This window comes from Oncorhynchus mykiss, chromosome 20 (assembly GCF_013265735.2).
Source record: "Oncorhynchus mykiss isolate Arlee chromosome 20, USDA_OmykA_1.1, whole genome shotgun sequence".
NCBI lineage: Eukaryota > Metazoa > Chordata > Actinopteri > Salmoniformes > Salmonidae > Oncorhynchus > Oncorhynchus mykiss.
Window position 1 is genome coordinate 22,786,575 of NC_048584.1, and position 116,603 is coordinate 22,903,177.

The window sequence follows — 116,603 nt, forward strand, 5'->3', positions numbered from 1 at the left end:
TGATGTCTGCCACCTATTACAATTCATACGAATTTTCAACAGAGGAGGACAGCATTCTTCTGTCTGTTCCTCATAATGTCTTGTGTTGAGGCAGAGTGTCCATGGCAGGCAGACAGGCAGGCTGGCCTGAATTGGCAGCTACTTGACCTCCACTGCAGCTACTTGACCTCCACTGCAAGGGTCACTAATCACTTTCATCTGAGGTGATCTGAGGGCTGGGGTGACTTCCAGGCTCCAGCCTTATTCGCGTTGGCTTAATCCCTGGAACATGGGCCTTATTCACCGACTATGTCTGAACAGTAGTTAGGCCTTCACAGGGAACACTAGTGAGATGTATGGGGAGAGGTGTATGAGGCTAAATCTCAGGACCTGCCTATAAAAGCGCGCTCTACGTACCTTGCGTTGAGCCTGTCTGGCTGTTTGCATATTAATATGTCCGAGCCTCAATGCAATGTATCCAGTCAACTGGTGAATGGATGGCTATCTGCTTTCAGGGCTCTAGTACTGAAACATACAGGGAGCTTTTAGCTGGGGGAACTCTCAAATACATTCCCCTTTTTCTCTTCTCTCCTCTTTCATGAATGGAATCCTCTGACCTTCAACATTCTATACCCAAAGAGCAACAAGCCACTATTGTTGCTGGTTTTTGTTGTTGTATTGTTATCATTTGTTTTTTTACCTCTTGTTCATTCCCCCTCTTCATTCCCCACTTTTACATTGTTGAACCTTGGCCTGCCCATTCTAATCAACAGGCTCTCCTTTATTAGTACAACCAATGATCGAAAAGGTGATGGTCAAGGCAATTTTATCATGTATCAGATACCTTACATCCAGTAAATTCACAGTGTTATGAGATGAGAACTAGATTATAGAAATAGAGGGACTGATGGCAATGGAATTAACATAGTGTTCATAGTGTAGTATGTCGTTTTTAGATTGGTGTTCATTGTGTACATCAGTGGAGGCTGCTGAGGGGAGGAAGGTTCATAATAACGGCTGGAATGGAGTGAATGGAATGTTATCAAACACATGAAAACCTGTCACACCCTGATCAGTTTCACCTGTCCTCGTTATTGTCTCCACCCCCTCCAGGTGTCGCTTGTTATCCCTGGTGTATTTATCCTTGTGTTTTCTGTCTCTCTGTGCCAGTTCATCTCGTATGTTCCAAGTCAACCAGCTTGTTTTTCCCCGTGCGCCTGCCTGTTCTATTCTCCTTTTTCTAGTCCTCCCGGTTTTGACCCTTGCCTGTTTTCTGGACTCTGTACCCGCCTGCCTGACCATTCTGCCTGCCCTGACCTCGAACCTGCCTGCCACGCTGTACCTCCTGGACTCTGAACTGGATTTGACTTTATGCCTGTCCACGACCATTCTCTTGCCTACCCCTTTTGGATATAATAAATATCAAAGACTCAAACCATCTTCCTCCCGTGTCTGCATCTGGGTCTCGCCTTGTGCCCTTATAAAAACCATGTGTTTGATACCCTTCCATTCACTTCATTCCGGCCATTATTATGAGCAGGACTCCCCTCAGCAGCCTCCACTGGTGTACATGCTGTACAGTAGGTGGGTTGTGTTAATTCTGTGTCTATATCTTGTCAGTATATTCTGTTTATTGTGGTAGCACTATTTCACTGAGTCAAATTCCTGTACATGCGAATGTATTTGTTGAATAAAGGTGATTCTGATTGAAATAAGTCCTTCATGACTCCATCAATTAGACACCAAATGAATGAAGTATAAACCACAAACAGTCAGTAAGTATATTCGTATGCAGGCCAGTAGAGATAAGGCTCCAAATCACGGGACAAAATCATACCCATACATTTCTACTTAGGCCCTACATCGATTAGATGTGTATGAGCGATAGATCACTCGTTAAATAATACTTTACAAATGTGTGATGGCGTCCTGTGTCCGACCCTGGCCTAAATCACCGTGACAAGGGGACATGGTACGTATAAGCACATATTCCATAGTCCATAAACTAAACAGGCAGTTATTGATTCAGCTCCCTTCAGCCCGGGTCCCGGAGGTTGAGCTTGCAATATTAATGGATCCTCTAAAATAAGGAGTATATCCCAAATGGCATCCTATCCCCTATACAGTGCACTACTTTTGGCCAGAGCCCATATAGTGCACTATATTGGGGAGCACCCAGGGAGTATGGCTGGGCCTGGGCGGCTCCACTGGCCAACGCCGTAGCACTGGGGTGGTCAGCAGTTTATGGAGGCGAGGCATACAGGTCAACAGAGTGTCAGGGGTCAAAGATTGCCATCCCAAAGGTCTCCAATGACCCCAGCCAATTGATTGCTTACACATCAGAAAGCTTCCTTGCTGTGTTAACTTCAAATTTTGCCCTGGAGGCTACAGGGCCGTATGACCACCACCTACAGGGCCGTATGACCACCACCTACAGGGCCGTATGACCACCCCCTACAGGGCCGTATGACCACCACCTACAGGGCCGTATGACCACCACCTACAGGGTCGTATGACCACCACCTACAGGGTCGTATGACCACCACCTACAGGGTCGTATGACCTCCACCTACAGGGCCGTATGACCACCACCTACAGGGCCGTATGACCACCACCTACAGGGTCGTATGACCACCACCTACAGGGCCGTATGACCACCACCTACAGGGCCGTATGACCACCACCTACAGGGTCTTATGACCTCCACCTACAGGGCCGTATGACCACCACCTACAGGGTCGTATGACCACCACCTACAGGGCCGTATGACCACCACCTACAGGGTCGTATGACCACCTACAGGGTCGTATGACCTCCACCTACAGGGCCGTATGACCACCACCTACAGGGTCGTATGACCACCACCTACAGGGTCTTATGACCTCCACCTACAGGGCCGTATGACCACCACCTACAGGGTCGTATGACCACCACCTACAGGGTCGTATGACCACCACCTACAGGGTCGTATGACCACCTACAGGGTCGTATGACCACCACCTACAGGGTCGTATGACCACCCCCTACACACACCACCCTATCTGCCTTCTCTCTCTGTGGTCTGGTGTGACTGAACAGTGTATCATGTGGTGTGGATATTTCATACTGAAACGTTGATGTATATGATGATGGAAGGATGTCCATTTCAGAATAAAGGCTTTAGTAATATCAGCATCTACAAATACAAAAGTAGTAGATAAAACATCTCAAACATTGTCATTTTAATAAATTATGCTTCCAGAAATGTACAGTCAAGGAGGGGTACAGTTTATGAGTTTGGTATGAAACAAACAATGAAGAAAGGGATACAGATATAGCATATACCACAATTCTCAATAGCATAACACTTGCAACATAAATAATAGCAATTTTACAGCACACAGAGTAAATCAGTAATATATTTTGTTAACAAAAAAATAGTACATAGTCCAGCATTTATACCAGCAATAGTCTTCTGCATTGTTAAAAATAATGTCCCCTAAACATCTTTACGATTGCATTTTCAAACATGAGAATGGGATAACAGTAAAAATTATCATTAATACAATTATTTTAGAAATGCACTTGGCTTATTGTAGTCTAGTTTATTGAAATAGTATTAGCATATTTGGGATGAATATTTGGCAGGCTCGTGGAGCAGTTTTGTCAGAATATTTATTTTTTATTACATTGCAGCGACACAACAATCATACTAGGGAAATCACATCTGTTTATACAAGGAGATTTAAACCCTCTCTTTAAAAACCAAAATATACTAGTCTGTCTGTTTCCACCAGTCCCAGCCGAAGTCACGAGGACCTGTCATTTGGCAAAACCTCAGGTTAAGTGGCCATTACAAGGCCTGTAGATCCTCTGGAGACACATGTCTATGCTTTATCCCATCCCATTTCCATCAGTCCCAGCCAAAGTCATGGCCTGTCATTTGGTAAAACTTCATGTTGAATGGCCTATAGAACTCCCTGAGCCTGAGCAGCACCTCTGGAGAGATCTGTGGATGAGGCCTTCCCTTAGACTTCCCCAGACAGCGTGGCCTGCTGCTCCCCTCTGGCTTCTTCAGGCAGGGGAAACCCTTGGTCTGGTTGAAGTAGAAGTGTTTGTCCGTGACCAACCTCTTCAGCCCCAGGAAGTCCTGCACCCTGCCCATCTCCCCGGCCGGGTCCGTCACAAGCCGCTCGCCGCTGACGAAGAGGAACTTCGAGAGGGGGAAGTAGCGCAGCCAGTTCTCCAGGTGCTTGGCGTAGATCCCGATGCGCACGGCGCTCCAGGAGGTGTCGATGAGGCCCGTGGTGGAGTTCCGGAAGGTCAGGCTCTGGAAAGACGGAAGGCCGGGTTGTTTGGACAGCGTCTGGGTGTAGTCGGACACGGCCCGGGTCACGGGGTCTCGGACCACCACGATCAGCTTGGTATGACGACTCAGGGCGAAGAGACGCCGAGGAGCCTCCTTGGTGACGAAGTAGCTTGGTGTCTTCTCCATGGTGATCTGGCTTTCCAACGTCCGGGGCATCAAGTTTCTGAGAGGAGAGGAGAGAAGAGGAAAGATTTGATTAGTGGTTCCCAAACATTTGGTAAACTAACATACTAACATCTTCTGGGAATGCAACAAACTTTAAGACCTTTGGAACCTGGTTTGTGTGTCATTAACACGACCAGATCTGTTTCCACATGTTTAATATTACAACATTTTATGGAATATGGATATTCCATGCGTCATTGGAGTGTTCCAACAGTCCCCTTTGATGCTCCCCAGCCTTGAGGGCTTCTGATTTAGCTTTGTAATTAGTTGGTTAGGTCTGTGATTACATCAATATAAACATCTACATTAGACGCTGGCCTCGCTGAAATGCATGTCAGATGGAGAGGAAGTCAATGAGTGGGTGCTTAAGGGAAACCACAAAACCATAATAACCAGTGAAAAGTCATTTCCACAGGACTTCCTCCTCCTTCACAAGCCTGTCAGAGCATCTCTGAGAGCTAGGCTGAGAGGTAGGCTGAGAGGTAGGCTGAGAGCTAGGCTGAGAGCTAGGCGGAGAGCTAGGCTGAGAGCTAGGCTGAGAGGTAGGCTGAGAGCTAGGCTGAGAGGTAGGCTGAGAGGTAGGCTGAGAGCTGGGCTGAGAGCTAGGCTGAGAGGTAGGCTGAGAGCTAGGCTGAGAGGTAGGCTGAGAGGTAGGCTGAGAGCTGGGCTGAGAGCTAGGCTGAGAGGTAGGCTGAGAGCTAGGCTGAGAGCTAGGCTGAGAGGTAGGCTGAGAGCTGGGCTGAGAGCTAGGCTGAGAGCTAGGCTGAGAGCTAGGCTGAGAGCTAGGCTGAGAGCTAGGCTGAGAGCTAGGCTGAGAGGTAGGCTGAGAGCTGGGCTGAGAGGTAGGCTGAGAGCTAGGCTGAGAGCTAGGCTGAGAGCTAGGCTGAGAGCTAGGCTGAGAGGTAGGCTGAGAGCTGGGCTGAGAGCTAGGCTGAGAGCTAGGCTGAGAGCTAGGCTGAGAGGTAGGCTGAGAGCTGGGCTGAGAGCTAGGCTGAGAGGTAGGCTGAGAGCTGGGCTGAGAGCTAGGCTGAGAGGTAGGCTGAGAGGTAGGCTGAGAGCTGGGCTGAGAGCTAGGCTGAGAGGTAGGCTGAGAGCTGGGCTGAGCCCAGGCTGCCTGGACAAATAACGGTGCATTCGGAAAGTATTCACACCCCTTGACTTTTCCCACATTTTGTTACGGTATGTTTTTTTTTAATCTCATCAATCTACACACAATACCCCATAATGACAAAGCGAAAACAGGTTTTTAGAATGATTTACATAAGTATTCAGACCCTTTGTTATGAGACTCAAAATTGAGCTCCGGTGAATCCTGTTTCCATTTATCATCCTTGAGATGTGTCTACAACTTGACTGGAGTCCACCTGTGGTAAATTAAATTGATTGGACATGATTTGGAAAGTCATCATTGAGGGAAAGATGAACGGAGCAAAGTACAGAGAGATCCTTGATGAAAACCTGCTCTAGAGCAGACTGGGGCGAAGGTTCACCTTCCAACATGACAATGACCCTAAGCACACAGCCAAGACAATGCAGAAGTGGCTTCAGGACAAGACTCTGAATGTCCTTGAGTGGCCCAGTCAGAGCCCGGACTTGAACCCGATCGAACATCTCTGGGGAGTCTTGAAAATAACTGTGCAGCGAGGCTCCCCATCCAACCTGACAGAGTTTGAGAAGAATGGGAGAAACTCACCAAATACAAGTGTGTTAAGCTTGTAGCCAAGAAGACTCTAGGCTGTAATCAACAAAGTACTGAGTAAAGGGTCTGAATATTTTGTATTTATAATACATTTGCAAAAATGTATAAAAACTTGATTTTGTTTTGCCATTGTGGGGTATTGTGTGTAGATTGATGAGGGGGAAACAACTATATAATCCATTTAAGAATAAAGCTGTAATGTAACAAAATGTGGAAAAAGTCAAGGGGTCTGAATACTTTCCGAATGCACTGTATATCATACCATGCACTGCCTATCGTATACCACGGACACTGCAATAAACTCCCCAACAGACCAGCACCAGTCTGACTCTACTTTAGCCAACAAATGAGAAATAGACCTGCACCCAGATTAGCAGTAAATAATCTGATGATGAGCTAAAGAGATGAAAGACAGCTAATAGTCTCCAAATTGTTTTATTTTCATTTAATTTAACCATTATTTAACCTTTAAAAACGTGTCCTTTAGCAGCTGGAACCTAATGTTGGAACACTATTTAAAGTGGAATCCCAGAAGTTCCATTTTAGAATCCTAAGGACACAAAACAGGAATCCTTCCAACTCTCCTCAGAAAAGGACCACCTTCATTTAATTTAAAATGAGGGGATTCAAATCTCACGGCGGGTTTACGTTTTAGAAATCCAAGCATGAAGGAACGTTCCAACTCCTCAGAAAATCCCCCATTTAATTTCCACGGATGGTTCCCCCCGTAGCATAGCCATGTGGTAGAGACTGAGGTTGGGTCTCAAACGGCACCCTATTCACTATAGTACGGTGCACCAGGGCTCTGAACGGAATTTGTGAACTCTATAAGGAATAGGGTGCCGTTTGAGACGCATTCCAAAAGCTGTCATCAACGTGGTTGGTCTCTGGTCTCTAAATGCAGGGCTCTGGCCTGAGCTGTGTGGGGAACATACTCCTCTCTGATCCAAATCTGACATCCCCACCACGAATGTGCCATGAAGCTAATCCTGAAAACATGGCTTATGTTTTTACAACAGACCGCCTCTTTTTTTTTTACTACAGCCTGGGTATGAGTGGATATGAGGATCGGGTATACAGACAACACTCATACCACAGTAACGGAATCTGTTAGGTTTTTAGAGAGGATCTACCTCAATTGGATCTCCTGGTTCAAAAAAGGTTAAGTAAGAGAAAAAGGAAATCCTGTAGATAACGTTTCATTGGCTCACCCCAACTAGGCCTATAGCATGTTGATATTAATATTACAATGTAAGAGATCAAATAGTAACACAGAAAACCTCCTTTCAAGAGCAACAACTCCACTGGGATTCAGCTTTAGAGGGACATATCTCTACACATTCTCTCCTGTCTTCCTCTGTTCTGAACAACCCCCACGGTGGCTGATCAGTTACATAGGACAGCATTGTGCTATAATTCCATCACTTCATAACTCAAGTTCATTTCAAGATATAAAGGAGACCCTTTTCTTTACAACTACCACTACAACCCATTACAACTAAATAATTACACTTATTTCATTTGATACTTCTTTTGCTCTCTCTATTTGTAAAAAAATGTAATGTTTTACAATACTTATTTTGGCCTGCCATACGCAGGTGACAGTCTGTTTGTGTAGTGTGTACTCAACAGCAACTGAATGTTTAATTCTGACCAAACAGGCTAATGGCATCCATGCTGGACTGTCCCGGCTTCCATTGCCATCATGTTTAAATTCTTTATTTAAATGTTTTATTTATTTAACCTTTATTTAACTAGGTAAGTCAGTTAAGAACTAATTCTTATTTACAATGATGGCCTACCCTGGGCCAAACCCGGATGACGCTGGGCCAATTGTGTGCTGCCCTATGGGAATCCCAAACACAGCTGGTGGTGATACAGCTTGGAACCGAACCAGTGTCTGTAGTGAAGCCTCTAGCACTGAGATGCAGTGTCTTAGACCACCGCGCCACCCGGTATCCCCAAAACATTGTCCTGTAATCACGGAACTCTCTGGCTACAACACAAACCCAAGTGGGAGGGAGGGAGAGACACACATTAACCTAGCCAGACTTATCTCACAGTATTAAAGTGAGACCCATATACAGTGCCTTGCGAAAGTATTCGGCCCCCTTGAACTTTGCGACCTTTTGCCACATTTCAGGCTTCAAACATAAAGATATAAAACTGTATTTTTTTGTGAAGAATCAACAACAAGTGGGACACAATCATGAAGTGGAACGACATTTATTGGATATTTCAAACTTTTTTAACAAATCAAAAACTGAAAAATTGGGCGTGCAAAATTATTCAGCCCCCTTAAGTTAATACTTTGTAGCGCCACCTTTTGCTGCGATTACAGCTGTAAGTCGCTTGGGGTATGTCTCTATCAGTTTTGCACATTGAGAGACTGAATTTTTTTCCCATTCCTCCTTGCAAAACAGCTCGAGCTCAGTGAGGTTGGATGGAGAGCATTTGTGAACAGCAGTTTTCAGTTCTTTCCACAGATTCTCGATTGGATTCAGGTCTGGACTTTGACTTGGCCATTCTAACACCTGGATATGTTTATTTTTGAACCATTCCATTGTAGATTTGCTTATTTTTTGAATCATTGTCTTGTTGGAAGACAAATCTCCGTCCGAGTCTCAGGTCTTTTGCAGACAGAATGGTCCTGTATTTGGCTCCATCCATCTTCCCATCAATTTTAACCATCTTCCCTGTCCCTGCTGAAGAAAAGCAGGCCCAAAGCATGATGCAGCCACCACCATGTTTGACAGTGGGGATGGTGTGTTCAGGGTGATGAGCTGTGTTGCTTTTACGCCAAACATAACGTTTTGCATTGTTGCCAAAAAGTTCAATTTTGGTTTCATCTGACCAGAGCACCTTCTTCCACATGTTTGGTGTGTCTCCCAGGTGGCTTGTGGCAAACGTTAAACGACACTTTTTATGGATATCTTTAAGAAATGGCTTTCTTCTTGCCACTCTTCCATAAAGGCCAGATTTGTGCAATATACGACTGATTGTTGTCCTATGGACAGAGTCTCCCACCTCAGCTGTAGATCTCTGCAGTTCATCCAGAGTGATCATGGGCCTCTTGGCTGAATCTCTGATCAGACTCCTTGTATGAGCTGAAAGTTTAGAGGGACGGCCAGGTCTTGGTAGATTTGCAGTGGTCTGATACTCCTTCCATTTCAATATTATCGCTTGCACAGTGCTCCTTGGGATGTTTAAAGCTTGGGAAATCTTTTTGTATCCAAATCCGGCTTTAAACTTCTTCACAACAGTATCTCGGACCTGCCTGGTGTGTTCCTTGTTCTTCATGATGCTCTCTGCGCTTTTGACGGACCTCTGAGACTATCACAGTGCAGGTGCATTTATACGGAGACTTGATTACACACAGGTGGATTGTATTTATCATCATTAGTCATTTAGGTCAACATTGGATCATTCAGAGATCCTCACTGAACTTCTGGAGAGAGTTTGCTGCACTGAAAGTAAAGGGGCTGAATAATTTTGCATGCCCAATTTTTCAGTTTTTGATTTGTTAAAAAAGTTTGAAATATCCAATAAATGTCGTTCCACTTCATGATTGTGTCCCACTTATTGTTGATTCTTCACAAAAAAATACAGTTTTATATCTTTATGTTTGAAGCCTGAAATGTGGCAAAAGGTCGCAAAGTTCAAGGGGGCCGAATACTTTCGCAAGGCACTGTACTAGAGTGTATATCAATTCAACTGCTATTGTGGTTCTTTGTCAAATGTTGTTGCTCTCTGTATGGTTTCCAACGGCAGCCAGGTTAGCGGAGACTAGCTAAGTGATCTGCTGTTTGTTTTAATCACACCTTAGCCTAGCGGTAGCACTGTTAGCATCTGGAGCAAGAATGCAGGTCAGAGGGTCCACAGATGTGTGTTTATCTCTATAGACCTGCTGTACTCACCGTCTGGGTGGCCCTCAGCTCTATTAGGCCCTGTTGTAAAATACCTCAGGTTGATAGGCTACTGTTTATGACCGTATTGTAGAGACTGAACTAAGTACACCAACCTGAGTGTGTGTCAATGTCATCTCAAAAACAAGGGGAAAAGACAAGCTACACACTAATTGTGGAAACTTTAATGTTGACAAATATTGACTTGATCGTTTTTGTACTAAGTAGGTGAGCTCGCTCGTAAAACGCAGCATCTGGGCATTAGCATGCGTGTGTGTGTAGGGGCGTCATGCATCTCCAACATCTGAGGGAGCACAAAGTACGTGTGGATGGCTGCACGCACGCACACACACACACACACACACACACACACACACACACACACACACACACACACACACACACACACACACACACACACACACAAAGTGCTCCAACCTGGGCTTTTAACTCTTATTTGCCTTCCCAGTGTTAGCTCATACAGTAAAAACCCATGTTTGTAAACATAGGACAGGAGCTTTGATTTAAAAGTTGGCCACACTCTCAGAAGAACACACCTAGACACACCCACCCACCCAACGGACACACACAAACACAAACATATGGGCATGCACGCATACACCCTTATGCCCTTTTGCAGGAGCAGCTAACACTCTGCACTGTTACCAGCAGGACAGGCTGAGGTTCTCTGTGTGTGTGTCTGTGTCTGTCTCTGTGTGTGTCTGTGTGAATGCTCACGCATGCAAATGTTTGTACCAGTATGAGCGCGTGTGTGAAATGCAGTAGAGGATATAAAGATTTGTTGTTGGGTAGGAAGGGTTTTCCCTGTTGGTCCCAGGACTCAGACCCTGTATGCTGTGATCTATCTTGACTCTGTGTAACTTTACTCTGTGACCCCCGCCAGACCCCTCTGGGAGAGGACTTTGTCCTTTCCACCCTGAAGGTCAGAGGCAGACACTTATGATTCAGTGGGTGAGACCATCGGGCCCACGGGGGATGCTTATAACGCAAGATGTCTTCAGCTCAGCATCTCCCTCTCCCTCTCTCTACTTATTTTATCAGGGATACTTCCATAGGACATTGCAAGTTACATTATGAGTACACACAGTGTGCAGGAAGGTTGAGAAGACATTTTGTCAACCAATTCCCATCACTGGGGGACTGCATTTCTGTCAAAACAAGTTAAATGTCATCTGGAGGCTTAAACACAGGGAAAGTTGCCTCTGAGAGCTGAGACATGCCTTTGACTCTTTGTCCCCTGCGTTAAACTCAGTACTCTGCTACTCTGCAGAGAGAGAGGCTTGTCATTCCTGGGAGAAGAAAATGGAGGCCTCAGGAGTTAGTGAAGAGTAATTAGAAGTCAAAGTCAGCAGGAAATAACAAAGAGACCAATAAAATGTGTGTGTGTCTGTGTGTCTGTGTCTGTGTCTGTGTGTGTCTGTGTGTCTGTGTGTCTGTGTGTGTGTGTGTGTGTGTGTGTGTGTGTGTGTGTGTGTGTGTGTGTGTGTGTGTGTGTGTGTGTGTGTGTGTGTGTGTGTGTGTGTGTGTGTGTGTGTGTGTGTACGCGCAGTACAGTAGCATAGTAAAGTCTAATGGTGTAACGTACACACCAAGGCTGTCGGACTACACTCCCACGCTGGTTTCATACAGCAGCCAGAGAGTGGTGAGAGTTCTATTTGTTGAGGAGGTTCAGGCCTACATCAGTGAGGTAGGTCGGTAAGAAAGACCTAAAGAATGTGTCTACGAGGGGGAAAAGTGAACATGACAGTTAATACAGAGATTATTACAGCAGGCAACTTTGAGAAGAGTCAGTGGGAAGCGGTCTCACAGTTTCCTCGGGAGAGATAATGACAGTGTAGAGAGAGACAGAAAGAGAGAGAGAGATGACAGTGTAGAGAGACAGAAAGAGAGATAGACAGAGAGAGAGAGAGACAGAGACAGAAAGAGAGAGAGACAGAGAGAGAGAGAGACAGAGAGAGAGAGAGACAGAGACAGAAAGAGAAAAAGACAGAGAGAGAGAGACAGAGAGAGAGAGAGACAGACAGACAGACAGACAGACAGACAGAGAGAGAGAGACAGAGAGAGACAGAGAAAGGGGGAAACAGCTCAAGCCTCCAGACTGTCTACTGCAGTATAAAGCCTGACATTCCAACTCCAGAATTAAAAAGAGAGAGAGAATTGGAGAGATAATAGGGTGAGAGAGCAAGAGACGGGAGACTATGTGTGAGAGAGAAAGACAGAAAAAAAGTGTGTTCCTTGCTGTAATTGCACCCCTCCGTCTTATCGAATGGGAAAATCAGCCTGTGTTCCTGCCTGGCCCACAGTGGGTTAGCTGTTAGCTGTGCAACTTTATCAGTGGGCAACCATGGGCCAGGGGCCCACACCCTGAGATAAACAGATGAACAGACAAGAGGAAGAGGAAGAGAGAGATGGACAGATAACTGGAGGGTCACTTCCTTCCTCCTTCCTCCCTCAGCCTGTGTAGTTGTGTAGTTACTGTAATAATTAGATTGGTTAAATTACTTAGAGGGTTTCAGTGTGAAAGCATGCACTGCACTGTAGTCATTCTTTACAAAGAACTACAGAAACCCCGTTTTTAAGAGAACCTCCACCTTTAAAACAGTACTATACTTCTTGTTCTAAATGAATATTTCACAAGGGCTTCTAATGATTCTCTGAGCCAGGTTGAAGTGTGTTTTTCTGTGCACTTCATAAAAGAAAAGCCCTTTTGAACCAAAGTTAAACATTATCATCTAATACTATACATCAAATCAAATCACATTTTCTTTGTCACATACACATGGTTAGCAGATGTTAATGCGAGTGTAGCGAAATGCTTGTGCTTCTAGTTCCGAACATGCAGTAATATCTAACAAGTAATCTAACAATTTCACAACAACTACCTTATACACAGAAGTGTAAAGGAATGAATGATGGCCGAACGGCATAGGCAAGATGCAGTAGGTGGTATAAAGTACAGTTTATACATATGAGATGAGTAATGGGTATGTAAACATTATATAAAGTGGCATTGTTTAAAGTGACTAGTGATATATTTACTACATCCAATTTTTAATTATTAAGTGGCTAGAGATTTGAGTCAGTGTGTTGGCAGCAGCCCCTCAATGTTAGTGATGGCTGTTTAACAGTCTGATGACCTTGAGATAGAAGCTGTTTTTCAGTCTCTCAGTACCCTCTGGAGAGCCTTACGGTTCTGGGCGGGGCAGTTGCCGTACCAGGTGGTGAAACAGCCCGAAAGGATGCTCTCGATTGTGCATCTGTAAAAGTTTGAGTGTTTTTGGTGACAAGCCAAATTTCTTCAGCCTCCTGAGGTTGAAGAGACACTGTTGCTGTTGTGCCTTCTTCACCACGCTGTCTGTGTGGGTGGACCAATTCAGTTTGTCAGTGATGTGTACGCCAAGGAACTTAACTTTCCACCTTCTTCACTACTGTCCCGTCGATGTGGATAGGGGGTGCTCCCTCTGCTGTTTCCTGAAGTCCACGATCATCTCCTTTGTTTTGTTTACGTTGAGTCTGAGGTTTTCCTGACACCACACTCCGAGGGCCCTCACCTCCTCCCTGTAGGCCGTCTCGTCAATGTTGGTAAGCAAGCCAACAACTGTGGTGTCATCTGTAAACTTGATGATTGAGTTGGAGGCGTGCATGGCCGCGCAGTCATGGGTGAACAGGGAGTACAGGAAAGGGCTGAGAACACACCCTTGTGGGGCCCCAGTGTTGAGGATCAGCGGAGTGGTTGTTACCTACCCTCACCACCTGGGGGCATTCCGTCAGAAAGTCCAGGACCCAGTTGCACAGGGTAGGGTCGAGAACCAGGGTCTCAAGCTTAATGACGAGTTTTGAGGGTACTATGGTGTTAAATGCTGAGCAGTAGTCGATGAACAACGTTCTTACACAGGTATTCCTCTTGTCCAGATGGGTTAGGGCAATGTGCAGTGTGATTGCGATTGCGTCATCTGTGTAGCTATTGGGGCGGTAAGCAAATTGGAGTGGGTCTAGGGTGTCAGGTAGGGTGGAGGTGATATGTTCTTTGACTCTCAAAGCACTTCATGATGGCGGAATTGATAGTAGTTTAGCTCAGTTACCTTAGCTTTCTTGGGAACAGGAACAATAGTGGCCCTCTTGAAGCATGTGGGAACAGCAGACTGGGATAGGGACTGATTGAATATGTCCATAAACACACCAGCCAGCTGGTCTGCGCATGCTCTGAGGACGCGGCTAGGGATGCCATCTGGGCCAGCAGCCTTGCGAGAGTTAGCAAGTTCAAATGTTTTTCTCACGTTGGCTGCGGTGAAGGAGAGCCCGCAGGTTTTGGTAGCGGGCCGTGTCGGTGGCACTGTATATTCCTCAAAGCGAGCAAAGAAGCTGTTTAGTTTGTCTGGGAGCAAGACATTGGGGACCGCGACGGGGCTGGTTTTCTTTTTGTAGTCCGTGATTGACTGTAGACCCTGCCACATACCCCTCGTGTCTGAGACGTCGAATTGCGACTCTACTTTGTCTCTATACTGACGCTTAGCTTGTTTGATTGCCTTGCGGAGGGAATAGCTACACTGTTTGTATTCGGTCATGTTTCCGGTCGCCTTGCCCTGATTAAAAGCAGTGGTTCGCGCTTTCAGTTTTGTGTGAATGCTGCCATCAACCCACGGTTTCTGGTTGGGGAAGGTTTTAATAGTTGCCGTGGGTCCAACATCACTGATGCACTTGCTAATAACCTCGCCCACCGAATCAGCGTATACATCAATGTTATTGTCCGATGCTATCCGGAACATATCCCAGTCCACGTGATCGAAGCATTCTTGACGCGTTGAATCAGATTGGTCGGACCAGAGTTGAACAGACCTGAGCACGGGCGTTTCCTGTTTTAGTTTCTGTCTATAGGCTGGGAGCAACAAAATGGAGTCGTGGTCAGATTTGCAGAAAGGAGGGCGAGAGAGGGCTTTGTATGCGTCGATGAAGTTAGAGTAACAATGATCCAGGGTTTTACCAGCCCGGGTCACACATTCGATGTGCTGATAAAAATTAGGGAGCCTTGTTTTCGGATTAGCCTTGTTAAAATCCCCAGCTACAATAAATGCAGCCTTGGGATATGTGGTTTCCAGTTTACACAGAGTCCAATGAAGTTATTTCAGGGCCGTCGAGGTGTCTGCTTGGTGGGGATATACACGACTGTGATAATAATTGAAGAGAATTATCTTGGTAGATAATGCGGTCGGCATTTGATTGTACGGAATTCTAGGTCAGGTGAACAAAAGGACTTGAGTTCCTGTATGTTGTTATGATCACACCACGACTCGTTAATCATAAGGCATACACCCCCGCAATTCTTACCAGAGAGATGTTTGTTTCTGTCGGCGCGATGCGTGAAGAAACCAGGTGGCTGTACCGACTCTGATAACGTATCCCGAGTGAGCCATGTTTCCGTGAAGCAGAGAATGTTGCAATCTCTGATGTCTCTCTGGAAGGCAACCCTTGCTCGGATTTCATTGTCAAGAGACTGGACATTGGCAAGTAGTATACTCGGGAGCGGTGTATACGGAACCTGACCAGAAGACCGCTCCATCTGCCCCTTCTGCGGCGTTGTTGTTTTGGGTCGCCTGCTGGGATCCAATCCATTGTCCTGGGTGGTGGTCCAAACAGAGGATCCGCTTCAGGAAAGTCGTATTCCTGGTCATAATGTTGGTAAGTTGTCGTTGCTCTTATATCCAATAGTTCCTCCCGGCTGTATGTAATAAGACTTCAGATTTCCAGGGGTAACAGTGTTAGAAATAATACATAAAAAAACGAAATGCTGCATAGTTTCCGAAGAACGCGAAGCGAGGCGGTCATCTCTGTCGGCAATGGAGGTGGATAGCAGGAGGTTGGTGGCACCTTAATTGGGGAGGACGGGCTCGTGGTAATGGCTGGAGCGGAATAGGTGGAATGGTATCAAATACATCAAACACATTCCATGTGTTTGATGCCATTCCATTTGATCCGTTCCAGCCATTTCAATGAGCCGTCCTCCCCTCAGCAGCCTCCACTGCTATACATCATGCTGCATTACTCTTTCCCCAGCGTCTGCTACCGTAAAACTATTGGTGAGGGAAAAATAAAACGCCCACATTTTTCCATGAATTACCTACCTTTTCCAAATGAATTGAAATTACAAGTACACCTCAGAACTCTCTAATGGACTCCAACCATTGGCCATCTGGTGTCTACTCAACTCTAGATCAATGAGAAGACTCAATACTGGACTGCAGTGAATGCCACTTCCTAAATTGTTAAATGTCCCACTCCTTGTGGTTGTAGCCCATCCTTGACTTGTTTTAACTGAGGAATGGGATTACAGTTGGCAGAACACAGGGCCTGCAGCTGCTGGGAAAGATAGTGTTTGTCATTAAGGGGCCAATCCTGGCCCAGTAAATTGTGTGTGTGTTTTTGTGTGTAAGAGAAAGATAGTCTCTAAAATACACAGCACAACAGAGAGAGAGTCTCTAAAATACACAGCACAACAGAGAGAGAGAGAGAGTCTCTAAAATACACAGCACAACAGAGAGAGTCTCTAAAACACACAGCACAACAGAGAGAGAGAGAGAGTCTCTAAAACACACAGCACAACAGAGAGAAAGAGAGTCTCTAAAACACACAGCACAACAGAGAGAGAGAGAGAGAGAGAGAGAGAGAGAGAGAGAGAGAGAGAGAGAGAGAGAGAGAGTCGGCATATGAGAAAGCATTTATTTGGTTTTCAGATTTCTTTTTTTGAACTTCCTATATAATGTTCACATTCCGAACTGAAAAGGACAGAGTTCTCCTTCAGACAGAGTTCTCATTTGAATCAGTCACATTTCCTCACAATTAAACATAACTATTGTCCAGGAAACCAATTTGTGTTACATTATTAAAGACAACCCATAAAATGTTTCCTTATCTGCTTTTCATAACAAAGAAAGGTGGGTTCCTATGATTCCTATAGCGAGTCTACTCACTACTCTCACGCTCTCTCCACTTCACCCTCACCCTTCTGCCCTCCTTACCCTCTCACCCACCCAGCCAGACGGTCAGTCGGTCAGTCAGTTATTAAACAGAGATGGTCAGGCAGGGCAGAAGGCAGAGGCCACGGCTGAGACAACAATACACACTGAGCTGTCAATGATTTACCAGCCTCTCCAGACAGGCTAAAACAGAAGATGGTATGCTGGGTGATGTGGGTAGAGGCTCAACCTAAAGGGTCATGGGTAAAATGATGTGCCAGACAGCTCCTGGATGAATTATAATCCAATAACTGCCCTTGTTGATAGACTAGAGCAAATAAGCAGACTCTGATTGGGACTGGGCCCTGGTTAAGATAAGTTTAGACAGTTTGAAGTGTAGGGATTCATCCCTTGTGTAACTAAACAGAGCAACTCTGGTGTTGGTGCAAAAACAAAGCTGCCCTTTTCGACTGTCACACTTGTATCACTATCCTACAGTCGCTACAATGACTAGGCCTACTACAGTCTCTGATAACTAAAATGTCATTAGTCCACAAATTTATAATCACAGCTTTACAGAAAACAGAAGACATTTCCCTCTGGTTTTCGGCGCTGACTGGGTGTGTATTATGATTCCAAAGAGGTGTAGTGCTATGTGAGGTTGTTATAGCTGTGACATCCATCTTGCTGTGACAGGGACATGGGAGGATGAGGTCGGGAAGGACGGAGTGGGGGATCATTTTTTACACTCCACCAAACATAAACCCTAATCAGTCACTGTAACCTGGGAGTCGTGTTAGAGACCTGACAGGAACCCAGGCTACTGGATCAATACTGTCATAGTTCTGTTGCTCTATCTGGTTAAAATTGATTAGTTTATAATGAGGGGAAAGAAGGTAGGCTAGTGAAAACATCCCTGGGTTAGTCTTACATTATTATAGTAAATGAGCATCCAAGTAGCCTACATCTGCTAGTTAAAAAAGAAACATACCTTTTTGTCACACTGAGCTTAGAAATCTCCACAACAATATTAATATACAGTATGTGTGAATGCTGCCGTAATTGGTCAACTGTATAGGGAGCACCGTTTTAACTAAGTCCCTTTGAACTAATACATTGCCATGTAGTTCTATTCACTGAGCAAATGATCAGTTAGCTAATCATGTATTTAGACCTAATTAGGTTAGGCATCTGGCTATTGAGGACATTGATTTGGAATAGGCAGTCCCTTGTTCTATCACACTAAGAGGGTTGGAAAGGAAGTCCAATGAACTTTTTCATTCGTCCAATACTAAATACTCATATTGTTATCATTTTCACATCTCCTATGCATGTCCCTTTATTTCATTAACTATCATCTGATTGGATAGGGCATAACATACGGAAGGTGAAAGATCGTCCAATGACGAGCTGTCAAAATATGGAGTTGGGCGATTAGGTTTTTCTCCAGATTGAAAATCCATACCCATCCCAACCCAATTTATCAAATCATGTTTGATTATTCAGTTATATTTCCCCCATTTCTTTTTGCATATTGACATCAGTCTTGAAGACATTCCTTTGGTGCCTTGAAAGCATGCCATGCATGTACACCGCCATAGCCTGAAATAATGACACAGACTAGCCGACCAGTGGACCTTGTCAGGGAAACAAAGTCTCCTTTGTTCAGTCCAATTCTATATATTTGATTTATTTCAGAGACACTTTGACCATGAAAGGCCCTCCCAAAATCTTTTCGTTGGGCCAAAGAACTCTCTCTCTCTGTCTCTAACACTATTTCAAAACCTTAAAAATGTGCCTGGGAATTCGGCAGTGGAAGAATCCCTTGTGATTGATTTTTAAAAAAGGCAGTTAAGAAATAAGAGCTGGACATTCCTGTCTGCATACTGTGACCAATGCTACACTGAATTATGCAAGAAAATATACTTCTGAAGAACCTTGTCCCCCCAATCCCCACACGTTTCAAAGTCTTCACAGTATGTATAGGGTATAAATGTCGGTGGTTGAAGGATCAACGGACACCTTGTCAACAAGATTGAATATTCAGCAGTTAAGGAACCTCCCCTGCAGTGCCCTGGTAAAGGTACCAACAGCTGAATCAATAGGAAACTCTAGTTTAACAGATCAATATTGGAAATGACATCTACAGTATGTCTAATGGATATTCATGGTGTCATGAAAAGGTGTGGTTTAATGGTGGATCGCAGAGGAGAATGGGGAGAGGGAGATGTGACACTTGACTGGGTTGGATCTCAAACGCTTAGGCTACTTGCACACATGCAATGGAAACACACACACACACACACACACACACACACACACACACACACACACACACACACACACACACACACACACACACACACACAAGCACACACACACACACACACAGAGAGAGAAAGAGTAGAAAGAGCTAAACCCTTTAAACATGTTCTCTCCCACAAAGCCACATAACCATTTCCAAATGCATCGAGAGGCCAAGTTTTTTCCACATATAAGCATTTCTTCTAAAACAATTTTCCAAATGCTTCTTTTTAACATGTCCATGTGTTTTATTTGGTAACTAACTGAAGACAGAGGACAGTGTTCCTTTCCAAACTCAAAGCAGTGTAACAATACACTTTGAAATTAAGAGCTCTGTCAAATTACATGATGTTTAAGTGATACTTTCAATGTCCAGTCTAAATGCTTTATGCTGCTGTCTTAAATGGTGCCTGGAGTGGTTCAAGTCCAGATAAGAATGTACATCCAATGGGTTTTTACTTAATTCTATGTCAATGTGAATAGCAACACTTTATAAAATTGCCCTTATGCCACAGAGTTACTCTGTAACTGATTTGGTAACCAGAATGTTATTGGTCAGCCGCACACATAAAACAGTGATTGAATTGCCTTGAAAGGTCCGATTCTGTTTCCTATCAGTTACTAGTATAGTTACTGTGTAGTTACACAAGTTATTATACAAGACATCACAATCCCTTGTGTAATACCTTGGTTAAAATCAAAGACCCCATCAATTATGATACAAGGCCTTTCACACAAAGGAGAGAAGAGTGGAGGGAGGTGAGAGGGCGGAGCTGGTAATGATAAGGGATTAGACTGACTGATCTGGGTGCTTTGACATTAGTCTCATTACTCCAACACAGCACTACATACTTCGACTTAGATAGGAACCAATAAACCATCACACCCTTAGGCACAGATCTAGGATCAGCTTTCCCTCCCCAAATCCCAACCTTTACCATTAGCGGAAAATACCCAATACGGACTTTAGATCAGAGCCTTGGCTTGGGGCAACTTCACCCTACACTGACAAGCTGGTACTCCATAACGTGATGTCATCTCTGTTTCCCTGAGCTGTCTGAGCTAATGCCTGACCTGTCATTACAGCAGGCCAATCCACACAGTGTTGACAATGCCTGTCGTCAGATTAGGAAAGACTAAAACCACACTTGTGAGACATGAGAGAGACTAGAGAGCTGCTGTGCAGCTGCAACAAAGCATTACATGGACTGTGACGGTGTTAAAAGATGTGTTAGAAGGTCACTGGTCTCTCAACACCATCAAAGGCTGTAGCCAGTAACTGTTGTAGTGCCACAATGTAGGCTACTACCTAATCATCTGCCTGGCCTCACAAACTACACTGAATAAAAATATAAACACAAAATGCAACAATTTCCAAGATTTTACTGAGTTACAGTTTATATAAGGAAATCAGTCAATTGAAATAAATTCATTAAACCCTAATCTATGGACTTCACATGACTGGGAATACAGATATGCATCTGTTGGTCACAGACACCTTAATTTAAAAAAGGTAGGGGCGTGGATCCAAAAACAATGCATCGCAACACATCTCCTTCGCGTAGAGTTAATCAGGCTGTTGATTGTGGCCTGTGGAATGTTGTCCCACTCCTCTTCAATGGCTGTGTGAAGTTGCTGGATATTGGCGGGAACTTGAACACGCTGTCGTACACGTCGATCTAGAGCAGTGGTTCCCAAACTTTTCATAGATCCGTACCCCGTCAAACAATCAACCTCCGGGTGTGTACCCCCTCTAGCAATTTCGATGAGGCTCTCTTGTTCAGATAGGAAAGGGATAACGAATCCAGTTTTTTGTGTCGCCATTTCAGGAAAGTACCTGCGTAATTGCGCACCTAGCTCACTAAGGTGCTTCGCTATATCACATGTGACATTATCTGTAAGCTTGAGTTCCTTTACACACAAAAAAATCAGACAATGATGGAAAGACCTGTGTGTTGTCCTTGTTAATGCAGACAGAATAGAGCTCCAACTTCTTAGTTGCTGAGAGTCCCTGTAATCCTAGATTCAGATCATTCAGGCGAGAAAAAACATCACCCAGATAGGCCAGTCGTGTGAGAAACTCGTCATCATGTAAGCAGTCAGACAAGTGAAAATCATGGTCAGTTAAGAAAACTTTAAGCTCGTCTCTCAGTTTTTAAAAAATGTGTCAATACTTTGCCCCTTGATAACCAGATAACTTCTATGTTGTAAAAGCGTTACATGGTCGCTGCCCATATCATTGCATAATGCAGAAAATACCCAAGAGTTCAGGGGTCTTGCTTTAACAAAGTTAACCATTTTCAATGTAGTGTCCAAAACGTCTTTCAAGCTGTCAGGCATTCCCTTGGCAGCAAGAGTATTACCACTCCACTATGTCTCCCTGTCATGGCTTTTGCGCCATCAGTACAGATACCAACACATCTTGACCACCAAAGTCCATTTGATGTCACAAAGATGTCCAGTACTTTAAAAATATCCTCTCATGTTGTCCTTGTTTCCAGAGGTTTGCAGAAGTGGATGTCTTCCTTAATTGACCCCCCATAAACTTAACAGACATATGCCATGAGCTGTGCCAGGCCCGCCAAATCTGTTGACTCATCCAGCTGTAATGCATATAATTCACTGGCTATAATTCACTTTCGAAACATCTGCTGCCATGTCACTTATGCATCATGAAACAGTGATGTTTGATGAAGGCATTGTCTGTATAGTTTTTTGGGCCTTTTCCCCCAGGATTGTCCCAGGCATATTCGCGACAGCAGGAAAAATGAGGTACTCTACAATAGTATGGGGAGTGCCTGTCCTAGCCACTCAGAAGCTCACGATATGAAACGCTTCCGACAGGCCGCCTGACAGGCCGCCCCCAGGTGGTGAGGGTAGGTAGCAACACATCTGCCACGCTGATCCTCAACACTGGAGCTCCCCAGGGGTGCGTGCTCAGTCCCCTCCTGTACTCACTATTCACCCACGACTGCATAGCCAGGCACGACTCCAACACCATCATCACCGACAACGATGAGACAGCCTATAGGGAGGAGGTCAGAGACCTGTCTGGGTGGTGCCAGAATAACAACCTATCCCTCAATGTAACCAAGACTAAGGAGATGATTGTGGACTACAGGAAAAGGAGCACCGAGCACGTCCCCATTCTCATCGACAGGGCTGTAGTGGAGCAGGTTGAGAGCTACAAATTCCTTGGTGTCCACATCAACAACAAACTAGATTGGTTCAAACACACCAATACAGTCGTACGGCCCAGTGTATCCGGTGCCTCTGCCAAGGACAGGGTCTCCTGTATGTCTCTCCAGCCTGGTGAGTCCTGTGCCTGCGCCCAGAACTAATCCTCTCGTATGTCTCCCCAGCCTGGTGAGCCCTGTGGCAGTACTGTCACACCCTGACCTTAGAGATCCCTTTATGCCTTTATTTTGTTTTGGTCAGGGTGTAAGTTGGGGTGGGCATTCTATGTTTTGCGTTTCTATGATTTTCTATTTCTATGTTTTGCCGGGTATGGTTCTCAATCAGGGACAGCTGTCTATCGTTGTCTCTGATTGGGAACCATACTTAGGCTGCCTTTTTTCCCACCTGTCTCTGTGGGAAGTTGACTTTCTTTATGGCACTTAGCCTTAAGCTTCACGGTTTTGTTTTGTAGTGTGTATTGTTTTGTTCGGCGTCTTTTCTTAATTAAAGAACATGTACGCTAACCACGCTGCACCTTGGTCTGCTCCTTTCAACAGCCGTGACAGTGTAAGTCCCCGGCTACTAGGAGTGCCGCCTCTGGGTGAACGTTTTCTTGTTTGCTTATGATACAGCTCATTCAATGTTGTCTTAGTGCCAGCCTCTGACTGTGGTGGTATGTAAACAGCTACGAAAAATACAGATGAAAACTCTCTAGGTAGATAGTGTAGTCAACAGCTTGTCATGAGATACTCTACATCAGTCAAGCAATAGCTTGAGTCTTCCTTAGATATCGTGCACCAGCTGTTATTTAAAAAAATGCATAGTCTGCAGCCCCTTGTCTTACCAGACGCCACTGTTCTATCCTGCCGGTGCAGTGTATAACCAGCCAGCTGTATGTTGATAGTGTCAAGCATTAGATATTACAGTTTTGAATGTCCCGTTGGTACTGTAGTTTAATCTTCCGCGTAGGTCATCTATTTTATTGTCTAAAGATTGCACGTTTGCTAGCAGAATGGAAGGAAGTGGGGGTTTATTCGATCGCCTACAAATTCTCAGAAGGCCTGCCGACCCATTTTTCTCTGCCTCCTCTTCAAGCAAATCATGGGGATCTGGGCCTGTTCCCGAGAAAGCAGTATATCAATTGCGTCAGGCTCATTAGACTCGTTAAAGGAAAAAAAGGATTCTGCCAGTCCGTGGTGAGTAATCGCAGTCCTGATGTCCAGAAGTTATTTTCAGTCATAAGAGATGGTAGCGGCAACATTATGTACAAATTAAGTAAAAAAATGAGTTACAAACAACGCAAATAAACGAACAAAAAAACACAATCGGTTGGGGGAACGTAAAACGTCTGCCTTCTTCTCCGGCTTCTTCTCACCAGGTCAAGACCCAGGTGAGGACGAAGAGCTCGCAGATGAGCTTCCCTGAGACGGCTTCTGATAGTTTGTGCAGAAACTCTTTGGTTGTGCAAACCTACAGTTGCATCAACTATCTGGGTGGCTGGTCTTAGACGATCACACTTGTGAAGAAGTAGGATGTGGATGTCCTGGTCTGGCGGGATTGCACGTGGTCTGCGGTTGTGAGGTACTGCCAAATTCTCTAAAACAACGTTGGAGGCGGCTTATGGCAGAGAACTTAACATTCAATTCTCTGGCAGCAGCTCTGGTGGACATCTCTCAAAACTTGAAATATCTGTGGCATTGTGTTGTGACAAAACTGCACATTTTATAGTGGCCTTTTATTGTCGCCAGCACAAGGTGCACCTGTGTAATGATTATGCTGTTTAATCAGCTTCTTGATATGCCACACCTGTCAGGTGGATGGATTCTCTTGGCAAAGGAGAAATGCTCACTAACAGGGATGTAAACAAAGTTGTGCACATAATTTGAGAGAAATAAGCTTTTTGTGCGTATGGAACATGAAACATGGGACCAACATTTTACATGTTGTGTTTTATATTTTTGTTCAATATATAGTAATTATAGTGAAAAACAGTACAGTCAGGTAACTTGCATTAGACGTATGTTACACTTGCTTAGGAAGAGTACTGTACATCATTATAGGCATTTTTCTGTGTAATCCTTAGTAAAAAAAAATTATAGGTGTATGCTTGGAGACTTTCATCCCTCCATTGATACTGTTTCCATTTGTACCCAACGTCTGCAATATTCATGAACAGACTGTATTGATTTCTCCCTCTTCTTCCCTCTTCTCCTGCCTTCTTCCTAACCAGGTGATATGGGTGACATGTGAGGGCTCCCCAGGGACACACACAGGGACAAACACTTAGAAATGCAGCACATCACGTCAACAAACAGCATTTTATTGGCAGGGGACTGAATACCCCGTCGAACCAAGGGGCTCTGAGAGAGGATCCTTATTTGGCGTTAGGGGATATTAATGAAGTGACACTGAAGTAAGCAGGGGAAGATAGGAGCCTGTTCAGGAGAGTTGATCAATTGCAAAAATAAGGCACCAAAATATACACCTGATATACAGTAAATCCACAGAATATTGTTCTCTTTTGGTGGCTGTGATGACAGGCAGTTTCACACAATATTTTGGGGTGAATTATGACTAAATTATGACTTGTGATTTACCAAGCACCTATGTCACAGTGCAATAACATGATTTTACCTGGGTGTCAGGTAATCTGCATAGACTGATTCAAGTGAAATATTAGGCTATTTATTATAGAAAATCGTATCTCTTTCCATTTTTTGGCCATGTTCAACATGTTTTCACTGCTACTGTAAATTAAAGCATACAAGAAGAAACAGATTTAATTCAAATTCAAAACAGCCCTTACTCTCCCTTACCTGTACCATTCCAATCCGTTATCATAGAACCTGTCGAAGAAGTGGGGTTCGGCGCCCACAGCTCTGACATCCGGGTGAATGCGCAGAAACTCCAGAAGCGCGCGCGTGCCTCCTTTCTTTACTCCGATGATGATTGCCTGAGGAAAAGTTTTACTACCGAAGTTATTGGCTATAGAGATGTTGTTATCCGGTCGCAGTTCGTTATCATTGCCCTGCATGAGTGAGTCAACACTGTCAAAGCCGGGGAGTTCGCGAACAACCGAGCCGGGAGAACTGTTCTTGTGCGGGTCGAGCTTTTGTTGCTTCAGTTCATCATTTAGGCCTAAGATTTTGTTGATAAAAGTTGTCTGTTGGTCGTATACAGGTCTAGGTAAGGATTCGCAGTACCCAGAGAGACAGTAAAATAAGTAAGTGAAAATGATGATCATGGTAAGGAAGACGGAAAGTTTGGACTGCGCCTTCAGGTGTCCAAAGTTGAACACAGCTCTCCATTTGCTACATCCCATGAGTCGCTATACTGAGCTGGAGGGTAACACGCAGAAAACATGCCTTTTTAAATTAGATAAGTTCAATGCGTTTTAAAATAAAGATTAGGCCTGGTCTTTCTTTATAAAGTTACCCATAAAAACATCGTTCTTGATGAAGTCGTGCCATTACGCACTTAAAAAAAATCCATGAATATGTTTGATCATCCACTTCATAACACATAACTCTAGTTTAAATAAATATTTGTAGGCCTAACTGTGTCAATGTCAACTTGTCCAAAATGCACAGTGCTCAGAGAAACGGAGTTTGTCCCCTCTTGCTCCCTGCTCCTCTCCCTTGGCTCGCGCGAAGCCCTCTGGCCCCCATCACCAGACTACAGACACACCCCTTTCCTTCTGGGTGTGAATCCACGCCCTGTTGGTCAAATTCCCTCCTTTACATTTTCAGTCATGATTCTGAAAATAACACGAATAACTGGCACACTGAGATAAATCACAAATAATAATGTGATTGAATAGCTTTTTAAATTACTATGTAGGCTAATTCAATAATATATAGGTATCTTCCAAGAAATAACCATTTGTTTAGAAATATGGTGTTATGCCATTTAAATGTAAAAAGGATCATTAAAAAATCTCTAGATTTGTCTATGTGAAGTGTTGTTTAAAGCCCTCTGTTTGGGACTTACTGTGGTCAATGTGTCTGTGTGGACTGTGGGGTAGGGGTTACCCCCTGTCCCCACCCAGGGCTGTAAAAGGGGCTATACCCTATGGAGCCACCTGTCTGTCTGCTAGCCCTCCTTGGCCACACACCCTATGGAGCCAGCCTGCCCAGCCATGATACACAAATGAACCTCTTCCTGCTATAACAGGGCCAGACAGGTGCAGTCTGTGGTCAGCTGGAGGTCTGTGTGTGACCAGCATGCTGTATAAACAAACCTTCTCCCTCTTCAGGAGACAATGGTGAAAATGCAGATCAGTTTCTCTCAGGTCAACTTTCTCACGTCAGCGGCCTACAGCCAGAGCAGTGTAGCTAGACTACAAGATGCTGATGATCGTAGTCGGCAGTAATTTCATCTGTGGTATTACATATTCTTTCATCAGGTAGAATGCAGTAAGTATTGGAGGAAATCAAAGTACTCGAAACCCAGCCCAGCTGCTGCTGATAAAAGCAACAAGGAAGTAAATGAGTAAAGAAAACAAGTGGAGTAAAGGACTCCTGGAACTGGATCTCTACTACAATGAAGATGTTTAGACAAAGGGCTAAGGTTTCCTCTGTTACCTGAGTAAGGCTGGAGGATGGGCCAGTAAAGTTGATATTACCACAGACATTACCAATCAGCATGGTTGAAACTGAACACACACATACACACACACACACACAGTTAATAAGATGCAGACTTGATAGTTAGTGAGGGGGGGGGGGGGGGAAGCCGGACTCTAATACATGTTTAAGAAAGGAACAGCAATTAATGACAAATTTATTTAAGGGCAGAAATAATGCTTGAACATTCATATTTTTTTGCCTGTCCTTGTTCAATCTGTGCTCCTTGTGTCTGACTGGAGCCAATCAGTCCATAGTCAACTCTACTTTGTTGTATTGGAGGCTGTAGTGATAATCCGACTTTCAGACTGATCTGGACAGCCCATTTCAGACTGATCTGGACAGCCCATTTCATTTGAATGCTTCCTTTCAGACTCAGTTTTCTCTTCATCAGCTACCAATGTCATACATCCAGTTCAGACGGAAGATGAGACAGGGATGTTTAGTGTATTTTGTAACTCATTGATGTAAAAAAGCAGAGCAGAGATCTCAGAGAGGAGACCGATAGTAAGCTGTATGAAACATTTCACTTATGATTTTGCCCCCCAAAACAATTACAGTTAACATAATGGGTGAGAACTAATCATCAGCACATCCGTTATCTGCAGCAGACTGTGGTGTTGTTGGGTCGACCATGTGAGCAGAGTGGAAAACAAGCCTCTGGTGAAACAGTCTGACATGACAAAAATGTATTATTGTATTAACTGATAGGTGTAGCACATGCCAATGCAAAAATGGTGTTGTTATAGAATGTTAAAGTTCAGCAACATCCTTTTGGGATTTCAAAAAGAGGAGATAGGGTGAGGGATTCACTGATGTCAGGTAGTGAAGATGTTGACCTGTTGGTTGGAAGACAAATGAGTCCCTACATGACAGCACATCTACACTGAGTGGACAAAACATTAGGAAAGCTACACACATGATACACACATATACCTGTGTGTATCAAGAATGGTCTACCACACCCAGAGGACATTCAGCCAATTTGGTACAACTATAGGAAGCATTGGAGTCAACATGGGCCAGCATCCCTGTGTAACGCTTTCAACACCTTGTAGAGTCCACGCCCTGATGAATTGAGGCTGTTCTGAGGGCAAAAGGAAACATTGCATGCACAGTTTGAGCTACTCTAGGAAGTGACGTTGCAGGCTAGCTCAGTGCTGCCCCCTCTCATGGAGTAGCTGAAGTTTAAGGCCGACTGAGGTACTGCAGACTGCCATTAGCCACAAATGATCCTTATAACTTTGTCTGTGTGTGATTTGAAAGGAATCGGTTCAAGGACATACATCGGGTGAAATAGAAGCAAGTATTGGTACCATTATTGTGTTTTTTAAATTTTTTATATCCACGAATATTGACTACGAAGATCGAGATTTCCCCATTCACTATAATGGGGGATCCTGTTTTTCTGGAAACAATGCCTGCAGTACCGTGGTCAGTCTTTAACTGGAAATCCTCAATGCGAGGGGGCAGTCATTCTCCCCTGATTGACCTGTTACTCTTACCTAAATGATTTAGCTCACTGACTCTTTGAGTACTCTTCCATATTGATCTGTTTTGAATGTTGAAAAACAGCCAGATTTGCTTCTCTGTTCTTTGGTCAAACTGATAAATAATACTCAAATTAAAATATGTTTTATGGTCAGTTGTATTGCACACACACACGCAAACACGCACACGCACAAGCACACACGCATGCATGCACACGCACAAGCACACACACACGCACGCACACAGTGATACCTCCCGTGTTGAATTCCTACCGACCTGTGTAAGGTGCTAGGTGTGGGAAAGAAAACGGCTGCTTGGCAGCAGATTATTATGGTCTGTCGTCCTGGGTAAGTACCTATGACGATCTGCCCTGGCTCTTCAAAGAGAGGATCCATTTCAACCGTCTCCTCGGCTCAGATCCCCTCAGGCTTAAAGAGGATAGACACAACTAGAGACTTGTTTTATGATCATACTGACGTGTTATTGTTTACAGAAATATAAACGTTATCGCTTGTCGTGTCGTGAGGAGCCAGAATCCTCTTTCATCCAAGCTGAAAGTGACATTGAGTTGGAATGTATGGATCAGGGCTTGGGAAGGAGGTGGCAGACTACCAAAAGGTTCCTTTTTGTGATGGAAAAATACTTTTCTGTTTCAGCATAATAGCTTTTGTAACGGTCGTCGTAGGTGGAAGAAGGTGAGGACCAAGGTGCAGCGTGGTACGTGTTCATAATATTTTAATAGAACACTGAAAAATACAAAAAAAACAACAACATGAACGGACGAAACCGAAACAGTTCTGTCTGGCACAGATACGAAACAGAAAACAACTACCCACAACTCAAGGGCGAAACCAGGCTACCTAAGTATGGTTCTCAATCAGAGACAACGATTGACAGCTGCCTCTGATTGGGAACTATACCAGGCCAAACACATAGAAATACAAACATAGAACAAAACATAGCATGCCCAACCCAACTGACGCCCTGACCAACCTAAAATAGAGACATAAAAAAGGAACTAAGGTCAGGACGTGACAGCTTTGTTCAATGCTTTAAAGCTTTACACAATGGTTTTAGCACTTCACTATCTCTGGTGAGACTGTATGAGCAACACTTCTCAAGTTTAACGTTTTGAAGAGGATGACAGATGGTGAGCTGGTACAGTTGTCCCGTAGGAGAAAGACAGTATTGTGTCTATATAATACAGGACTACAGGAGATACAATGCATGGGGCTATCTGCTGAAGAGGTGCTCTTGAAACCTATTGAGTCACCTGGAAACCTATTGAGTCACCTGGATGGAATGTCTGTGCTGGCCTTACTCTGAGGGACAGTAATCACACACACGCGCACACACACATACACCTAGTGAGCCCTTCTGTCATAATGGATCATACACAGGCACCACAGGACAAAAGGGGCCATGACACATCATGCTGAACCCGACAGCTCATCCCTTTCAAGGAACCGGAGCCTGCTGTAATGAAGGAAGAGATCTGGCTGCTCCCTGGCTGTTTATCCAGCAGAGAAAAGACAGTTGTTGAAAGGTGCAGCCGTGTCCTATCAGCTTCCCCTGTTCTCACAGTCCTCTTTAGAAAACATCAAATCAATATCATCACCCCCCTGAGGTGCCGATGGCAAGGGCTGCACCGGATACAGTGAAACCAGAGGGAAATATCCTTGCGGTAACACCTAAGTGAACTTTAGTGTGTCTCTATAAACTTTAGTGTCTTTCCAATCTCTGCAAGATGTTGTTTTCATTCAGCTTTAACAGTAGGCCTATGTAGATTTCATCTATAATGTCATGTAGAGCAGACTTGCCAACCATGTTTGCTCAAAACAGCTGAATAGCAAACGAGCAAACTGCCTCTAAACTAACGAGTCTCTTCTAATTATGGAGGGGAGGTACTGAAGATCCCAGCATCCTCTCTCTCTCTCTCGCTCTCTCTCAGCCCTAACTGCAGGGCAAAGTAGTGCGGTTAGCTGGCTAAGTATAGTTATCGCAGGGCTAGCAGGCAAGCAGCGCAAAAATGCTTCCAAATGAGAGCAGCTTTCAGGGTATAAGTAAGTGCCAGGCATGCCCATGCAGGAACATATTCCTGCAAGATGTGAGAATTTTTGGAATAATAACAAATGTTTATCAGCCTGTGAAATTATTAAAGATGACAAAGAGGCCGTGGAGGCAGCTGCTGTGGGGAGAGCCAAGCTGATGCCTGACCAACCACCATTAATGGCTTTACTGCACTGCATTGTGGTTATGTATCCTCATTGTCTCTAGTAAAAGGAGAAGGGGTGAAGTTGCCCCCTGAGATGTTCCCATTTGAGATCAGCCTTTAGGTTTGGAAAGAGAAATAGCTGAGGCCATCAGCTGGGTTATGCTGAGTGAAAACAGTCAGGGTCTCATGTTAAAACAAATACTTTGACCATGATTACTGGGTTAAGTCCTTATAAAACTGATATTCTATGTAGGGACTGGGGGGGGGGGATGCACAGTGGTCTTAAATTCAAAGTAGAGTTTTTCTGTACCAGCACCATACCGTGCTGTCAGCAGCTTGTCACAACTAGAATCTGAAATCTAACCTCATTCCTTTGATTGGGATAAGATATCCCCTCAGGTGTGATACAGTTTGGAGATCCAGACACAACATTGGGAGAGAACCACTGGAAATCTAGAGGCCTGAAGTACATTTCTGCTACTGCTGCTAGATGGAAAAAGCAGATGAATGAGACAGAGTGGCACATTTTCAGCAGTTACAGGAAGACTATGTTGGTATTTCTATCATTAGTCCATTGTTGACATAGTCCCAACATGTTTTGCTTGTCAGCACGCAACTTTCAAAATGCAGAAATCATCCCAGTATGATACATTTTTGCATCATTTGGTGCTGTGTTTTGCATCATACGGGGATGATTTCTGCATTTTGAAAGTTACTTATCTTGGGAACTTGGACAACTAAATATGGACAATAAGCACTCCCAGGAACGATGACATCATGACGACAAGTCAAATACAAAAACAACCTCTGAGGTAACAGAGCATCTGGCTTTTAGTCTACAGGAGTAAGCCATTAGCCCAGCTTTGATAGGTTGTTATCTGAAAGGTGTAATTCACTGTGATAAGACCACCCGTAACAACCTGCAGTGAACAGCATATGGACCCACATGAAGTGTGTGAAGTGTACCACGTATACTGTGTGTGTGTGTGTGTGTGTGTGTGGCTGTTTGTGTACCTGTCTGCCTGCATGCCTGTGTTTGTGTGCATGCATGTATGTACACATGGGGTCGTTCTTGACCTGATGTTTCCCTCCTGCAACAAATCTGACCACTTAGCCTAAGCTCAACAATACAGTGTGCATTTCATATACATTACTGCATAGTGGGACACATACAGAGAGAATCCCAAACCACTTGATGATATGATCTATGATGTAATCTGGAATATGGAGAGGCCTGTAATCATGCTAGTCTCTTCTTCGTCTGTGATGGCTTCCACAGAGAAAGAGAATGTATCACAAACCAGCTTATCCATAAATAAACAGAAGTGTCCATTGGTGGCTAACCCTTTCAGAGAAACTTCTAGAAACCAAAAAGCAAATAAAAATGAGTAACGAGACTGAGATTTATGTCAGCATGTTTTTCTTTGGAAAAGAGCAAATGTATCTCTATGTTTGATATTCAAATGTGATTACGTGATCCTGATTCTGCAGGACCTTGGGTCTATGAGTTCTATGATACAAACATATATTTTTTAAACTATTGTGAGCCTATTCAACAGCTTGACTCAACATCTTGTCAAAGATCAGAACAGAAATAGAGCTACATAATGTATTTCTCCTCAGTAAAACTCCCCCAAACGGCACCCTATTCTCTACATAGTGCACTACTTTGGACCAGAGCCCTATGGACACTATATAGGGAATAGGGTACCATATGGGATACAGACATAGTTCCAGGTCTCTGCAGAGGGAAGGAGGAGATAACCTGATTAAATAGTTTCAGGGCCCGTATCGCCATGGCCTGGGACATTGTTTCTTTTGAAGTCTTCCCCTGGTTCGGTTGATGTGTTTCAAGGTTATCGCTCTCATAGGAAAGATAACACTACAGGACAGGAATCAGAGGTGATGTTTACTAACATTCACTACCACAGCCTTCCTCTAAGTAGTGATAGGATGAGGCAGCGATACAAGTCTAGCAGAAGCAACTCTGGAAACACCAGCTATTTAGTCTTGAATGCATTGAAAACTATTTTGTATTTGTATTTATTGTGGATCCAAGGCATCAGCTACTCTTCCTACGGTCCAGCAAAATTAAGGCAGTTATACAAAAAAATGTATATATATTTTTACAACACATACACAGATGTCACTACACACTGTGTGCCCTCAGGCCCCTACTCCAGCACTACCACATATCTACAATACTAAATCCATGTTTATGTGTGTGTATGTGTGTGTGTATGTGTGTGTCTGTGCCTATATTTGTGTTGCTTCACAGTCCCCGCTGTTCCATAAGGTGTTTTTTTTATCTGTTTTTTTTAAATCTAATTGTACTGCTTGCATCATTTACTTGATGTGGAATAGAGTTCCATGTAGTCATGGCTCTTTGTAGTACAAGGCACCTCCCATAGTCTGTTCTGGACTTGGGGACTGTGAAGAGACCTCTGGTGGCATGTCTTGTGGGGTATGCATGGGTGTCTGAGCTGTGTGCCAGGAGTTTAGACAGACAGCTCGGTGCATTCAACATGTAGCTCTCATAAATACAAGTAGTGATGAAGTCAATCTCTCCTCCACTTTGAGCCAGGAGAGATTGACATGCATATGATTAATATTAGCTCTCTGTGTACATCCAAGGCCCAGCTGTGCTGCCCTGTTCTGAGCCAAATGCAATTTTCCCAAGTCCCACTTTGTGGCACCTGACCGCATGACTGGACAGTAATCCAGGTGCGACAAAACTAGGGCCTGTAGGACCTGCCTTGTTGATAGTGTTGTTAAGAAGGCAGAGCAGCGCTTTATTATGGACAGACTTCTCCCCATCTTAGCTACTGTTGTATCAATATGTTTTGACCATGACAGTTTACAATCCAGGGTTACTCCAAGCAGGTCCAAGGATGTGCATAGTTCACCAAGCAAATAATGTGGATATATACTGTATACTGTATATATAATTAATATTGTGATAATATATTACCTACAGCATATACTGCGCATGTTGTATATTACCTCCAACTGATCTGTGAACTGTGTCCCTAACTCACATCCTATAGAGACTAAACATCCTAAGACAAATAGACTGTCATTAATATGAAGGATCAACTACAGCCACAACCAATCTCTACCAGAGATAACAGAACTCTTTTGATCCTTCCTCCAACTTCAAGTTACTTGACTTGCACATCACTGAGGACCTGAAATGGTCCCACCACACCGCAACAGCGCCTCTACAACCTCAGGCGGCTGAAGAAATTTGGCATGGCCCATTAGACCCTCACAAACTTCTAGAGATGCACCATCGAGAGCATTCCATCGGGCTGCATCACCGCCTGGTACGGCATCTGCACTGCGCATCACTTGGGGCACGCTGCCTGCCCTCCAGGAAATTTACGCCACTCGGTGTGAAAGAATGGCCAAGAAGATCATCAAGGACCTCAGCCACCCGAGCCACGATCTGTTCACTCTGCTACCTTCTTAGCAGACAGAGACGGCACAGATGCATCAAAGCTGGGACCAAGAGACTAAAAAACAGCTTCTATCTCCAGTCCATCAGACTGTTGAACAGTCATCACTAGCTGGCTACCTGCCCGGTACACTGCCCTGTGCCTTGAGACTAATGCCCCATGTACTGTACAGAGCCATTTATTGCAGGTCAACTCATATTCTGTTTATATTCTCTTGTTTACATACGGTGTATGTAAATACTGTATTCTCAACATAGCTCATCCTAATATACATAATGCACTACTGTACATACCATTCTCTTTTCCAAATTATATACCTTCTATACACACCACGTATTTATATTCTGGGTATATTTATATTCTGGTCCATACACACCACATATTTATATTCTGGGTGTATTTATATTCTGGCCCATACACACCACATATTTATATTCTGGGTGTATTTATATTCTGGTCTATACACACCACATATTTATATTCTGGGTGTATTTATATTCTGGTCCATACACACCACATATTTATATTCTGGGTGTATTTATATTCTGGGTGTATTTATATTCTGGGTGTATTTATATTCTGGGTGTATTTATATTCTGGGTGTATTTATATTCTGGGTGTATTTATATTCTGGTCCATACACCACATATTTATATTCTGGGTGTATTTATATTCTGGTCCATACACACCACATATTTATATTCTGGGTGTATTTATATTCTGGGTGTATTTATATTCTGGGTGTATTTATATTCTGGGTGTATTTATATTCTGGTCCATACACCACATATTTATATTCTGGGTGTATTTATATTCTGGTCTATACACACCACATATTTATATTCTGGGTGTATTTATATTCTGGTCCATACACACCACATATTTATATTCTGGGTGTATTTATATTCTGGGTGTATTTATATTCTGGGTGTATTTATATTCTGGGTGTATTTATATTCTGGTCCATACACCACATATTTATATTCTGGGTGTATTTATATTCTGGTCTATACACCACATATTTATATTCTGGGTGTATTTATATTCTGGTCCATACACCACATATTTATATTCTGGGTGTATTTATATTCTGGTCTATACACCACATATTTATATTCTGGGTGTATTTATATTCTGGTCCATACACCACTTATTTACATTCTGGGTGTATTTATATTCTGGTCCATACACCACATATTTATATTCTGGGTGTATTTATATTCTGGGTGTATTTATATTCTGGGTGTATTTATATTCTGGGTGTATTTATATTCTGGTCCATACACCACATATTTATATTCTGGGTGTATTTATATTCTGGTCCATACACCACTTATTTACATTCTGGGTGTATTTATATTCTGGTCCATACACCACATATTTATATTCTGGGTGTATTTATATTCTGGTCTATACACACCACATATTTATATTCTGGGTGTATTTATATTCTGGTCCATACACACCACATATTTATATTCTGGGTGTATTTATATTCTGGGTGTATTTATATTCTGGGTGTATTTATATTCTGGCCCATACACACCACATATTTATATTCTGGGTGTATTTATATTCTGGTCCATACACCACTTATTTACATTCTGGGTGTATTTATATTCTGGTCCGTACACCACATATTTATATTCTGGGTGTATTTATATTCTGGGTGTATTTATATTCTGGTCCATACACCACTTATTTACATTCTGGGTGTATTTATATTCTGGTCCATACACCACATATTTATATTCTGGGTGTATTTATATTCTGGGTGTATTTATATTCTGGTCCATACACCACTTATTTACATTCTGGGTGTATTTATATTCTGGGTGTATTTATATTCTGGTCCATACACCACATATTTATATTCTGGGTGTATTTATATTCTGGTCCATACACCACATATTTATATTCTCGATTCTGACAAATGCTCACTCTATATCTACTCTGGATTGTTAATTGATCCCATTTGTCATTTCTTTATATAGTGTCTTGTTTAGGTTTTTTGATTACTTGTGACATTTACTGCACTGTTGGAGCTAGTAACATAAGCATTTCACTGCACCTGCTATAACACCTGTAAATCTGTGTAAGTGGCCAAGTGACTCCATGTTTACTGTGGCCTTCATGTACTCTGCAGATGTTCAGTTACACACATCAAAGCATGATGCATTCTGTGTGAAAGCACACTGGGTGCCTTTACACTAGTAAGACAAGCATATTGTCAATATAAGTTCATTTGAATGTGTGTCTTTATATGCACACACAGTAGTAGAGTGCAGTGTACGGGCCAACTTAGCCTTCTTGTAATAAAACTATGATTAAATCCACTTCAAGGACCCAAAGGCGATAAATCATCTTGTTCCGTTGTCGATTTCTAACTTCATATCAAATCCGATATGGATTTGAAACATGTCAATACTGTTTTCTTTGACTGTAAATTGACCATTAATCAGACACAGCCTGTCCCCTGTATCATGGTATTTGATGCATTGTTGAGTGTGTGTGGTCTTGAGGGACTATGTGGTGCTGTCTGGGGCAGCATGCAGCATGTCAGAGGATGAAGATGGATGTGGCTCTACGCCAGCCACCCATTGGGGGAAATGGAGGCTAACACAGCCCAGATGTGGTGTGATCCTGTCCCATTTGACAGGTGAGGGTCCCTGCAGGCTTAGAATGATGTGGATGGAGGGGTATTTATTTAATCCAATAAATACCCCTCTGTCCACTGTCTTGCTAATTAAAATGTTGGCGGAGTAAACATTTTCTAAAATGTTCTAGAATATTTTAGCATGTTAGTGGGATTAAAAATGACTGTAGGAATTATTAAAATTGCAGTTAGGATTTCTCTACTCAGACTGAAATCCACCAACTGCAAATTGAGAAATCATGTGACTAAACTGAATAAAAAGAAGAAGAAACTGTACTATGAAACAAAGATAAATGACATAAAGAATGATATTAAAAAGCTTTGGATCACCAAATTTTGGGCAGAAAGGCAAACCACTCCATCATTCATTGAATCAGATGGCTCATTCATTACAAAACCAATTGATATTGCCAACTAATTTAAATATTTTTTAATTGGCAAGATTAGCAAATTTAGACATGACATGCTAGCAACAAACACTGACACAACACATCCAAGTATATCTGACCTAATTATGAAAGACAAGCATGGAAGTGTTTGGAAAAGGTGAAAAAGTGATTGTTGTCTATCAACAATTACAAGCCAGAATTACAGACTTTCAGCATGTTTATAGGGAAGGACATTCAACAAGCACAGCACCTACACAAATGACTGATGATTAGCTGAGAGAAATTGATGATAAAAAGACTGTGGCGGCTGTTTTGTTAGACTTTAGTGCAGCTTTAGACATTATCGATTATAGTCTGCTGCTGAAAAAATGTATGTGTTATGGCTTTACACCCCCTACTATATTGTGGAGAAAGAGTTACCTGTCTAACAGAACACAGAGGACATTCTTTAATGGAAGCCTCTCCAACATAATCCAGGTAGAATCAGGAATTCTCCAGGGCAGCTGTCTAGGCCCCTTCTTTTTTCAATCTTTACTAACAACATGCCACTGGCTTTCAGTAAAGTCTATGTAAGCTGATGACTCAACACTATACACGTCAGCTACTACAGCGACTGAAATGGCTGCAACACTTAAAAAGAGCTGCAGTTAGTTTTAGAATGGGTGGCAAGGAATAAGTTAGTCCTAAACATTTCAAAAACTAAAAGCAACTAAACCTCAACTAAATATTGTAATGAATAATGTGGAAATTGAGAAAGTTGGGGAAATTGAGAAAGTTGAGGTGACTAAACTGCTTGGAGTAACCCTGGATTGTAAACTGTCATGGTCAAAACATATTGATACAACAGTAGCTAAGATGGGGAGAAGTCTGTCCATAATAAAGCGTTATTCTGCCTTCTTAACAGCACTATCAATAAGGAAGGTCCTACAGGCCCTAGTTTTGTAGCACCTGGACTACTGTTCAGTCGTGTGGTCAGGTGCCACTTAATAAAATGTAAATTGGCTCAGGACAGGACAGCACGGCTGGCACTTAGATGTACACAGAGAGCTAACATTAATCATATGCATGTCAATGGAGGAGAGATTGACTTCATCACTACTTGTGTTTGTGAGAGGTATTGACATGTTGAATGCACCGAGCTGTCTGTTTGAACTACTGGCACACAGCTCAAAGGAGATGATCGTGGACTACAAGAAAGTAGGGCTGAACACGTCCCCATTCACATCACCAACAAACTGTCCACTGTCCGCAGCAGCTAATGGGGATCCATAATAAATACAAATATAAACACGTCCCTGGATGGGTGGTGTGGATATACAGATGTAGATGTAGAATTTGATCACTCTGTTCCTTCAATGCAGAAAAATTTAAAACATGTAATGTATTTAAGGTTTAAAAAGGCATCTGAAGTAATAATTTCCACTTTGAAATTTCAGGCTTGATTTTCCCTTACAAAAATGTATCAATCCATACAAAAATATCCATTAATTATAATCCACATAATAATTCACATTTTCTGTTGCTGCCAGATTATTTTCCTGCTGTAGCATACTGGCTCAAATTAAGATCCTACATCTGTCTGTACACGCAGGTGTGTAAATACCCTTAGTGTAGCTACCCCTATGGGACAAGGCATTTCCATTTGAACATTTACAGGTGTTTTTAACGGCAGTAGTCAGACAACAGAGTGATTGAACTCTCCCATGACGACGGCATTGTATGTATGTGTGCGTTTATGCATGTGCATGTGTGTGTGTGTGTGTGTGTGTGTGTGTGTGTGTGTGTGTGTGTGTGTGTGTGTGTGTGTGTGTGTGTGTGTGTGTGTGTGTGTGTGTGTGTGTGAATGATGGAGTATGCAGGTCCGTAGGGCCCATGTGCACTAATAACCAAGACACACCTGCTGTCTCACTGCTAGGGTCAATGACTATTTGTGTGTCCCTGTCCTCAATGATACCCATTGGACAAAAGCAGCTGCGGTGTGTACTGTAATAAGTACAGTATAAGCGCATCAAGTGCATATTCCTGTTTTTTCTGGTGTGTTGCTAAGACTTTCACACTTCTCTGAATGTTACCTCTGTATCAAACATGAACCTCATCCCCCCACTTTACCGGACATGTATGTGGAGTGTGAGATGTTCAGGGACTGTGGTTTCAGATGAATGCATGACAAGTCTCGGCTCTGGTCAAGCTCATTAACTCAGGTTCAGCAGTGTCCTCAAATCACCTTCAACTCAAGTCCTGTAGATGACTCTGCTTTAAGAAGACTGAGAGAGTTGCATTGTAATGACTAGGCCAGAAAGTACTACGTAAACAATGGAACTTGACTCACATGCATACAGTATTTGTGGATTTTACTGCTACGCAAATGTAGATTTACATAATATCTTACACATAACAGTTACAGGTAATATGAGGTTAAATCCCTGTGGCTAAAATGTCACTGATCTCGGTGTGAAGAGCTACATGTCAGAGCACAACTGGTTGTCTACGTCTGCCTCAACAGAATACACTGTTCAAACCCGTTTGTGTCTTACCTAACAGCTTTGTGGTCGAGGCGCATACTTCTCTGAGGCAGCCAAAACATTGCTTTGTGTCGGTCTGGGCTGCACTACCCAGGATTGTGAAGTGATGTCTGGTTTCTTCAGCTGTACCCTGATTACACATTTCTGCTGCTCAGTTATCTAACGTTCAGATCATCCTGTGTGTGTGTGTGTGTGTGTGTGTGTGTGTGTGTGTGTGTGTGCGTGTGCATGTGTGTGTGTCTGCGTGTGCGTGCACGTGTGTGCGTGTGCGTCTGCATGTGTGTCTGCGTGTGCGTGCACGTGTGTGTGTGTGCGTGTGTCTGCGTGTGCGTACACGTGTGTGTGTGTGTGTGCGTGTGCGTGTGCATGTGTGTCTGCGTGTGCGTGCACGTGTGTGTGTGTGTGTGTGTGTGTGTGTGTGTGTGTGTGTGTGTGTGTGTGTGTGTGCGTGTGTGTGTGCATGTGTGTCTGCGTGTGCGTGCACATGTGAGTGTGAATGATGGTGTATGCGGGTCCATAGGGCCCATGTGCACTAATAACCAAGACACACCTGCTGTCTCACTGCTAGGGTCAATGACTATTTGTGTGTCCCTGTCCTCAATGATACCCATTGGACAAAAGCAGCTGCGGTGTGTACTGTAATAAGTACAGTATAAGCGCATCAAGTGCATATTCCTGTTTTTTCTGGTGTGTTGCTAAGACTTTCACACTTCTCTGAATGTTACCTCTGTATCAAACATGAACCTCATCCCCCCACTTTACCGGACATGTGGTTTCTGTTGAATGCATGACAAGTCTCTGCTCTGGTCAAGCTCATTAACTCAGGTTCAGCAGTGTCCGCAAATCACCTTCAACTCAAGTCCTGTAGATGACTCTGCTTTAAGAAGACTGAGAGAGTTGCATTGTAATGACTGGGCCAGACAGTACTGTGTAAACAATTGAACTTGACTCACGTGCACACAGTATTTGGTGCATTTGACTGCTAAGTAAACATTTATTTACGTAATGTCTTACACAGTTTCAGTTAATATGAGGGTCAATCTCTCTGGCGGAAAAAATGTCACGTAGCTCTTCACACCAAGATCAATGTCAGAGTACAGCATGGCACCACTGGTCGTGTATGTACTTATGCCACAACAGAATACACTGTTCAATCCCGTGTGTGTCTTACCTAACAGCTTTGTGTTCGAGAGGCAGTCAAAACATTGCTTTGTGTTTGGCTGGCCTGCACTACCCAGGATTGTGAAGGGATGTTCAGTCTCTTATAGGACGAGTCATGACTAGAATACATTATATACATATAAAGTGGGTAAAACAGTATGTAAACATTCTTAAAAACTTTTAAGGATCGGAACCTTAATCTAACTGCCTGTAGCTCAGTACCTGAAGCAAGGATATGCATATTCTTGATACCATTTGAAAGTAAACACTTGAAGTTTGCGGAAATGTGAAATTCATGTAGAAGAATATAACACATTAGATCTGGTAAAAGATAATACAAAGAAATAAATGTGTTATATTTTTTTCTTATTTTTGTTTATCATCTTTGACATGCAAGAGAAAGGCCATACATTCAGATATTATTTACCTTCAGAGGTGAATCTATCAAACCAATCGCCATGATAAAAGTGTTTTGTTGTTGTGCACTATCCTCAAACAATAACATGGTATTTTTTGCTCTAATAGCTACTGTAAATTGGACACTGCAGTTAGATTAACAAGAATTTAACATTTCTGCCAATATAAGACATGTCTATGTCCAGGAATTGGCTGTGTTTACAACGTCATTCTAGTCACATTATTGCATATTGAGAAACAACTGTCCTGGTTTAGAGACACCGATCCACGGAGAGGTATTAATGTGCCCAGTGTTCAATGACTATGTACCTGTACATAGGGCAGCAGTCTCTAAGGTGCGGGGTAGAGTACCGGATGGTAGCCGGATAGTAACAATGACTAAGTTCAGGGCAGGGTACTGGGCGGAGGCTGGCTGGTGGTGACTGTTTGGTCTGGAGATACAGTCTAAGCTGTTTCTCAGTCTCTCATCCCAGCATTGATGCACCTGTACTGTCTCCGCCTTCTAGATGGTAGCGGGGTGAACAGGCCATGGCTCGGGTGGCTGAAGTCCTTGATAATCTTCTTGGCCTTCCTGTGACACCGGGTGCTGTAGATGTCCTGGAGGGCAGGCAGTGGGCCCCTGGTGATGCATTGGGCTGACCACATCACCCTCTGGAAACCCCTGCGGTTGCAGACGGTGCAATTGCCGTACCAGGCGGTGATACGGCTCGACAGGATGCCCTCAATGGTGCATCTGTAGAAGTTTGTGAGGGTTACAAGGGCCAAGCCACATTTCTTCAGCCTCCCGAGGTTGAAGAGCTGCTGTTGCACCTTCTTCACCACGTTGTCAGCAGGGTAGTAGTGAAGGGTAAACGCACGTAAAACACCATTTACGTGACCTTTTTATTTGTGAAATAGAACTTACTCACTTTTTATTTTGTTAATGATTGTTTACCCATTTATTATTGCGTTCCCCGCATTGATCAATGCATAGAACTCAAACATTCTTGAACAAATCAAATCAAATTTGTATTTGTCACATGCTCCGAATACAGTGAAATGTTTACTTACAAGCTTGTAACCCCCCTCCCCCAAAAATTAAGAGGAAAATAAATAACAATAGTAGGGCTATATACTGGGGGTACCAGTACAGAGTCAATGTGCAGGGTCACCGGTGTCGAGGTAATTGAGGTAATATGTACATGTAGGTAGAGTTATTATAGTGACAATGCGTAGATAATAAGAGAGTAGCAGCAGTGTAGAAGACAGGGGGGGGGGGGGGCAATGCAAATAGTCTGGGTAACCATTTAATTAGCTGCTCAGGAGTCTTATGACTTGGGGGTAGAAGCTGTTTAGAAGCCTCTTGGACCTAGACTTGGCGCTCCGGTACCGCTTGCCTTGCGGTAGCAGAGGGAACAGTCTTTGACAATGTTTATGGCCTTCCTCTGACACCGCCTGATATAGAGATCCTGGATGGCAGGAAGCTTGGCCCCGGTGATGTACTGGGCCGTACGCATTACCCTCTGTAGTGCCTTGCGGTCGGAGGCCGAGCAGTTGCCATACCAGGCAGTGATGCAACCCGTCAGGATGCTCTCGATGGTGCAGCTGTAAAACCTTTTGAGGATCTGAGGACCCATGCCAAATCTCTTCAGTCTCCTGAGGGGGAATAGGTTTTGTTGTGCTCTCTTCACGACTGTCTTGGTGTGCTTGGACCATGTTAGTTTGTTGGTGATGTGGACGCCAAGGAACTTGAAACTCTCAACCTGCTCCACTGCAGCCCCGTCAATGAGAATGGCGGCGTTCTCAGTCCTCCTTTTCCTGTAGTCCACAATAATCTCCTTTGTCTTGATCACGTTGAGAGACAGTTTGTTGTTCTTGCACCACACGGTCAGGTCTCTAATCTCCTCCCTATAGGCTGTCTCATCGTTGTCGGTGATCAGGCCTACCAGTGTGGTGTCATCAGCAAACTTAATGATGGTGTTGGAGTCTGTCTGGCCGTGCAGTCATGAGTGAACAGGGAGTACAGGAGGGGACTGAGCACGCACCCCTGAGGGGCCCATGTTGAGGATCAGCGTGGCGGATGTGTTGTTACCTACCTTTACCAACTCGGGACAGCCCGTCAGGAAGTCCAGGGTCCAGTTGCAGAGGGAGGTGTTTAGTCCCAGGGTCCTTAGCTTAGTGATGAGCTTTGAGGGTACTATGGTGTTGAATGCTGAGCTGTAGTCAATGAATAGCATTCACAAATAGGTGTTTCTTTTGTCCAGGTGTGAAAGGGCAGTGTGGAGTGCAATAGAGATTGTATCATCTGTGGATCTGTTGGTGCGGTATGCAAACTGGAGTGGGTCTAGGGTTTTATAGTCCACTAAGGGCATTTTACACTGGTGCACTTTATCAGTTTAAAATATAGAACACTGAATTGCAGTGCATCTCACATGAGATACTAAGAGCATGAACGTAATTAAAAAGATAACACATTTGAACATAAACATCTGCACATCCTATTTTTCTGGACTTTTCTAGTGTCCAGTCCAAATTAGCTATTTTGGGAGGGATGTGCATTTTGTGTCATTGTTAACTACAGGAAATTACATTAGGCCTTCTTCCCTAAAGACGTGCATGAAAATGCAATCAAACAATACAGTCCTGAAAATGTAATATGTTTTGGTTTATATCGGTGGTTGTTTGTCTTCTCTCGATCGCCCACAGAAGTTTATAGTTTACCAACCTTTTTGTACCACTACATCACTGGTTGTCAGTGATGTACAAGCCGAGGAACATGAAGCTTTAGACCCTCTCCGCTGTGGCCACGTCGTGCTCTCTCTGCTGTCTCCTGAAGTCCACAATCAGCTTCTTTGTTTTGCTGACGTTGAGGGAGAGTTTATTTTCCTGGCACCACTCCACCAGGGCTCTCACCTCCTCCCTGGAGGCTGTCTCATCGTTGTTGGTAATCAGGCCTACCACTGTTCTGTCATCAGCAAACTTGATGATTGAGTTGGAGACGTGCATGTCCACGCAGTCATGGGTGAACAGGGATTACATGAGGGGGTTGAGCTTGTACCCCTGTGGGGCCCCCGTGTTGAAGATCAGTGTGGAAAAGGTGTTATAGCCTACCTTCAACATTTAAATAGAGTGAAAGTGCAGTCATGTGTTGGATCTGTCATCACTGCTAGGAACATTAGCCTCGTCGCGAAGCCTGGGGAATTTCCATGGAAGAAATAAGCTGAAGAGGGGTCGGAACCCTGTGTCACCTCGCAACAAATCAAATGGCTTGCATTTTACAATGTTTGCAGCACACTGGTTTTCACAGAATTTCTGTTATTACGAGATGAGCTATAGCTGCAGCAAGAGGGGAGAAATGATCTACAATGCTGGCAATATCAATATTTTACATTTTGACGTTTCTGAAGTGATACAGTAGGGCAAAAAAGTATTTAGTCAGCCACCAATTGTGCAAGTTCTCCCACTTAAAAGGATGAGAGAGGCCTGTAATTTTCATCATAGGTACACTTCAACTATGACAGACAAAATGAGGGAAAAAAATCCAGAAAATCACATTGTAGGAGTTTTTATGAATTTATTTGCAGATTCTGGTGGAAAATAAGTATTTGGTCACCTACAAACAAGCAAGATTTCTGGCTCTCACAGACCTGTAACTTCTTCTTTAAGAGGCTCCTCTGTCCTCCACTCGTTACCTGTATTAATGGCACCTGTTTGAACTTGTTATCAGTGTAAAAGACACCTGTCCACAACCTCAAACAGTCACACTCCAAACTCCACTATGGTCAAGACCAAAGAGCTGTCAAAGGACACCAGAAACAAAATTGTAGACCTGCACCAGGCTGGGAAGACTGAATCTGCAATAGGTAAGCAGCTTGGTTTGAAGAAATCAACTGTGGGAGCAATTATTAGGAAATGGAAGACATACAAGACCACTGATAATCTCCCTCGATCTGGGGCTCCACGCAAGATCTCACCCCGTGGGGTCAAAATGATCACAAGAACGATGAGCAAAAATCCCAGAACCACACGGGGGGACCTAGTGAATGACCTGCAGAGAGCTGGGACCAAAGTAACAAAGCCTATCATCAGCAAGGGCATTGAAGATGAAACGTGGCTGGGTCTTTCAGCATGACAATGATCCCAAACACACCGCCCGGGCAACGAAGGAGTGGTTTTGTAAGAAGCATTTCAAGGTCCTGGAGTGGCCTAGCCCGTCTCCAGATCTCAACCCCATAGAAAATCTTTGGAGGGAGTTGAAAGTCCGTGTTGCCCAGCAACAGCCCCAAAACATCACTGCTCTAGAGGAGATCTGCATGGAGGAATGGGACAAATTACCAGCAACAGTGTGTGAAAACCTTGTGAAGACTTACAGAAAACGTTTAACCTCTGTCTTTGCCCACAAAGGGTATATAACAAAGTATTGAGATAAACTTTTGTAATTGACCAAATACTTATTTTCCACCATAATTTGCAAATAAATTCATTAAAAATCCTACAATGTGATTTTCTGGATTTTTTTCCCCTCATTTTGTCTATCATAGTTGAAGTGTACCTATGATGAAAAATACAGGCCTCTCTCATCTTTTTAAGTGGGAGAACATGCACAATTGGTGGCTGACTAAATACTGTTTTGCCCCACTGTATTTGGCTGTAAAGACTAGCATGAGGGACAGGAAGTAGATGGCAACAATGAGGTTTGTTTTGAGAACAGTCAGCTAACATTGTAAGCTACCTAGGTATAACTAGCTAGCTACTAGCTAGTTATATTTCTTTCATGATTATAAAGCCAACAAAATGTTAATAAAAACAGCATATTATTGACCTAAAAGGCTGGCAGTGTTAGCCCAGTCATTAGCTTATCCTTCAGTAAGGCCATTCTACTGCCAATGTTTGTCTATGGAGATTGCACGACTGTGTGCTCGATTTTATACACGTCTGCAACGGGTGTGGCTGAAATAGCCATATCCACTCATTTGATGGGGTGACCACATACTTTTGTCTATATAGTGTATGTGATTAATCAACATTGACAGTAGTTCATTTTGAAAAATAGTTTAACAATTAAAACAACTTTAAACACTTCACTTGAAAGAATCAATACTTCATCACTTCAAAATGTACAAATCAGCTAACTGGTATGTAAAGATTAGATATCTTAGTCTAAACAACAATAGATAATTGAGTAGAAACAAGTAGGATATTATTACTAAAGCAGGATTTCTAGTGAACAAAAAAAATATGAGCCCTGGCCAACCTTGCTCCTCTGATCCCTGACCTACTGGGTGAGCAGACTTCTATTCCAGCCCAGCAATAGCACACGTGATTATCAACTCATTAGATTTTGTAGCAAAGCTCAGTCATGTGGATGAATGGAGACAAGGAATAAAGTATGTTTGTCACCAGAGCGGTTTAAAACATGTTGTGACGTTTAACTTTCCCAGCATAATCCACTGTTAATTTCATGAAAAATGAATCGCAGGCCGTCGGTCACACTTGATGACTATGACTATAACTTTAACTATCCTACCGATCCTTGACTTCGCCGATGTCATTTACAAAATAGCCTCCAACACTCTACTCAGCAAACTGGATGCAGTCTATCTCAGTGTCATCCGTTTTGTCACCAAAGCCCCATATACCCCCGACCACTGCGACCTGCATGCTCTCATCGGCTGGCCCTCGCTACATATTCATCGCCTAACCCACTGGCTCCAGGTCATCTATAAGTCTTTTCTAGGTAAAGCTCCGCCTTATCTCAGCTCACTGGTCACCATAGCAACACCCACCCATAGCACGCACTCCAGCAGGTATATCTCACTGGTCATCCCCAAAGCCAACACCTGCTTTGGCCGCCTTTCCTTCCAGTTCTGTGCTGCCAATGACTGGAACGAATTGCAAAAATAGTTGGAGACTTAATAAGTTGGAGACTTAATATCTCTCTCAATAACTTTAAGCATCAGCTATCTGAACAGCGTACGGCTGCAGCTGTACACAGCCGATCTGTAAATAGCCCATCCAACTACCTCATCCCCATATAGTTTTTTATTTTTTTGCTGCTTTGCACACCAGTATTTCTACTTGCACATCATCATCTGCACATCTATCACTCCAGTGTTCATTTGCTCAATTGTAATTACTTTGCTACTATGGCCTAGTTATTTCCTTACCTCCTTACTCCATTTGCACACACTGTATATAGATTTTTCTATTGTGTTATTGACTGTACTTTTGTTTATTCCATGTCCATGTTCCATTCCATATTGTCGCACTGCTTTGCTTTATCTTGGCCAGGTCTCAGTTATAGATGAGAACATGTTATCAACTGGCCTACCTGGTTAAATAAAGGTGAAATAAATAGAAGGAAAAAAAATGTAATAACTTGAAAACTAACACTTGAAACTAGCATAAGCAATAACTACCTGGACGGAAAACAATGAAGCCCACACACACAGCACCCGTTCTACGGGCGTGTGGGGGAGGGTTCTTGAAATGTAATATCTAATCAAAATCTTGCCGCTGGGAGTCAGCGGATACATCTAATTATTGTAATCTATTTTTGAATATTCAATGAGGGTTGTTGACGTCAATGGCGAGAGATGCTACTAGCCTCATTTTATGAATATGTATAGTTACCTCGAGACAAGTCTGATATAAAGTGTTTTTCTCAAAGTTGCTGGGATGTCTTGTGTCGTACTTATATCAGTACACTCATAACAACTTAAGCATGACGGAACTTCTATTAGATCAAATAAACCTCAAGTATTAGCCAAATTCAACACTCATTGACCTCCATGCAAACACACCTTGCTTGGTGGGCGAAACAACAAAAAAACGCCACCTGCTGGAGGGAAACAGATTGTCTTCCTCTTCTTTTCTGACTACAATGACAACAGCCAGGTCAGACAGTTTAACTCTAATGGAGTTGAGATCATATGTTGGTTTTCAAAGGGCGTAACTGAGGGATACGTAGGTCAAAATGTATGCATTTATACTCATGTTTAGGTCTACAGTGTGTTGATTATATATGTTTAAAAATGTCTGAACTCTGCTTTGTTTTAATGGGCTCTAGTACACTCTCTTAAACATTTAGTCATACAGTAAATGTTCACTACAAGGATCAACCTTTTTAAAGAAAATAAGCATTACACTTGTGGTGAAATCCACAAAAACACACAGCAGCTCCCTCAAGACAGATACAGCAGAGTAGGAACTGCTTCAGAAACATGTCAAGAGTGAGTATGTGATGCGTAAGAGGGCAGTGTGTCTGTCAGTAGTGCTGGTACAGTAAATGATACCCCTCTGAGTCTAGCTGGTCTGCAGGGCCACTCCTTCCCCCACAGGGTCCGTCTGTGCCACTGCCCACAGAATGACTTCAAGCTGGGGCACAGAGAAAGAGATCAACCCTGGCCCCTTGGTACATAATCAAATAACTAAAAGGCAGCTTGCTGCCAAAATGTTGGTGACACACTATACACTGCATCACGAAGACGTTAAACACAGTACGGTGTATAATGTTCAGCTACATTTTTTGTGAAAACGATCTACACCTCAAGTTCCACCAACCTAAATCTGGCCAATTCAGGTGAGTGTTTTCCTTACTTTAAAATACTCCTTTCCCACAACCAGGCATGCAAAATCTGATGCGCCAAGCTGGGGGGTGCTTTCAGTAGGCTCATTTACAGAGATAGCCCCTCCAGCTGGACATGAATTGCAAATGTCTATTACCTCAATTCGAATGGATTTCTCAATTTCTGAATAAATAATGAGAGACAATGTAACAGAGGCAATGGTTTTAGTAAACTATAGTAATTTATTGTTATCAATATAATAGAATCATGACCGATAAACAAAGCATCTGCATTTCATCAGTGCAATTGTATTAATACCAGAAAAATCATTGTTTATTCCATTTGCATTGCCAGTTAGAACATGTATTAATTAAAAGAATGTCATGGGAATCACACAACAGAAGACTCCAAGTCATAAATGACATACGAGATCATATAAATAATAAGCAATCATGCTAGTCAATTCAAGTATGCCATTTCACATGGCTCAATGTGCAAATATACTGTAGCAATGTTAAATCACAAATGGTCCATACAACCCGAAATTCAGCTAATTGTTCAATATTTATCTACATAATATAAGGAAGTGATATTTCAATGAGTAGTATACATGTACATCAAATGCATAGATGTGATAGCAAGCCTGCGTATGTCTTTGGCTAAATTGCAGTGAGAGTTTTTTTCAAGAACATGACACCTTGCACCAACTGTGTCCCCTCCTTACAGAATACATGGTAAGTATATTCAAATAAATAATCAAATAACTAAAATACAAAAAAAAAAACTCTAATTGCTTCACATGCTTGAACTGCTACAAAGCAATGGAATGCAGCTTAGCATAAAAAGCATATAATCCACCATAGGCTTATATCTTAACGTAACCTATATCTTAACGTAACCTATATCTTAATGTAACCTATATCTTAAAGATGAACTAGATCTGCATGCTTATTATAAGAGGTTTTCAAGGAATGCCTTTAGATCTGTGATGCACTGAAAAACACTACCACGTCTATAGAACAACTATCTTGGGGGAAAATAATGTTTCTCTAGAGTGTCCCTGTATTCCAGGCTGGTCATAGAGTCATCAGTGTACAGGGTGTCCCTCCTGGGCCTTGTTCCTGTCCACGTCACATACTGACCAGTCCCTTACACAGGGCTGTGATGTGAGGCTACAGCTACCTGCTTGGGCTCCTCAACTCGACTTACTGTTTGTCTGGAGCAAGGTGAGGAGAGTGAAGAGAAAGAGAGAGAGGAGAGTGCATTTCAGTACACACTCAAATAGAAAAGCAAATGTGAGTCAAAATATGGACGTTTTTATTTTGACAAAGGCAAATCCTCATTCAACTAGGTTCATATTAACACAACTACACATAAACCAAACAGTTCTTTTTTTCTGATTGGTATTTCGGCACGTTACCTTTATTTGGGACAAACTTGAGCGAGTTGCTGAATATTCAGAATCGTGAGATACCTTCCTCCGGACCGTCGTTGACAAACTCATGGCCTAGTCCGTTACCACACTTCCCACAAAGCACCTGGACACCATTACCACAACATTACACGATTGAGGTAAGAAGAGACACTGATTTTGGGGAAAACAATCCCATTAAAGGCCAACTCTGATATTTACAGCTAAATATCGGGGTTTAGAGGCACAATCTGGGACATTCATGTAAATCTCTAGGAGAGTCAGCCTACCTTGAAGGCTGTGAGTGACTCCATCATCTTGGTGACACTGTCCTCTTTGATGGTCTCAGTGAAGGCAGGCCACGGGGAGGAGTGGAGGAACTTAGACCTGCTGGAGAACAGCGGGTTGTTGCACTGAGAACACACATACATACCTAGAGAGAGAACCAGGTAGAGGGGTGTAGAGGGTTACGTCATCATTAAGGAAAGATACACATTATGTACGTAACAAGATATTTATATTGCATTATAATACATGTAATGGCTATTTTAGATGTAGTGAGGTTTTTATACAAACCTTGTATAACACATAAGAGTAGTAGCCTAACCTGCAGCTTATATAACTGATTAATTAGCCTGTAGTAACGGTTCAGTCGTATTTAATCCTGAAACAAGAGCAAGTTACAACACCAATCAAAGCAAAAATGTGCTTAATCTCATAAATACTCACCTGGTTTGAAATGGTCTTTATAGACCTCGCCATCAAAAAATGAGCAAAAAGACATTCTGAATGTAAAGGAAGAACACTATTTGTGGAGATGAGCTTTGACAGCGCCACTTAAATAGACTGCCAGCACAGAATGGATCGGGCTACAAGATAAGCTTCCGCACATGTGACCAAGTTGTATTATGCAAGCTCTGCCCACGGTTCAAATCTTGACCACTAGATGTCAGTGTTGGACAAACAGTGAGACAACAAGTGACTCTTGGAGAAAGTCCTGACGAAGCAAGTGAGTTACAAGAAGCCTAAGTAAGTGATACATCTAAAATACTTTTCGGGACACACGAACAGCGGACACAAATAACTGTATGGTAGATATAGGAGGAAAATAGATCATAAGAAGTTGATGTCATCCATTTATTTACCAGTTTTCCAAAAAGGCATCTCTGACAGACAAAAAATAATAGGTCAATCATTAATTAAAAACATAACTGGTAAGAGACCAGGGAGTCATTGTAAAGAAGATCTCAAAAATATAAACACATTAAGTACATTTATCATTTCTGAAATGCATAAACCGCTTGGATCTTAAGTTCGGCTCTCGTGAGAAGCTTCTTCAGGAGGTGCTCAGTCCAAAGTGCGCTGTCTGTCACTCATACTTGCAGTAGTGTTTGAGTCTCTCAGGCAGTTCCAGCCAGTCCAGAGCCATCCTGTGGACTATGTTTTTCTGGATGCACTTTCTACACAGAGTCTGCAGGGAGGAAACTGAAGCAAGGGATGAGAAAAGAAAGAGAGAAAAGCCTTGTTAAAACTAATTAATAGAAACTACAACGACCTCAATCTGAAATACTTGTATGTGTGTATTGTATATGTTTTGGTTTCATTCACTTGACACTTACATCCATATTCCACCTGGACAATGCGAACTTGCTTTGTAGCAGAGTAAACATCAACCACAGCAAACAAAGGCTGAAGCATTGGGATGCCCTTAGCTGATGCACCCATATCCTCTCCGTTAATGACAACATGCATGTCCGCCAGGCCCTGTCCTTTGGGCACATACAGCACTCCTATCCGACTACGTCTGGCAGTGGGGGGGAGGGCATTGGTCTTGTACAGGTCATCCAAGATGTGGCTGTAGCGTCCGGGTCGACTCCGACCAACCAGCTTGTCCATGGGGATTTTAACTTTCTCAATGTGCAGGTGGGAGTCTGTGAAGAACGTCTTGGGTTTGGGATTAATCGCTTCTTCTTCCACATCACCACCCCCGAGCCTAGGTAGCCTCCTACCTCCCTCTTCCCTACCATCCCCTAACCTATGACCCCCGGCCAACCCTCCATCTCCTGCCCCCTCTCCCTCAGGCGCCACAGCCTCCTCCTCCACCACCCGGTTGTGGTTTCGTGTGATAGCAAACACCCAGCTGTCCCCCAGGTCCATGAGGTCCGGCAGGGAGTACTCAGGCACCGTTTCGAAGGTCAGAGGGTCTCTGGCGGTCAGCCCGATCCGCAGGTGGCCACACCAGCCCAGCTCCTTCTCCTCGATCTCCACCAGGAAGATCTCCCCAGGACTCAGCGGCTCTCTGCTGAAGCACACCCCGTTGGCAAAGCTTTCCACTCGGGTAGCCTGGGTCCCCGTAGGGTCTAGCCGCACGTTGGTTCCATGGATATGGTGGAATTCCTGAAACTGGTCAAGAAAAGCTAAAGGTTCCATGTCACAAAGTGACTTGGTGGACTGGATACAGCTGCTTCAGTGGAAATGATATGCCTAAAGAGTAGGCCTGTTGCCTGTGGATCTGAATCAAATAATACACTCCCAACCGAAACCATACAAAAGGTGTACAGTGGCCCTCTATCCAAAGCTCTTACGGTGTCTTCCTTATTTTGAGTAGAGTTGGTAGTAAATGCATGGTCATTGTGCAGACACACACTCTCATACACACAACTACCCCTTAGCCTAGTGCCTATCTGTTGGCTACTCAGGGAAGTTTCTGGTGCCATGGAGAGGGCTATTTTTGAACAGCTGCATATGTCAACAGATGGCAAGGTATGCAAGGGGAGACCCATAAACACACACATGGATGGATGGGGAGTGGTTAGTTAGAGAACCCCCTGGGCCCAAGTGCTCATTTAATTTCACTATAGAATGTGCACAGTATTATACAGTAGTCTAATTATCATAATGCCTATATGCCAGATAAGACCATGGATCTACAGTATTATGTTATTAAGTCTAAAGTTGGAACAACATTGTCTGAATACAATTTGTAGACAAATCAGTCATTAGGCCAATATACTACAATATAGAGTTGTCTAATTGCTGTATGATAATACCTAATTATCATAGTATCGTATGTTAATAAATTAATATGTTGCTAGATGTACTATCTGATATCAGGTTTCTAAATATAGTCAGTGCAAATGTATTCTTATGTAAATCAGTCATTATAATGATATATTAATGTCCCCCTCAGAATAAATGTGTCTTTCCTCATTTATATCATGGACCTCTGAAGAAGCCAATTGGACCATGTCTGCGTCCCAAATGGCACCCTATTCCCTACATAGTACACTGCTTTTGAGCCCTGGCAGAAAGTAGTGCACTATATAGGGAGAAGGCTGACATTTAAGATGCAGATCGTGTCTATATGGGACTTGAAAGAGATGACTCTGCTTGATGTAGATTATGTATTCAGTATGTTGGCTCTGCTCCCATGGTAAGAAAAAAACATCAGTGACATCAGTGTTGTGTTAGAGGAGAGGGATGAACGGTCGTTGAGAATAGCTACAACAAGAACTGTTCCTTTGGGCAGAGAAAGGTATCCTCTAGTAGGGGGTTATCCTAGAGAGAGGGGAATGAGAGAGAAGAGAGAGAGAGCGGAAGAGAAGAAGAGAGAAAGCAGGAGAGAAAGAGCGAGAGGGAGAGAGGCAAAGAGAGAGAGGGAGAGAGAGATGGTAGAAAGAGAGGAGGAGGAGGAGGGGGGGGGGGGTATTCCCCAGCTGCAGCAGTGAGTCTGAACACTATGCCCTGTTCCTTGTCATTTCCAGAGCTTTCTGTATCTAGGCCAAGATAGATGGAGTGCCCTATTCATTATTTTCTCCCTTTCCCCTGCTTTCATAAGTGTTCTCCTGCTCCAGGCCAGAGAGCTGACTCCTGCTCATTTTATCTATAGGACAAGTTAATAAAGGTTTCTATAGAATGGGGTTGAGAGCATTGTCATAGCATCCATGGCCTGTGAAAAATAGACAACATGTGATTGTATATTTTTTTTTATTGGCTTGCTTGTGTGAAATAAGATATTGGCCATTTCATATGTGGTTTCACAATTGTTTGAATTTATGTAAGAAAGCTAAACCTTCTATAAAAAAGAGAGGTAGGCTTTAGAAGCAACACCAACTGAGCATCTCTGTTTCACTCTAGGTGTGTGTGCGTGTGTGTGTGAGAGTGAGAACGTTCGGAGAGAGTGTGTTGAGGCTGGATTATTTCATCTGGATTAAAGTGCACTGCGGCCATGGTTTTTATAATCAGATTGGTGAGAGGAGCTCTAGAGCTTCTGCTGATGATGCTGGAAGCGCGTGTCTTATCTAGAACAGAGTCCGCAAATGGGAGGTGTGCACGAGCGCAGCGTGTGGTGGAACTAGAGTCACACTATATTTTCTATTAAAAGATCAGTGGGCAGCGCACCTTTCTCTTTTTAATAGACAGTCACTACACATCACTGAACACGAACAACCGTCAATTATTCTTACTGCGGTCCGCCGTGAAGAATTAACATTGTTGATACAAGTGGGCGCAGCAAACCAGGCTTGTGATGTGACAAGCGCGCACTATGAGCATTTCGCAGGACATCTCTCTAGGTCGCATTTGACAACCTTGACACACCGTTATTTTGGAGAATAAAAACTATCGAATTGTAAATCGTATTGTCAAGTTAATCGTGGAGACTGGAGTCGCTTCTCGATGTGTCAGTGATAATTGAACAATACAGAAGAAGTGGTGTGGTTTGTGTCCATGCTGCAGCGATAACCAGGTAAATTGAATTCAGTTTTGGTACTTGATATTATTGCTTTTTAATTGAATATGTTTTGGAGCCTCGAAATATTTAATTTCAAGTTCAAATACTTTAAGGGTAACTGTCAACCCCAATTGCAGCCTTTGCCCAACCCCTTCAAAATGTACATTTGACCCGGACACAAACACAACATCTCAGGTGAAAAGTTGTGGTTGGGAGGAATTGCTAATAAATATTAATTTCGTTGGTGGGTGAACGTAGATGTACCTGTCCCAAAACTTTCTCAGTAGACATACTTAGCAGAAATCCACTGACACGCTCTGATAATAACATTGTGTGCGTCGCGAGCAAAAGACCCCCTGGACAGTTAGCTCACAGTGGTAAGGCGCCGAGTTCCTGACATCTGTTGCCACTTGAGGTCTACATTCGAATCCCTAATGGGGTATAAAATACACATTTGAAATGTAGACTCACATGTATTGTGTTGGGAAGAAAAGTGTAATCATCACCTTGAAAATTAAGATTAGGGGCTCAATCCAACCTGCATTGCAGTATTTACAAGGTAGCTCTTTTTCCAATGGTCAAATTAACTCACAGATTGGCCCAGTGTCGTTAAGGTTTTCCTGGGGAAGCCTGACATTGTAAATCAGAATTTGTTCTGAACTGACTTCCCTCATCAAATTACCTATCTGGTTTTTGATTTTAAAAAATGTACTCTTTAAGAACTATTAAAACATAAACATAAACCTATTTCTTGAAATGCTTTATTTAATTGAATGTCATAACAACATGTCAGCAACGTTTTGCCTTTTGTCTCTAGACAGAGCATCATTTATAACCATAACTGATCACCATTTATTTATACCATACATGTATCAATGAGCTCACTAGTCATTATCCTGTACCACTTCCAGTTTATTTGGAAGATATCTATAGGCCTACTGCTGTCACTCATCTCTCTCAGTGATGTTTGCATAAAGCAAACAAAGTCATCATGCATAAACACGTTTCCAGATTCCAAACATATCCGTTATTATTTTTGTCCATAATCCTCCTAGCATGATTTGTCTGACTTTACAGTGAAAGCCTGCATTATGGTTAATCCGGTTCTCTGGCACTGTCCCCCTGTCTGATCAGACTCAGACTGATCAGACTCAGAGAGATGTATTGACACTGCATGGTCTGAGAGGAGAGCAGCAGTAGGAACAGACCTGCCTGCTTGTCTGTCTGTTTGTCTGTCTGGCTTGGTCTGTGCAGTAATTCTCTGGTTGCGATGGAGAATATTGACTTGCCCTAGGAGGAGTAGAGTAACAGTCATCCTCCATAACTCCTATATAGACAGAATGAAATCTCAGATTAACAGGGCAAATACTAGCTGCTGCCTCTGAAGTTTTCCTCTAGAGCCTGTATTGAATAGTACAGTACACATGAGATTTGGAATCAATTTTATGTCGAATTTTACTTTTATTGAGGGGTCAATAATAGAAATAGAAACAATAGAAAATCCACGTACTACTGAAACTGGTAAACTAGTTCGTAATCATTTGTTTTGTTCTATACTGCCAGTGTGCACCAGCATAATGCCGCACTTTGCATGTGCCACTGACTGGATGTACTCCTTCTTGCTCTTTACATCACGCGCCGAGTTGGCACGTCAAATCCTCATCATTGTGTGTCATGCAGTTGACAGGATCAGAGGCATTATATTAGCCAAGCCATGGTTGAGCCTGTCTAGGATAATGCTGATTGATAGATAATGCTGCGGTGTTTCATAACCATGGACGCTGCCCGAATGGCACCCATTTTAGTAATATATAGGGCAGAGTCCTACAGGGCCTTCAGAAACTATTCACACCCCTTGACTTTTCCCACATTTTGTTGTGTGACAGCCTGAATTTAAAATGTCACTGGCCTACACACAATACCCCATAATGTCAAAGTGGAATCATGTTTAGACCTTTTTACAAATTAATAATATATCAAAAGCTGAAATGTCTTGAGTCAATAAGTATTCAAAATCAAATTAATTGTATTTATCACATACAACTGGTGTAGACTATACAGTGAAATGCTTGCTTGCGAACCTTTTCCAACGATGCAGAGTTGATCAAATAATAATACACAATAAAATAGTAACTAACACATTAAATTAAATTAAATACACAAGAATGGAGGTACAGTATATACAAGGAGTACCAGATCACAGTGCAGAGGTACTTGAGGTAGATATGTACATGAAGGCAGGGTAAAGTGACTAGGCATCCGGATAGATAATAATAAGAGTTAAATAAAGAACAGTCTAGCAACAGCAAATGATGAGTGTAAAAGTGTATGTATGTGTGTTTGTGTTGTCTCGGTATGCGTGTGTGTGTGTAGTATTTGTGAATGTGTGAGTTACTGTGTATATGGTGTGTATATATAGTCTAGTGAGTGTGCGTAGGGTCAGTGCAAGATAGAGTCAGTGCAGACAGTAGGGTACCATTAATGAACTATTTAGTAGTCTTATGGCTCGGGGGTAGAAGCTGTCTCGGAGCCTGGTGGTCCGAGATCCAATGCTCTGGTACCATTTGCAGGACGGTAGCAGAGTGAACAGTCTATGACTTGGGTGGCTGGAGTTTTTGCAATTTTTTGTGCCTTCCCAAGACACCAGCTAATATAGAGGTCCTAGATGGCAGGGAGCTCGGCCCCAGTGATGTACTGGGCTGTCCGCTCCACCCTTTGTAGCTCTTTGCGGTCAAGGTCGGGGCAATTGCCATACCAAGCGGTGATGCAACCAGTCAGGATGCTCTCGATGGTGCAGCTGTAGAACCTTTTGAGGATCTGAGGGCCCATGCCAAATAATTTCAGTCTCCTGAGGGGGAGGGGGAAGAGGCGCTGCCATGCCCTCTTTACGACTGTGCAGGTTAATGTGGACCATGTTAAGCTCCACAGCAGCCTCGTCGATGTTGATGGGGGACTGCTGTCCCCTTTTTCTCCTATGATACACAATCAGCTCCTCGGTGAGGGAGAGGTTGTTGTCCTGGCACCACACTGCTAAGTCTCTGACCTCCTCCCTGTAGGCTGACTCATCGCCGTCTGTGATCAGGCATACAACCATCATGTCATCAGCAAAGTCGATGATGGTGTTGGAGTCGTGCACTGCCACGCAGTCGTGGGTTAACAGGGAGTACAGGAGGGGACTAAGCACACACCCTTGAGGGGCCCCCATGTTGAGGGTCAGCGTGGCGGAGGTGTTGTTGCCTACCCTCATCATCTAGGGGTGGCCCGTCACAAAGTCCAGGATCCACTTGCAGAGAGAGGGGTTCAGTCCCAGGGTCCCTAGCGAGGTGATGAGCTTGGAGGGGTCTATGGTGTTGAACGCTGAGCTGTAGTCTATAAACAGCATTCTCACATAGCTATTTCCCCTCTTGTCCAGGTGGGAGAGGGCAGTGTGAAGTGCAATTGAGATTGTGTCATCTGTAGATCTGTTGGGGCGGTCTGCAAATTGGTGTGGGTCTAGGGTGTCTCGGGTGATGATGTTGATATGTGTCATGACCAGCCTTTCGAAGCACTTCATAACCCCTTTGTTATGGCAAGCCTAAATGAGTTATGGCAAGCCTAAATGAGTTATGGCAAGCCTAAATGAGTTATGGTAAGCCTAAATTAGTTATGGCAAGCCTAAATGAGTTATGGCAAGCCTAAATGAGTTATGGTAAGCCTAAATTAGTTATGGCAAGCCTAAATGAGTTATGGCAAGCCTAAATGAGTTATGGCAAGCCTAAATTAGTTATGGCAAGCCTAAATTGTGCTTAACAAGTCACATAATAAGTTGCATGTGTGCAATAACAGTATTTAACATGATTTTTTAATAACTCCCTCATCTCTGTACGCCACACGTCATATTAGTTATCAGTCGAGCAGTGAATTTCATACACAAATTCAACCACAGAGAACAGGGAGGTTTTCCAATGCCTCACTAAGAATAGCACCTATTGGTAGATGGGTAAACTATAAAATACATAGAATATTCCTTTGAGAATGGTGACATTATTAATTACACAAATTCACCTTTCAGCAGGACAATAACCTAAAACACAAGGCCATATACAGTGCATTTTGAAGGTTTTCAGACCCCTCGACTTTTTCCAAATTTTGTTACGTTACAGACTTATTCTAAAATGGATTAAATAAATAAAAATCTCATCAATCTACACACAATACCCCATAATAACAAAGTGAAAACAGGTTTTTAGAAATGTTTGCAAATGTATAAATTTTTTTGAAACAAAAATACATTATTAAGTAATCAGACCCTTTGCTATGAGACTCGAAATTGAGCTCAGATGCATCCTGTTTCCATTGATCATCCTTGAGATGTTCCTACAACTTGATTGTAGTCCACCTGTGGTAAATTCAAATGATTGGACATGATTTGGAAAGGCACACACCTGTCTATCTAAGGTCCCAGAGTTGACAGTGCATGTCAGAGCAAAAACCAAGCCACGAGTTTGAAGGAATCGTCCGTAGAGCTCCGAGACAGGATTGTGTCAAGGCACAGATCTGCGGAAGGGTATCAACACATTTCTGCAGCATTGAAGGTCCACAAGAACACAGTGTCACCATCCTTCTTAAATAGAAGAAGTTTGGAACCACCAAGACTCTTCCTAGAGCTGGCCACCCGACCAAACTGAGCAATCAGCATTGAATCTAATCAAGATATAGTAGTGAATTTTGAATTTTTCTTCCACTTTGACATTACAGAGTATTTTGTGTAGATTGTTGACAAAAAAATTACAATTAAATCCATTTTAATCTCACATTGTAACACAACAAAATGTGGAAAGGGTCATGAATACTTTCTGAAGGCACTGTATGGGCTCTGGTCAAAAGTAGTGCACTATAAAGGAAATAGGGTGCTATTTGGGATGCAGACATGTCTGTCACAGTACAGTGATGCAGACATGTCTGTCACAGTACAGTGATGCCACTGGTTTAGGCCATAGATTTCTACAGACTGAGGAAAGGGCTTTATTCTCAGAATATCTGGTAACGCTTTATTTGGGTAGATGCTCTACAGACTATCAGTAACATTTCAACTAACTATCTACTGACCCTAGCCCTAACTCTACATTTAACCCTTATCCTAAGCCTAAATTGAACCCTTACCGTAATCCTAGTCCTAACACTAAACTTAACCCTTACCCTAACCCTTATTCTAACCCTCACCCAAACTGTAACCTTAGCAAGCCGTTACTTATCAACAGATAGTTGGTTGTTAGTATGACCATCTGTAGAGCTTGTTTGTGTGTGTGTTTGTGTGTGTGTTTGTGTGTGTGCACTCATGCACCTGTGTCTATTTCTACTATTCATGTAAATGCACTGTGCACCCATTCACCCTGCAGAACTTGCCTTCTATCCCCCTGTCCCCAGGCTGAGAGGCAGGTCTAATGCTGTCTGCGACTCTGTGACTCTAATATCTGATGGCTCTCCAGCCCATTTTGGCTGAAGGGATTACAGAGAATCTGCCGCCAGATGCTGTAGAATTTGTGCCATAGCATCATAATGCAGTTACATAACCAACCACAGATGGTGGAGTTTAACTCACAGAGTAATTGACCTAGTCTGCATCTGAAATGGTATCTTATTCCCTGTCTATACATTACATGACTGAAGGTATGTGGACACCTGCTCGTCGAACATCTCACAATTGGACGTGGGCCTTGGTCCGGGAGGTGACCGGGAGGTCACTCTGACGGAGAGGACAACCAGGTCACTCTTCTAGAAGGACAACCATCTCTGCAGCACTCCAACAATCAGACTTTTATGGTAGAGTGGCCAGATGGAAGCCACTCCTCAGTAAAAGGCACATGCTTGTAGTTTGCCAAAAGGCACCTAAAGGACTATCAGACCATGAGAAACAAGATTCTCTGGTCTGAAGAAACCAAGGTTGAACTCTTTGTCCTGAATGCCAAGCGTCACGTCTGGAGGAAACATGGCAGCATCATGCTATGGGGATGTTTTAAAGCTGGAGGGACTGGGAGACTAGTCAGGATCGAGGGAAAGATGAACGGAGCGAAGTACAGAGATCCTTGATGAAAACCTGCTCCAGAGCGCTCAGGACCTCAGACTGTGACAAAGGTTCACCTTCCAACAGGACAACGACCCTAAGCACACAGCCAAGAGAATGCAGGAGTCAGGACAAGTCGTTGAAGATCCTTGAGTGGCCCAGCCAGAGCCCGGACATGAACCCGATCGAACATCTCTGGAGAGACCTGAAAATAGCTGTGAATCGAAGCTCCCCATCCAACCTGACAGATTTAGAGAGAATCTGCAGAGAAAAATGGGAGAAACTTCCCAAATACAGGTGTGCAACGCTTGTAGCGTCATACCCAAGAAGACTCAAGTCTGTAATCTCTGCCAAACGTGCTTCAACAAAGTACTGAGTAAAGCGTCTGAATACTTATGTAAATGTGATATTTCAGTTTTTTTGTTTATAAATTTGCAAATATTCTAAAATCCTGTTTTTGCTTTGTCATTATTGTGTATTTTGTGTTGATTGATGAGGGGGGAAATGATTTAATCCATTTCAGAATGAGGCTGTAACGTAACAAAATGTGGAAAATGTCAAGGGGTCTGAATACTTTCCAAATGCAATGTAGTGTATCTCATAGGGTCCTGATCAACATCTTCCTCCTGTCCACTGATCAACACATGCTCTTTTCTTGGACTGACTTGGACTACTAGCTGCCTTTAATGCCTATAATGTTATAGCCAGGCCTACTGCCAATTCTGCCATTCAGCTCTTTAGTACCATGGTGTAGAATAGATGTTAAATGGCTGCCAAGAGGAGGTGATTGAAAGCATCTCTGACTACCGTTACCATTCATCTTAGTATTACATAAGCTGCTCTTTAAGCTGCTGAAGCAGTCATCAGATCGTGTTGGCGGGCTGCTCTGGACTGCTCTGGGTTCTGACGGCAGGGATCAGAGTAAAACCAACTGATGTCTCTTAGACGGATGAGTCTGAGAGACACATAGAGTACATCTTATTTTCTCTGAGAGTGTCATCTGAAGTGCCTTGATTGAGGTGAATTTAAAAATCACTTGGTTGCATGGCAACAATGCAGAGAAGTGTGTATAATAGATTCCCAATCATACGATTGGTCAGAGCTGAAGTGCACATATGCTTATTCTATGATGTGATAGGCCAACACCTCTACAAACAGTGTTTACATCAAGCTTATATGAAAAATGTGTCTTTTTCCCTGTTCATATACATGAAATTATTAATATATTAGTCTAGCCTTGTGAATGAGTGTAATGTTACATTTTAATCAGTACTTCTTCCACCCCAAATCTGCATGGTATTTGGAGCAACAGGCCCCCAAAGTACAGCATTGGATTCAAGCCCAGTGCTCTGCCCTACTTTAAACAACATTTGGGGAGGAAACTCTCTTATCTATTTCTGTACTTTCCAAGCACAAACCTACACACATACACACACACACACACAAATCACTAGTCACTTTAATAATGCCACTTTAAAAATGTTTATGTATCTTGCATTACTCATCCCATATGTATATACTGTATTCTATACCATCTATTGTATCTTGCCTGTGCCACTCGGTCATCACTCATCCATATATTTATTTATATGGACATATTCTTATTCCATCCATTTACTTAGATTTGTGTAGGTTAGGTAGTTGTTGTGGAATTATTATATTACTTGTTAGATATTACTGCACTGTCGGAACTAGAAGCACAAGCATTTCACTACACTCGCATTAACATCTGCTAACCATGTGTATGTGGCCAATAACATGTCATTTGATTTGATTTGAAATGTGAAGCGACGGCAGCGGGAGACGGAGAGGTTGTTATCTATCGGGGGCCTAATTCAGATGTAGGCAAACGTCAACACAGAGATTTACAATTATGTCACTTCCCTTTACTTGCCAAGCTGCATTCACACCTCCTTGCATGAACACGAAGGGCAGACTCTCACTGAAAGGAATGCTAATGATGAAAATGAGGCGTAACATATGAAAAGAAGCTCTCTCTCTTTCTCTTCTCTCTTTCTCCTGGGACTTAATCATGAACAGTAGCTGACTGGGTTGATCTTTCTTTTGCTGACTCCTAGGTGCCTCGGGTCTACAATGATAAGACAATAAATGGCAGAGATAGGAGAAAATGTGGCAAGAGGAAGAGAAGAAGGAGATGATGGAGTGGGAGGTTTAAGGCCACCTCATGACCCCCAGAGCCCTGCCCACTTTCCCTTTTCTGCTCCCCCAGTTAGGGCCCACCATGTCGGGCTCAGGAGGGGCATCGTGATCCAGCTAACAGGCACAGAGGGTGAGTGGGACAGTCTGGATGACAACGAGCTCATCTTCCCCCTTGAACACAACGACTATGACGACCAGACTCCCTACATCTCCCTCTCCAAGGAGAGACAGAACTCCATGGAAGAGGAGAACCAACACTGCCTGGACTCCCCAGCCTTCCACGTACCCCTCTCCCCCTCCTCACCTGGGTCCCTGGGGGACTGCTCCAACTCAGCCCCCAGCTTCCTCTCCCCCAGCCCAGCCACCCCCACCCACCGGCCACTGGCTAGCCTGGTCAAGTCCCTGTCCACGGAGCTGGAGCTCCCTCATGGCTCATCCCTCAGACCCAGGCCCTTCCTCAGCCTAGTCAAGTCCATCTCTACTGAGATCTCCCGCTCAGAGCCAGAGGTGTCGCAGTCCAAGTCTGACTCCCGCCTCAACCTGCACCTGCAGTGGAAGAACCTGACTCAGCCTAAGGGAAGGAGTGACGGAGACTCCCGTACCGCGCCACCCTCGCCCATCGCTCTATCCCCGTCCGAGGGCACCAAGGCGGGCTTCTTCAAAATAGAGCTGGAGGACACGAAGCGGAAGTTCTCTGAGGCCATGCAGGAGCCTATGTTCAGTAAACCTATCAGTATTTTCAGTAAGATCATGGGGGATGAGAAGGAGAATGCAGCAGCAGGCAGCCCCAAGCACCAGAGAGCTACAGGGACTCACTCAGCTGGCTCCCCCAGCTCCAGAGGTGTCTATGTGGGGAGGATGGAAAGCACGGAGGTGGGCATCACAGAGTCTCCGCTGCGGAGCACCAAGAGAACGGATGGTGACTCTCCGCCGGTGTTTGACTGGCCGTGTGTCAAACACCCAAAGAAGGGTCTGCCCACTAGAACATGTTCTGTCCACGATCACCACGGTAACAAACCCAACGACAATTCAGAGGAACTGGAGATCTGCACCTACGATGAAGTCATGCAGGTTTTTGCCATTGAGAGTCATCATCACAGGCGCCCGCGGAGATTGCCTGGTTCGCTGATCTCCTCAGGACCCCATCGTGTGGTTGTTCAACCCACCTCTCCACCTCCTCCACCACACATGGTGTTGTTCTGTGTGGCTGTGTTGTCCTACGCCTACTTCATCCTTCCCCTGGGCCCCTATATATCAGGCCTGGCTCTGGGCGTGGCCTTTGGCTTCCTGCTGGGGCTGCTGCTCATCAGGTTGGGCTCAACCAGACACACTGCTCAGCCACATCCACACAGAGACGTTCAGGCCCTGACTGAGGTTGTTAAGCAGGCTGATGCCCTCGGCAACGAATCAGACGTCCTCAAGGTAAGATAGTGTTCAATAGTGAAAATAAATTCCCCCCAAAAAGATAAGAGGCTGAAGGTGAATTCCTTTTTGTACAGTTCATTTCTCTCAGCACAAAAGACCAGCTACGTCTGAATGGGAACTTATAACCATGGAGTCAGAAAATGGCCTTGGTCTTTACAGATCTTGACACCCACACAAGAATTGGCTGAATAGAAAAAATATTTAAAAATCCTACATAATGCGGCGTGCACTTCTTAGAACTTTTCTTCCTAAAACAAGTCAGCACTTCCCATTCCCCCCTCTCTCCCTCTCTGAGCCTGAATTATTTCTAATGTGGTGCCTGTGCGATAGCTAAAAGTGCCTGGGATGCAATTAACGTCGCCCAATAAAAAAGTTCCTCCAAACTTAAAGAGATACAGAGCCTCATTAGTGTTGTCTCCCTTGGCTGAGAACAGCAGGGCAGAGCACAGAAGAGCAGAGCACAGCCTTGCCAGATGCAGGGTACAGCTCCGACCCAGCGTAATCAGCTCCAGAGGCAATTAACTGAGCAGAGAGGCTGGGGCTGTGTAATTTCTCAGGTTCATTGGCAGTCTTATCAGTGGTAAAGTGTAGCGCCACAGGGGGAAAGAGAGGTTATCTTTGTGAGGAGGGATAATTCCCTTGGTTATTTGGTGGGTTTGTTTGGAAAGTGGATGTCAGATTGAGCCTTGGGGTGAACAGTTAGTCGTGGACATCAGTGCGAGGGAGTTTTGAGACTTTTCCTCTCTAACACTAATACCATTTAAAGGACCTAGGCTCCCCGAAGAGTCAAGTCTAATATTGATAGATGTTTTGCTTTGTAGCTTTCTCTATGTGTCATGGTGTATGTTCACTCTTTGACTAACTGCATTGACATGTGTTCTGAAGGACAAGCTATTATCAACATATAAAATAGCGTGTTACACAACAGCTTGTCGTAGTCATTGAAGCATGCTCTCAGTGTATTCCCATGTGACGTTCAAGTATTCGCTTACTGTCTCACTATATAACTGGGTATGTTCCCATTGGTTTCAGGGCTGGCTGAACGAGATGTTTGAGTACGACCCAGAGACCTACCACCTGTCCCTGACCCACTCTGTGTTCGCCAGCCTGGAGGGGCACTGCCTTCGCCTGGACTACCCCAGGAACAACATCAGCCGCAGAGCCACCTACGATGAAAAGCCTCCCGAGGCTGCGGTTGTCAGCACACGCTGCTTCCAGCTACGACACAGCAAGGTCTGTCTGCTTGGTCTGTCAACTTACCCTCGCTGTTCAAAGCTTAACGCTTCATTTGAGGAAATATGATGCAAAGTTTTATATTTTATTCATTGACTTCATAAAACATTGAGATGTTTTTAAAATGTATTTTATATGTGTGTTACATACAATAATCGTAGTGGTCCCCTGTAGCCCAGTTGGTTTAGCATGGCGCTTGCAATGTTTTTTGAGATGGTCTGAAAGCATAATAACCAGATGTATTAATGTTGTGTTATAAGAGGTTTCTAATAAGTCTAGTTGTAATACCAGGTGTTCCTGCTGCCCTCTGAGCTAGCCCGTAAGAGGCTGTGGAACCTGAAGTACCCTATCTGCATTGAGCTGGCAGAGGGAGAGGGGGTCATGGAGGAGGGGAGGGGCACAGTGGAGACGCCAAAAGAGGAGCAGGGGGGAAACCCCCAACTCCAAACACGACCCACCTCCAACCCCAAACCAGCAGCCAACCTCCCCACAACCCTATACCTCTTCGGACGGACAGGAAGAGAGAAGGAGGAGTGGTTTCATCACTTCCTGTCCGCGTCCATGGTAATGGAGAAGGAGAAGGAGAATGAGAGGCCTGGCAGATGTGTGTGCAGATCAGGTAGGATAAACTGTTTTTGTTTGTTTTTGTTGTCTTGTATGGTTGTCTTTTTCCCTCATTTAATTGACTTTGCGTTAGTATTTTATTTGTGTTTTTTGTGTAATGACAAATCTTCACAGTACATATATTGGCCATGAAAATATAATGCATTAGCAATACATGTGGAAAGGGAAGGATAAATCAAGCAAATGTTACTCTAGTGGATTATATGCTCCAGTTCAATGTCTTTCAGGATGATTCATTTGTAGATTACAGATGCGTGGACATGTAGGAGAATATAGTACTGTCGTGATGCTCTCAAAGCACTTAACCAGACATGTTTCTGTCCCTGCTTTGGTCTGTCCTGGTAGTAAACTGAACAGTGTTGTCCTACGTCTTAGACAGTCCACTAAGTCCCCTGAAGCTAAATCTATCGCTGAGAATATTACACATTTCCTTACAGATGCACTCTCATGTAACACTTAAAAGAAATGATCACAACAATGTAAAATCTGTGAACCGACAGCTGTCATCTCTGTATCTAGATGTGCCGGTATTGCGAGGGGTGAGCCCTTCAAGACAGTCCCAGGACAGCAGAGGTTCCAGCAGGATTGGGAGCACTGAAGAGGACCTCCCCATTCCCCCTTCTGCCCCCTCCATCCAACCATCCAGGATGGGCTCTCCACTGCTGGACTACCCTACCTACATGGCTCGTTTCCTGCCCTCAGAGCAGCCCAGCCCCCTGCCCAGTCCACCCCTCAACAGCACAGAGACAAGCCCCACCAACAAAGTGAGGGTGAGTTTCGCTGACCACCTGAATGAAACATCTAGAAACAGATAGATTATATGATTAAATAGTGTGTTAATCTGTAGTGGCGTATATATTTCCCTACAGTGCACCTGTGATTTCCCAGAGTTCCCGGTGGAGGACAACACTGACTGGGTCAATGCACTGATTGGTCGAATATTCTGGGACTTCCTGCGTGAGAAATATTGGGCGGACATTGTCTCCAGAAAGATCCAGAAAAAGTTGAGCAAAATCAGAGTGAGTGTGTGAGCTCTCACAGTGTAAAATCCCCTCTTCAGAAGTAAGGGGAGCTTGTACAATGTTTCTATTTCGTAATTGTCTAGTAGTATATAGCCAACATAACCACAAAATCCACTGGAAACAAGCAACACAGAGGAGCGAAATTACATTTCTTTGTTTGTTTGTGTGTGTGTGTGTGTGTGTGTGTGTGTGTGTGTGTGTGTGTGTGTGTGTGTGTGTGTGTGTGTGTGTGTGTGTGTGTGTGTGTGTGTGTGTGTGTGTGTGTGTGTGTGTGTGTGCAGCTGCCTTACTTCATGAATGAGCTGACTCTGACTGAACTGGACATGGGCTCCTGTCTGCCCCAAATCACCAGTGCGTCCAGACCTGTAGTCAACAGCAGAGGCGAGTGTCAACTAATAAGCTCACTCTTCCTTTTTACTCTCCCTGATGTTTCTGCGATGATGACTAGGGCCGGGTGTTTTCCAGACCATGTGACCTGACCAGGAGAAACTCTGCGGCCCAAATATTGTCAGGAATAACTCCTGACCCTAATGATGACACAGCGAATCAGCCCACTCTGCATACAGTACATGAAACTCTCAGAGCACCAATTAGTGAAAGACAATGACAGTGTGTCATACTTAGTCTAATCTAGATTCTGGAGGGGTACTTAGAAGCAGATTAAATGGATTTGTCCTGATTATGAAGGTCTGCAAATTACAGCAAATTACGACAGATTATAATTCCCCAAAAGAATGATGGTGACAAATGTGGACTGTGCAGGGGGAGCTCTGTATGAATCTGTAAATGGGATGGTGTGTGATTAGAGAGGCATGGATGTGACGCAGGTCGTGTTGCCTTGCGCAAGTTGTGATGCGAGCAGAGAGACATGAGGAAAGGGCTTACAGACTAACCCTCTCTGTAGGTACTAAACTAACACATGGAATTGTTTTAAAATGGTCATACCATGGATCATTTAGCTGTTTTAGGACCCCTTTAGGTATAATAATAATAATATTTGCAAAAATATTTAATTTGGCCTTTATTACTATCGCCGATAGAAACAGATTGAATTCATAAATGGCAAAAAATATAGTTAAAAAAAAATTATCACAAGGAAAAAGGTTTTGAAGTATCTGTCCCATATCTAGCAGATATTTTTTGGGACACAAAACTACCTCTATACTTCCATTTGTTTGTATGGGTTTCATTCAGACGAGTCCCATGACTATTCTGTGGTTCGTATAGCAAGACTGAGAACACCATCGTGTTCCTGAGAGTCTGCCCTTTCCATAGAAGGGTCATAACGTTCAGACGCTACAGACATTTCTGTGAGAAGACCGATTTTCGGGATGTCTCATGGTCTGACAAACACCGCTGTAGCTCGGCCACCTTCCACCGTAGATTTGGAAGGCCAACATAGGTGGATGCGACAGATTGAGATGTGATATCTCTAGCATAATTTGACAGATTGAGATGTGATATCTCTAGCATAATCTGACAGATTGAGATGTGATATCTCTAGCATAATCTGACAGATTGAGATGTGATATCTCTAGCATAATCTGACAGATTGAGATGTGATATCTCTAGCATAATCTGACAGATTGAGATGTGATATCTCTAGCATAATCTGACAGATTGAGATGTGATATCTCTATTATAATCTGACAGATTGAGATGTGATATCTCTATCATAATCTGACAGATTGAGATGTGATATCTTTAGCATAATCTGACAGATTGAGATGTGATATCTCTATTATAATCTGACAGATTGAGATGTGATATCTCTATTATAATCTGACAGATTAGATGTGATATCTCTAATCTGACAGATTGAGATGTGATATCTCTATTATAATCTGACAGATTGAGATGTGATCTCTATTATAATCTGACAGATTGAGATGTGATATCTCTATTATAATCTGACAGATTGAGATGTGATCTCTATTATAATCTGACAGATTGAGATGTGATATCTCTATTATAATCTGACAGATTGAGATGTGATATCTCTATTATAATCTGACAGATTGAGATGTGATATCTCTATCATAATCTGACAGATTGAGATGTGATATCTCTAGCATAATGTGACAGATTTTGATGGGATATCTTTTTATTATTTTACTTAGATTGACGCACGGGTGCGTCAATAGACTATTAAGCACAAGCCAGCAAATCCTGTCCAAGCACTATAAGTGCCCCCCGTGTGTATGCGTTCGCAGATGCACACACTCATAGACACACACACACACATAGACACACATAGACACACACGCGCACATAGACACTCATAGTCACACACACACATAGACACACATAGACACACACACACACATAGACACACATAGACACACACACACACACACACACATAGACACACATAGACACACACACACACACACATAGACACACATAGAAACACACACGCACATAGACACTCATAGTCACACACACACATTGACACACATAGACACACACACACACATAGACACACATAGGCACACACACACACATAGACACTCATAGACACACACACACACACACACATAGACACACATAGACACACACACACATACACACACACACACACAGACACACACAGACACACATAGACACACACACACACACAGGCACACATAGACACACCACCACCAAACCAATATGCTGCACGTCCCCAGCAGGAGGTAACAGCTCCCTGGCTCACTGAGATTACAACAGATTACTGTAATAATATCGACTCATCTGATGCTCAGGACTCTATCATAATCAGATGACATGAGCAATGGACCGTCTCCTCCCTCTCAATCATCTGATCTGTCTCTTAATCTCTGTGCTGGTGTGTGTGTGTGTGTGTGTGTGTGTGTGTGTGCATGCGTCAGTGTGTGTGTGTGCGTGCTTGCATTCGCACATGTGTGTGTGTGTTCTCCAGGCTTGTGGCTGGAGCTGGAGGTGGTATACACTGGGGCCCTGCAGATGACCCTGGAGACCAAGATCAACCTGTCCAAACTGGGCAAGGAGGGCAAGGAGGGCAAGGAGGGAAGCCTGGACACTGACAGCCTCACTGATACTGGCAGCCTAGGGTCAGTCACATTACAGTTAATGCACTATCATCTGAAAGAAAATATATGGTTTACTGAACAACATGCATTTTACGTAGTACAACTAACACTATTATTTCATTGTAAATTGAACTGCAAAATTACTAGCCTGGGTTCCAGTCTGTTTGTGCTATTATGGAATTTTTGCACCAAACAGATCTGGATTTCAGGCTACAATATAACCACTGCCTTGCGGCATCTATGCTGACATCCTGGTAATGATTAGATGCTATGCTCTGTCAGAGGGGACAGACAATTAATGATGATTAAGAGACCAACCTACAAAATCCCTCTTATTCTGTCAAACTCCTCTAATAGTGAATCTTTGAACAGAGCCTGTGGATGGTAGAGTTCTCTATACATGACAGAGCTCTCTATACATGCCAGAGCTCTCTATACATGACAGAGCTCTCTATACATGACAGAGCTCTCTATACATGACAGAGCTCTCTATGCATGACAGAGCTCTCTATACATGACAGAGCTCTCTATACATGACAGAGCTCTCTATACATGACAGAGCTCTCTATACATGACAGAGCTCTCTATACATGACAGAGTTCTCTATACATGACAGAGCTCTCTGTACATGACAGAGCTCTCTATACATGACAGAGCTCTCTATACATGACAGAGCTCTCTATACATGACAGAGCTCTCTATACATGACAGAGCTCTCTATACATGACAGAGCTCTCTATACATTATGTTGATTAGTTGGTCTGTTTCCAGATTTAAATGGATTCCTACAATAGATCCTTGTTCTGTCATAAAAATATAATCGTATTTGTTAAGCATGTATGAGCTTGTTTTTACAGTATGGTTGGCTCTGCTGAGTATGGTTTTATTTAGGTGTCAAATCCCAAAAATGTCTTTATCAGGTTTGTGGATAAAGCTAGGGTTGGGGCTGAACTCAGATAAGGATTAAGGTTAGTCTCAGTGAGAGCTGAAATCATTTTGCTCTCATGCTTAGCCAGAGCGATTTACAGTCATACATTTTCACTCTTTTTTGTACTAGTTGCCAATGGGAAGTGGACCCACAACCCTGGCATAACAAGTGCCACATTATACCAACTGAGCCACACGAGACATTCAGGAAACCTGTGTTATTGTGTTTTGTGTCCAGATCCAGACCCGTCCTCAGTGTTTTGGCTGACAGTGATGAAGAGTCCTCCAGCGCCGGCTCTTCAGATGAGGAGGAAGTACTGCTCTCAGAGCACCAAAGCATTGTGGGAGAAAAGGGGACTCTACCTGGTGCTGAAGGGTAATTGATGCCTCTTTCTCTTACACACCAAATATAGTCGGCCATGTCGAATGATGCGGCCAGGAGTTTTTCCTGACTGTGACCTGACTGTGACCTTGTACTGTATTTGCCTCGTTTCAATCCGTAGCGATGACATTCGGTTTTGTCGCTCGTTTTACATTTAAAGGCAATGTTCCCACGCTAGCAGAGACTGCATTCACGGTAAACGCTGCATATGTTGGCTTCATCGGAAATGATCTTGACATTTCAAGCGTGCTACAGCGCTGAAGCGCTTCGAGCCCTAATATCATTTTCTATAATCACAACCGAGTCACATGACTTGGACTCAAATCTGACTCCAGTCACAAATTTGATGACTTTCGACTCAACCTGATAGAAAATAAAATAACCTGAGACTTGACTTGGACCCTCAAGACTTGGGACTCGGCTTTGACTCGAGACTGATGACTTGAACTTATCTGGCCAGGTTTTGTCATGTCTTGTCACTCATTTTGTGGCACAGAGTCTATGTGGATTACTGTACTCCCAGCCAGAGACAGCAGCACAGCATCGCCCTTGCAAAAAAAACTGCAACAGATTGGCTAGTGAAACACACACTCGGCACTGTGATTGGACCAGCAAACTGTCAATCAACACAGGTCGGGTGACGAGCTAGTGAACAGATTGCTAAATTGCCGTAGGATAGGATCGGATCGGGTGCACCGCAAATGTTAAATTATAGAAGAGAGGATTGCCGTGATACATATACAGCTACAAAAATGTCTTGGTGTTTAAGAACACTTTGCAAGCTCATCGGTAATGGGGCAACAGTTGCTAGCATAGGCCTGCTAGTATGCAACAGCTTTAAACTGATAATCTACATATGAAACTTACCTTTGGAATTTGTTTAAATTGTATTATCACTGTGGTAAAGATGCACCATTGCGCACCTCTTCATTATGCTCTCCAAACTGCTTTTTTTTCTCTTGTTGAAGTGTTTGCTGTTGCTTTCACACGTTAAAGTGCATAGGCCCTATCTGGTAAATCTATATTCCATCTAATACTACAATAATTGATAGCGTTTCATCATTCCATCTCTGTACCGGTTATTGTGCACATGAACGTTCACAAGACTTATCTGGTAGAGGTTCTGTTTATTTCATATTTCCCGGGTTATGCCAGACTTCCGTTTGTCTGCGCTCCACGCTTTGGAGTCAGAACCTTAAATAAGACAAATTGGTTGTTGGTGTTGAAATATCATTAACAATCATTCATCTTGATTAAAAGGAATGTAAACAATGGAAGTGGAAATGGCCTTTTACATTGTAGAACCAGTTTACGGGTTGTAATTGCCAATTGGGTAATTGTATGGTTCTGGGGACCAAGTAATTATATCATATAATGTTTGAGCTTCTGTTAGACAGATTCCATTTGGTTTCTCAAGGAGAGGCTACACAGTCTTGCCCTCTACCTGTCCATTCAGATGGGACAGGTTAAACCTGATACAGAGGGCGATTTCTTTTGGCCTACTGCCCTTGTATATGGCGCTTTCACCATGGATCACCTGTAAATAAATCTACACTCCGAGCACTTCAACCTGCCTTGCCGTCTGCTGATTTCATGCCCTTATGGCTGCTACAAATAATGAAACGGCCGTCTGGTAGCCTCAAAATAGACAAGGATTTGTAGTTGAGTAAAAAATGTTCCTCATCAGTCTGCACACAATACCCCACGATGACAAAGCAAAAACAGGTTTAGATATTTTTGCAAATGTATTTTTTTTTAAAAACTGAAACGTACATAATTATTGTGAGCGGACCAAGTAATTGGGCGTCACTCTAAAGCGGAAAGGTGGAATAAACGAGTCAGGAGTAGGTTTTCTTGATTGAACACAGTTCTCTATTGAGGGCATTGGGTCAACACAAACACTCCAACATAATCAATGAAAATCTTCCAAGGAAAAACATACATCTTCTTCTCAAGATGAAACAAGAACATAATAGGATTATCTTTAAACTACAACAAAAAGTCACGGGATTGTCACCGTCTTAGTGGTTCTTCCTGGATAGCTCCTCTCTCTCGGTGGCCATCTTCCAGAGATAGTTTTCCCCCCTCTCTGCTGGTTCCATTCTCTCTGTTATAGGGTAAGGAGAGTATGTCATTAGTACCGTCAGCTATGCTTAATTGCCTCTGGTTACCTTGTCTCCCATGCCTTGTTGGGCTACTATCCATGAGCCCAGCCTGCCCTCTGGTGGTCCTTCCACATTATTCAGACCCTTTACTAAGTGCTTTGTTGAAGCACCTTTGGCAGCGATTACAGCCTAGAGTCTTCTTGGGTATGACGCTACAAGCTTGGCTCACCTGTATTTGGGGAGTTTCTCCCATTCTTCTCTGCAGATCCTCTCAAGTCGGGTTGGATGGGGAGCGTCGCTGCGCAGCTATCTTCAGGTCTCTCCAGAGATGTTTGATCGGGTTCAAGTCTGGACTCTGGCTGGGCCGCTCAAGGACATTCAGAGACTTTTCCCAAAGCCACTGCTGTGTTGTCTTTGGCTGTGTGCGTAGGGTCGCTGTCCTGTTGGAAGGTGAACCTTTGTCCCAGTCTGAGGACCTGAGCACTCTGGAGCAGATTTTCATCAAGGATCTCTCTGTACTTGCTCCATTCATCTTTCCCTCAATCCTGACACTTAATTATTATTTTTCTTAATTCTTTATTTAACTAGGCTTAAAAACATCCCCACAGCATGATACTGCCACCACCATGCTTCACCGTAGGGATGGTGCCAGATTTCCTCCAGACGTGACACTTGGCATTCAGGCCAAAGAGTTCAATATTGGTTTCATCAGACCAGAGAATCTTGTTTCTCATGTTCTGAGAGTCCTGTCATGTGCCTTTTACTGAGGAGTGGCTTCCGTCTGTCCACTCTGCCATAAAGGCCTGATTGGTGGAGTGCTGCAGAGATGGTTGTCTTTCTAGAAGGTTCTCCTATCTCCACATAAGAACTCTGGAGCTCTGTCAGAGTGACCATCGGGTTCTTGGTTAACAAGGCCCTTCTCCCCCGATTGCTCAATTTGTCTGGGCAGCCAGCTCTAGGAAGAGTCTTGGTGGTTCCAAATTTCTTCCATTTAAGAAAGATGGGGGCCACTGTGTTCTTGAGGATTTTAAATGTAGAATGAAATGCTTTGGTACCCTTCACCAGATCTGTACCTCCACACAATCCTGTATCGGAGCTCTACGGACAATTCCTTCGACCTCATGGCTTGGTTTGCTCTGACATGCACTGTCAACTGTGGGACCTTATATAGTCAGGTGTGTGCTTTTCCAAATCATGTCCAATCAATTGAATTTACACCAGGTGGACTCCAGTAAAGTTGTAGAAACATCTCAAGGATGATCGATGGAAACAAGGATGCACCTGAGCTCAATTTCAAGTCTCATAGCAAAGGGTCTGAATACTTATGTAATTTGCAAACATTTGTAAAAACCTGTTTTCACTTTGTCATTATGACGTATTGTGTGTAGATTGATGAGGATAAAAAAAAAATCAATTTAGAATAAGGCTGTAACGTAACAAAATGTGGAAAAAGTCAATGTGTCTGAATACTTTCCGAATGCCCTGTACATTGACATCACTTTCCCAGAATATAGCTTACATTTAAGCTACTATGGCTGGATTCAATCCGTATCGCAAAATATCTCTATTAAAATATGTGAATTGTTAATCTCGCTATGAAGTGGATATTCAGTGCTATGGATTGAATAGGGCCCTTAGATTTAGATCATAGCAGTGCAGGTCATAGCAGTGCTGTTTTCATTTGTGACCGGTGTGACATTTACCTCTGAAGGCATAAGTCTTCTCATGTATAAGTCCTCTCTCCTCCTCTCCTCCCCTCTGCAGGATTGCTGCTGGTGGCGGGAGGACAGGCAGGCGGATTTTGAGATTTGTAGACAAAATTGCTAAGTCTAAGTACTTCCAGAAGGCGACAGAGAATGAGTACATCAAAAAGAAGATTGAGGAGATGTCCAACACGCCCCTGCTGCTGGCAGTGGAGGTTCAGGAGCTTTCTGGAACACTGGCTGTCAACATCCCTCCTCCCCCTACTGATAGAATATGGTACGGACCACACTCAACATCCCTCCTCCCCCTACTGATAGAATATGGTACGGCCCACACTCAACATCCCTCCTCCCCCTACTGATAGAATATGGTACGGACCACACTCAACATCCCTCCTCCCCCTACTGATAGAATATGGTACGGCCCACACTCAACATCCCTCCTCCCCCTACTGATAGAATATGGTACGGTCCACACTCAACATCCCTCCTCCCCCTACTGATAGAATATGGTACGGACTACACTCAATATCGCTCCACCCCCTACTGATAGAATATGGTATGGACCACACTCAATATCCCTTCCCCCTACTGATAAAATATGGTACAGCCAACACTCCCTTTCCCTCCTCCCCCTACTGATAGCATATGGTATGACCCACTCTCACTCAAAGTTACTCTATGACACAGATCATGAACTCGATTCAGCCGGATGATTTTTTCTTGAGCAGAAGGTCAGGGGGCCTGAACATAATTGCAAATAATTTGTAGAATGCAAATTGACCGGAAGAAGCCCAAACAGATATAATATTTGACTATAACATAATAATTTCAAACCTTGCTTACATTTGTATACAATCACGTGTCTCTTTATTATGCACGGGAGTACTTGGGAACAGATTTCCAAAATTATAATCTCTTGGAGCTGACTTCCTGGTGTTTTTACAGAACGCTGCAACCCGCCTGGTATTCAACCTTCCCACGTTCTCTCATCTCACCCCATTTTGCCACACACCACTCCACTGGCTTCCATTCGAGGCTTGCATCCACTACAAGACCATGTTGTTTACCATGTGATGTTCGGATGTACTGATCCTGTGCAGGTGTTGTTACACGTGGTCCATACTGTCTCCCTGTAGCGCTGTCTTAGGCGTCTCACAGTACGGACATTGCAATTTATTGCCCTGGCCACATCTGCAGTCCTCTTACCTCCTTGCAGCATGCCTAAGGCACGTTCACACAGATGAGCAGGGACCTTGGGCATTTTTCTTTTGGTGTTTTTCAGAGTCAGTAGAAAGGCCTCTTTAGTGTCCTAAGTTTTCATAACTGTGACCTTAATAATTGCCTACCGTCTGTAAGCTGTTAGTGTCTTAACGACCATTCCACAGGTGCATGTTCATTGATTGTTTATGGTTCATTGAACAAGCATGGGAAACAGTGTTTAAACCCTTTACAATGAAGATCTGTGAAGTTATTTGTATTTTTACTAATTATCTTTGAAAGATAGGGTCCTGATAGGGTCCTATATTTGTGCATGTGTGTGTATTCCAGGTACAGTTTCTGTGTGCCTCCCAAGCTGGACCTGCGTGTCAGACCCAAGCTGGGGGAGAGGGAGGTCACCTTCTGTCACGTGACCGAGTGGATCGAGAAGAAGCTGCAGGATGAGTTTGAGGTTAGACTTCTCTTTCCTTTCCTGCTGCTATACCTCCCTTTTTCCTCTCTCTCTCTCTCTCTCTCTCTCCCCCCCTCCCTTTCCTACCCTTGTCTCTCTCACCTCTCGCCCTCCCTTGTCTTTTCTCATCCAGCTCTTCCTCTTTTACTCTCCCCTGCCTCCCCTTCCCCCCAAATCCCAAGTAAGACAATCTATCCCCAATAAAACAATTAATCTATCTTCTCTCCATTCCAGAAAGTTTTTGTGCTGCCCAACATGGACGATATCTACCTGCCTCTGATGCACTCTGGGATGGACAGTCCTCCAGCTGGGCTGCTGGAGGAGTGTCCAGCCCAGTCGTCACACTCACAACACTCCTCCATGGAGTCCATCGAGAGGATCTCCCAGGACAATACTGCTGCAGACTTGGACTTGGACTACACTGAACAAAAATATGAACTCAACATGTAAAGTGTTGGTCCCATGTTTCATGAGCTGAAATAAAGGAGAATTTCTGTCTGTTAAAAAGCCATTTTGTGGGGGAAAACTATTTCTGATTGGCTGGACCTGGCTGCCCACCAAGTGAAATCCATAGATTAGGTACAAATGTACTTATTTAAATTGTCTGATTTCCTTATGTGAACTGTAACTCAGCAACATATTTGAAATTGTTGCATGTTGCGTTTTTTTTGTTCAGTATAGATGTGCCACCAACTGTAGTAAGATACTGTATATTACAGACTTTAAGTGATACCTTTGGTCAATGTTTACATGTGAGGAACAGTAAAGAGATGTGTGTTTGCGTGTTGATTTCATTTTTTACAGTTCAATGTCCTTTTGATCAGACAGTCCATATTTAAGACGTGAAAGATGAAAACGATCGTTGAATAAAACCAAGACATATAGAAATGTTTTTATGTCATGTTTATAATCATTCAAGGTTTGGATTTGCCAGAATACAATAATCAACCTAATAGAAACATTATGAAAATGAAACATTCCATCAGAATACATCTGCAGTCTGTACAAAACACACCAAAATTAAATTAAAAGTTTAATTAAAATACAAACCTCTTTAATTTTCATAGTTCTGCATAAACATTATTTTATATAAAAACCCTTATGTCTTTTAAAACGTCATTAATCATTTGTAAAATACAAAAATAAACCCTGTTCCCATCTTAGGAGCTGCTGCTTGTGTTACTCTCCTCTGTAGTCTCCCACTCTCCATATCCCTCATACACCTCTCCTTCCCCCTCTCCATATCCCTCATACACCTCTCCTTCCCCCTCTCCATATCCCTCATACACCTCTCCTTCCCCCTCTCCATATCCCTCATACACCTCTCCATATCCCTCATACACCTCTCCTTCCCCCTCTCCATATCCCTCATACACCTCTCCTTTCCCCTCTCCATATTCCTCATACACCTCTCCTTCCCCCTCTCCATATCCCTCATACACCTCTCCTTCCCCCTCTCCATATCCCTCATACACCTCTCCTTCCCCCTCTCCATATCCCTCATACACCTCTCCTTCCCCCTCTCCATATCCCTCATACACCTCTCCATATCCCTCATACACCTCTCCATATCCCTCATACACCTCTCCATATCCCTCATACACCTCTCCTTCCCCCTCTCCATATCCCTCATACACCTCTCCTTCCCCCTCTCCATATTCCTCTCCCTCACCCTCCTGTCCCTCCTCTGCCTCTCCCATGACCTCTAGACTCTCACAGATGAGTGCCATCTGCCTCCTAACTTGTGTCTGCATTCTCCTCATCTTCCTCCGGAGGGCGCTAGCGATGGCTCTGTGGTTCTGCCTCTGGGACTACACCTGCTGCTTCAGCTGCCTTGGGTAACCATAATCATCATCAAAGAGGATTCATCCATTTACACCAAGATCATTTGTATATTGTCAAGGGTAAATTCTAGCCTGGAATCCAAATTGAAGCAGTTGTGTTGGTTCTGGGTGGCCTGTGTGAGCAGAGCACCACAGTCCATGGGGCAGAGCTGGCTCCAGGGCTGACCGGTGCACCAAGGAACTCCTCAGACAGAGGGAAGGTGGCCGAGCAACCATCATTGTTACACTGCATGGGAGAGTGAGAAGGGGAGAGAGGAGAGGAAGTGGAAGACTGTGGGAAAGTGCAAGTCAAAGATTGTGGTCAGTTGTTTACAAGATTTAGGGATAGTTCTGCATTTACTGGGGGGGGGGGGGGGGGGGGGGGAACTGATCCAGCTTAAGGTGTCATAGAAAACAAAACAAAACGATGTTAAACATATATTCACGCCCCTCCCATTGTACTCTACTGTAGTGTAATAGATGTGCTCATTTTTATGACCCCAAATAACCATAATTGTTGAGGGTTCGCCGACCAGAACAGACGAGCTCAGTCTCCTTGCCTGTATCATTTACACTACGATCAGAGCCGGCTGCAGGCAACGATCAACTAGGAGGAAATCACATTTTCAACCATTTGAATTATTGGGACAGTAAAGTATTTTTTGTACTTTTGACTCTATATTTGACACGTTTGGATTTAAAGTGCAGACTGTCAGCTCTAATTTGAGGGTCTTTTCATCCATATTGGGTGAACCGTTTATAAATGACAAATTACATTTAGAGGAGCAAAAGTATTGGGCCAAATTCACTTATATTTTTATTAAAGTTAAGTATTTGCATATTCATAGCAATCAATGACTACATCAAGCTTGTGACTACAAATCTATTGGATGATTTTGGTTGTGCTTCAGATGATCTTTTAGAATGAATGGTAAATAATGTATTGTGTCATTTCGGAGTCACTGTTATTGTAAATAAGAATATCATGTGTTTCTGAACACTTCTACATGAATGTGGATGCTACCATGGTTACGGATAATCCTGAATGAATGAATAATGATGAGTGAGAAAGTTACAGAGGCATTAGTATCATACCCCCATTGGTAACTTTCTCACTCGTGAATATTCACAATTTTCTCCCCTAAAATTGGGGCGAACATGTACGAACAATTCAAATTATGGCTGACAGTCTGCCCTTTAACCTCATAGTCATTGTATCATTTCAGATCCAAACTTTTGGAGTTTAATAAAGAAATGCTTCACTACTCAATAATTAAGGAGGACACTGTATATACACACAGTACAAACCTTTTTTTAAGTGATTGGGATTGCACAATAAAGTTGGGAACTTATTTCCATTGTGGTCCCTATTATTTACATAGATACATATACAATACATAGATACAGACACATTACATAGATACAGACACATTATATAGATACATATACAATACATAGATACATATACAATACATAGATACAGACACATTATATAGATACAGACACATTACATAGATACAGACACATTACATAGATACATATACAATACATAGATACAGACACATTATATAGATACAGACACATTACATAGATACATATACAATACATAGATACAGACACATTATATAGATACATATACAATACATAGATACAGACACATTACATAGATACAGACACATTACATAGATACATATACAATACATAGATGCAGACACATTATATAGATACAGACACATTACATAGATGCAGACACATTACATAGATACAGACACATTACATAGATACAGACACATTACATAGATACAGACACATTACATAGATACAGACACATTACATAGATGCAGACACATTATATAGATGCAGACACATTATATAGATACAGACACATTACATAGATACAGACACATTACATAGATACAGACACATTACATAGATACAGACACATTACATAGATACAGACACATTATATAGATACAGACACATTACATAGATACAGACACATTACATAGATACATATACAATACATAGATACAGACACATTACATAGATACAGACACATTACATAGATACAGACACATTATATAGATGCAGACACATTATATAGATACAGACACATTACATAGATACAGACACATTATATAGATACAGACACATTACATAGATACAGACACATTACATAGATACAGACACATTACATAGATACAGACACATTACATAGATACAGACACATTATATAGATACAGACACATTACATAGATACAGACACATTACATAGATACAGACACATTACATAGATACAGACACATTACATAGATACAGACACATTATATAGATACAGACACATTACATAGATACAGACACATTACATAGATGCAGACACATTATATAGATGCAGACACATTACATAGATACAGACACATTATATATATACAGACACATTACATAGATACAGACACATTACATAGATACAGACACATTACATAGATACAGACACATTACATAGATACAGACACATTATATAGATACAGACACATTACATAGATACAGACACATTACATAGATACAGACACATTATATAGATACAGACACATTACATAGATACAGACACATTACATAGATACAGACACATTATATAGATACAGACACATTACATAGATACAGACACATTACATAGATACAGACACATTATATATATACAGACACATTACATAGATACAGACACATTACATAGATACAGACACATTACATAGATACAGACACATTACATAGATACATATACAATACATAGATACAGACACATTACATAGATGCAGACACATTATATAGATGCAGACACATTACATAGATACAGACACATTATATATATACAGACACATTACATAGATACAGACACATTACATAGATACAGACACATTACATAGATACAGACACATTATATATATACAGACACATTACATAGATACAGACACATTACATAGATACAGACACATTACATAGATACAGACACATTACATAGATACATTACATAGATACAGACACATTACATAGATGCAGACACATTATATAGATACAGACACATTACATAGATACAGACACATTACATAGATACATTACATAGATACAGACACATTACATAGATGCAGACACATTACATAGATACAGACACATTACATAGATACAGACACATTATATAGATACAGACACATTACATAGATACATACACATTACATAGATACAGACACATTACATAGATACAGACACATTATATAGATACAGACACATTACATAGATACAGACACATTACATAGATACAGACACATTACATAGATACATATACAATACATAGATACAGACACATTACATAGATACAGACACATTATATAGATACAGACACATTATATAGATACAGACACATTACATAGATGCAGACACATTACATAGATACAGACACATTATATAGATACAGACACATTACATAGATACAGACACATTATATAGATACAGACACATTACATAGATACAGACACATTACATAGATACAGACACATTATATAGATACAGACACATTACATAGATACAGACACATTACATAGATACAGACACATTATATAGATACAGACACATTATATAGATACAGACACATTACATAGATGCAGACACATTACATAGATACAGACACATTACATAGATACAGACACATTACATAGATACAGACACATTACATAGATACAGACACATTACATAGATGCAGACACATTACATAGATACAGACACATTACATAGATACAGACACATTACATAGATACAGACACATTATATAGATACAGACACATTATATAGATACAGACACATTACATAGATACAGACACATTACATAGATACAGACAAAAAGCTTATACTGTTCACTCATTAGCCAGATTTTGACATTCTTTTAAAACGTGATTATGGTTGGTATGGCTTTGAGTTACTGTGGTAGTTTGTTCCACTCAACAAATTGGTCTATAAAAATGTGTTCTTACCAGATGGATTTAAACAGTGAGTAGTCGAGACTCTGGCTCTGGTATTATGCTGGTGAACATCTCTAACAAATAAAACCTATTTGGAAAGGTATCTGGAGTCCATAATAATTCTGTGGACCAGACCAAGTTCAATTAATTATACTCTTTCTTTTCCCACAGATAGCCTGCTTAGCTGCTTAAAATGTTTGACCTCCACAAGGGGAGAATTTGAGCACAATTCTTACAGGCTTGTTTTGGCTGGTCTTTAGCTTATTCTTTAGATGCTTGGGGCTGCTGTTGAACCATGATGTGCAGCATAATCAAACTGACACTGGACTAGCGCATTTGAGTCTTTAGGGTGTCAATGTCAAGCCATTTTGAGCATGCAGGAATTGTATTTTGGACGAATGTGCACATGCCTACAGGAGACTTTCGAAGTGGCCTAATCAGATTGAAACATTGTACCTGTGTTTATGCCACTTCTAAAGGCACTACATTTTGAAGATGAAATGACACATTTGGGCTCTAATGAAGCGTTAGGTTCTAGGTGCGCTAGGATCAGTTTCTCAGATTGGAGGTTGTAGCAGTTCGCTTGTTAAGCTTTCCTTAAAATCTAGGCCTGTTGGGGGCATATGTGGCCTTATTATTATAGGATGATTTGGGAGAATTACGATCCTCAACAGACAGCACATCTCAGTATCAGAAGTAAAAATACAGCCTAGACTGGCCTGTTAGTACCTTTTTAGAACGTATAAACTGCCGAGGGTAGACCCACAACTAATCCAAATGGAATGAAATATCACAAGGCCTTTGCACCATTATTCAAATGACATTTTCACTGCAGCCTCTAGTAGAAACTCACTTGAAAACAATAATGCAAGTATACATTGTATTGTGGTGTTGTAGGCTAGTCTAGGTAGGATCGTTGTATTGTGGTGTTGTAGGCTAGTCTAGGTAGGATCATTGTATTGTGGTGTTGTAGGCTAGTCTAGGTAGGATCATTGTATTGTGGTGTTGTAGGCTAGTCTAGGTAGGATCATTGTATTGTGGTGTTGTAGGCTAGTCTAGGTAGGATAATTGTATTGTGGTGTTGTAGGCTAGTCTAGGTAGGATCATTGTATTGTGGTGTTGTAGGCTAGTCTAGGTAGGATCGTTGTATTGTGGTGTTGTAGGCTAGTCTAGGTAGGATAATTGTATTGTGGTGTTGTAGGCTAGTCTAGGTAGGATCATTGTATTGTGGTGTTGTAGGCTAGTCTAGGTAGGATCGTTGTATTGTGGTGTTGTAGGCTAGTCTAGGTAGGATAATTGTATTGTGGTGTTGTAGGCTAGTCTAGGTAGGATCATTGTATTGTGGTGTTGTAGGCTAGTCTAGGTAGGATCGTTGTATTGTGGTGTTGTAGGCTAGTCTAGGTAGGATAATTGTATTGTGGTGTTGTAGGCTAGTCTAGGTAGGATCATTGTATTGTGGTGTTGTAGGCTAGTCTAGGTAGGATCGTTGTATTGTGGTGTTGTAGGCTAGTCTAGGTAGGATAATTGTATTGTGGTGTTGTAGGCTAGTCTAGGTAGGATCATTGTATTGTGGTGTTGTAGACTAGTCTAGGTAGGATCATTGTATTGTGGTGTTGTAGGCTAGTCTAGGTAGGATCATTGTATTGTGGTGTTGTAGACTAGTCTAGGTAGGATCATTGTATTGTGGTGTTGTAGGCTAGTCTAGGTAGGATCATTGTATTGTGGTGTTGTAGGCTAGTCTAGGTAGGATCATTGTATTGTGGTGTTGTAGGCTAGTCTAGGTAGGGTCATTGTATTGTGGTGTTGTAGGCTAGTCTAGGTAGGATCATTGTATTGTGGTGTTGTAGGCTGGTCTAGGTGTGATAATTTTATTGTCCCTAAACAAGATCAAGCGTTCTGAACTGCATGTCTTAGGTCTTCACTGTTTTTTCATGAACAATAAAGGCACCTTGCCTCTAACCTGCCTATCATCTATTCCTAATTGTTCTTATGGATTAATATTGAAAATGTATGCAGCTTTGAAGGCATTTATGTGTGGTATGATTGCTAATTAGCCTATTGCAGATCTGGACAAACAATCCACCTACCAGTATTGTCACTATGAATGGTGAATAGAGGGCAGGATAGACAGTTAGATTGTATAGACCTGTGGTATATTTAAGCAATAAGGCACGAGGGGTGTGGTATATGGCCAAAATAGCACGGCTAAGAGCTGTTCTTGTGCACAATGTAACGCGGAGTGCCTGGATACAGCCCTTAGCCGTGGTATATTGGCCATGTACCACAAACTCCTGAGGTGCCTTATTGTTATTATAAACTGCTTACCAAAATAATTACAACAGTAAAAATACATTTTTTGTCATAACTGTGGTATATGGTCTGATATACCACAGCTTTCAGCCAATCAGATTTCAGGGCTCAGTTTATAATAAAAGTTGATGTGCTGAAAAGTAATGCATAAGGGAAGTACCAACACACCTTGATATAGAGGAGGCACATACAAGCAGATGAGCAAATTTGGCAACACTCTTAGAAAAAAGGGTTCTTCGGCTGTCCCCATAGGATAACTCTTTTTGGTTCCAGGTAGAACCCTTTTTGGTTCCATGAGGAACCCTCTGTAGAAAAGTTTCTACATGTAACCCAAAATGGTTCTACCTGCAACCAAAAAGGGTTCCTTAAAGAGTTATCCTATGTGGGCAGCTGAAGAACCCTTTAATGTTCTAGGTAGCACTTTTTTTTCTAAGAGTGTAAGGATGGAAAAAATACAGGCCATAAAAATGAATGTAGACAGTAAAAAAATCAACTACCCTCTCCTGTGCCCAACAATAAACAACACAACACCCCTAAAACAAAAACAAAAGTTTGACAAGCCTCCCATGAGTTCCTCTATGCTTGAAAAATCGAATTTCCTGCCTACTGTGTGACCCTCACACATTGCTTCTTGAGAAAAAGGAAACCCATTACTTTGTAAAAGAAACATTGAGCAACATTAGGCTGTCATGACTCACCTTAATCCCGAGGTGGCTGATAGTTTTCCTCAATTTGTACATGACAAACATAAAGCTGGACCTGATAGGTTTCCTACAGTAGGGACGTGTCTCCTGTCTAGAGAGAAAGCAGAATTGAATCAATAAAATAAAATGTTACACTTCCACAGTAGAAACCTGAAGAAACTAGATGGTCATCATATTTAAGCACTGTGAAAATGTGCCAAAAATCAAAATTTTGTGTCCCAGAAACAGGTTGCTTCATACCTTTCATAATAACACAGCTACTACCTTTTCTTATGAATAACCAGTTAAGGTTACACTGAGGACATGACCCAGTGTACTGTACCTCCTGAGCCACTGTAGGATGCAGATCTTGCAGAAGAAATGGTTCCAGGCCACTCTGACAGGACACCTCAGGACAGATCTACAGATGGTGCAGAGCAGATCATAGTCTGGACCGTCCACAAACAGGTCCACGTCGTAACACACACACACACACACACACACACACACACACACACACACACACACACACACACACACACACACACACACACACACACACACACACACACACACACACACACACACACACACACACACTACTTTAGGCAGTTCTGAATCAAAGGAATGTCAAAAGCAGTAAGTTAGTCAAATCAAAGCCACTTTGTTATAATAAATCAGAATCCGTGGAAAGGAACACAGGACGAATCAAATCCCCCCCAACAATGTTACGTGGGTGACGATTTACAACATCCAGGCACTTTTTATATTTCATTTTCCATGTGTTCCTTTCAATGACCCCATTCAATATCAACCAGCAGATGTATTTTTGGATACCAGTAGCTCTCTAGGCACAAAGTTGTTCTCGAAAATCATAATCCATATTCCATCCGTAAAGTCACTGTTCATTATAATTTACATTTCCTAACTCACCATATTTCCCCTGCTCTATTTTCAATTGTCATGAGGTCACAGTTGCCACTGTTTTCATTCCCACAGCTCAGCCCCTCACTCCCTTAGTTAGGACTAGCCTACATGTCAACAGCACAAACACATACACAAACAAATAGTCATTAGTGCCGAGCCACAACAATACACTGCTAAAACACCCTGGAAATAAAACATCAACTGACCAGTAATCATTCAGCTCCATGTCATTCCTCTTCTCTGAAGTTTTAGGGCCCACACTATAGTACTTACTGTTTGGCTCAAAACTCATGATAATGTCCAGAGCTAGTGATTTCACCACCTGGGTCTTTTTTTCTCTACCTCTCTTTACTGCTTTGACTAGATGTTGCCATGGAAACGGAAGTAGGGCTTTGAATGGCGGCTGGCTCTAGAGCTTCCAAACCAAACACATTCTCTAGCTATTGTTCTGACTGACTGTCACATTGAATGGGCTACTATGAATAGGCTTCTTTCAGAACTCAGCTGAGGTCTCTATTCAATAAAAAGTACACTTTCAATTCTAATGGCCTTTTAAAGGCAGTAACAGCCAACTTAATGTTGTAGTTTACTTTATATATCATGCATTTCAGAACTTTTGTCTGTGACATTGGCTGAAGGTTTTCATGAGAACCAAGGTTTTTAAAAGCGTGCCATTATTTTGCATATTTGAAAACCTGTGGTGTTTACAAATGTAGGATTTTAATTTGAGCCAGTTTGCTACTGCAGGAAAATAATCCCGTAAATGTAAATTATTATGTGGATTATGAATCTTGAAAACACACCAACTTGCTACGTATGCTTAGGAAGACAATGCACAGGTCTCACTTACTGGCTAAATGTTTCTAAACATCTGGTAAGGATGGAGACAGGGCGAAGTTGTTACTCAGCAATGTTGGTAGTGTGAGAATTCTGGATACTGATTATTATTGACGCCTGTGTGACGGGTATCTGCAGATACCTGGCCTGTCGAGTGAGATGATTGAGATGATGCTTTGACTGGTCTTATTAAGTCACCTTTCTTAAGCGCCACATGTATGCTGATCCCTCCTTTATTCTTAATTAAATGGATGCCAACTTGTGACATGCTTTGAGTACGTTGCACTGATCTCACTTACTGGAAAAATGTTACAGGCATCCAGTAAATTGGAGACATGGGAATGCTTTTTTATATATCAGCAGTGAGTTAGGTTAAAGTTCAATTGAATAATCTCCTGATGCATACAAATCTTTATTATCTTTCTTACAGTCTTAAACCTTCCCTTAAAAACATTCCCACCAGTAAATCATTGATCCCTAAACAATTCCCGTCAGGAACGTTCCCTCCTCTTTGCCGTCCCTTTCCATTAAATATGTTCCCATTTGCCCAATAAGCCGTCATTCTTTTAGCAACACCTGTGTGCAATAAGCAAGCATGGCACTATGCCATGTGGCAAAATGTATCTACTCTTCCCAGCATCTACATGTTTTCTCAGTGTTCTTCCTTGTGTTTGGATGGAGTCATAATGTCAACACAATTAACTCTTTGTTACTGACCGCAAATGCCACTCCTAAAGTACACTGTTGATTTGCTTTAGTAGCAATAGTGGGAATTATAGACGCAATCAGAGATGTAATGAATTGGAAACTCCACATTCTTCTCTTTTATATATTTCCTTTATTGTTTTATTGACATATTTTTCACTATCTAGATATAGTGGGCTACTATAATCTGCTTGTGATAAGGCATGGATTGCTGCTGTGAGTACTCTATTCCTCAGAGAGAAACTATGAGAATACCTTCCTTATTTAACATACTAATAAATGGGTCATAAACTGCTTTTTCGTTTTCTTGTTTTGAAAAGCAAAACATATATTGTCCGTGAAGATTTATATTGAGTATGATACGGTTAAGAGACATTTATGTCCGAAAATAAGAATCCATTTTACTGTAGTATGAGTCATGTTAACCAAGGCCTTTTCTCAACATGCAGAGAGAGGTTATTTACCAACGACAACAACTTGAGAGACAAACTCATTTATCATCTAGCAGTGTCCAGGCCAAGGAGACTTAATCCTTATGACAGACAAGACTGGTAGAGATCAAAGAGAAAGGGGGATACCTAGTCAGTTGTACAACTGAATGCCTTCAACTGAAATGTGTCTTCCGCATTTAACCCAAACCCTCTGAATCAGAGAGGTGTGGGGGGGCTGCCATAATCGACATCCACAGCGCCCAGGGAACAGTGGGATAACTGCCTTGCTCAGGGGCAGAACAACAGAGTTTTACCTTGTCAGCACAGGGATTCAATCCAGCAACCTTCTGGTTACTGGCCCAACATTCTAACCACTAGGCTACCTGCCTAAAACAACCAAGTTACATAACATACTGTTATTCTCACCTCAATTAGAAGCAAATCTACAATCTCACATTAAAATGCCGGAAAGTGTCATGGCAATCCCTCTGAATGCATTTAAGGAATGCATTTAATTATTCAGTTTAAGCAAGCTAGCAGGTAGCTTAGCGATTAAGAGCGTTTGGCCAGTAACCAAAATGTTGCTGTTTCGAACCCCTGAGCTGACTAGGTGAAAAATCTGTCGATGACCCCTTGAGCAAGGTACATAACACTAAGCAGCCTTTCAGGTTATGTTGATATAGGACTTGTTTTACTGTGGATATAGATACTTTGTACCTGCTTCCTCCAGCATCTTCACAAGGTCCTTTGCTGTTGTTCTGGGATTGATTTGCGTTTTTCGAACCAAAGTACGTTCATCTGTAGGAGACAGAACGCGTCTCCTTTCTGAGCGGTATGACGGCTGTGTGGTCCCATGGTGTTTATAACGGCGTACCATTGTTTGTACAGATGAACGTGGTACCTTCAGGCATTTGGAAATTGCTCCCAAGGATGAACCAGATTTGTGGAGGTCTACAATTATTCTTCTGAGGTCTTGGCTGACATCTTTTGATTTTCCCATGATGTCAAGCAAAGAGGCACTGAGTTTGAAGGTAGGCCTTGAAATACATCCACAGGTACACCTCCAATTGATTTAAACTATGTCAATTAGCCTATCAAAAGCTTCTAAAGCCATGACATAATTTTCTGGAATTTTCCAAGCTGTTTAAAGGCACAGTCAGCTTAGTGTATGTAATCTTCTGACCCACTGGAATTGTGATAGTGAATTATAGTGAAATAATCTGTCTGTAAACAATTGTTGGAAAATTGTTGGAAAAATGACTTGTGTCATGCACAAAGTAGATGTCCTGAGGGTTAGGACATCTACTTTGTGCATGACACAAGTCATTTTTCCAACAATTGTTTACAGACAGATTATTTCACTATAATTCACTATCACAATTGCCAAAACTATAGTTTGTTAACAAGACATTTGTGGAGTGGTTGAAAAACTAGTTGTAATGACTCCAACCTAACTGTATGTAAACTTCTGACTTCAGTTGTTTATACTTGAATGTACTACTATGACGATTACTACTATGATTTGACTTTTCATTAAGTTGAACAAAAAAAATCGGATATTTTTTGTAATAAATCAAAACATGTAACAAATCAAATCAAAGTTTATTGGTCTCGTACAGGTGCAGCAAAAAGCTCCTATAGCGCAGTAATACAATACCAATACGCCAATTATCCAGGAAGTCCACAGCAAGAAAGAAATGCATCCCCTATACAGTAAACATGTGTCCAAAATGAAGTTGCTGGGGCCTGTTTGATGGGTGGGAGAGAAATATGGTACTGTAATACCGTAATATAAACCATTACGTAGAAGACACCTTTATCAAAAGTGACAACAGTGCACACATGTTGGTATGTGACCGCAGTGGGAATTGAACCCACAACTCTGGTGTTGCTAGCGCCATGCTCTTTTGAACTGAGCCATGTACAGGACCACTACAATACATAAGTACAATACAATACTGTAAAATACAATACATAATTACTATACAGGTGGAAGATATATGAAACATGACCACTGTAAAAAAATAAGACTTGGAAAGAGAGAAGACAAATACATTGAATTAAGTTTATAGGATAATGTTGATTGCATATAAGGCATACAGAGAGTAATGATAAATAGTTACAGTAAAATTCCAGTATGGAATAACAGTGACTTCAGACACCAATAGAAGAATGATATGTAGGCTACAACAAACAAACCAGTCATTGGTCAACTCTAAAGGGGTAGAACGAGAGCATTTCCATGCATTTCAATAATACATTGAAACTGAACCCTCTTGAAAATGCCCCTCCGGAAACAAATGCGCAATTTCAACATCATAATGAAAATCATTCTACAATATTAAAGCAATGTAGATACAAATGATATCATACAAGCATACTATATTTAATTCTGTGTCATCCCGTATCTTTCAGAGACAACCGTGTCTCATTCCTTCATATTAAAATCAGACAGGAAAGGTGCATTGAAAATATCATCAGAATATAATGTTTCATCTCAAAATAGAAAAGGGACATTTTTGTGAACATTTGTTTCATCTCAAAATAGAAAAGGGACATTTTTGTGAACATTTGTGTGCTTGTTTCAGCTGTTACCGTGTAGTAATAGGAGTAGTATTATTTATTTGCATGTCAAATTATTATTTTTTTGTTTGGGGCCTACTCTTTAAGGGTATGCACAAATTAAGGAGTGTGGCTTTAAAAGGTTAAGACTAGTACCTGTGAGCATTTCATGCTAATTTAAATAAGTATAATTAAATAGCAATAGTTTATCAATGATAAATAACATCAGAAAGTTGTCAGCACATTTTAAAGTTCAACACTAGCTAGAGTTCCATCAATTTGGCAAAAGATGTTCAAGCAAATATCTTAATATGCGCACCCAAAAAATATCCACATTTCACCTTCTGTCTGTTAACATCAAACTGGCTTCATGAAAATGAAAAGCTGTGCGTAATTACGTAGTGCACATAAAAATCACTTTGTCATATATTTTTTCATTTAACTAATTAAAAAAACAAGTACAGCATGACAATGACATTCTAGGCGATTCTGTGCTTCCAATTGTTTGGCAATTGTTTTGGGGAGGCCCTTTACTGTTTCAGCATGACAACACCCCTGTGCACAAAGCGAGGTCCATACAGAAATGGTTTGTCGGAATCGGTGTGGAAGAACTTGACTGGCCTGCACAGAGCCCTGACCTCAAACCCATCTAACACCTTTGGGATGAATTGGAATGCAGACTGTGAGCCAGGCCTAATCGCCCAACATCCGTGCCCGACCTCACTAATGCTCTTGTGGCTGAATGGAAGTACTGCTACAACATGTAGTGGAAAGCCTTCCCAGAAGAGTGGAGGCTGGTAAAGAAACAGAGGGGGGACCAACTCCATATTAATGACCATGATTTTGGAAGGAGATGTTCGACAAGCAGTTGTTCACATACTTTTGGTCATGTAGTGTATTTCACAGACAAAAACTTATTCCCCTGTTTTACGTATTTTGTTCTGTCAAGATTTAGAAAGTTTACTAACAATTATACCGTTTCCATCAGTCCTGTAGTGATTTTTTTATTCAACAGGTACTTTACTCATATAAAAATGGTTGGATGGAATTATGGTTAACGTAACATACAGAATAGGCATTTTTATGCCAATGTAACCCTTGTATTGCAAGCCATACTCAAAGTACTGCGCTTCATGTAAAGTCAACCTGGAGAGAATAGTGTAACCCCAAAAACCCCACTCTCCACCACCCACGGCTCCCCATAACCCTAACCCCATCTCCCAGTTCCCCCGCCACCGCTCCCAGCCTTTCTAGTGGGTCTGGACAGGGTCCTGCAGGGAGAACAGCCTCCCTCTGGAGGCCAAGGCAGCCTTGCGGGTCATGGTGGTACACCGGGTCAGGATCTCCTGGGCTCTGGGTCGCGGGGGCACCCTGGGTGCAGTGGTGGGCATCTTACAGGACCCAGTCTCAGACCTGGAGATAGGGCTGGATGACAGACTCTTTTCTGGGATGCTGCAGCCATTGTTACGCTCCCTTAGCTGGGGTGAAGACCTGGGGCTGTTTGGGGGGCTCTGGGGCTCCTCCTCACTGCAGCTGGAAGAAGACGTCCTGACATTCCGGCCTGACGAGCTGATGTCAGAGTTGGAGGACTTGGTCCAGCTGATGCTGCTCTTGCGGATTGCTGGATCCGGATTTGACTCAAGGTCTTCTCTCTCTCTTTGGGATGGAGGGACGGCCATGTCGGGACGGGTCTCAGACAGGAGCTCCAGAGAGCGGGTCTTCTGGAGACAGGAGGCCCGGTACGGATCATCCCTGGGCTGGGTTGATGTGTGCTGCTGCAGCCCTGTCTCCTCATACAGTGTGGGTGGGTAACAGTTGCCAGATTGGCTGTCTCTGCTGGATGCCAAGTTGAGAGTAGAGCTGTCCATGTGGGTTGCCAGATTGAGAGAGGAGCTGTGCAGCTTTCTCTGCAGGTTGTGGAGGCCAGCACGTGGGTTGTTGTAAGGCTGCAGGTACATGGAGGGAGAGTAGCCCGTTCTGCCTTTATACCTGGAGGGGAAAAGAGTTGTGTCACTCAGGGTTCAAAGAGTTTGTTTTTGATTAGAGGACATCTTCTGGTCATGACCCTCATGTCAGAACGTTGAAAGTGGCGCCGTTCGTCACCATCACCATCAATCGTCATTTGTCAAAGGGAAACACCAACAAGTGTTATGTTATCCCTACTCTCCTTACTAGTTACCAAATACCTCTGTAAGAAAACCACAGGATTCCCTGATTTATGTCATTTTATTTCAGGTATTAACTTTTGGTGGCCATAATCACGTTTGGAGCGACAATGCATTCAACAGTTCCTCCCCCATACCTGCTGCCACACTATCTAGGCTAAGACAATGAGAGGTTGTACATTCTTTGCATTGTCTTGTATTACAGACCCGACAATGAAACGCAGTGTTGGTTGCTTTGTCTGTGTAGCATTCTGAGAGGCAGACAGGCAGACAGATAGTCAGGCTACAAGTTAACATACCTGATGAGCCACCATCCGTCGTCTGATTTCCTCAGCACCTCGACCACAGAGCCAATAGGAACAGGCACCTCGTCATGCTTCTTAGTGGAGTAACTCCTCACAGCGCAGTAGAGCGTTCCTGAGGGACAAACCAGGAAGCAGGTTAAAACAACAGAGATTCCTTTCTACATCATCTACAGCAAGCCTTCAGGGCATTTATTGATATTGGATCTTGAGAAATCTCAAAACCATGACAGAATGTCTTGTAATGTAATCTTGTAATCTGGAATGCAATCTCAGTCTGTCATTCTCCATGATACACTACATGTCTGACAGGAGGCGCTGTGTTGGAGTCACCATGCCTGCATATTTTGTAAACTATAGAAATGCATTTACTAATGTCTACATTCATTTTGCCACATGTATTCTATTACAGTCACGTTAATGCATACTTTTACATTATGTTATGTGAGCTAAACATAAATATGTAAAATGAAAAATACATGAAAAAGTTTTTTTTTTTAAGTAGAATTGTTTTAGATTACAAATGTTACTGGCCCCACAACAACAAGAAATATATACTTCAATACATGCAATCATATAGAGCCTCACAGTGGAGTCATAATACCCATAAAACACAGCAGTCGAACAGGGAAATAGTTCCAATTGTTTTTCCACCATTCATTTTTCCCATAGGGGATTTTAGAAACATTAAAAATAAGGCCTGTGTTTTGTGTAGACTTACCCTGGCATGACATTTTGATAAGCATGTAAATCTCTCTCGGACAAGGTGACTTTTATCAATATATTCGGCACTATTTACACTTTGATTCGAAAATGCTAATTATCATCAAAGTAGACATGATGCAAAACAACAAATCCCTGAAAGCTCCTGTATGTCATCTCTAGCTGACACCTTTGCTAACAGGTACATTTTCCGTACGCACAAAAATATTATTTCACTTAAATTTTGTGCACAAATTTGTTTAGATCCTTGTTAGTGAGTATTTATCCTTTGCCAAAATAATCCATCCACCTGACAGGTGTGGCATATCAAGAAGCTTACTATACTGCATGATCAGTACCAGGGTTGGGGAGTAACAACAGATTACATGTAAATGTATGCACTCATTACTGTAAATCGCTCTGGATGAGAGCGTCTGCTAAATGACTAAAATGTAAATGTCAAATATTGCTAGAGAATTTCATGGTTATTTCTCTACCATAAGCCACCTTCAACGTCATTTTAGAGAATTTGGCAGTACGTCCAACCGGCCTCACAACCGCAAACCATGTGTGTGTAATGCGTTGTGTGGGCGAGCGGTTTGCTGATGTCTTCGTTGTGAACAGAGTGCCCCATGTTGGTGGTGGGGTTAGGCATAAGCTACGGACAACAAACACAATTGCATTTTAGCGATTGGCAATTTAAATACACAGAAATACTGTGATGCGATCCTGAGGCCCATTTTGAGGCCCATTTTTTCTTAAGGTACTGTATCTGTGACCATCAGATGCATATCTGTATTCCCAGTCATGTGAAATCCATAGATTTGTGCCAAATGTATTTATTTCAATTAACTGATTTCCTCATATGAACTGTAACTCAGTAAAATCTTTGAAATTATTGTATGTTGCATTTATATTTTTGTTCAGTGTACTGTACATTTAGTTAACATTTGATAGTTAATACAGAGATTCTTACCTTTGCCTCGACTCATCCAGATCATAATGGCATTTGTAGTTCTGTTTGATAGCCACATTAGCAGCTAACTAGCATTTCATTTTGTGTGTGTGGGGCGGGGGGCTATATTGATAAAAGTCATGTTGTCCTAGAGATATTTACACACAGTTATCAAAACGTAAGCCTACACGAAACAGCACTTATTTTAAGTGTTTCTAAAATCCCCTATGGGAAAAATGAATGGTGCAAAAATTCCCTATTTGACCACTAGGTTTTATGGGTATTATGACTCATACGGTGGTACTCAGTGGAGGACTGCTCCTACTGGGGAGTGCCAATATGGCCGACCAGTGGCTTCAAAGCCTCTCAATGACCAATACATAGCATCAGCAAATAAGGGTTTATATACATCACTGGTCATTCTCTACTATGTTGGGATGAGGGTAATTTATCACTCCAGTATTTAAATGCTAAATTATAATTACCTTGCCACGATGACCTATGTATTGCCTTACCACCTTATCCTACCTCATTTACACACACTGTATATAGACTTTTTTTCTATTGTGTTATTGACTGTACTTTTGTTTATTCGCGTGTAACTCTGTATTGTTGTCTGTGTCGCACTGCTATGCGTTTATCTTGGCCAGGTCGCAGTTGCAAATGAAAACTTGTTCTCAACTGGCCTACCTGGTTAAATAAAGGTGAAATAAAAAAATAAAAAAATGGTATCTAGTTCAGGACTTCCCCCTAGTGCCTGGCTGGCTGTGGAATTTTCTAACCACAAAACTGAATGTCTGGAATGGTTTTATCCATAAGCCAACTGCAATACATCGTAGGCTTAGTATATTAAACAAACTTTCACAACATCTACTGTGATTAAGTTTGGACTGTGGACAGGATATGTATCAATATAGATTTAAAAGTATCTTACCCCCCAAGGGAATTCCATCCAATTCATCTCCATCCTTCTCTGCCTCACACATCTCTAGGTAAGGAGCAGGGAACCAGGCCAACTGTTTGTCCTCGTTCTCCACCAGCCACCAGCCTGAATGAACACACATAAACAGAGACATTATATACGATTACTTTTATTTATTTTATTTTTGATTTAACCTTTATTTAACTAGGCAAGCCATTTAAGAACCAATTCTTATTTACAATGACAGGGGATAATAGATACTTGCATCCTCCAAATGTATCTTAATTAGACTAGTCTTGATTTCCATGCTTCTCCACACAAAGCTTGAAAGTGGAGCCTATCCCAGGTTAACAGTGGAGGGAGAAATTAAATGTGGGCTAACCTATGTTAAAATTGTAAACTAAATCAAAGAGGACTCTAACCTGCTGGGTCTTTGATGAGCACATCCAGCCTCTCATCCAAGGCCACTTTAAAGGGCCTGTTCTTAGTGTCCTTGGTGTTGTAGGGCCCCACACAGCAGTAAGACTGGCTCACAAAAGGGTGTGTCACGTTGCCCAGGCTCAGACGCTGCCCGCTCATGTCCTCCAGCCCATCCCCCGATGGTAGGATCATGACGCTGTGGAGAGGAGACAAACAGACATTGTTAATGTTTTTACCTGCTGGCAGAGATGGGCAGTATTTCTGTTACATGTATTTTAAATATGTATTTCAATTACTTCTGAGTATTACGTCATTTGTATTACACTGGGCTGAACATTCCAATGTATTTTGTAACAAGATACTTTCGAGAGCTGTAATTTGTATTTTCAAAATACAAAATACTTTTCTATACTTCTTTTGTTGTTGCAGTTCACAATTTTGTGCCCCCCTTTCACCCTGCATTAATATCAGAATTCGGGTGCCACTATTGTGTGATAAGAGCGTCTGCTAAACTAAATATAAATGTATATGTAAAAATTAACAATTGCAAAGCATGCCGAATAGTATTGTAATGAGCTTCGCCCCGGAACAAGGCTAATAATAATAATACCCAGTGTGCTTTGCAGTTCATTTCCATTTTGGTAATTTAGCAGACAATTATCCAGAGTGACTTACAGTCAGTGCATTCAACTGAGGTAGATAAACAACAACATATCACTGTCATAGCAACTAAAACGTTTCTGTAACCAGACAGAAAATGTTTCTGTCTAAACAAGTGGATTATTTATCTTGAGGCTTTCCTACTTGTATATTTTAAAAAACTTTTCAAAATGTCAAATGTTTTCATCAACTTACCACAAAATAGCCTACTGAGAATGTTGTTGCTGTTCGGTAGGCAACTTGCAAATGTATTTCTGTATTTTAAGTATTTAAGTATTTTGTCATTTATTTTTATGCATCTCTATTCTATTTTGTAATTGTATTTAGTCATTTTGTGCCCATCTCTGTCTGCTGTGTGTTTCTTTAGACAGAGGAACAGAGGCAACCTTGCAAGTTGCAACTCTTTGAAAGTATTTTTCATGAGATGGCCTGAGTGCTAGGTGCTTAAAATGTAGTTGTCATTTAGTAAGTAGAGTAGACGGTCTCAATCAGGACGTTTTTAATAATAAGTGTAGTGAAATTAGAAGGCTGAAAAATGACTATCAAGTTGTTGTGGGCTGAAACGCCCACATTAAAAGGAGGGATGTTTGTAAAGTGTTTACCTGTTTTTGGTGAAGTCTGCCTGCAGGTCGTGGTCTTTGGGCATGAAGAACTGGGTGACCTCTGAACTGCAGCTCACCACGGGGTCACACCTGAGCAGCTCGCTACAGTAGTTTTCCAGTAAATTCATCCGACGCATTGACCAACTAGGATCCTTCTTCTGGATCTTTCTCCTCATAGCTATGGCTGAGGTAGACAGAAGAGGAAAATGAAAAAGGTCAGCTCCGCACTCCGTATTTGCAGTGAAAGAAAGGAACATGTCTTCCATATTTAGTATAGAGAAAGAATGGAAAATGTTTTCTATATTTTTTAATTGAAGGGTTACACTTTTTCATTGAGGTTGGACTCTTCATTCAAAGACTCAATCATGGACACTCTTACGACAGTTGTGGCTGCTTTGAAAGATGTATTGTTGTCTCTACCTTCTTGCCCTTTGTGCTGTTGTCTGTGCCCAATAATGTTTGCACCATGTTTTGTGCTGCTACCATGTTGTTGTCATGTTGTGATGCTACTATGCTGTGTTGTCATGTGTTGCTGCCTTGCTATGTTGTTGTCTTTAGGTCTCTCTTTGTGTAGTGTTGTATTGTCCCTCTTGTCATGATGTGTGTTTTTCCTATATTTTTATTTTATTTTTAATTTCAGCCCTGTCCCAGTAGGAGGCCTTCTGCCTTTTGGTAGGCCTTCATTGTAAATAAGAATCTGTTCTTAACTGACTTGCCTAGTTAAATAAAGGTTACAAAAAAATAAAACAAAAATAGGAAGAAGAACAACATGAACCCGAGGAGGAGGTGAGATAGGAGAGTGATGAAGGAGAGTTGAAATTGCTTGGGGGTAGATTGTGAGGCAAAGATGAGACTAGTGTGATGTTGTTGATTTACCTCTGAATTTGGGAATCACTCTGTCTCTCTTGCGGAAAGGATTCTCAAGGGGAAACCTCTTCTTCAATTGCCTCTGTTGAAAAAAGAGCAGGGACTAATTGTCAACACATCCGCTGATAAAGATGAATCAATCCTTTTTTATTTTCTTTATTGGTGTACAGGTTAAGTTTTAAACTTACGTGAAACTCCTTAAAATCCAATAATGATCTGTAGACAATGACTTCACTCTCATCAGACCACAGAACAGAGGTCATAAACATCTGTAGAATTTTAAAAAATGACATTCATTTATAATTATGCAAAAATTCAACGAATGCAGATATATGGAAACATTTATAACTTTATGTACACACAAATGGAATAATACACAAACAACACACACATTACACTATTAATGTATATAGTGGTTTACCTTGATTTTAGATGCCTCTTTATGCATCACTCCAATAATCCGGACACTGATGGCATAGCGCATCTGGTCTCCCATGTCTGAGATTATTGACCTATTTCTTTTCGTTGGTAATGGTCTCCTCTCCAGTCTCTTGTTTTACACTCTATCGGCTGCGTGAGTACAATTTATACTTTGGGAGAAGAGGCGGAGTCGGTTATCACACCAGCCGCCCGCCGGAGCGATCCGGGTTGCGCTGAGTTCGTCGGTTGTGCACGTGAATAAATATTTAAAACACGTGCCATATACAACAAAATCATCGTCTCGGTGGCGCTTTGTACCTGGCTGTGGGCGGTGGGCTGTAGGCTAAAGGGAATACATCTTTGCATGCCTTGTCTAGAAGTGAATTGGACTGTTTCGATAGATTTTTTACATCGGTCAATTTTAACCACCCAGTTCACCACCCACAGAAATCAATTACAGAAGAAACGGTGGATAGTACAGTATTCAGTATGAACCAATAAATCAATGTATACAGTTAAACAAGGGTTTGGTAATGGGTAGGCAGCAGGCTAGGCCGAGATTTACTCTTCGATTAATTTGTAGGCATAGGGTGCTAGGGGGGTAATCAGCACCCCCCTCTAATTGCTGACACTGACACAAAAAAGCAAGGTTTGGGGAAAGAAATGGTATGTGGATGAAGGTCATGCTTAGGCAAATAAACTATAAAGGGAAATAATTGGCTATTTTTTGTAAAGTCCTTTTTTAAATTTCTTTGTTGTTTCTTTTCTGTACAATCCATTATGTACAATTGCACTAAATATGATTTGAATAATACAATATTTTAAATATCAGCAGTCTTTAAAATGACATTCAGGAGCAAAAGGTTTTCAATAGTTGTTTTTAATTCATACAAAAAAAGTATTCATTGGAATATAACATTTAATAACAATAACTTCACCAATTAATTCAGTGTAACATTGATGTGGCAACTCGCTTATGCTCTGCTATTGCACATTTGTAATTTGTACATATGTCACAAATAAAACTATCCCCAGTAAAATTGGAGCACAACTCACGAACCTACCTCCTGCACTGCTCACATCTAAACCAGACCCCTCCTGTGATTTAAAACAGGGGGAGAGATGCCAATTGAAAAGCTTTCTCTTAAAAATGTAGCTAGCTATCTAGCTAGCTATATGATATACAATGCTGTGTAAAATAGCCAAAGGGCTATAAAGTAACATTAACTGTAAAGCTATCAGTCACTAGTGGAAACATTTACCACTGCAATTAAGTTACGTTATATTTTTTATGTATTTTACCTCAGACGATCTAGTAGTAAGGTTGCTAGCTAGCCGTCCTAGCAGTTTATGCTAACTATCTAGCTGGCTAGCATTTACTACTAATGAAGTTCCTAGCTAGCAAGTTAGCGTAAACTAGCGCTAACCATAAAGGAGTAACAGATACCTCCTAGTAGGTGGGGGAGGGGCCAGTTGCCCCAACTTTACTCAAAAAGTATTAAAATGTTTCTGTCTAAACAAGTGGATTATTTATCTTGAGGCTTTCCTACTTGTATATTTAAAAAAACTTTTCAAAATTTCAAATGTTTTCATCAACTTACCACAAAATAGCTTTGTTGAAATATCACCAAAAGTTGTGATGATACAGAGGACATGTACACCCGCCTATTGACTCGGTATCGGTACCCCTTGTATATAGCCTCATTATTGTTATTTTATTGTGTTACTTTTTATTTGATTTCTTACTTTAGTTTATTTAGTAAATATTTGCTTAACTCTATTTCTTGAACTGCATTGTTGGTTAAGGGCTTGTAAGTAAGCATTTCACGGTAAGGTCTACGGTACGGTAAGGTATTTGGCGCATGTGACAAATCAAATTAGATTTTGATTTGATTTAATAATCTACTAATACCAACCTTCCCCATTTGTATCTTCCTAACTGGGCCAAATTGTTTTGTTTCCCCTGGCTGCCACGGACCTCTGGCCCTGGCTCTGTTTATCTGACTCCTAATAAAACTCCTGCTGCATGTGCAATCCCTCCACACCTGTCATCCGGTTCTAATTTCCCCCGTCATGACTGGATGGGGGAGACAGTCCCAGGTGTCTCTTCAAAGTGAGGGTGGTGATAGGGGGTTGGATCTGAGGGGTGCAGGCTTTGGGAGCGTCTGAAGGGGTGCCAGGACCCCTCCCCCAGACTCCGTCAGTAAAGGTCAGCTCTATCAGGACCTGAGTGGATGTCAACAAACACCTGGAGAAGAACCACATGTGCCTCGCTGGGCTGGACACGGGACACGAGGGGGATGACTGGCTGTTTCTGGGAGGATTTGCTCGCTGTCTTATTGGGACAACATAACGTGTGTGCACATGCATGCACACACGCTGTAAAACCAAGTGTTGAGGATCTGAACACATAACTGAACATTTTCTGTAACACTTTTTAAAGTGGCAATATGTAACTTTTTGGGGGACCCGACCAATTTCACAAAAAAATATGAGTTATATATATCAAATCAAATCAAATCAAATTTATTTATATAGCCCTTTGTACATCAGCTGATATCTCAAAGTGCTGTACAGAAACCCAGCCTAAAACCCCAAACAGCAAGCAGTGCAGGTGTAGAAGCACGGTGACTAAGAAAAACTCCCTAGAAAGGCCAAAACCTAGGAAGAAACCTAGAGAGGAACCAGGCTATGTGGGATGGCCAGTCCTCTTCTGGCTGTGCCGGGTGGAGATTATAACAGAACATGGCCAAGATGTTCAAATGTTCATAAATGACCAGCATGGTCAAATAATAATAAGGCAGAACAGTTGAAACTGGAGCAGCAGCACAGTCAGGTGGACTGGGGAGAGCAAGGAGTCATCATGTCAGGTATTCCTGGGGCATGGTCCTAGGGCTCAGGTCCTCCGAGAGAGAGAAAGAAAGAGAGAAGGAGAGAATTAGAGAACGCACACTTAGATTCACACAGGACACCGAATAGGACAGGAGAAGTACTCCAGATATAACAAACTGGCCCCCCGACACATAAACTACTGCAGCATAAATACTGGAGGCTGAGACAGGATGGGTCAGGACGAAGAATAGTTTTGTATATATATATAACGAAGAAGGGGTAGATTTCTTATTTTTACTTTCAGTTTTGTACACCAGCTTCAAGCAGCTGAAACAACAACATTTTTGGTTATGGAAACCATATTTCACAAAGATTTAGATGGTACAATGATTCTCTACATTATACTCTCTTATTTTGTCACATAAACTGAAATTAGGCAAATTGTTAGAGTTTTAGCAACCAGAAAATGACGGAGCGATTTCTGCATAGTGTAACTTTAAACGCGTCAAGGCATTTAGAATTTCAATGAAAACGTGTCACAGCGTTTAGATTGTAAACACCAGAACATGTTTATTCGCTGCCTGTTATACTTTTTAAACACATGAACATGTTTATTCAGAGATACCCACCTATGACAGTGTTTTTTTTACGTGGATGTTGTTTTTAATTCCTTCCATTCCTGAAGCCTTCACCAAGTGACTGCCTAAGTGAATGTGTTTACATTAAAAGTACCCCTCTATGACCACATATTAGACATTTCATAAGGCCTTTAGTTATGGCCTAGTTATTCTCAACATTGTGGTCTGAAAATATTGTATCATGGGCCAAATCAGACCTGCAAGTCACAATATAGTGGTTTGTGAAGTTATTGGTAATTCCTATCTGAATCCAGCCAGAGGGAGAATATCCATGACTTGAAATATTTTATCCCCCACAACCTGCACTCGGGATGACTGCTGTGGTAAAACTACCTAAATCATCTAAACTGTAACAACAAGTAATAGGTGCGATAAGTCCAACCCCTCACAGATTGGATTATTTTAGATACATTTATAAGATCAATTCATCAATCATTGTGCATGAGGAAACATAAATATTAAAACAAAACTATTTAAAAAATCTCCCTACAACAAAGCATTCTGGGAAATATGATAATTTGGCCCCTCCCACATATTTTTCACTTTGAGAGAGTTCATGGAAATGAACTCAACACAGTCGAGTAGCAATAACACCATGCGATTGAAAATATTTCTTGAATCAAATGTCCTTTCCAGTTGTGCTGAAATATAGGTAAGGTGACAGACATTCCTAAAGATCATAAGAATAAAAGTCATGTCAATTTCTAATGACGAAATGCACACTAAACAGGACAATGGGAAAGTAAACACTAATGTTTAAAATCTGAACACTTAGGTGATATACAGTCCCTAAAAAGTATTCACATCCCTTGACTTTTTCCACATTTTGTTGTGTTACAGCATGAATTTTAAATTGATTAAATAGAGATTTTATGGCCTACACACAATACCATATAATGTCAAAATGAAATAACTTTTTCAAAATTTGTACAGATTAATAAAAAATGAAAACCTGAAGTATCTTGAGTCAATACGTATTCAACCCCTGTGTTATGGACTCTGTGTGTGCCACGCCCTGGCCTTAGTTATCTTTGTTTTCTTTATTATTTTGGTTAGGCCAGGGTGTGACATGGGTGGTGTATGGTTTTTGTCTCATCTAGGGTGTTTGTACTGTCTAGGGGTTTTTGTAGATTTATGGGGTTGTGTTCATTCTATGTGTTTATGTAAGTCTATGGTTGCCTAGATTGGTTCTCAATCAGAGGCAGGTGTTTATCGTTGTCTCTGATTGGGAACCATATTTAGGCAGCCATGGTCTTTGGGTATTTTGGTGGGTGATTGTTTCCTGTGTCAGAGTTTGTGCCACATGGGACTGTTTCATTGCCAGTTCACTGTATTATTTTGTATTTGTGTTCATGTTTAGTTTTTCTTATTAAAAACCATGGACACCTACCATGCTGCATATTGGTCTGATCCTTGTTTCACCTCTTCAGAGGAAGAGGAGGAAATCTGCCGTGACAGTGTGCAATAATAGTGTTTACAAATATTTTTTTAATGACTACCTAATCTATGTACCACACACATACAAGTATCTGTATGGTCGAGCAGTACATTTGAAACAGGTGAAGCTTGTGGGGGTGGTAGAGCAAAACTGAGAATAGTTTGTAGGCCGAAGACCGATTTTCTCAATAACAAACACCACTCTAGCTCTGCCACCTTTCACCAGAGATGCGGAAGGGCAACATCCACAGATGCAGTGGATTGAGACGCAGCCCATGCAACAAAAAAATAGTTTAAGTTGACACATTTTTTATGGGGACAGTGTAGTGTTTTAAGTCTTTATCTGAGACTGGGTTAGAATTAAATGGGTCTTCGTGCCATCACAGGAGGTTGGTGGCACCTTAATTGGGGAGAACAGGCTAGTGGAAATGTCTGGAGTGCAATAGATGGAATAGTATCAATACATCAAACACATCTTTTCCAGGTATTTGATGCTGTTCCATTTGCCGTCCTCCCCTCAGCAGCCTCCACTGAGTAACTAAATAATGATACAGCATCATAATGTTTACCAGCAAGCAATATGCTAATTATGCTATACTTTTTTCTGAATGTGATAATACGATCAGTGTGCTATATTGATGTCTGTTTGTGCATAGTTTGATTTGTAATGTCTAGGAATTCCTATAAGGGACTATAGAGCTCACCAGCTTATTCATTACAACTGACTTAAGCTGATGCTACATCCCCGTGTGGAATAATTTCAGGTACTAATTCATATTTAGAATGTATTTCTCATGTCAATATTTTACAAATGTTACTGTGTTAGGGAATGTGAAATTAGTAATGACCAGCATTTAATTAGAAAGATGTTCCCCTAGGCTGTTCCCATGAACTTTCACACAATGTTCGCAGATAAGAACTGGCGCTATAGGTCAGAGGTCAGAGGATATGGATTTTACTTGGGGCACCTACAGACAAAATGGCAGGAAATATCTAACATCCGTTTCTTTTTAAAACAGAGTGCAATGCAAAAAGTATTTTAAATAGACAAAATCGATTCCTGGTCTATGTAGTTGATGTACTGTATATATAAATGTGTGTTTGGCAGTGAATATTGTAGCTATGTGCCCTGTTCCAACCGGATGCTGAGGATGGACTGAAGATGGCCTGAGGCCGAAAAGTACATTTTTTGTTTTAAATTTTTATATATGCATTTTTTGGGCACCATGATGTTCAAATAAACACATTTGTTTTGCATTTAAGCCTCAGTTTTGTATTTATTCCTTTTTTCGACAGTGTGCAGGTCACCATTGCCTCCAGTATTCTTATTTTGACTCCTACGCACCTGGAACAGACACTATTCAGTAGTAAGGACCTGAAAAGAGAGCAGACGGCCTCAACATTTACCCTGTTCCAACCAGACACGTTATCTATGCAAGCATCAGCATCTCTGCTCAACAAGAGACAATAGTTGAGAAGGAACCCGAGCTGGGCATGGCACTTGGACTGACATGCCAGCGACCTGTCATTCTACCAAGAACACTTTGGTGAAACACCTGGAGCAGAGCCACATGTGCCTTGCTGGGCTAGACACGGGACACAGGACACAAGCGGGTAACTGTCTGTTTCTAGGAGGATTTGCACACTGTCTTACAGGACAAACACGTGCATGAGCACATCATATGCATGCACATTCTGTATGCAGGTACGCAATCCTGTAAGCACGCACGTACATACACTTTTTCACTGCATGATTCCATATGTGTTATTTAATTGTTTTGATGTCTTCCTTACTATTATATTATTATTATTCTACTATTATTCTATTACTATTATCCTATATTATATACAGTGCCTTGCGAAAGTATTCGGCCCCCTTGAACTTTGCGACCTTTTGCCACATTTCAGGCTTCAAACATAAAGATATAAAACTGTATTTTTTTGTGAAGAATCAACAACAAGTGGGACACAATCATGAAGTGGAACGACATTTATTGGATATTTCAAACTTTTTTAACAAATCAAAAACTGAAAAATTGGGCGTGCAAAATTATTCAGCCCCCTTAAGTTAATACTTTGTAGCGTCACCTTTTGCTGCGATTACAGCTGTAAGTCGCTTGGGGTATGTCTCTATCAGTTTTGCACATCGAGAGACTGACATTTTTTCCCATTCCTCCTTGCAAAACAGCTCGAGCTCAGTGAGGTTGGATGGAGAGCATTTGTGAACAGCAGTTTTCAGATTTCCACAGATTCTCGATTGGATTCAGGTCTGGACTTTGACTTGGCCATTCTAACACCTGGATATGTTTATTTTTGAACCATTCCATTGTAGATTTTGCTTTATGTTTTGGATCATTGTCTTGTTGGAAGACAAATCTCCGTCCCAGTCTCAGGTCTTTTGCAGACTCCATCAGGTTTTCTTCCAGAATGGTCCTGTATTTGGCTCCATCCATCTTCCCATCAATTTTAACCATCTTCCCTGTCCCTGCTGAAGAAAAGCAGGCCCAAACCATGATGCTGCCACCACCATGTTTGACAGTGGGGATGGTGTGTTGCTTTTACGCCAAACATAACGTTTTGCATTGTTGCCAAAAAGTTCAATTTTGGTTTCATCTGACCAGAGCACCTTCTTCCACATGTTTGGTGTGTCTCCCAGGTGGCTTGTGGCAAACTTTAAACAACACTTTTTATGGATATCTTTAAGAAATGGCTTTCTTCTTGCCACTCTTCCATAAAGGCCAGATTTGTGCAATATACGACTGATTGTTGTCCTATGGACAGAGTCTCCCACCTCAGCTGTAGATCTCTGCAGTTCATCCAGAGTGATCATGTGCCTCTTGGCTGCATCTCTGATCAGTCTTCTCCTTGTATGAGCTGAAAGTTTAGAGGGACGGCCAGGTCTTGGTAGATTTGCAGTGGTCTGATACTCCTTCCATTTCAATATTATCGCTTGCACAGTGCTCCTTGGGATGTTTAAAGCTTGGGAAATATTTTTGTATCCAAATCCAGCTTTAAACTTCTTCACAACAGTATCTCGGACCTGCCTGGTGTGTTCCTTGTTCTTCATGATGCTCTCTGTGCTTTTAACGGACCTCTGAGACTATCACAGTGCAGGTGCATTTATACGGAGACTTGATTACACACAGGTGGATTGTATTTAACATCATTAGTCATTTAGGTCAACATTGGATCATTCAGAGATCCTCACTGGACTTCTGGAGAGAGTTTGCTGCACTGAAAGTAAAGGGGCTGAATAATTTTGCACGCCCAATTTTTCAGTTTTTGATTTGTTAAAAAAGTTTGAAATATTCAATAAATGTCGTTCCACTTCATGATTGTGTCCCACTTGTTGTTGATTCTTCACAAAAAAATACAGTTTTATATCTTTATGTTTGAAGCCTGAAATGTGGCAAAAGGTCACAAAGTTCAAGGGGGTCGAATACTTTCGCAAGGCACTGTATAATATACTCTTATATGTAGAAAATAGTAAAAATAAAGGAAAACCCTGGAATGAGTAGGTGTGTACAAACTTTTGACTGGTACTGTATGTTTTTTTATTTTTTTCTACTGTGTTATTGACTTGTTTATTGTTTACTCCATTTGTAACTCTGTGTTGTTGTCTGTACACACTGCTTTGCTTTATCTTGGCCAGGTCGCAGTTGTAAATGAGAACTTGTTCTCAACTAGCCTACCTGGTTAAATAAAGGTGATAAAAAAAATAAAAAACGTGCTCTATTCCAACCAGACATGTTATCTATCCAAGCATCAGTATCTCTGCTCAACAACAGACAATAGCTGAGGAGGAACCGGAGCCGTGCATAGCACTGTTTTACCAGCGACCTGCCAGAAAAGCTTATGCATGGCACGTGCATTCTACTTTCAAATACCAGTAACACTTTGGTGAAATCCTTTCCTCTAGTCAGTTCATGACCTGGAACCTTAACTTACCTTTTCTTATTGTCACTCGGAATGTTTTTTTTCTCTGTCAATATGGCCATACAGAATAGCACAGTATTCTGAGGGCCTTTACTTAACTATCAAAACGTGTTGGAAATCTGCAGAAATAGAAAAAAATGTCTATACCAGCTTTGTTGCCATCTTAGTTTTTTGGTACTGGTAGAGAATATGATAATGAGGAGGTAGGTAATGGGGGGGGGGGGCTTTGACATATGGAAACTGTGTGTGCAGGCCTTTGGTTGTGTTTGTATCAGGCATGTGGCTGGCTCTCGCAATGCTCTGATTGTGGGTTCGATTCCCGGGACCACCCATTATGTAAAATGTCAGCACACATGACTGTAAGTCGCTTACAAGCATCAGCTAAACGGCATATATTATATTATTTATTATTATCGTATGTTACATTATTTTTATTATTATTATATATATATTATATTATGTGGATTTTTACACATGATTTTAAAAAATGGCATTGGATACTTCACCACCCACTTTTGCTGTAAACTGTATAGTGTATTAACATAATACATATTTTACTGTAGGTGAATGTATTTAATCTTATTGTATTTGTAACCCAATGTGAAATAACAGTACATGTTTAAAGCACTTTGTGACTCCTTAGTCTCCAGTAAATGTGTTTATATGAAATATACTAAACCAAGACATAATAACAATAGAGGGGTATTGCCCATGAAATGTGTGTGTGTGTGTGTGTGTGTGTGTGTGTGTGTGTGTGTGTGTGTGTGTGTGTGTCAAACATTCATAGGTGTAGTCAAAGCGGGACATTTACCTCTCAATGATCCTCATAAATGCTTTTTGTTGAAGTTGAGGAAACAGGAATATTTTTCTTTTCATTCACATCCTGCAGAATGGTCACATGCAGAATGTTCCTTACCTCATCCAGGCAACCACACCTGAGAAAGTGTAACAGTGACTGCCAGCTAGCTCTGATTTCTAATCCTCAAATGTGAATCACACGCCACTGAAACAAAAACAATACAGATCCCGATAAGATTAATGACCAGGAAATGTCAGAATGTTTGTTGATTAGAATAAACATTTATTCAGAAAGAAAAAGATGCTTAGAAAATGGCAAATACAATGTGCATTCATAAAGTTACCCAAAGAATTGACATATTGTATCAAGCGGTTGAACATCCTGTGCATATTGAATAAGATTAGAGTTCTTATGAGTCAACTGATTCACCACTTCACTTAAGCATTGTTACCTTTGCTAATATTGTTTCTGTTATTTTAGTGTATCTGTGAAGGCTATATAATCTTTCCCATGTATCGGACCATGACCAAACCAATGAAGCTGGGGAGCAGGGAGTGGCGTGAGTGATGGTTTCTGAGAAGAGTGTAAAGCTTTATGTACTGTAACAGTGAGGTCAAGGAGGAAGTTTATCTATACTGTATTAGTCATTCATTGAAGATTTGGAGTCCCTGTGCAGGGAAAGTTGAACTTTTGGCAATACGTTGTGTGTACTACCCACAGAAAAACCCTTGAATAATTGATCATTTACATATTATGCAGTCTTAAAAGGAAAGATCATTTTGTCACTTGCAAGACCAGGTAAAATGCACGAGCACCACTGAAATTCCAGTCAATTCAGGAAGTAGACTGAAATTCCAATTCCTATTCTCTATAATGCTTTTCAATTAGGAACATTTGGAATTAGAGTTTGGATTACTTTCTAAAGGTATTTTTTGAGGAGTGGTGCAGACGCACTCCTTTCGTAATTTATTTATTTATTGAAGAGATTGTAAAGTGTTGGAAAGATGGGAGAGGGTGAGTCAAAGGGTAGTGGGACGGATTCAAACCCATTCCGACTCTGGCATACGTGTGCGGCGTGCCAGGGTCAGTCGCTGTAACCGCTGGACCACACAGGCCATGGATTTGATTAACTTGACTGGAATTGAAATGGAACCCCGATGAGCACTTGCTAGAACAACCTCATATCATTAAGGCTGATCCCTATTATTTATAGTTGTATAAAAATGTAGATCTCATGCCCTGCCCTCTGCCTCATCCCTATCTCTGGACTTAACATGCTGAGCCTTACATAACTAGAATTATAAACTGGGTGGGTCGAGCCCTGAATGCTGATTGGCTGGCAGACGTGGTATATCAGACCGTATACCACGGGTATGACAAAACATAGATTTTTACTGCTCTAATTGCATTGGTAACCAGCTTATAATAGCATTAAGGTACTTCGGGAGTTTGTGGTATATGGCCAATATACCACGGCTAAGGGCTGTGTCCAGGCCCTCCGTGTTGTGTCGTACATAAGAACAACCCTTAACCGTGGTATATTGGTCATATACCCCACCTATTGGTCATATACCACACCGCCATATTATTGAATTAAAACACTACGCTGGGACCAGTGGAGACTGCTGAGGGGAGGACAGCTCATAGTAATGGCTGGAATACGCAATGGAATGGTATCAACCACACGGAAACCACGTTTGATACAATTCCATTGACTCAGCTCCCAGCTGTGCCCTGGACACCATTTGTGAATTGATCGCCCCCATCTCGCTTCAGAGTTTATTCTGTTAGGTGACCTAAACTGGGATATGCTTAACACCCCGGCAGTCCTACAATCTAAGCTAGATGCCCTCAATCTCACACAAATCATCAAGGAACCCACCAGGTACAACCCTAAATCTGTAAACAAGGGCACCCTCATAGACGTCATCCTGACCAACTGGCCCTCCAAATACACCTCCGCTGTCTTCAACCAGGATCTCAGCGATCACTGCCTCATTGCCTGTATCCGCTACGGATCCGCAGTCAAACGACCACCCCTCATCACTGTCAAACGCTCCCTAAAACACTTCTGTGAGCAGGCCTTTCTAATCGACCTGGCCGGGTATCCTGGAAGGACATTGACCTCATCCTGTCAGTTGAGGATGCCTGGTCATTCTTTAAAAGTAACTTCCTCACCATTTTAGATAAGCATGCTCCGTTCAAAAAATGCAGAACTAAGAACAGATATAGCCCCTGGTTCACTCCAGACCTGACTGCCCTCGACCAGCACAAAAACATCCTGTGGCGGACTGCAATAGCATCGAATAGTCCCCGCGATATGCAACTGTTCAGGGAAGTCAGGAACCAATACACGCAGTCAGTCAGGAAAGCTAAGGCCAGCTTCTTCAAGCAGAAATTTGCATCCTGTAGCTCCAACTCCAAAAGGTTCTGGGACACTGTGAAGTCCATGGAGAACAAGAGCACCTCCTCCCAGCTGCCCACTGCACTGAGGCTAGGTAACACGGTCACCACCGATAAATCCATGATTATCGAAAACTTCAACAAGCATTTCTCAACGGCTGGCCATGCCTTCCTCCTGGCTACTCCAACCTCGGCCAACAGCTCCGCCCCCCCCCCTCCCCCCCGCAGCTACTCGCCCAAGCCTCTCCAGGTTCTCCTTTACCCAAATCCAGATAGCAGATGTTCTGAAAGAGCTGCAAAACCTGGACCCGTACAAATCAGCTGGGCTTGACAATCTGGACCCTCTATTTCTGAAACTATCCGCCGCCATTGTCGCAACCCCTATTACCAGCCTGTTCAACCTCTCATATCGTCTGAGATCCCCAAGGATTGGAAAGCTGCCGCAGTCATCCCGCTCTTCAAAGGGGGAGACACCCTGGACCCAAACTGTTACAGACCTATGTTCATCCTGCCCTGCCTATCTAAGGTCTTCGAAAGCCAAGTCAACAAACAGGTCACTGACCATCTCGAATCCCACCGTACCTTCTCCGCTGTGCAATCTGGTTTCCGAGCCGGTCACGGGTGCACCTCAGCCACGCTCAAGGTACTAAACGATATCATAACCGCCATTGATAAAAGACAGTACTGTGCAGCCGTCTTCATCAACCTTGCCAAGGCTTTCAACTCTGTCAATCACCATATTCTTATCGGCAGACTCAGTAGCCTCGGTTTTTCTGATGACTGCCTTGCCTGGTTCACCAACTACTTTGCAGACAGAGTTCAGTGTGTCAAATCGGAGGGCATGCTGTCCGGTCCTCTGGCAGTCTCTATGGGGGTGCCACAGGGTTCAATTCTCGGGCCGACTCTTTTCTCTGTATATATCAATGATGTTGCTCTTGCTGCGGGCGATTCCCTGATCCACCTCTACGCAGACGACACCATTCTGTATACTTCCGGCCCGTCCTTGGACACTGTGCTATCTAACCTCCAAACGAGCTTCAATGCCATACAACACTCCTTCCGTGGCCTCCAACTGCTCTTAAACGCTAGTAAAACCAAATGCATGCTTTTCAACCGTTCGCTGCCTGCACCCGCACGCCGACTAGCATCACCACCCTGGATGGTTCTGACTTTGAATATGTGGACATCTATAAGTACCTAGGTGTCTGGCTAGACTGTAAACTCTCCTTCCAGACTCATATCAAACATCTCCAATCTAAAATCAAATCTAGAGTCGGCTTTCTATTCCGCAACAAAGCCTCCTTCACTCACGCCGCCAAACTTACCCTAGTAAAACTGACTATCCTACCGATCCTCGACTTCGGCGATGTCATCTACAAAATAGCTTCCAACACTCTACTCAGCAAACTGGATGCAGTTTATCACAGTGCCATCCGTTTTGTTACTAAAGCACTTTATACCACCCACCACTGCGACCTGTATGCTCTAGTCGGCTGGCCCTTGCTACATATTCGTCGCCAGACCCACTGACTCCAGGTCATCTACAAGTCCATGCTAGGTAAAGCTCTGCCTTATCTCAGTTCACTGGTCACAATGGCAACACCCACCCGTAGCACGCGCTCCAGCAGGTGTATCTCACTGATCATCCCTAAAGCCAACACCTCATTTGGCCGCCTTTCGTTCCAGTTTTCTGCTGCCTGTTACTGGAACGAATTGCAAAAATCGCTGAAGTTGGAGACTTTTATCTCCCTCACCAACTTCAAACATCTGCTATCTGAGCAGCTAACCGATCGCTGCAGCTGTACATAGTCTATCAGTACAGTGCCTTGCGAAAGTATTCGGCCCCCTTGAACTTTGCGACCTTTTGCCACATTTCAGGCTTCAAACATAAAGATATAAAACTGTATTTTTTTGTGAAGAATCAACAACAAGTGGGACACAATCATGAAGTGGAACGACATTTATTGGATATTTCAAACTTTTTTAACAAATCAAAAACAGAAAAATTGGGCGTGCAAAATTATTCAGCCCCCTTAAGTTAATACTTTGTAGCGCCACCTTTTGCTGCGATTACAGCTGTAAGTCGCTTGGGGTGTGTCTCTATCAGTTTTGCACATCGAGAGACTGAAATGTTTTCCCATTCCTCCTTGCAAAACAGCTCAAGCTCAGTGAGGTTGGATGGAGAGCATTTGTGAACAGCAGTTTTCAGTTCTTTCCACAGATTCTCGATTGGATTCAGGTCTGGACTTTGACTTGGCCATTCTAACACCTGGATATGTTTATTTTTGAACCATTCCATTGTAGATTTTGCTTTATGTTTTGGATCATTGTCTTGTTGGAAGACAAATCTCCGTCCCAGTCTCAGGTCTTTTGCAGACTCCATCAGGTTTTCTTCCAGAATGGTCCTGTATTTGGCTCCATCCATCTTCCCATCAATTTTAACCATCTTCCCTGTCCCTGCTGAAGAAAAGCAGGCCCAAACCATGATGCTGCCACCACCATGTTTGACAGTGGGGATGGTGTGTTCAGCTGTGTTGCTTTTACGCCAAACATAACGTTTTGCATTGTTGCCAAAAAGTTCAATTTTGGTTTCATCTGACCAGAGCACCTTCTTCCACATGTTTGGTGTGTCTCACAGGTGGCTTGTGGCAAACTTTAAACTACACTTTTTATGGATATCTTTAAGAAATGGCTTTCTTCTTGCCACTCTTCCATAAAGGCCAGATTTGTGCAATATACGACTGATTGTTGTCCTATGGACAGAGTCTCCCACCTCAGCTGTAGATCTCTGCAGTTCATCCAGAGTGATCATGGGCCTCTTGGCTGCATCTCTGATCAGTCTTCTCCTTGTATGAGCTGAAAGTTTAGAGGGACGGCCAGGTCTTGGTAGATTTGCAGTGGTCTGATACTCCTTCCATTTCAATATTATCGCTTGCACAGTGCTCCTTGGGATGTTTAAAGCTTGGGAAATCTTTTTGTATCCAAATCCGGCATTAAACTTCTTCACAACAGTATCTCGGACCTGCCTGGTGTGTTCCTTGTTCTTCATGATGCTCTCTGCGCTTTTAACGGACCTCTGAGACTATCACAGTGCAGGTGCATTTATACGGAGACTTGATTACACACAGGTGGATTGTATTTATCATCATTAGTCATTTAGGTCAACATTGGATCATTCAGAGATCCTCACTGAACTTCTGGAGAGAGTTTGCTGCACTGAAAGTAAAGGGGCTAAATAATTTTGCACGCCCAATTTTTCAGTTTTTGATTTGTTAAAAAAGTTTGAAATATCCAATAAATGTTGTTCCACTTCATGATTGTGTCCCACTTGTTGTTGATTCTTCACAAAAAAATACAGTTTTATATCTTTATGTTCGAAGCCTGAAATGTGGCAAAAGGTCGCAAAGTTCAAGGGGGCCGAATACTTTCGCAAGGCACTGTAAATAGCCCACCCAATTTTACCTACCTCATCCCCATACTGTTTTTATTTATTTACTTTTCTGCTCTTTTGCACACCAATATCTCTACCTGTACATGATCTGATAATTTATCACTCCAGTGTTAATTTGCTAAATTGTAATTATTCGCCTACCTCCTCATGCCTTTTGCACACAATGTATATAGACTCTCTTTTTTTTCTACTGTGTTATTGACTTGTTAATTGTTTACTCCATGTGTAACTCTGTGTTGTCTGTTCACACTGCTATGCTTTATCTTGGCCAGGTCGCAGTTGCAAATGAGAACTTGTTCTCAACTAGCCTACCTGGTTAAATAAAGGTGAAATGAAAAAGGAAATGAAAATGAAACTCCATTCCAGCCATTATTATGAGCTGTCCTTCCCTTACCAGTCTCCACTGGCTGGAACACAGGAACATAAAACTTTATATCATTCCAGTGATACATTTTATGATTGTCAGGAAGTACAAGCCAGGCCCTTGTGTCACCGGAGAGCAACACTGACCTGCCTACAATATCAGGAAAAGAAATAACACACAGATACATTGTGTTGGTGTGAACATGACTAGACAATGGGTTTTTCAACCACTGCATACCAGGGGAAAGAGAGGGATGGGTTTTCCAGACCTGCTACTATTTATGTTATCAAACCAAATGTGCCAACTAACCAACATTACCACATCAGATCTACAGGACAGTAGATTTACCTGGAGTTACAACTTAAATGTTATGTCTATGACAAGGGCACAGGATGGATGTGGTATGAGGATTCATGGACTGATTGACAGTGGTTTGTTACCTGGACAGGGGAGTTATTTCTCTATGGGTCATCACAAAACTCTGGGGAATAGAAATGTTGGGTGACACCATAAATGTGGTTATGTGAGTTATATATATAAATATTGCATTAAAAACATTTCTATGCAATGATTTTGAATGGCTTGGGGAAAGTACATGTTACCTTCACAAATAAGCAGTTTATTAATCTATCCTGTAAACTCTTTTATTGTAATGTTTCATGTTATATTATCAAAGAATAGATAGCAGGGACGTATCAACGGGCTTTGCTCTACAAGTTTTATGCTGTTCTCTTGTGGTCATTTGAAAAATAGCAACAACTTTGGTCCTGACTTGGAGCACTGACCTGGGATTAATCCTGTGGCGTGCACCATACTGTATAAAGAACACTGCACTGAATATAGAAATATACTGAATAAATAGCCCTCTAAGGTACCCAATCACTGACATGACAAGAGGAACGCTGATGATGCACTAGCCAATAAA

General features: G+C 42.3%; 6 protein-coding genes across 9 annotated transcripts; 1 reads left to right on the forward strand and 5 right to left on the reverse strand.

Moving 5' to 3' along the window:
- Nucleotides 1–3,185: 3,185 nt before the first annotated feature.
- Nucleotides 3,186–26,190, reverse strand: LOC110499179 (heparan sulfate glucosamine 3-O-sulfotransferase 6). The gene is made up of 2 exons (XM_021576138.2): nt 25,365–26,190; nt 3,186–4,490 (listed from the first exon to the last, which is right to left on the reverse strand). Exons 1-2 carry the CDS (start codon nt 25,868–25,870, stop codon nt 3,872–3,874), a joined length of 1,125 nt encoding a protein of 374 aa, XP_021431813.2. The 5' UTR covers nt 25,871–26,190; the 3' UTR covers nt 3,186–3,871.
- A 23,058-nt stretch (nt 26,191–49,248) lies between these two features.
- On the reverse strand, nt 49,249–51,325 carry msrb1b (methionine sulfoxide reductase B1b). Its single transcript, XM_036956014.1, has 4 exons — nt 51,170–51,325; nt 50,731–50,873; nt 50,450–50,567; nt 49,249–50,245 (listed from the first exon to the last, which is right to left on the reverse strand). Exons 1-4 carry the CDS (start codon nt 51,222–51,224, stop codon nt 50,235–50,237), a joined length of 327 nt encoding a protein of 108 aa, XP_036811909.1. The 5' UTR covers nt 51,225–51,325; the 3' UTR covers nt 49,249–50,234.
- A 233-nt stretch (nt 51,326–51,558) lies between these two features.
- neurl2 (neuralized E3 ubiquitin protein ligase 2) lies at nt 51,559–53,148 on the reverse strand. Its single transcript, XM_021576139.2, has 2 exons — nt 52,060–53,148; nt 51,559–51,925 (listed from the first exon to the last, which is right to left on the reverse strand). Exons 1-2 carry the CDS (start codon nt 52,868–52,870, stop codon nt 51,810–51,812), a joined length of 927 nt encoding a protein of 308 aa, XP_021431814.1. The 5' UTR covers nt 52,871–53,148; the 3' UTR covers nt 51,559–51,809.
- Nucleotides 53,149–54,693: 1,545 nt separating this feature from the next.
- On the forward strand, nt 54,694–78,754 carry tex2l (testis expressed 2, like). The gene is made up of 12 exons (XM_036956015.1): nt 54,694–55,187; nt 63,294–64,797; nt 65,833–66,033; nt 66,325–66,652; nt 67,177–67,427; nt 67,527–67,676; nt 67,961–68,060; nt 70,600–70,750; nt 71,895–72,032; nt 75,908–76,123; nt 77,398–77,518; nt 77,753–78,754. Exons 2-12 carry the CDS (start codon nt 63,325–63,327, stop codon nt 77,966–77,968), a joined length of 3,345 nt encoding a protein of 1,114 aa, XP_036811910.1. The 5' UTR covers nt 54,694–55,187; nt 63,294–63,324; the 3' UTR covers nt 77,969–78,754.
- A 364-nt stretch (nt 78,755–79,118) lies between these two features.
- Nucleotides 79,119–87,602, reverse strand: LOC110499594 (RING finger protein 151-like). Of its 4 annotated transcripts, none has more exons than XR_005037878.1 (5): nt 87,475–87,587; nt 87,275–87,372; nt 86,685–86,762; nt 86,357–86,453; nt 79,119–79,588 (listed from the first exon to the last, which is right to left on the reverse strand). XR_005037878.1 is itself a non-coding variant. In XM_036955558.1 (4 exons), the coding sequence occupies exons 1-4, from the start codon at nt 87,482–87,484 to the stop codon at nt 79,430–79,432; spliced, it is 372 nt and encodes a 123-aa protein (XP_036811453.1). In that variant the 5' UTR covers nt 87,485–87,602; the 3' UTR covers nt 79,119–79,429. The 4 variants fall into 4 exon arrangements, 1 of the variants encoding a protein (XP_036811453.1); XR_005037876.1 differs by having other exon boundaries at nt 86,685–86,790; XR_005037877.1 differs by having other exon boundaries at nt 86,603–86,790.
- A 3,252-nt stretch (nt 87,603–90,854) lies between these two features.
- On the reverse strand, nt 90,855–101,170 carry LOC110499182 (NADPH oxidase organizer 1). The gene is made up of 8 exons (XM_021576140.2): nt 99,820–101,170; nt 99,587–99,667; nt 99,408–99,480; nt 98,532–98,715; nt 97,272–97,465; nt 96,862–96,975; nt 94,268–94,385; nt 90,855–93,792 (listed from the first exon to the last, which is right to left on the reverse strand). The coding sequence occupies exons 1-8, from the start codon at nt 99,892–99,894 to the stop codon at nt 93,054–93,056; spliced, it is 1,578 nt and encodes a 525-aa protein (XP_021431815.2). The 5' UTR covers nt 99,895–101,170; the 3' UTR covers nt 90,855–93,053.
- Nucleotides 101,171–116,603: the final 15,433 nt, after the last annotated feature.

Coding starts and splice junctions, on each gene's coding strand:
- LOC110499182 (XM_021576140.2), bottom strand. CDS start 99,894: ATGGGAGACCAGATGCGCTATGCCATCAGTGTCCGGATTATTGGAGTG. Junction 99,481..99,586: donor TGGATTTTAAGGAGTTTCAC/GTAAGTTTAAAA, acceptor TTTTTTCAACAG/AGGCAATTGAAGAAGAGGTT. Junction 93,793..94,267: donor GACGGATGGTGGCTCATCAG/GTATGTTAACTT, acceptor TTTCCCCTCCAG/GTATAAAGGCAGAACGGGCT.
- tex2l (XM_036956015.1), top strand. CDS start 63,325: ATGGCAGAGATAGGAGAAAATGTGGCAAGAGGAAGAGAAGAAGGAGAT. Junction 72,033..75,907: donor ACTCTACCTGGTGCTGAAGG/GTAATTGATGCC, acceptor TCCCCTCTGCAG/GATTGCTGCTGGTGGCGGGA. Junction 77,519..77,752: donor AGCTGCAGGATGAGTTTGAG/GTTAGACTTCTC, acceptor TCTCCATTCCAG/AAAGTTTTTGTGCTGCCCAA.
- LOC110499594 (XM_036955558.1), bottom strand. Junction 86,454..86,684: donor ATCCTACAGTGGCTCAGGAG/GTACAGTACACT, acceptor CTTTCTCTCTAG/ACAGGAGACACGTCCCTACT. Junction 79,589..86,356: donor TCAGCCACCTCGGGATTAAG/GTGAGTCATGAC, acceptor TCTCCCATGCAG/TGTAACAATGATGGTTGCTC.
- neurl2 (XM_021576139.2), bottom strand. CDS start 52,870: ATGGAACCTTTAGCTTTTCTTGACCAGTTTCAGGAATTCCACCATATC. Junction 51,926..52,059: donor TGTCCAGGTGGAATATGGAT/GTAAGTGTCAAG, acceptor CCCTTGCTTCAG/TTTCCTCCCTGCAGACTCTG.
- LOC110499179 (XM_021576138.2), bottom strand. CDS start 25,870: ATGGGATGTAGCAAATGGAGAGCTGTGTTCAACTTTGGACACCTGAAG. Junction 4,491..25,364: donor AACGGATTGGAATGGTACAG/GTAAGGGAGAGT, acceptor CTCTCCTCTCAG/AAACTTGATGCCCCGGACGT.